Below are 144,179 nucleotides of genomic sequence, written 5' to 3'. Positions count from 1 at the left end.
AACGCAGTGTCTTTCTTGATTTATGGCAACTTTTCGAATTTGGTCCTTATCAACTCCATTTTTGTCCTAATCATTTCCTTTTGCTCTTAGCCACATATCTATATGTATTTATCCATTTCAAAGCATTATCAATATCTGTTATCTTTTAATATAACATTTATATTCAATATATTAAGATAATTTCCCAAAATAAATTTACAAATAAGGTCGTACAAAATACCCTATATTTATTTTTTGTTTGTCCCCAAGCAAATTAAAATTATTCAATGTAACTATTGCAATTCAACTGCAATATCATAACACCAAAATTATATAAAATAATTAGATTCAAATCTACCAATTATAGCTAGCTTCAATGCATATATGTGTGTCCATTCCTAAATACTTTTCAAGTTCTAAATACCGATATTCCTCATAAAATCTTTTTTCAGATAAACGAAAAAAATGTTAAATAATTATGATTAAATAACGTAAATGAACCAAATATTAAAAAAATTTTAAAAAAAAAGAACAAGATTAAACATACATTCAAATAAAACAAAAACAAGGATTTTTTTTCATTAGAAAAACAATAATAAGTAAATAAATTATAATATGATTTAAAATAACTTAAGATAATTGGCTGAAATGAAATTAATATATATATATATATATATATATATATATATATATATATATATATATATATATAAAAACCTTAATTTTTTCTGGTGCCTTCTAAATCAAAATCGCACCCTTCTATAGACTCCACGTCATCTATTTTTGGACAGACGCAATGTTCCATAATTTCGATTAACACTCTTCTTTCTCCCTCTTCGAAACTATCCGACACACATATTCAACACTTTGGAGAATCGTTACCTTGATGTTTCAGCCATTTGAAACCGTCCCATTCCACTGTTTCCCTCCGCCGAAAACCATCATCCCCGTATAATAAATCCCAAACCTTTATTCTAACCCATGGAGGGTGAAAATCGAGAGCTACAGAAAGTGAAGCCTGGTCAACCAGTTTATTTTTCGGGGACTGGTCCCCGTTTTCTCTGTCTAATCCCCATCGATCGTCTGAATCCTTTTTATTCATTCGATACCATCACCACGACCCATTTCCCGATTAATCATCGTTAGCATCATAATTCGTCAAATCGATCTAAATGCTTAAGTTTCTTCTTCTCAATTTCAATCGCCAACACCAATATCTATGCCTATTTTATTTGAATTTCTGATGGAAGAGAACAACAAGCGTCAGTGGTGTCGATCTGTGGCTTTGAGTATATCGTTGAATCAATTTACAGCGATGAAGACTTTCAAAGTCGTTCCTTAGGGTGCCTATGTTCGATTCGGGTATGTATAATTACACATTAATATCTACAGAACCCTAATTTGATTTTAATTTTAATTTCGAATTTTGTTATTGTTGTTTAGGATTAATCCAAGATTGGATGTTAAAACCCTAAACTATCCGATGGATATCAAATTGTGAATACCAATGTAGAGAACTCTGATTTAGGCTTACTGACTTTCTACCGTTAACACCAAGCAAGCATCCTTCGTTGCACTACTAGGAAAAGATTCCTACAAATAAGGGAACATAAACATGCTACTGTAACTCTGGAAATCTTTCTCCTTTGCAAGTACCAAGTGGACAAGTTTATATTGAAAATTTTAAGCATTAATGTCATAATAACATTTTTACTGATTTCACAGGCTTCAAGGAAGGTTGTTTGTTATCGTCGGTTTGTTTCCTTTTATTTTTCCTGTGTGACCTAATTGTCATTAGTTTCGTGAACTTTCTCTATTTGATTTTTACAAAATTCTGAACATGATGCAATAAACATAATTGGGACATGTTGTGATGTCGGACCATAAAGGCAAAAATCTATCTTTTTTTTTAAATGATTCAGGCTTATCCCAACATTTATGGTCCTTCACAGGATCTCCCACATTTATGGTCCTTCACAGGATCTCCCATATGGGAACCACAGACGATGCCACACCATGATTTTGTATCTTTCTACTTTCTAGGTTACAAGCTGTCCACATCAGTAAAAGAAAATGTAAATTGGCTGCTATTGTGATTAGATAGTGAGTTAGGTTGCCTATATTGGTTAAAACAAGTAAATATGTTGCTATTTTTATTGGTTTCAGATTGCAAGTTGTCCATATTGGTAAAGAATGTGAGTTGGTACCTATATAAGTATAAACAGGTAAATGTGTTGTTATTTGTTTGTTTTCAGGTTACAAATTGTCTATAATGGACTAATGGCCACTACTTTGACTCCTTTACCAATATGGGAAATTTTACGCCGTTATTTTTGAAGAATGACAATTTTTTGTCCGTAGAGGTTGAAAAGGGAAACATTCTTTATATGAGATTCAAGGGGAAAATTTAATCTATTTATAGTTTATGCCCTTTTCTTTTCAAAAATGATCAAATTTGGAAACTATTTGTATTTATATTTCCATAATTATGAAAAACCACCCATTCATGTAAATGATATGATTTCTACTTTTCAAAAATTGATATATGTATGTTAATGTCAAAAAAAAAAAAAAATAAGAAGCTTCTAGATATCAGTAGAAGATAGGGATTTCTTGCTTAAGTTTGGTTAAAGTTTGGCATTTTCTTGATTATTCACTTAATAATTATTGTTTCATTCTTTCTTTCACATGTAACTGATCTGTTTAGTATAGAGGGTCATGTTCATTGGACTGATGCAACTGATAGTACTTTTGGTTTTTTAAGAAAAATATTATTTCCCATGAAACTCAATCTTACTGTATTCAATGCAAAATGATATATTATGCATGTTTTTTGTGATAAAAAGGCAAAATTAATGTCAAACTCAAAGATTCTCTTAAACAATCATTTGAGAAAAAATCGACATTACATACCTTATAAAACACCATAAAGTATATGTATATTGTTAGTTCTAATATACTTTAAGATATTTTATAAGTTCTTTGATGCCAAAGTTTTCTATTATGTTTTTTACGCAACATATTTGTGTTAATGCAATGAAGAGAATGGTTGGTGTTTGTTTTTCTATAACAAAATGCATACTAATTTTGCAATGAATAACCTTTGTATTATAGCTTGCATATCTATAAATCAAGCAAAACATATTTTCCAATTTAATTCATTTTCTCATGATTCTTAACAGGCGAAGATGCTCAAAGTTAACAAACCTAGAGTTCATCTTTTCTGCTTAGATGGTTGGTCTAGACTCTAGATGATTCAAGCAATATATTGTAGTATTGTACTTTAACCTTTTTCGTTTTTAGTATAACATACTTTAGACACCTTAAAAAATATACACAAATTATCTTTTTTTTGGATCGTGCTTAGCACGGACCTCAAAGTTTTCTAGTGTATATATATATATACTAGAAATTTTGTATCATATCTGCATTGTAATCACCCAAATTTTTTAAAATTCAACCTTATAACTTGATTGTTTCCAAAATCTTTGGACTTTTACCATTATCTTCCTTCAAATGATGTCTTTCTACGGAGACCTCCTGGTGGGCTTCATATACTGCCGTTACAAATCAAATGGTGTAGGAGGAATATAATGGTAAATGTTTAAAAATCTTGGAAGTAAATCAAGTTAAGGGTTGAAGTTTAAGAACCTTAGACGATTGCAATGCAAATATAATGCAAAACAATGTAGTATAATGTAGTTAAGTATCTAAGCTTATATAAGGTTGTTAGGTATATTCACTTTACCTTATATATATATATATATATATATATATATATATATATATATATATATATATATATATATATATATATATATATATATATATATATATATATATATATATATATATATATATATATATATATATATATATATATATATATAAGCTAGGAATAGTAAAGTTGAAAGTGTGAGGTTGCAATTCTATTTTCTTTTACAGTAATTTTATGTCATTATGTAGGTAGTTTGTGTACAGGTGGCCTCACCGTTTTATCTACCAATCAGGCTTCATTTCTGGCTTTATCAACAGTAGATAACATCCCCATTCCAGTGTTTCCAGGATCACCGACTCAGGGTTCGCCGATTCATCATTTCAGAAACGTCTCCATTTCCTGTTTCTCCCTTGCAACGTCTTCTTCAACATCTCTGGGAATCCTTCGTTCTCAAAACCTTTCACCAACACAAACAGTTCCTCCATATTATTTCTCACCATACACATCACTGTCACCGCTATTACTCTCCAATCAAAAGGTTACAGAACTGTGGATTATCCACCGACAGTCTCTCCTCTATCTTCTTCTAATTCCTCCACTTCCCGCCGCTTCTCCAAAACCCTTTGATCTCTATCTGAACTCATTGGCATCCTTTCTATCACTAACCATCACCGTGGTACCAAATCGACTACCTATCTATTCACTTAGAGGTTGATGTCTGCCTTCCCATGGATTTCCAGGGCAAAATCATAGAGGTGCTTCCATGGCGAAGGGTGGTTCGTCTCTGTACCAATCTACCTCTTTCCTTCGTTCTTTGATTTTCATATTTCCGTTGCTATCAGTGGTGTCGGCTACCACCGTCGACTGCTACCGACACTAAGAAGCCGACCAAACCTAAAGCCTAACCATCACAGCTTGCTTTTGATTACTCGATTTCTTTTTTCGTTTCTGCAGACAAAGATGGGTGAAGACATATCTGGAGGAGACGAAATGAGGATTAGCAAAGTAACATTTCTATCTCTCAGTTACTTATTACATAGGAAAAATCATAATCTAATTTTCTTTTTATATCCTATATCCATTTGTCGTTTACTTCTAGGTGAGGTAGATGATGCATTATACTATTACAACAAATGCTTAGAGTCTGAGGAAATCATTTGTTTGGATAGGAGAATGACAATTGAAGCTGTGGATGGCCTGCAAAAGGCACAGATAACTAACCACCTTTGATGCAGGTTTTCGCATTTGCGACATTTAAACTAAATCACCAATTTGCCCTTGGCAGAAAGTGTCTGGTTATTTAAAGCTCTGCTGAGGGAACTATCACTGATGCTTTATCAATAGGCTCTTATTCATAGAAATTACTTAACATGAAAGGAGGGGCTCTTCTTGTGTTATGTGATGCTCTACATGTAACATGAGTAACTAAGAATCAAGAATGTGGGCCCCATGAGTCATTAGTTCATTTAGCTGTTACCATACGTGATGCCTTCAGAGAAAATATGGAAGAGGTCGGTGTATCAGCTGCTGTTGAGGTTTATTTTTGTTCTTCATACTTTCTTATCTCAATAACGTATGAAAACAGATGAAGTACCCCTTAATAACGTAAACTTTCAAAATGATGTGATATATATGCTTGTGCCCACAACCTGTTTGAAGAAATGTCTTTTTTTGTTCATCTGCCTGTATGGAAACTATTTGTTCCTGTTGAATTGGGATTGAATGACAACATCATCCCCAGAAGAAACCACCAGTAAAATAAATAACACAATCTATTTTTCCAATACTTTAGTCACTAATAAGGGTATTTGTGTCTTTTGGCAGGTGGTGAAGTTTTAGTAAGAAAAAGGGTAAAAAGAAGATATAGCTAGATGATTACCCTAATTCTTTTTTGGCAGAAAGATTTTTCGAAATACGCTGCGTAAATAATAGAAGGATTGAAAATAAACCAGTAAATGTAAAAATGAAAGTACAGAGGTTTGATTCTTCTAATGGTTATTTGTTTTCTGTTGTTCGATTTTTCAGAATCTCTTATTCAACCTAGACAGAGGCGCTGATCGTATGACAATAACATTGGTTTTTACTTGACTTGCAATCTACAAGCAAAGCCAGTCGACTTTACCCTTTAAACATTTTAACCCCTGAATAATCAATAAAATATGTAGTCGATGTAAACTCCTTTTGGAAATGGTTTAATCGAAATCCAACCCCGCAACACGGTGTCACCTTTCTAGTTTTTATAAAAAATCTATAACAAATTTATTAAAATAGAAAAAAAGGATAAAAAGATAAAAAGAATAGTGAGTAGATATTTGATGGAATGAAGGGTTAGTGGAATGGTGCACCAGAAAACACATCAAACACAACTGAAAACGATGTCGATACGGTCGAAACGATTTCAAAAACATTGGCGGTTAATTTCAGTTTCGGTGATCGGAATTGTGGCGAAGTGCTTGAGAAACATAGCAAAGTCAAGATTATTATCAGAGATTTAAAAAAAAGGTAATCATCTATTTGAAATCGCACATCCAAACACGCTGAGAATTCCGATCTAGCAAAATAAACAAAATAAAATTCACCTTTTACTGTTATCAATGATTCCACGAGTTGAAATTTTATCCAAACTAGTGAAGAGGCCCGTGTGTTGCATGGGTTATATATTTTTTTTGGTTGATGTTTGGTGGAAGTAGATGTTGCAATCATTAGCAGTTTATGGTAGGTATGAACAAATGAAAATACAAGCTATCATGGACAACACGTTGCTATTTTCGGTAAAACAAAATGCAAGTACGTTACTATTACATGAGCGTAAGAGGGTTAGGATTTTTTTTTACCTGAAACACACATAAACCACTAGTTTTTAGGTGATAATTGCATGTTTTGCAATCTATTCAATAAGAATCAAAGAAAATAGGTGGCATCTTGGCTGATACACCATTAACTAAGTGATCATGACATGAATCACTACCATTAGAACCGTAACGACTCCTTTTTGAAAAATGAATCCGTGGAAGTTGTATGTTTATGATCCATTAAAAAAAAGCAATCTCACAGTAAAGTATAACTCAAAGAGTACAAAATTCAAGGGTATTTGATTAAAAGTATTGTTCAAGTGATTAAAAAGTCATAATAGTACCCGATTTTCATGAAGTTGAAGTTCAAGCGCAACCTCTCTTTTGTATCTCTTCCGCAATAATTTCCTCTAAAAGTGACAAAAAACAAATTTTTAGGGCTAATGCTATAAGTACTCCCCAATCTTTTATGATTTCACCACTTTATATGACTTTTTTGTCTTTTGTTTTTTTCCCCTATTTTGTATTTTTGTTGCTTTATTATTATTATTATTATTATTATTATTATTATTATTATTATTATTATTTTCGGATAACATTTTAAAATTTGGATAAAGTTTTAAAATTCAGACAACATTATAAATTTGAACGACAAAAAAAAAATCGAACGACTATATAAAACGGAACAAAAGCAAAATTCAAGGGTACGCTTGATATCATTTTTTTTTTGTAATTTATGCAAAAAATACCTTTGCGAAATATTCCTCTTAGAATTATTTCCAGAATTACAACTATTGCTGAAAAGTAAATATATATCATCATCCTACTATTCCTTAATTTCACCTCTCAAAAGTCTTCCTTGCAACAAAAAAGTCTGTTATGACTCCGAATTTTCAACTTTTACCAATGATGTCATAAAAACTGCAAAATGTTCCCAAAATTCATCCCCATGTTTAACAAAAGCAGATGGCAATTAGCGAAAAATATTTTTGTAATAGAATATCAAATCTCAAATTTAGAAAAACTCTACTTTTTTCGCCTTTTACTGAAAACCCATTATACAATTTGTTTTTAAAGAAAAGTTATTGAATATTTTTTTTTTGTTTATTTACGCCATTATATGTTAAAATAAGTTAATATGTTACATATGTTTATTAGTAAACAAATTAGATGTGTTGAAAATAGTCTCTCAACAAAACATTCCAACCCAAAACATCCTAACACATGCCAAAACAATCCAATAGTAGTCATGATATATTACAACCATTCACCAAATATGATTATTTCAGCTACTATACTTAACATGAAAGTTCAAAATATTGACGTCCCTCACTCAAAAATTGTAAACCACTAAAAAGTTCAATGTAATAATTATGAGTAACTATATTTCAACAATAATGTCACAAAGATAAGGTAGAAAATGTTGAAAATATATAATGTCAAAGATGCTTATTCTATTTAAACTCAGGCAAATAAGTTTGATGCTAAAGACTTCATTTGCCTACAAAAGTTATAACTTATATTTTTGTCAATTATAAGTGAAAATGAATAGGTAAAGATACAACCCTACTGAAATTGGATTGCCATAATGCAGAGCAATGTTCCAATTTCTTTCAGAGTAATGATTTAACTTGTTTATAAATTAGCACTGCATAAATATGGAAAACCAACAAAAAATCAATTCTATATGTTGTTATATTGCAATATTAGATGATAGGAACTTAATTTTGACATGATATCATAGCTATAGTTTTTTGTTAAAAAAGGCATAACCAAAATAATAGGTGTACAGTATGCTCTCAGAAACTCATAATCCAACAAATTTAAGGTCATTAGAAAGGTAAACCTCCATGTTTATTGTGCCCACACACATCCTTGATCCTTCAGTGTATGTATAGTTTTTACATGACCTTTATTTATACAAAATTATTTACACACAAAAAAATTATATAATTAAATATAGATCATTATCGCCATGATTTTTATAATAAGATACCAACTTTCAGAACTTGGTACTCCTTACCCCTAAGATCAAGCCAAATTATGCCTATATACCTGAACATAACAGAACCGCTTTCACTTCCCCTCTCAAACATCACAGAGATCTTGATCTCTGTAGAAAATTAATTAAAACATATGTTAATGGTTATCAATAAGAAACTCCCCACATTTGACTTCTACACCAAAAAGTTACGTTTCCATTTAACAAAATTTGCCACTCATTTTTAAATAGTTAGAAAGAATAAAAAACCAACCAACTTTGACTAAATAAATCCTCCACCCTAGCCTTTAAATCCATTCATGAATCAAGAAAATCACTAGTGGTCGAGTAATGATAAATCAAACGAAAAGGAAGAAAATGTAATACTAACCATATCAAAGTTATGAATAAAACAAACATCTTTTTTCTAATAGAATGAACAATCATATATTTTATCTTAGTTTGAACAAAAGAATATCTTTGTGTTGTGATGATCAATAAAAGTATCAAATCCTTATGATTACACAGCAATTTACTCACAAAAGTAAACTGTACAGAAACTGTAAATATTTATACCAAGTCAAACTGCATCTTACTTTTTTTAGTCGATATCGCCACTAAAAAAGAGTAAGAAACCAAGGGGAAATACAGAGACGTGCTTAAAGTTGAAACTCAGCCCACTTCCATTTATCTCCCTGACAAAAATGGTAAATATGGTAAAATATTTTTCACAACCGTTATGCCTTAATATATAACTCTTAATAAAACTGTTATAATTAAGTGAAAGACACATGCAACTAGAAATGCGATCTGATAAGTAAATTTACATTCCTTGACCAAACAAGTGGTCTGGCTTTCTCCACAGAAGTCCAAAAGTCTTCCAGCCACACCCATCGCCATCTCACATTATCTTCTATCTTCTTAATCTGCTTACGATGATCATCCAGATTCATCTCATCCAAATTTCTTCGCAATCATTTTAACTTTGCTTAACAAAGATTTGATTTTTATCAGGATCCTTCAATCACACCTTCAATGGCGTCTTCTTCAACTTCATCCATTCGCAAGATCTTTAAGTATGATGTATTTTTAAGTTTCAGGGGCGAAGACACTCGTACGAACTTCGTTGACCATCTTTATCATGCTCTTAAGCAAAAAAGCATTCATACTTACAAGGACGACGAAGAAATCAAAAAAGGGGAAAACATCAGTGATGAGCTCATCGGATCCATTGAAGACTCCAAATTCTACATCATTGTTTTCTCCAAGAGATATGCCTCTTCATCTTGGTGCTTGAATGAACTTGTTAAGATAATGGAGTGTCAGAAGACGAACGAGCATACCGCTTACCCCGTTTTCTATGATGTGGAGCCTTCGGAAGTCCGCAAACAAGAGGGGGCAGTGGCAGACGCCTTTGACAAACTTAAAAATAGAGAGGCTGCGGGAATATGGAGAGAGGCTCTCAAAGAAGCATCGGATCTGGCTGGGTGGGAGTTGAAGAACACTGCTGACCGGTAATTCCTTCAATAGATCTGTGCAATATTCTGAATCTTTTAGATCTACTGTATAATCTAGAGTCCTGGATATAAATGGCTCGTATATGGCAACTTCGATTGTCAAATTTTAATGCGTAATTTTTCATATGTTAATTATAGATCTCAAAGTGACTGGTCATATGGGATTTTGAGTAAGCTAACTGAATCTTCTTTAAAATGCAGGCATGAAGCTAAATTCATCCGAAAAATAGTTGAGGTGGTTTCACTAGAGTTACGTTCCATTAGTTTCAACATTGATGAAAAGCTAGTAGGAATGGAGACCCGTATCAAAAATCTTGTACCATCTTTAGGAATTGGCTGTGACGATGTCCGCATGATCGGGATCAAGGGCATGGGAGGTGGTGGAAAGACAACTTTAGCAAGAGCTGTTTTTGATCACATATCCTTTCATTTTGAAGGTACAAGCTTCGTTGAAAATGTCAGAGAAAAGGCTTCTTTCTCCGGTTTAAATTCTTTGCAAAAGCAAATCCTTTCAGATGTCTTCAATGAAGACATGAGAGTAAGTAGTGTTTTTGAAGGGAAACACATGATGAAAAGGAGGATGCCTAATAGCAAGGTTCTTGTTGTTCTAGATGATGTGGATCATATAGACCAACTTGAGGTGTTAGCAGGCCAGCTTAATTGGTTTAAGCCGGGGAGTGTAATTATCATAACAACAAGAGACGAGCAAGTGCTGGTAGCACACCGAGTGAAGTTCATTCATGATGTCAATCTGCTATCATATGAGGAGGCAATTTGCCTCTTCAGTAAGTTTGCATTTGGGATAGATATTCCAATTCAAGGGTATGAAGAGCTATCAAGACAAGTTGTACGTTATGCGGCTCGTCTTCCCTTGACGATTAAGGTTTTGGGTTCGTTTCTTTGTGGAAAAGATGAGCTTGAATGGATAGATGCCCTAGAAAGACTAAAAACGATTCCGGAAACACAAACTTTGAAAAAGTTGGAAATAAGCTATATATCTCTAGAGGAAGATTACAAGGAAATGTTTCTAGATGTTGCATGCATCATGAAAGGTTGGTGGAAAGATGATGCAATCAAAGCGCTTGAAAGTCGTGGATTTCGTGCTAGAAATGGTTTAAGAGTTCTTCAACAAAAATCTCTCATAACTATGTATTATGATTGCCTAGGCATGCATGACCATATTGAAGAAATGGGCAGGAATATTGTTCGTCGTGGGCACCCGGATGAGCCTCACAATCATAGCCGATTGTGGGTTGAAGATGAAATTGAAGAGATATTAGCTAATGATTTTGTAAGGATAATGTTTACTTATATTTGGTAGAGAAAAAACCCAACACATATATAGTTATTATGACACAAGTTTCATGGTGACTTATTTTGGATTGCAGGGTACTAAAGCAACAAGGTGTATACAATTCCACTCTAAGAAATTCAATCCACATATTTTTATAAAAGGCTTGAGAAAGATGAAGGAACTTAGATTTCTTTCCGTTGTTGGAGATTCTTCCAGTGATTTGGAGTTTAGTATGGCCGGCTCAGGCTTCCCAAATGCTCTACGATATGTGGATTGGACCAATTACCCTTTTAGTTCTTTACCCACAACGTTTCAAGCAAATAATCTTGCTGCACTTCAAATGCATGAGAGCAGAATTGTACAACTTTGGGAAGGTGGAGAAAGTAAGGTAAAATTATGGTTGATCGATTGATCTGTATGGTTCATTATATAATGTTATACATACATTATTTTGTTATTACACCAATATTCATTTTGTTTTTTTTAGGTCTTTAAGAAGCTCAGATTTCTTGACTTCAGTTATTCAATGTTGAGTACCATTGACCTTGGGCTTACTCCAAATCTCGAGACGTTGACTCTTCATCAATGCAATGATTTAATAGAATTTCATATGACCGCTGGATGTTTAAAGCTCACCTCTGTCGACATTAAAGGTTCAAGGTTGAGTGCCCTTGACCTTCGGCTGGCTCCAAATCTTGAAAAGTTGCTTCTTTATGAATGCAATGATTTGGAAAAACTTCACGTGGCCAATGAATGTCAAAAGCTCACCATACTCAAAATTAGTCATTCAAAATTGAGGACCCTTGACCTTGGGATGACTCCAAATCTCAAGAAGTTACATCTCAATGACTGTCATAAATTGGTAGAACTTCACACTCCCATTGGATGTCTAAACAAGCTTGTCCATGTAGACTTAAGTGGTTGTTTGAGTTTTAGCTCTTTTTTCTTTCACAAATATGAATATACTTCTTGTAGTGTCTATAAATCACTTGAGGTTGGTCCTTCAGCTGAATTACAGCTGATTGCAGAGACCATAGAAAGATGCCCGCTTCACCCTGACAATAACTTACCAAAGTTTCGGTTTAAGTGTTTTTATGAAGAATATCGAACCTCATTTACTAGAAATCTTGAGATGCTTCTTTCTGTAGGTATATGTGCTTGCACAAACCTTGAGACATTTTCACAAAGCATTTGGGGGTTACGACATTTAAGAAAGCTTGAACTCAAAGGCAGTTTTCTAGAGACGGTCAAGGATCTTGATCAGTTAGATTGTCTGGAGGAGCTAATTTTGTCATCTACAACAATTAAACATCTTCCAGATAGCATTTGTATGTTGAAACATTTGAAATCTCTTCAACTTATAGATTGTCTGCTACTTGAGAGGTTACCTGAGGATCTTGACCGATTAGAATGTTTAGAGGACCTAACTTTGTCATCTACAACAATTAAACATCTTCCGGATAGCATTTGTATGTTGAAACATCTGGAATCTCTCAGACTTGAATTCTGTTGGCTTCTTGAAAAGTTACCTGAGGGTATTGGCGAATTAGAAAGTTTAGAGATGCTCACTTTGTCATCTGCGAAGATTAAGCATCTACCCGATAGCATTTGTATGTTGAAACGTTTAACTTTTCTCAAACTTGATAATTGTTTCTTTCTTGAAAAGTTACCTGAGGAACTTGGACGTTTAGAACATTTAGAATACTTACATGTACGAGGTACAAGCATAATTCATCTTCCACAGAGCATTCTTTTGGCAAAAGGTCTGTGGTTCATCGGGTCGAGGGAGCTTCTTGAGTCGTGTGGGTTTACATCAGAGATACATGGCTCATTATCTGACTGCTACGTACAGCTGTCAACAGGAGAAATCTCCAGGGATAAATTTTTTAAAGCATTATCCTTTTGTAACAGGTACTTTCTGTGTTCTTTATTGATCATGTCACACTGATTTAAATAATAAAATTGATATGACGGTAACTAAATTTCACCCACAAATCAAAATTAATAATTAAAAGAAAATAAAGTACTATACATGTAGACAATGTTCGTCTTAATTTGTTCTCTTCTCTTGACTTTTTCTCTTAAAAAGCTAAATTCAATGATTTTTGCAGAAAAGAGACGCTGAAAAACTTGATTAAGCTAAATTTCAAGGGACTTTGTGGTGGGGATTCCTGTTGATTGAAGCATTGTTACTAGTTGAAATCAATGTGAGACTTCTTCAAAAGAAGAAACACATAGTGCACAATGAGAATGAGTTGGAAGTGATCTCCATTAGAACCATGGCTCAAGAGATGTTAGGTTGGGACTTTCCAAAAGTCATTTGAACTGCAAGATTTTGATAATAAATTCGTTCCATTCTTCATTTAATGGAACAATCAAAAATTGATCGTAGGTCTTGTTTGTAACTTTGTTTTTAGACTTAAAGCTTAATGCTTTGTATTTTGAAATATAATTTTAGCTTACCACTCTGATTTTTCATGGATCAACCCAAACCGTATCCTGATTAACAATAACATTGTAGTTTTGAAAGTTATGAATAATCTCATATGTGTGTTGATTGCAACCTTAATTGTTTGTGAATAGAGTTTTGATAGGTTTCAGGTTAAAAGTTGCCATACAATCTGTAGAAAGTTGTTACAATAGGAAAAACGTTCTGCTATGTAGAGTGCACATAATGCAGGCACCCACAACATGATGATTTTGAGAAGCTCTGGAGGCCCAAAAAAGTCATTTCACAAAGAACTATTGTACTTTCTCTGTTTTCAAGTTGATCATCGTACTCTGAATTGACATGGTGGTCTTTTTGGACTTGTTGTAGATGGTAATAATTATTTTTTAGCCAAAAACCCAAAAATTAAGTTAAGTGGTCAGTCTCTCGACTTTGGAAAAGGTTGATATGATGGGTCTCTACTCTCTACTAATCCAGTGACTTATAATAGAAAAAGGAAATTTTCCACATTAACTTTCTTCATGTTATTTTATAGAGGGACAAGTTTATTGTTGTGTGTAAGCTGCTAATAGAATTGGACATGAAACATAACACACTTTTCTTTATGAACTAATTTTTTTTTTGGAACTAATCATGGGTAGTGATGGTATGTTAACTTTGTTTTTTTCTTGTTCCCATGTTGAAATCTATCTAGTGTTCCATTTGCTATATCAATCAAAGTATAATGTTCTAATAGGAAAAAATTTGAATATTGAAAGTACATTGCTACATTTGGTAGATTTTCAAAGTATTATGCTGTAATAAGAAAATTTTGAAAGTGCATTGCTATAACTGGTAGGAGTTTTACTTATTAGAACCCTATAGTTTGAAAAGGCACTTAAACACATATTAATTCAATCCTTTTAATATCAAGAGTGGATTAAATTCTAAAATCTAGGCGTAAAAAAACAGCTTTTAAACAGGTTTAATAAGAGGTCTAAACAACCATTGATGCTTGTTCCTTTTGATTTTGGTCCTCCATATACAATGTAAATGAAATCACTAATAGCTGCAAAATGAAATATAGAAAGTTTCAACTAGGAGCACCACTAAACACCCACACCCTATTTTCTCTATTCGGACATTGGAGGAGATTATATCTCAACACGCGTACCTTATTTCAGTCTGCCTTAGAAAGGGTAAACGATAGAAATAGAGAAAAAGATCATCAGTATTAAGACAAATTACCTAATTAGTCAACAGGCGGAATGAATCGTTAGGGGATGCTTCATACCCATCTAACGTCTCAATCGAATTATGTCCCTTGCGGCCCCTGTGAAATCAAAAGCGTTACAAACACTGAATAAAGAACTAGGAAGAATCACAACACATAATGCTTCAAGCTTACCTCCCAAATTCGGCCATTAACCCCGTGTAAAACCATATATTTTGATTCGAGAGAGAGTTGAGGTTTTGAACATGAAATTAAATTTAAAGATTAGAGAGATACTTAGCCATTGCGCGTAAAATAGATCATCAGATTATATAGACTTAGAGGGTGTTTAGCAAAGCTTATTTATTTAAAAAGCTTCCAACTTTTTGACTTATTAAACCCCTTAGGGAGAACATTGTATTAACACCAATATACATGAATTACAATATGTTACAAAAGAGACCCCTATATTTACATAAATGAATAAAAAGAGATATAAGTATAAGATTAAATTACAGAAATGGTCCTTGTGTTTTTGTCAAATTCTCAGTTTTTGTCCCTAAGTTTAAAATTTGATCGGTTACATCCTTATGGTTTGTGGAAATTAAACTGTAGGTCTTTGGTCCATATAAAAAGACCAAATTACCCTTTCTTTCTTTTTTCTTTTACTTTTACTAATTTATTATATATATATATATATATATATATATATATATATATATATATAATATTGTTTTTATCTTTATTTTAGTAGAATTAATATATTTTATTTATAAAAGTATTATTATTTTTTAAATCAATTATCTAAATTATATAAAATCATACTATTATTATTATTATTATTATTATTATTATTATTTATTTATTTTTTGCTTTATTTATGTATCTTTGTTATTGTGGTTTAAAAATATTTTAATGTTTTTGATGTTTTATTTAAATATATTTTTTAATGTTGGTTTTTTTTGAAGTTTTGTTCGTTTAAATTATATAATGATTTTTTTGATCTTTTTTTTTCAAATAAAGAAAGTAAAACAATAACCCGAACATGAATAAAAATTATAGTTCGTTTAGTTAAATGAACGAACATAAATAATGGTCTTGCTCGTTTATTTATGTTCGTGAACATTCACTTATAATGTCTCTTTATGCTCATTTAAGTGTGTTCATTTAATTTATTTATGTTCATTTTTTTTTATTATATTATCATTTTATATGTTCGTTTATGTTCATATACATTGATCAGTTGTGTTAGTTTATCTTTGTTCGTTTAGTATGTTCACGAACATAAACGAATGAACATAACCAAGAAAATTTGTTAAACGAATGAATATGAAAAGGAAATTGTGTTCGTTCCGACTAACCTAAACGAACGAACACGAAGATAAACAAACACCGTCTGTTATTTTGTTCGTTCGTGTTCTTTTATTTGTTAAACGAACATGAACAAAAGCATTCATTTATATGTCAGTGCTTCTTCATTTATTGTCTAAATAATTATATTATATATTAGCGGCAGGAATGTCTTGAAGATTACCTTCAATTATTGCTTCTTTAGTGAGAAATGTGAGCTTCAAGCCATTCTGTCGCTAAGATATAATATAATTATTTAGGCAACAAATGAAGAAGCACTGACATATAAACGAATGATTTTGTTCATGTTTGCTTAACAAATAAATGAACATGAATGAACAAACGAACATGCGGTGTTTGTTTATTGTCGTGTTCGTTCATTTAAGTTAGCTGAACTAACAAACGAACACAAACGGATAATGAAAGAGATTTTCTTTTTCGCGTTTGTTCGTTTAACAAATTATTTTGTTCATATTCGTTTGTTTATATTCGTGAACGTACTAAACGAACATAAATGAAAGAACACAAACGAACAATGATAAACGGACATATAATATGGTAAAATAATTAAAAAATGAACATAAATTAATATAAATAAATTAAATTAACGAACATAAATGAACGTAAACAGACATCATAATTCAACGTTCACGAACATAAATGAACGAACGAGACCATTGTTCATTTTCGTTCGTTTAACTAAACGAAAAATAATTTTTGTCCAAGTTCGAGTTATTGTTTTAATTTGTTTATTCGAAAAAAATGTCATAAAAATCGTTATATAATTTAAACGAACAAAACGTCAAAAAAACAATATTAAAAAATATATTTAAATAAAACATCAAAAATATTAAAAGATTTTTAAACCACAAAAAGAAAGATAAATAAATAAATAAATAATAATAATAATAATAATAATAATAATAATAATAATAATAATATGATTTTATATAATTTAGATAACTGATTTAAAAAATAAAAATAATTTTATAAATAATCTATATTAATTCTATTAAAATAAAGATAAAAAACAATAGCATGTGTGTGTATAATAATAATAATAATAATAATAATAATAATAATAAATTGTTAACAGAAAAAGGAAAAAGAAAGAAACGGTAATTTGGTTTTTTATATGGAATATGGAACTGCAGTGTAATTTTCACAAACCATAAGGATGTAACCTATCAAGTTTTAAACTTAGGGATCAAAACTGAGAATTCAACTAAACAAGAAGGACCATTTCTGTAATTTACTCTAAGTATAATTTAACAAACCCCCTCAGTTTGAACACGGGGTTCACAAATGTTTAAACTATGCAGAAAATCTAAAAATAACTGAGTATTTTGATATGTGCATATTTAGTGTGTATTAAGTGTAGTTTATTATTCATATATTGGCTAAATTATCACATATTATGGACAAAAGGTACTTAAAAGTGTTAAATTGTGTTTTTCAGTCCAAAGATGAAGCTCGGAAGCGAAAGGAAGCAAGAGAAGCGGTTGAGAGCTCAAGAGTGGAAAGAAGAAAGAAAACAGCCAAAATAAGGCTTCTACTCGTCGAGTTATCTCTTGACTCGACGAGTCCGGTCGCGGATTCAGAGAGATAAGCATTCGGAAGTCAACACAGTTATCAGGTTACGACTAATGTGAGAGGGACTCGACGAGTCACCACTTGACTCGACGAGTCGGTATGCATATATAAAGATAACTCTTTAATGCGAAAGAGAGAAGAATTCTGGGAAGTTTCAGAGGCCTTAAGCTGCGAATAAGAAGCCAGAAGAACCCTAGAAGTCGACCAAAGAAGCTAGATCCAATTCCGGGAGTAATTAAGGCGTAATTTCATCATTCTACTTAATTCTCTTGTTTTGTCAATATGATTAAGCAACTTGAACTTATTTGTTTGCTGTTATTCACCCTAGTTATGAACTAATTTCTTTATACTTCTGTTTGGGGATACAAAGTTGACAATATGGTTTGATTGATTGGTAGGATTAATTCTAAGTTGGTGATTAATTGTTATTTTAGCTTGCTAAAGAACCTTGTGTATGAATGATAATTTATTTTCTGTTAATAGGAAGATAGTTAATTAGCATGAACATCTATTAATTATCAACCTCGTATGATAAGTGACCACTAAATCATATGTCTAGGATTAATGAATATGAAACTAGGATTAATAAGTAAAATTGAGTAAATTCATGTGCGAGCTTGTAAGATGACTATTGAACAAGAGGTTAATTAAAAATAACAATTTAATTAGCTATTGCAAGTCTAACTTAACCCGAATAATTAATCTAGTAAATATAATTAAGTTAAGCAATTGGCCACTGTTTGAATTAGTCTATTTGCTAAGGATTAGGGTAGTGAACACAACTTAATCACTTGAATCGGTAACCAACGAAAGAATTAATCCATTGCACTATTACCTTAAAAGCAACCATAAAGTTAACCGAGTTGAACTAAACAGAAGTTTCTTTCCCATTATTGAATCTAGTTGATTTGTTCTTTTCTAGCCTTGCATTAGTTTTGTTTAATAAGTTTCTAGTCTTGTAAAACTAGAGAAAAACCCTTATTTGCTAAAGTAATTTAGATAGAATTAGTTTTTAATTTAATTTGCCGTTCCCTGTGTTCGATACCCTACTTGCTTGAACTATACCACAATTGATAGGTTCACTGCCTTTTGTGTGTTATTTGATAATTAAAGTAGGATTAAAACTAAGTGAGTTTTACACACATCAAGTTTTTGGCGCCGTTGCCGGGGAACGGTTCTAAAATTAGCATTAAATTCTAATTCAATCGACCCTTTGTGTAAGATTCATCTTACGCAAAGTTAATTTCTGTTCAATTTTTGTTTAAAAAAAAAAAAAAAAAAAAAAAAAAAAAAAAAAAAAAAAAAAAATTTGTTCTTTTTCACGCGTTCTGATTTTCACGTGAACTCGCCGAGTGCATTCGCCCCGACTCGGCGAGTCTGACGCTGAATCAGATTAAATTTTTGTTCTTTTTTACGCGTTCTGTTTTGTTTTAAGTTGCAGTTAGTTCATGACCCGAGGATCTTCTACACCTCTAATTCCTCCTCTTGAAGATCCGGAAACCGCATTAAGAAGAAACAAGGGCAAAACAGTTGGAGAAACCACCTCTTCAAAGAACTCACCACTCAAAAACTTCAAATCCGTGTTTGGCAAAAAGAGGAGCAGCAAAGCAGGAGCATCCAGTGCATCGTTGTCAACCGAAAATCCGATCCCGAAAGACACCGAATACGAGACCGAAGAAGAAAGCGAGCACACATCCGATATTGAAGAAGACTTAGCCACCGCAATGGCTAATATTGACGAGATCCCCATGGGGGAGTGGAAGAAAAGGATGCGTGATGACACCGGCCCGGGACTTGTGCAACCCGCAATCCCCGCTACCGCTACGTTCGAACTAAAGGGCCATATTCTCGCTCAACTCAAGGAGATACCATTTCACGGGAGAGATCATGAAGACGCCTATAAGCACTTAGATGAAGTAAATGACGTGGCGGATTACTTCAATGTACCTAATGTGCCCCGCGAGGTCCAGCTACTACGCATGCTTCCTGTCACGTTCAAAGGAGCTGCAAAGGATTGGTTGAAGTCACTCCCTCCCGGATCGGTCACCACATGGGCCAAAATGAAAGAAGAGTTCATTGACCATTTCTGCCCACCTTCCAAGATAGCCAAATTAAAGAAAGCCATTGCCAACTTCGAGCAACAACCCGGAGAATCCCTTTATGAAGCTTGGGAAAGGTACAAGAGCCTACTTAGAAATTGCCCACACCATGATCTAAATAGCCAACAGGAGGTCTCCATCTTTTATGATGGAGTAAATGTCACCACAAGGCAACTACTCGATTCACAAGGCCCGCTCACCCGAAAGCCACCTCCGGAAATAAAGGAATTGATTGAAGAATTCTCTAAGCACTCTAGAGAATACCACAACCCGAGGAATGAAGTGAGTCGCGGAGCAGTAAATTCGGTAAACGATGGTATGGCGGCGATAATAGCGAAACTCGATAGCCTAGACCGAAGAATGACGAAAATGGATCAAACGATCCATGCTATTAGAGTTGGATGTGAACATTGTGGCGGACCTCATCTTACAAAGGAATGTGATCGAGACGAGAATGGAAATAAGAAAGCTCAAGTATGCTACTCTAGCGGCGATAGATATGATGAAGACTGGAGGAAACCGAAGAAGGAGTGGCTCCCATACGAAGAGTACAGAAAGGCTAAGGAAGAAAAATATAAGCAGAGGGAGAGGGGTTATTATCAAAAAGAGGAACCGGTGACGGACAAGAAGACGAACTTAGAAGACATACTTACAAAATTCATAAGCGCGTCCGAGAAAAGGCATAATGATCATGATGTGGCAATGCAGGAAACCAGGAACATGTTGAGGAATCAGCAAGCTTCTATTCTCAACATAGAGAAACAACTGGGCCAACTTGCACATCAAGTAAACGAAAGAAGACCGGGTCAACTTCCGAGCGACACCCAACCCAATCCAAGGAACGAGAACGTGAGCGTTATAACCTCCTGCGGTGAAGAAGAATTGGCTGAAACACTAAGGGTTTCCAAAGGGAAGGCAGAAAAGGAAGAAGAACCAGAACGAGAAGAACTCGATCCGACTCGCCGAGTCACCAAAATGGACTCGACGAGTCCAGTCGGGAAGGATAAAAAAACAAGTTTTCTGAAGACATACAACCCTCCTTTGCCATACCCATCCAGAGCCATTCCCTCAGAAAAAGTTCAAGCCTATAGAACCTTCATGGAGCATGTTAAAGCCTTACAAGTCAATATGCCATTCGTGGACATAATGCTCCAAACTCCCAAATACTTTAACTTGCTTAAAGGTTTGTTTGCTGCCAGAAAAGATCTTGCTGAAGTCGCGGAGATAGTGATGAGTGAGCTACCTGAGAAGAAGGGTGATCCGGGTAATATAGTAATCCCGTGCCAATTTGGCAATGATGTTTCCACACGAGCTTTGGCTGATTCAGGGGCAAGCATTAATTTGATGCCCTATTCATTCTTTAAGAAGCTAAATTTACCAGCGCCAAAGCCGGTAAATATGAGAATCCATTTGGCAAATAAAACAATTATTCATCCACAAGGCATATGTGAAAATCTCCTTATCAAAGTAGACAAGTTTATCTTCCCAATAGACTTTGTGGTGGTGGAGATGAAAGAAGACCCCGAAATACCAATTATTTTGGGAAGAACGTTCTTAAACACCGCATGTGCCCTAATTGACATATCCGAGACTACTTTGACATTAAGAGTGGGTGATGAGTCGGTGATGTTTAAAGCTAATCCAGAGATCAAGCAAGAAGAAGAAAAGCGAGAAGAAATCTCATTTATCCAATTAGATGATGAGGTATTGCAAAAAGAGCTTGATATTTTATTAAAAGAAGACCCAAGTAAGTTCACGCTACACTCAGAAGAAGTTTCAGATGCTGACAAAGACTTGGAGGAGCTAGAAAAGCTACTGGAAGGAGCCGACTCAGACAACGATCCAGAATTGGTGAAACTCGACCCGACTCGCCGAGTCGTCATAATGGACTCGACGAGTCCAGTCGATCTGGATAGAAACTTGACCAAAACTGATCTGTTTGTGAATAGTCCTTCACATACCCTGGTTTCAGTTACTATTTATGAAGAACAATTGGCAGAAGAGGAAAAAGGAATGGAGGTGCAACACGCCAATGTGGCATGCGTTGATACAATGCCATTTGGAAAAGGGTTAAGCACGGGAAAGAAGGCAGGAATAAAGGATAGGGAGGAAGAAGCTGATCACCAATTCACCACTAAACCTAAAGCACGGACCATCATGAAGTATGAAGTTATCAAATTTAAAGAAAAGGAGGTTCAAAAATTGGTGAAAAAGCATGGGTTGAAAAAGAAGAAGAGGAAAAGAGAGGCCCAACCAGCTGAGGATGATACAGCGAAAAAGATAAGAGACGAATTGAAAAGTGCTTACAAGAAAAAGATTCATGCCTACAAGACCAAGTATAAACCGCAAAAAGTACGGCGCACGTTCCCGATGCTTGAAGGCGACAAAACGTAAATGGGAAGGAGTCTAGCTAATGACTCCTCAAAAAGAAGCGCTTGGCGGGAGGCAACCCGTTCAATAGAGTTTGCTTTCTTTTACTTTTTAGTCTTCTTTTTATTTTTCGTTTTATTTTCCATTCGTTTTTATTCTTAAATCTTCTAAATCATCGGGCATGTCTGCTTGAGAGTTGCATAGCCTAAGTGTGGGGTGAAATGATTCATAATAATCAGAAAAATTTTGAAAAATATGAAAATTTTTAAATGACTCGCCGAGTCTGACCACGACTCGACGAGTCCACATGGATTCCAGAAAAGCATTTAACTTCGCGACCAGACTCGGCGAGTCTAACCACAACTCGACGAGTCGGTCTTATTTACAGAAAAAAATTAATTTCGAAATTACTTTTACATCTGGTAAATAGGGTTTTAACCCTAAAAATTCAATTCCACATCACACTCGCCGGGTACCCCCATTCGCAAACACTCTCAAGCATTCAAAGAAATCTTCAAATCTTCTTCAATTTCTCAAGGTTTAAACTCAAAAGGTAACAACTTTCTTCTTGATTTCTAAAGAAAATGAGAGTATAAGGCCATCTATACCTGCAATTGCATGTAAAAAACCCGTTTTTGAAAAATAATGAAATTCTAGGGTTTCGATTTTCCATGAATATTGTTGTTTTGAATGCTTAGTTTGACCTTAGTACTTAGTAGGAAGTCCTTGAACAAAAACCCTTGACAGAAATTACAAGTTTTAAGGTCCAATTTCATGCAACCCGTCGACTGACTCGTGCAGGTTACGTGACTCGTCGAGTCAGGCATGGACTCGACGAGTCCAGTCGATTTGCAGAAACCTTCCAGTTTTTTTTAATTATTTTCTGTGTTTCTGGGTTTTGTGTGTTTACTATGCAGAAATCATGTTCAGAAGAGGACAATCTTCAACTGGTAGCCAAGGGGAGTTTCCATGGTTAAACTTCCCGCAAATCGAATCCCCTTCAACAATGAGGAAGTGGAAGAAGAAGCTCTCCGACATTAAGAAGAAGGAGGTGTATGTACCGAACAGAATTGATTGGGAATGGCTGCAGAGCGTTCGCTATGAAGAAGAACTAGCTCCTTACCTTTTGAAGGAGTTCCAACATGAAGGCAACAGCATGGTGTGTGATGGGTGGAGCCGGGTCTTCCGCATTCAAGAACCGGTTTATTTGGAGCTATGTTTAGAGTTCTTTTCCACGGTATCTTTTCATGGGGGAGTGGATGTGTATCACCCGACGAGCTTTACATTTTGTCTTGGGGGCGAGTATCGTCAATGCTCGGTGGTGGATCTTGCTTGCCGGCTAGGGATCTATGATCAACCGTTGGTGTCAACAAACATCTTTCGGGCTTTCTTGGCAAACACTCATATGGCGTTCCCCGATGGAGTCACGAGCACGGGTTGGTGGAATACCATAGGAAACAAAGTCTACATCCCAAAGTCTGCGCAGGAAGGGAGCATCCGATCCCCGACCCACCGCCTCATTCACCGCCTTATTTCCTCCACCATCAACCAGAGGAAGGACGATGACAAGGTTTCCAACCTTGATGTTTTCTACCTTTGGAGCATTATCACACCCGGCGTCTTTTGCAACATTCCATGGTGTATTGCTTCATACCTCTCAGCGGGAGCGGTCAAAGATCGCAAAACATCGCGCATCAATGGAGGCATGTTTGTCACCCGTTTGGCGAATTCATTCGGGTTGATGAACCGTGGTGCCTGGAACCTCATGACTTTGATCCCGACACCCCCATTTAATCCTATTCTTTTCCGCAGGGCCCGAATTATTGAAGACTATGGTGGTGGCCATTATGCCATCCCAAATGATGACCCGGTTGTAGGTCCTGAAGCACCGGGAAGAAGGGTGAGACCGAGAAGGGAACGGGATATGGAGGATGAGCCGCCGGTGATTCCGGTAGAGAATGAAGATGTACCAATGGATTGGTACAATATAGAGATGAGGCGGATGCAAGACCAAATGGCGCGGGGGCTAAATTTTAGCAATCAATCCCACATACGACTTTTTGACCACTTCAATATTCCACATATTGATGGTGGGAATTATCCATATATTCCATCATGGGACGAGAGGATTAGTGCACGCCATAGCGGAGCGGGAGGAAGTGGAGCCAATAACGATGATGAGGAGGATGAGGATTAATTTTTGTGTTTTTGTGTTTAAACAATTTGCATTTTTATTTTGTTTTATTTTTGGTGTGTATGCTTTAAGATATTATTTTGTTTAATAGTTGTTTGCTTTAAGTATTTTCAGGATTGCATTTTGATTGCTTAGGATGAGGTAAAGCATGGTTGTTTTTCGTGTGAGAGCGAGTCAAGGAAGCGAGTTTTTTAACGTCAAAGTGTCAAGTCCGGTCCTAGGGGGTATGAGCAATTGAGTCCAAATGTGAGGAAGGGTTAAAGGAGTTTTTAGAAGCTAAAACAGTTGCAAAATACCAAAATTTTTCGTTCAGTGGCCTACTCGACGAGTGCACTAACCAGACTCGACGAGTCGCTTTGTATTTCCCGATATTTTCAGAATGCGCGCTACTACTCGGCGAGTCCATCATCAAACTCGACGAGTCGATCATTTTTTGAGCCGAACGACTGCTGATTTGATGCTACTACTTATACCACTTGCATCCTTCCACTTCCATATCCATTCTTGAAGATATTATGCCGATTTTCGCATGTTTAGAGCGACCCACACGATACATGGATGAGATTGTTCCCATGTATGAAGTTTATTGAAAATGGAGCTTAAATGAGAGTGATCAACCTATCCACTGCTATCCCAGGGGAGTTTGTTCCGATTCCCTCTTTATTTTTATGTTTCTATGCATCGTATGCAATGAGGGCATTGCATCACATAAGTGTGGGGTAGGGGGTTGGTTACATAATAGTCAATTTTAAAAAAAAATTTGCATACCAAAAGGATTATTTAGGATCTAATTTAGGAAATTTTGGTAAGAAAATAGGATTTCATGTTAGAATTGTGTTAATAATTGCATGAAGACCCAAATGTTTAGTTGAGCCTATATACGTTCTAGTGCATTTGTGGCCTCCTTATTTCAGTGAAATTATGAGACAAAAACACGACCTTGCTCAGCCTGAGGGATGCAATATGTTTAGCAGCCTAAACCTGAAATGTATCCAGGAAAATTTTTATCATTAGCCAATAAAGGTTGAGATTGAGCGCCCTTGCTTAAGCATGTAGGATTTGAGTGAAAAAAAAAAAAGAAAAAAAAATGAGAAATACATGAAAAAAAAAAAAAAGAAAAATTACAAGAAAAGTTAAAGTATGAAGTTCAAAGATCAAAAGTCCAAAAATCCAAAAAAGTTGAAGATACCAAAAGCTAGTACAAAGGTGGTGAATTCAAAGATATCAAAGATGAAATGTTCGAAGAAGTGAAGAATTCAAAGAATTCCATAGTGGTATCGGATAAATTGTAATTTTTTAGAATATGTATGCTTGGGTTGCTCGATTAAAAATACCTTGAGGTTAAAGAGGTTTTCTGAGGATGGATTCGAAGGGTTGCATAAAATGAGCATAGTTCGGGGTGAGTGGGTGAATGTTTATGAGGATTGTGAGTATTTGGAATATGGGGGGTTCTTTAGGAAAAATTTTAGACACAAATGCATGCGTTGCGGTCTTGGCGTAATGGCTGGGTTGGATTGGAGTTATTATATGTGATTCTAATGTGTTAAAATTCAGTTTTGCTTGAGGGCAAGCAAAAGACAAGTGTGGGGTATTTTGATATGTGCATATTTAGTGTGTATTAAGTGTAGTTTATTATTCATATATTGGCTAAATTATCACATATTATGGACAAAAGGTACTTAAAAGTGTTAAATTGTGTTTTTCAGTCCAAAGATGAAGCTCGGAAGCGAAAGGAAGCAAGAGAAGCGGTTGAGAGCTCAAGAGTGGAAAGAAGAAAGAAAACAGCCAAAATAAGGCTTCTACTCGTCGAGTTATCTCTTGACTCGACGAGTCCGGTCGCGGATTCAGAGAGATAAGCATTCGGAAGTCAACACAGTTATCAGGTTACGACTAATGTGAGAGGGACTCGACGAGTCACCACTTGACTCGACGAGTCGGTATGCATATATAAAGATAACTCTTTAATGCGAAAGAGAGAAGAATTCTGGGAAGTTTCAGAGGCCTTAAGCTGCGAATAAGAAGCCAGAAGAACCCTAGAAGTCGACCAAAGAAGCTAGATCCAATTCCGGGAGTAATTAAGGCGTAATTTCATCATTCTACTTAATTCTCTTGTTTTGTCAATATGATTAAGCAACTTGAACTTATTTGTTTGCTGTTATTCACCCTAGTTATGAACTAATTTCTTTATACTTCTGTTTGGGGATACAAAGTTGACAATATGGTTTGATTGATTGGTAGGATTAATTCTAAGTTGGTGATTAATTGTTATTTTAGCTTGCTAAAGAACCTTGTGTATGAATGATAATTTATTTTCTGTTAATAGGAAGATAGTTAATTAGCATGAACATCTATTAATTATCAACCTCGTATGATAAGTGACCACTAAATCATATGTCTAGGATTAATGAATATGAAACTAGGATTAATAAGTAAAATTGAGTAAATTCATGTGCGAGCTTGTAAGATGACTATTGAACAAGAGGTTAATTAAAAATAACAATTTAATTAGCTATTGCAAGTCTAACTTAACCCGAATAATTAATCTAGTAAATATAATTAAGTTAAGCAATTGGCCACTGTTTGAATTAGTCTATTTGCTAAGGATTAGGGTAGTGAACACAACTTAATCACTTGAATCGGTAACCAACGAAAGAATTAATCCATTGCACTATTACCTTAAAAGCAACCATAAAGTTAACCGAGTTGAACTAAACAGAAGTTTCTTTCCCATTATTGAATCTAGTTGATTTGTTCTTTTCTAGCCTTGCATTAGTTTTGTTTAATAAGTTTCTAGTCTTGTAAAACTAGAGAAAAACCCTTATTTGCTAAAGTAATTTAGATAGAATTAGTTTTTAATTTAATTTGCCGTTCCCTGTGTTCGATACCTTACTTGCTTGAACTATACCACAATTGATAGGTTCACTGCCTTTTGTGTGTTATTTGATAATTAAAGTAGGATTAAAACTAAGTGAGTTTTACACACATCATTGGGGTCCCTTTGTAAATATATCTGCAAACTAGTGAGCCGATGGAACATGTAAAACACACACATGACCTATGTCAACACGTTCTCAAACGAAATATAAGTCAATTTCCACATGTTTGGTCTATTGATACTGTACCAGGTTAGAAGCTAAATACATAGCACTCGTGTTATCACAAAAGAAAACTGTTGCTTTACACAATAGACAAGATAACTCGATAAAAACATTACGAAGCCATGCAGGTTCAGCAACGACATTTTCTACCCCTGGTACTCAGCTTCAACTGAGGAACGAGAGACATCATGATGATGCTTGGAGTACCGATCCACCCTGACCGCCCTGCCCTCTTTGGCTCCCGATCCTGACCCAGAACCACTCCCTGCATGTCTCGTAACCACCATACTGCAAACACCGCAATCATCCGATAACTCTCACAAACCTGGGAACCAACCCCCAACCCAACCCTAGGGGCTGTGACTTCCCTGATGCGCGTATGGGTCTTGTGCTTTCAGTAGTACGGGCCCATACTACCTTCCACACCTACCCATATTTACATCAAGTATCACCAAAACACCCTAAAGATGAACTAACATAACAGCAACAAATCCTGACTCCTAGAGGAAAACTATATATCTCGTACTGACCTACCGGTCCCACAACTCACCCGACCATGAAACTTCCACCAACTCCTGCAACACTAGTGTATGCTAGTCATACATAACGCTGGACCCTATAAACTTTCGAATATTCAATCCTACCCTAAGCTCCCAATCAAACAAGAACATAACATAAGGCTAAATCAAACATTCTCAGGCTATAAGATCTTAATTACATATGGTCGTGATGCATGCACTAAATATCTACAGTAATGATGTCAATTTCATACAAGGAAACCCTAGGCTAGCAGACATCATATAATCAGGCAATTCTTTCATGCAATTCCTGAAGATCCCTAGCCTAGTACTAGCATGTTGTTCTATCATATCTCATAAACAAATAACTTGTATGGTATTTTTGGGGCTACTTACTGGCTCCGGCTGATCGTACCTCCGCGTCCTCTTTTACTCTTTTTGAAAACCATTTTAAATTCTCTTTTGAAAACTCTCCTTGATTTGAGACTGGATTCACACGAATGTTCCTCCAATTCACTCAAACCAAGGCTCTGATACCAACTTGTAACACTCTAAAAATTCAAGCCAATTTAAATTTTTTAAAAACAACTCATATTCATTAATTCATTGCAAAAAGGTTTTCAATACAATTATTATTAGAGTCTTCCCAGAACCATATCATGAAAAATAAACATGAGGAGCGGTACGATCACGCCTTCGCCTTGACACGTTCTCCTGAAGTACCTGAAAAGCATTAAACCACAACTGTAATCCCGAAAGCTTAGTGAGATACCCCCAAAATACCAACCACATATACCATACACGTAACATATCATACAGAACAGAAACAGAAACAGAACAACATGCACTGGGTCCATAGCTTTGCAAGCTGAACTACCCCATGGGCCCTCAGTACGAGTCTGGAATGCCTACCGGGCCCTTAGCTCGTATCTGGAATGCCATCGAGCCCTCAGTATGAGTCTGGAATGCCTACCGGGCCCTCAGCTCGTATCTGGAATGCTCCCGAGTCCTCAGTATGAGTCTGGAATGCCTTCTGGGCCCTCAGCTCATATCTGGAATAGTCCCGAGTCCTCAGTATGATTCTGGAATGCCTTCCGGGCCCTCAGCTCATATCTGGAATACTCCCGAGTCCTCAATATAAGTATGGAATGCCTACCGGGCCCTCAGCTCATATCTGGAATACTCTAGGGTTTGTTGGCTACCGCACGGAGCAGTACAACCTCAACCCATCCCACATAACATGTCGACATGTAATAGATAAATACACATACATGAAATCAGACAATATCACAGGTAGTCCTACAGACCAACCAAACTAGCATATCAACTGGCATACATCACTAACATGCAATACTAACTCATGATCAACATCTAACACTGCTAGGATAATACATCCAATGGGCCGGCCTTGATGCCTTAGACCCCTTAGTATAGTGAGGATAACTCACCTCGCAACTGTTGGCTGAAAAGATAAGATCACGCTGCTCTAACCTCCGAAACGAACTCCACCACTGATAATACCAAAAGACTGAACTCAATAAATACCAATAATTACCAAATTACCCCTGGAAGTCAACTGGTCAACTCTTGGTCAAAGTCAAAGTCCTCAGATAAAGTCAAACTTCCTGACTGACCCTACTCGTCGAGTCAGCCCGCTGACTCGCCGAGTCCCTCAACTCTGAAAATCTCATCTCAACTCACTGAGTCGTCCCTTGACTCACCAATTCTCAGCTTAACCAGAAAAGGCTAGGACCTCAAGACCAGACTCGCCGAGTCCAAGAACAGACTCGCCGAGTCCAAGGCTATCTTCAACCAACTTGTCGAGTTTCTTCCTATCTTCATGCAGCTCGCCGAGTGCACCCATGTGACTCGCCGAGTACCACTAGCTCTTAACCCATACAGAGGCTTTCCAAGCCATGCAGGGGTTCCAATCCATAGATCTACTCTTCCACAAGCTATTCCTCATGTAAAGTTGCAAACTTTACGTAAATCCAAAGAGATCTAAGCATAATATACTCTAGGGCTAGGGTTTGGGACAAAAGAACTTCACCAACAACTCTTAAGCATAGACTTTATGGCTTTCTGGATCATTAACAACCTAGATCTGAGGTAGCAACCTCAGATCTTACACCAAATTTGAGATAGACCTCATTCATACCACAAAAACCCCACAATTGATAGATCTAGATGCACAACAACTCAAACAACATATTATTACCTCAAATGAAAACTCCAACTGAAGGATAAGCTAAATCTCTGCAAAGTCCCTTGCTCCAACCTTCTTGTTCTTCACTTCCCCTCCAAGATTTCCTCCTCCACGACTCTATATGCTCTCCAACTCTCTCACAACCAAAAGCTAGGGTTTCTGGACTTCAAGGGTGAGTAAAGAGGTTGGGGAGAGGGTATTATGTTCTTTATATATGGCTCAACCCCCCAGGATTAGGGTTTTCTCCATACAGCACCAACTCGCCAAGTCGACCCATGCGACTCACTGAGTTGGTCACTTAACACGCGACTCAACTCGCCGAGTCTATCCATCGACTTGCCGAGTTGACCCTCTTACTTACACTAGTAGCCCTTCAACTTTACTTCTGAATTTCCGGGATGTTACAACTATAGGGCTCCCGCTAAGCTCCTATAGAGAGTGGGATCTACATTGGGGGTCCCATGAGGAGAAAGCTTTGGATTGGTATCTGTCAGAGTACTGCAAGGATTGCATGAAAGTATGTCAGCACGAGAGAGGATACCACGAGCAAAGGCAGAGTGAGATAAGAGCATACCTTCTTTAGTACGAGAGGTAGCAATGCCAAGAAAGAAGGATAGAGGACCTAGGTCCGTCATGGAAAACTCAAAAGACAGACAAGTGATAACTTGACAAATAAGAGAAGGTGAGGAGGCAGTGAGAATGATGCCATCAACATAAAGGAGCAGATAAATGTGATCAGATCCTTGGTGATAGGTGATAAGAGAACAATCAGAGCGACTGTTGTGTAAGCCGATAGAGATAATGAAAACAACAAAGCGATGGTACCAGTCATGCGGTGCCTATTTGAAGCTATAAAGAGCTTTGCGAAGACGACATACATGATCAGGAAAGTTGGGGTGAATGTATCCGGGAGGTTGTTTCATGTAAACTTCCTCGGTAAGATCATCATGATGAAAGGTATTTTTTACATCAAGTTGATTAATAGGCCAATTTTTCGAACTGGAAATGCTGAGAATGGTACGAATAGTGGTGAGTTTGACAATAGGGCTAAAAGTATCATCTGTCACACCCCCAAACCGGAACGATGAAAACGTTTGGGGTTGGATGACGTCATGTACAATATCACAACAAATGTATAATAGTAATCAAAGTAACAACAACCATTGTATTGATAACATAGTATTTACATTGTATTCAAAACATTGCTTGTGCAACATTAAAACTATAGCAAAAGATAAGACGTGAATGCTACTATGCTCCGTCTTGGTAACGCCTGAGGTACCTGTCTACTAATTTTCCTGAGAATACAAGTGGTTTGAAAAAGTGTCAACATTAAAGTTGGTGACTTCATAAGTATTTTTTTGGAAAAGATGTGTTCTTTGTTATTGAAAACATTAATATTTTCTTCCAGAAAATCGAATATTTTCTTAGTAATAGTCTTAGTACTTTGAAACCAATAAGTATAAGTTTCTCATGTTTATACTCCGTGATTTGAGATTCTGATTCATGTAATTGGTATTACTTGTACTGCTACCTCCTATGGATACTTAGTGTATAAAAATCATATATAATTAATATCGAACGGGCAGTCGATTGGGTGATTCTGCCCTAAGCCCACAACCAAACAAGGAATGGGAAAAAAGGCGGAAATCTCACATTTCACTGCCTATAGGATCTTTATTATATATATAATCCTAACGTATACATTAAGTAATCATAGGCTTTAACAAAAAGAATACTTGATATATGTTTTCTGTAATTCTGTTCGTACCATATCAGTAATTAATATAATGTTTTGCTTTTCATGTAATTGTGTGTACATCTAGAAATTTTGTACTTGCAAATAACGTAATATTGTTTTATTATTTAAACAAAACCTTTGAAATTATATTTGCCATGAAATCTGAATGTAAAGTTAATGTTCAAATAAAATTATTTGAAAATATATTATTCGTAAATATGTCGTTGTTTTCTCCTTGTGAGTTATTATAACCATACTAACCCCAGTCGACCTGATCGCGATGTTCTTCAGGCGTCGGAATGTTAACGACATTTATCACCCCAGGCCTGACTGTAGCTAACAGTCAAGGTGTGGGATTGCCAATCCCAAATAGATCTATACACAAATATCTCTCTCTCCCTACAAGAGACTCTGGTTATAAGTCAAGGCTTTTACCAGTACTTAGATAAGTACACGAAGACGTCTCACATATTGCTTCAACATGTTTACGAGTAATAACTGAAAACCTTTTAGTAAATAACATGTAGTGATAGTCACATTTTGATGTTTTTGGCAGGATCTAAGAGAAAAAAGGAAGCTTAAGAAGAGCAATTTGAATCTTATCGTGAAAAGATGGATTTCGGTCGCATATATAGTTCAATGATCGGGTTTTTGAGTTGCTGATTAGGAGTTATGATAGTTTAATAGATTCCTTAGATACATAGTTTTCATATATTTGCATTGTAAGGTTATATTTTTTCTGCATTTTATCAATAATGTGAATTTTTGGTTTTATCTTATTTACTTTACATTTCCTTGTAATGGCATTTATGAAAATTGGTGGTTATATTTCCATTATTAGCAATGTTAAATATGGATTTCATTCCTAATTATATCGTTTGTGGAAATGTATTAATCAACCAAGTGAAAATGAATTCTCATCACCCAAGTTTCAGTTGGATAGAAACTTGAAATCATACAATTTGAATTGTATGATGTATGAGAATCTTGATCCTTGGAAGATTAAGACTAACTCCTTGATCACATGTCTATGTGAGTCAAGTGAGGGACTTAAGGATCTAGTACACATTGATGTGGACTGGTTAGATCCACCAGAATGGACGATAAGTCTGTTCGTCATGCTTTACTATGGTTCGGTAAATATGGTTATACTTATAGGATTAAGTGTAATTCTGACTCTTTAAAAGGTTTCAAAGAATGGCAGAACGAATATGAAGAATCTATTAGGCAGAAAGATAAAGGTTTCTCCAATTTGAAAGGAAATGAGAGTACTTTGGTATCATGTTTTATAATCATCTTAATGATTATGAAACCATGTCACAATTGATCCTCTAAGGACATCTTAGTGTAATTGTCTTTACTAAGAAGAGGAATCAAATATTGTTGAAAGTGTTTAATTGAGAAATGAGTCATATTTTGTATCAAAATAAAGTTTTAGAGTCACACTATAGTAACTTCAAATCGTATCTTGGAACTTATTCCAAACTTAATAGGTTTATAAGACCTCATGAAATGTGGAGTAGAAATTTTTTTCTTATTAAAGCACATTTAAAATTGGTAGTTGTGATGTTTTGGTTAAAACAAAGATAAACAAATACCAATTAAATGAAGTGTTGTCTTGATAAGGACCCACACTAACTTTTGAATGTTTGTTTTTGCTTGTCAAGGAATGTTCCTTAACAGAAAAACTTATATGCTAAGAAGTCGGTCGGAGTCTTAATGATCTTGAATAGTTTCAGGAGTCAATGAAGAATAAACATATTAGTTAACACTAGCACACGACCTGAGTTTGATTACCTATCATGTTGACACATTCTTGTTACTGTGCGTCTTCCAGTTAAGTTGACTATGCATGTAAGGTCTATAGTTCTCATTTGAATGCAAAAGGTAGAGCATATTGGTCAGTGAAAGTACATTGGTTAATGGAAGTGAGCTGCTTGACAACTTGGAAGCAATAGAAGGCCCTTGTGCTACCAAAATACGAGAAATTAAGAATAAACTAAGTTCAATCCATGAAGGGAAACTAAATCTAATTTTGGTTTTGTCCTCAACCTTAGATTATGATTGTAGGTTGGAATTGATAATTTCACATGGATAGGAACACATACACCATAAAATCTAGGTGGCAAAAGGTTTCGCTCAAATTCATAAAAATGATTGTGAGGAAGCACTTTCGCTAGTAGATTTTAAATATGGTTGATATCATTATGATTAGCCATTGTGATAATTGTGTTCTCAAATTCGTATATGATTACGACATCCCTTTTCATTGTTCGAATTGTGAGAATTGGCAAGAAATAGTTTGAACATTAAGGAATTATTGTTGTAAGTTCTGAAAGGTTTAAACACACATATATGCTGTCTAATGAGAGGTGTATGAGCTTTTGAAGTCTAGATGAGGACTTATCAAAGCACCACGTATTAGAAATCTGAACTTTGGTAAGAAAGTCAAGAGCATTGTTTTTCTGAAAGTCCAGTTGATTTCTAAATACATGTCAAAGCTAGTTGGAGCATAAGTGTTATGCTAATGGGAGCATAATTGTTATGCTAGAAAGTGTATAATTATCATGCTAGTGGAAGCATAATTGTTATGGTAAGTATTGCAAGTCAGCAATACTATTTATAGGAAACAAAGTTTTGAATTTGCAAAATAGTTGTAATTGAGAATTGTTTTTTGCTAGGGGAGAGAACACTTATACTTCATCCAAATCTAAAAGTCTATATTGAAAGGATTCATACAACTTAGTCATGAACATACATGAATATCGTGTTGAAATGATTCAACATAAGAAATTCTATATTTGGAAATATAATAGCAAGAGACTAATCAGATATCATGTCTTTATGTAAGACATTATGTGTCGAATCCCATATGCTTTAGATATAGGATTAATCACATATTCTATAGTATTCGTTTGTTCTAAATTTTTCCAAATGCCTAGGGCATTTAGAGGGAAAACGGACTAGAACAAGATATGACTAGAGTTGTTAAACAATTGTAAAAGGACAATATGAGACTCGCTAATGATTGGTTGCTTGTGGATAGTTGGAAGTATAAATTTGGAAGGACCATATTGATGTGTTTCGGATTGGAATAATTCTTTATCAGAATTGATAGTCATATGAGAATATGGTAATGTTTCTAAATGTGAGTTACAAACTTTAATGAAAGGAAGGTGTTCAAAGAGTTACCTTGAATTTGATATTTCATAACCATGAAATTGTTTTAAGTAACAAAGTTTCATTGAAGCATTTTGTGACATCGTTGGCAAAGTCTTTGTGACTTATGGGCCACGACATCACAAAAGGATCATTGCGTGAAATGTTAGATTCTAACACATTTAGTGGTGACAAGAATTTTGGAAATTCTTGCACTTGTAATATGGATTTGGAATTCTTACTTGTTCTAATTAGAATTAGAAATTTTGAAATGAGCATCACTGGAATTATGTCTAATCGATCTATTCACAAAGGAAGGACCATAAAGAGACATAGTATGCATGTTTATAACACGGCATGACTAATGTTTAATTCAAGAGATTAGTTGATTACTCGAAACATTATACAATTAATAAAGTCTAATTAGTATGGTGATTAAATATTAAGTGTTTTATTTATATTCAATAGTTTTGAGACCATAATTAATTAGGTTATTATTGTGTTTCACTTCACATGTTTTACTTCCCGAATAATTGGATTATTCAAAACATCCACAGTCGATCATACTTTGGAAGTAATTAATGAATTAAGACTGCCATGAATTAGAATGAAGATTGTCTAAGGGATTAGACATGGTAATGGTTTGCTGCAGTGTTCATGAGTACTTTTGAAATGGGATTTTAAGTATGGGATTAAACCCACACTCTATGAATTACTTCATGGATTTTATCAAGAGTAATTTTGAGATGATAATATTATATATTCTTGAAACGGAGACATATGAGTTGTTGTTTACGAGTCAGTTGTGCATTGATAATACGTAAACGCATCAGTAACTTGATGCTATAAAACGTATTGTTGTGTGTGATTTGATGAGTAAATAGTACAATCATATGAGTCAAAGTTTATCCGTTCCTTTTGTCCTAAACGGGTAAAAGCGATATTTGTGGGCCCCTCGATGATTTGATGATGACAACTAAAGCACTTGTCCAAGCCTGGACTAAATTGATCTGTTCAACTAGTAGTCTGATTTCATTCGTCATAAATCAAAAATCGGGAAACAAACTTTGGATAGAGAGAGTGATTATAATCCATGTCACATGTTTGTACGATATCTTGTAGAATGGAGGAATATTTTATCCCTTATCTAAGAACATGTAACTGACTAGGTCAGAGTTCAACAATGGTTTTTGAAAGCTACGATTGTTGGTCAAATTTTGAGGTCATACTTGCAATTATAGTTATTAGACTTATCGAAGTGAGAGACTTTTGGATTAGGTGTCTAAGCCCATAACTATAATTGGTATGTACTTGATTTGATGGTAGCATGGTCCTTTTGAGTTGCCTTCACCGTAACAACTTGACGGGATGACTTTTGGAGAGAGATGTTGGATTTATTATTTTGAATAATAAATTGATTTATTACTGTATTATGAAAATAATAAATTAATTAAAAATCATATTATTTAATTAGTATTTAATTAGAAATTTATTTGGAATTAATTTCGGGATTAAAGGAATTAACTAAAAAAACAGGGGCTATTTTGCAAATCACTAATAGTTGTAAAACTGGGCTACTGGAGTACTTACAATGGAGTGGACGAAAATTATAGGAGGCCCTATAAGATTTTCGTCCAAGGTTCCCTAATAAGGGTCCATGGGCTACTTAAGCCTTTAGTAGGAAATTAGGGTTTCCTCCAGAAAACCCTAGCAACCCACAACTATCTAAAGAAACCCACCACCTATGATTTTCGGCCAATGCTTGTGTATTAGATACCCTAGCCGAATTTCTAAGGGAATCTCTCCTCTCCCCTCTCATCCTTTTGCTAGTGGTGTTTGTAAGCCATTAGAGGTGAAACATTTGGGGCACTAAGCTTTCAAGAATCAAGGATCGACAATGAGTTCTTGTTATTACTACATAACAAGTAAGGTAAACATCAAAACCCTTTATTGTATGATTTTCGAATTATATATGCTAGATCTAGGGTTTTGCTTTGGTATTCAATTTGCCTATTCAATTAGTGAAAAACTTAGATTCAAAGCAGTTAGGGTTGCATGAACACATAGGTTGTAGTTATGCTTAAAACCCATCACATAATAGGTTAAAAGACTAGGGTTTTTTGGAGTTAAGGTCTTATTAGCCATGCAAAACCATAAAGTTGGAAACTTAATGGTTAAGTACATCATTTGTGGCTTAGATCTGAAATTTAAATGTAAGTGCTTAAGGGATTAAGCACTTAATAAGAGGGGTTAGGAGTAGCCACGTATGTTGGGCGTACCGAGGGGTACACTTTGTGTATGAGGTCAGCTCCCTGATTGTGGTCAATGACGATGTATGCCCCGTGTACTGACCGAGTCAACCTGGTTGACTCGGTTAACTTTGACCTGGATTTTGACTAAGGTTTGATCTCGGGGTATTTTAGGTATTTTAATGGTGGTCTGAGTTTTTGGTTACTGTTATTTGAAAGGGCATGGGTTTTAGTGCAGCATATTATTTCAGCTTTTTTTGTCTATCTATGAGGTGAGTCTTCTTACCACTTTTAGTGGGCCGAAGGCATCAAGGCCGACCCAGTGTATTGTATGAGTTAAAATTTTTATGTCATCGTATGAGTTTGTATGATGTGATTGTATGATTCATGCATTGAGCTAGTTTGGGCTTCGAGTAATTATGGACTCGGGGTTGATATGGACATGGGGGTTGCATCGGACCCGACATAGCTACTTACTATTATTTTGGTAGTATAGATTTGGGGGTTGATACGGACGTGACACAGCTACATGTTTTTGCATTATATGAATGTTGTATGTGGTATTTTGGGAAGGTCACAAAGGTTTATTCTTACAGTTTATATTTATGGTTTCAAGTACTTCCAGTTCAAAAAGGAAGGGCCCGATCTGATGGCACGACATCCTCCCTATATAAATTCCGCACTTGATTTATTTGTACTTTGATGTTTTGAAATTTTGTGATGATTGATAGTTTTTGGTACAATCAATGATTGAGAGTTTTTGAAATATTCTTCTTCCTTGAACCTTGGATTGAAATTTCACCAACCCTTCTTCCTCCCTCTTTTAGGGATGATTTCTAACCCTCATTGAGTTTGTGAAATTGACCATTCTCTTATTATTTTTATTCCACTCTTTGGTTTCATTAGGTGTTATACCATTAGAGGGATTCTGGTTTGGGTCCTCTCATCCAAGCAACTTCGTGAAGGTGTAACATCCAGGAAAATTCACAAAAATTTAAAACCTTTTAGGATATTCAAAAACCGTTATTTATTACAAATATTTCCAAAATTGTTCAATTAGAGTACCCCAAAAAACAAAGTCATAATATATGAGGAAGTGTACGGTCATGCCTTCACCTTTCCGCGGTCATCCGATGTACCTAAAACAATAATCCATAAATGTAAGCTCAAAGTCTTACATTGTTACCCTCAAATATACTGATACATAACACAAAGCCCACACACATAAATAACAGTAATAATAACAGCATGCAATGGGTCCGCAACTATACATACTGGATTACCCATGAGCCAACAGTATGAGTCTGGTATGCCCTCCCTGGCCTCAGCACATATCTGGATTGCTCTCAAGCCTAAAAGATAAGTCTGGATTGCCCTCAGCCCACAACTTATGTCTGGATTGCTCCTTCAGTCGTCGGACTGAAATATAATGATTATCCCTTAGTACGAGTTTGGCATTCTCTACCCAGCCCTCAACTCGTATCTGGAATGCATATGAGTCCTCAGTATGAGTCTGGCATGCCCTCCCTAGCCCTCAGCTCATATCTGGCATACTCCCGGGTTTGTTGGTCACCACACAGAGCAGTGTAACCTCAACCCAAACACACAACATCTCGACTGGAATATAAAGATTAACCCTCAATACGAGTCTGACATGCTCTACCTGAACCGTAGTTCGTATCTAGAATGCATATGAGTCCTCAACATGAGTCTGGCATGCCCTCCCTGACCCTCAGCTCATATCTGGCATACTACAGGGTTTGTTGGCCACCACACGGAGCAGTGCAACCTCAACCCAACCCACACAACATGTCGACATATAACAGATAAGTACACATACAAATAATCAAACAGTATCACAGGTAGTCCTATATATCTACCAAACTAGCATATCATGAATATCTAACTCATACCCATCATATCAATCAACTACTAGGATATCAAATCCAATGGGCCAGCCTTGGTAATGGGTTTTAAGCATTCTAACACTTCCTAAGTGTACATGCAACCCTAATAACCTTGGATCTATGTTTGTCTAATTATCATGCAAAGTTGATTTCCAAAGCTATGATCCTATCTAGCATACATGGGGAACAATTTTAACTTAAATAATAGATAAAACTACATACCTTGTTGTTGTAAGTGTTCCTTGAGACCTTGTGAGCCTAGCACCCCAAGTGTGATGCCTCAAATGCTTCACACAACACCAAATGCTATGGAGTAAACTTGGAGAGAATGTATAACACTCAAAAATCAGCTCTAACCCTCAAGTATGCATGTGTATAACACAAGTGTAGCCGATTTTGGGAGAAACATGATCTTTATATAGTGTTGACACATCTAGGGTTACATCATGTAAACCCTAATGTGTCATGACTCTTCATTTCCATGACCCATGGGTTTGTAACTCCCATGGAGCCTCCATGGACCATCCAATGGGCTCAATCCAACTTGATTATCCATAGAGCCTCTTAGCCCACTATATAAGTTATGGATGATTTACATAATCAACCCATATATTTAATTAGTTATCTTTTGATCACTTAATTAATTCTAAATTAATTCTTGATCAAACTAATTAAATAATATTATTAATATATTAGAACCTATAATATATTAATAAACCATATGTGCTATTTCTCTCATTTAGTTTATCCAATTGCATGGTGCCATGCAACCCAAATGGACCATGCCGGGTCGGGTCAAGTACATACCAGAAATAGTTATGGACTTAGACACCTTATCCAACAGTCTCCCACTTGGATAAGTCTAATAACTATAACTGCAAGTATGACTTCAGGAACCGATCAGCAATCGTAGCCCTTTCCAAGGTTTCTCGGAACTAAGAAGATGAAGGTACGCCATTTCAGATAAGGGATCATATAATCCTCTATTCTAGATATCAGCCGGACAAACACATGGAACATAGTCTTGCTTATTGTCCAGCAGTTTGTTTCCCGATTTCCGATTTGTTTGACAAAGAACTTAATTGAACACATCAACTTAGTTCTGACCGGGCCCGGTACATGGGTCAAAACAAAATCATCGAGGGGCCCAGATATCAGCTTCTAATCGAAGAAGGAACAGATAAACTTCGACTCATATGCTTGTTCTACTACTTGTTAAATTACACACAAACGTACGTTTTATAACATCGAGTTACCAATGCGGTTGCGCATGTTCAATGCATAACTAACTCATAGTTAACAAGTCATATCTCTAGGTTTGAAGACTTATATGATATTACCATCCCGCGATCACTCGAGATAAATTCCATGAAGTGATACCAGCGAGCGTGGGTTGAATCCAATACTCAGAACTTATGAGCACTCATGAGTGTTGAGGCCATGTCCAACATCTTAGACCTCTACAACCAACTCATGACAGTCTTACTTCATATCTACTTCCAACATATGACTGACTGTGGATAATTTGAATAATATGTAAAACAACATAAATATTTTGGAAGTCAAAACATGCAAAAGAAATAATAGTAAACGATTGACAAAAGATAGTAACACTTTACTCATAAATAAACACAACTTTTATTTATCAAAATTATCTAACTACTAAAACTAATATCATCCTTCAGCCCTATGCTCCTAGCATGCTGGAGATGCTTAACCCTACCCAGTCCCTTCGTGAGGGGATCTGTCGGGTTCTCATCCGATGATACTCTCTTTGCCACGAGAAGTCCTTCTTTTATACGATGTCTGATGAAATTATATTTTCTGTCGATGTGTTTGGATCTCCCATGATCCCTTGGTTCCTTTGCTAAGGCAACTGCGCTTTCACTATCACATAAAATCTCTATGGGCTTCGATATAGCTGGTACAACTCCAAGGTCTCCAATGAAGTTCTTTAGCCATATAGCCTCTTTTGCTGCTTCACTTGCCGCTATATACTCTGATTCACAAGGTGAATCAGCCACTGTCTCCTGCTTGGAACTTTTCCAAGAGATTGCTCCTCCATTTAAGGTAAAGACCCAGCCCGACTGAGAGCGGACATTATCCCTATCAGTCTGTAAGCTAGCATCACTATACCCTACAACTCTCAAGTCATCATTCCCACCAAGGGTAAGGACCCAGTCCTTAGTCCTCTGCAGGTACTTGAGAATGTTCTTTACCGCTATCCAGTGAGCCTTACCAGGATTCCCCTGATACCTGCTAACCATGCTTAAAGCAAAGGCTGCATCAGGAAGAGTACAGGTCATAGCATACACGATCGAGCCTACTGCCGAAGCATATGGTACCCGACTCATTTCTGCTATCTCATCCTTAGTACTCGGGTTCTGAGTCTTACTCAGTCTAGTGTTACTCTGGATGGGTAACTCTCCTTTCTTGGAATCTTGCCTGCTGAATCTCTTCAACACCTTGTCCAAGTAGGTACTTTGACTAAGTCCAATTAGTCTTTTGCTTCGATTTCTCAAGATCCTTATCCCTAGAGTATAGGCAGCTTCTCCTAGGTCCTTCATAGCAAAACACTTCCCAAGCCAGGACTTAACTTCCTGCAGAGTTGGGATGTCATTTCCTATGAGTAGTATGTCATCCACATACAGTACCAAAAAGCTAACTATACTCCCACTAGCCTTGACATATACACAAGATTCATCTTCACTCCTAGAGAAGCCAAACTCTTTGACCTTCTCATCAAAGCAAAGATTCCATCTGTGAGGTGCTTGCTTTGATCCATAGATGGATTTCTCAAGCTTACACACTCTATTAGGGTACTCTGTGCTGACAAAACCCTCTGGCTGATTCATGTAAACATCCTCAGCCAACTTTCCATTAAGGAAAGCGGTTTTGACATCCATTTGCCATATTTCATAGTCATGAAATGCAACTATGGCTAACAATACCATAATAGACTTAATCTTGGCTACTGGTGAAAAGGTCTCATCATAATCCACTCCAGGAGTTTGAGAGAAGCCCTTTGCTACAAGTCGAGCCTTATAAGTGTGTACATTACCATCCATGTCGGTCTTCTTCTTGAAGATCCATTTGCACCCAACTGTCTTGCGACATGGTACATTCTCAACCAAGTTCCAAACTTGATTGTCATACATGGATTGTATCTCGATATCCATTGCCTCTTTCCATTTAGCAGACTCAGGGCCTGCCATGGCTTCCGCATAGCTGTTAGGTTCATCTAGACCTACTAGTGTCTCATCACAAATAAGCGCCTCACCTTCCGCAGTAATATGGAAACCATAGTAATGCTCAGGTACATTCCTAACCCTTGTGGAACGCCTCAGAGGTACAACTAGAGGTATAATTGGATCAACAGGAGGTTCCTCCTCAAGTTGACTGCTAGGGTTTGAGGTTCCTTCACCACTTGACTCTTGAAGTTCTTCAAGGTCAATTAGCCTCCCACTATCTCCTTGGCTTATGAACTCTCTCTCTCGAAAGACAGCCCTACTTGCTACAAAGACCACATTCTCACTAGGTCTGTAGAAGAGGTAACCAAAGGATTTTTGTGGGTAGCCGATGAAAATACACTTCTTACTTCGAGGTTCGAGCTTGTCATGAGTCTCGCGTCTCACGAAAGCCTCGCAACCCCAAACCTTGATGTGGGCTAGACTAGGAACTTTTCCAGTCCACATCTCGTGAGGTGTTTTGACAACCTTCTTTGTAGGTACCAGATTAAGGATATGGGTGGTAGTCTCTAAGGCATACCCCCAAAATGAGATTGGTAGCGTAGCTCGACTCATCATGGAACGAACCATATCCAACAAGGTTTGATTACGCCTCTCAGCTACACCATTCAACTGCTGTGTCCTGTGAGGTGTCAATTGTGAGACAATCCCACATTCCCTTAAATAGTCGAGGAACTCAGTACTAAGATACTCACCACCACGATCGGATCGAAGCATCTTAATGTTCTTGCCCAATTGATTCTCGACTTCCTGTTTAAACTCTTTAAACCTCTCAAAAGTCTCTGACTTATGCTTGATTAAGTAGACATATCCATATCTACTATAATCATCGGTAAAAGTCACATAATAATGATTAGCATCCCTTGTGGCATGTTTGAAGGGTCCACACACATCCGTGTGTATAAGGTCTAACAAACCTTCACCCCTCTCACAAGAACCTGTGAAGGGTGACTTTGTCATTTTTCCAAGTAAGCATGATTCGCAACTATCATCTGACTTTAGGTCAAATGACTCCAAGACTCCATCCTTTTGGAGTTGGCGTATGTGTTTCTTGCTTATATGTCCAAGACGACAATGCCATAATGATGCTTTATCAAAGTTATTATCATTAGTAGAATCAATACGCAATACATTATTTCCTAGGTTATCTACAACATACACAACTTCATATACACCATCACAAGGTAATGCTTTAAAATAAAACACATTATTAAAGAAAGCATTTATTCCACCACTTTCATTATCAAAAGAAAAGGTAAAACCTTGTTTATACAAAGCATGAAAGGAAATAAAATTTCTTGCCATTTCTGGCGAATAACAACATTTATCCAAATCTAAAGTAAATCCACTACTAAGCAACAAAGTATAAACTCCAATCTTGGTGACAGGTGAAACTTTCCTATTCGCCATGATCAAGTTTATCTTTCCATGCTCCACATTCTCACTTCTTCTTAGTCCCTGCAATTCAGAACAAATATGAATACCGCAACCGGTATCAAGGACCCAAGAGTAAGAATAGAGTGAATTATTAGATGAAATAGTGTAAATACCTGCATGGTTGGGTTTAACCTTCCCATCCTTCAAGTCTTGCTGGTACTTTGGGCAGTTACGCTTCCAGTGCGCCTTTTCATGGCAGTAGAAGCATTCAGCCTCTTTGGGATCAGAAGAAGGTGTAATGAAACCTTTCTTGGTTCCGCTAGAAGAGGAACCATCAAGAGTCTTACCCTTGGTACCCTTCGAAGGGTTCTTTCTCTTCTTCCCTCTACCTTTCCCGATTGCCAGAACAGGTGCTGAGTTCGGAGTAGTAACAGGAGTGGTCACAACCGACTTACCTTTAAGACCTGATTTTGCGGTCTTTAGTAGTCCCTGAAGTTTGCTAAGTGTAACTTCCTCTTTATTCATGTGGTATGTCATGCGGAATTGATCATAACACGAAGGTAAGGAGTGCAAAATAAAATCTATTGCTAACTCCTCAGGGAAGTTCACATTCAACTTCATCAATCTATCCACATATCTTTGCATTTTCTGCATGTGGCTGGTAATGGGTTCTCCATCTTTCATTCGGGTTGTGATCATAGAGGAGATGATTTCGTATCGCTCTTGACGAGCACTCTGATGGTAGCGGTCCATCAAATCCTGGTGCATCTCAAAAGGATAGTAGTCCTCATAGGACTTTTGGAGCTCGACTGTCATGGTGGCCATCATGATGCATGCCACTTTGGTTGCATCTCTTTCATGTGCCTCATATTAAGCAAACTCCTTAGGAGTAGCATTTGGCTCAGGAACCTTGAGCTCCTTGTCGAGAACATATTCCTAGTTCTCGTAACGAGTGACCATCCTGATGTTTCTGATCCAGTCAGTAAAGTTGGATCCATCAAAGATGACTCTCCCACAAAGGTTCATGAGAGAGAAGGAGCCTGTAGGGTTTAAGCCAGGAGTAACATTGTTGGAAGACATCTGAAAAGAAGAAAGTAAGTTTAGTTTAGATATAAGGATAGTCCTTAATAAAACACCCAAATGTAATATTAAGGCTAGGATCCAATCACAATATATTATAACCTCGAAGAGGGATGCCGTAATCCAAGTTATAACATATTTGAAAGGTAGGTGAATGACGATTCACCAATTTCCACCATGAAAACGAAATATAAATTATTAGGTTTTATTTGGCTTTTAGAAATTCCTAGATTCTTTGATATTCATTGAACTTTTCAATGGCATGTTTCAATCTCGAGTGTGCCCTTCATGTTTTGTGACTGGGATACCGAGGATCACAAAACAAGGTGTGAAGTAACCATGCAAATTAGTTGGTACCCTTAATGTTTTTCACTTAATCGTTGTGCCGATAAACCACACGCGCTCCTTCCGACCTCATGAAAAACCTTAAGTCACCCTTTGCCTTCCTTGTTAAGTCCAAGTTAGTGTGCCGGTAAACCACACATGCTCCATCAACGACTTAAACAAGGTGCAAAGTGTAATTTCATGGATTAGCACCTTATTCACATTTTTCCTAAAGTAACTAAGATTGGGAATTTATAAAACATTTAGTTACTTTATAATAATCATTATACTTTTAATGAGAATTTATAAGTCCTTGTCTTACCCGTTCGGCTAACGACCCTCCACCAGTCAAGCAAGCGGTGGGTGAGAGTGGACACCCATTAAGTCGCCATTTTATAGGCAACAACCTTATACCCACCTTATAGACCGACTTCGTGAATGAGGCATACTAGCGGTAAAACGACTTTGTTCTTATACATACATATATATATATATATATATATATATATATATATATATATATAATTATTAAATCATAATACTATAAATATAAGGGTTGAATTTTAACTTTTAAAATTCTAAGGGTTGGAACTAAAGTTTTTTAATCAAGACTTTACTTGTTCCAAAACTTGAGGGCAAGTTTTGTAAACTTTCAAAACTTTTCATTTCTTGTAACTTATGAGTTTATTAGGGTATTAAAAATGAAGACTCTTCATTTTATAACCCATGTGTTCTTTTAATGGTTTTTAAAACAAAGTGACTTTTGGTTTTCCATAACTTGAGGACAAGTTATGGACTCCATTAAAACACATTATGATCATGAATTAATCTAACACATAGGTTACAAATAATTCCTATGATCATCTAAACATCATAAGATCAAGAACATGAACATGAACACTTTCATGAATCGAAACTTACATTTAAAACTTTGTAATTTTGATAACTTGTTGTTGTAAATGGATTAGCAAACACATTACACCATCTAAAATGAGTTTCCAGGTACCAAAACAGTTTAGGGTAATGTTTCTAGTCCATTTCCAGCAACTACAGTCGAAAATCTGCATTCTGAGGCTTCTACTCGCCGAGTGCACGAACCTACTCGGTGAGTAGGATAAAGATAGACATGAACTCGGCGAGTCCCCCCATGGACTCGGCGAGTTCATCAGGCAGATTGCAAAAATATAGACTTTTTTCAACTTTCTAGCACAAATAACAAACAAACAAACCTGGCTCTGATACCACTGATGGGTTTTGAGCATTCTAACACTTCCTAAGTGTACATGCAACCCTAATAACCTTGGATCTATGTTTGTCTAATTATCATGCAAAGTTGATTTCCAAGGCTATGATCCTATCTAGCATACATGGGGAACAATTTTAACTTAAATAATAGATAAAACTACATACCTTGTTGTTGTAAGTGTTCCTTGAAACCTTGTGAGCCTAGCACCCCAAGTGTGATGCCTCAAATGCTTCACACAACACCAAATGCTATGGAGTAAACTTGGAGAGAATGTATAACACTCAAAAATCGGCTCTAACCCTCAAGTATGCATGTGTATAACACAAGTGTAACCGATTTTGGGAGAAACATGATCTTTATATTGTGTTGACACATCTAGGGTTACACCATGTAAACCCTAATGTGTCATGACTCTTCATTTCCATGACCCATGGGTTTGTAACTCCCATGGAGCCTCCATAGACCATCCAATGGGCTCAACCCAACTTGATTATCCATAGAGCCTCTTAGCCCACTATATAAGTTATGGATGATTTACATAATCAACCCATATATTTAATTAGTTAACTTTTGATCACTTAATTAATTCTAAATTAATTCTTGATCAAACTAATTAAATAATATTATTAATATATTAGAACTTATAATATATTAATAAACCATATGTGTTATTTCTCTCATTTAGTTTATCCAATTGCATGGTGTCATGCAACCCAAATGGACCATGCCGGGTCGGGTCAAGTACATACCAGAAATAGTTATGGACTTAGACACCTTATCCAACACTTGGTGCCTTAGGGCCCTTAGTATAGAGTGAGGACAACTCACCTGACACTATTGAAGTCCCGCGGATAAACTCTAACTGCTAGATGACAGATTCCCGAACTATCAACATCAAACAACACCCAATTAATAATTGGGTTCCAATGCATAGCCACAAGCCCATGCTTGGGGTAAAAGACTACTTTACCCCTGAAGTATGCCAGATATGAGATGTGGAGAAGAAACAGGAGGGAAAGGCGACCATAACAGCACCGACAGCCGTCATGCGTGGCTGAGCACGGCAACAGAAAAAGAAGAAGGAAGGAAGGATGACGATTTTGAATAGAAACAACATCTGCGGTATCGGCCTTTAAGCTCGTCGTCGGAGTCGCAGCCGGTCATCAACGGTTCACCAAGGTGTCACGGAGGCAGTGCTGGAGGTGGGTGATGTGAGGGTGGCGACTGATTAATGTGTCTAGGGTTAGGGTTTTGGGACGGGGGTGACGGGTTTAAAAGTCCTGTCCATTTCAAACTTTGATCCATATTGACACTATCAGTCCATCCTTCTCCTTTTTCTTGCAAATTAAATCCCAATGTTACCAAATGGCCCCTCCTCTACAAAACCTTTTCAACTTAGGTCCAGAACTTACCCTTTAGACCTTGCCCCCCAAGAGTCTATTCAATATAAGTCCAAATGCTACCAAACACCCCCTGACTTCTAAAATCCTTTTCAAAATAAATCCTGAAATTACACTTTAAACCCCCCCCCCCCCCCCAGATTCAAATCTTGACATTTGGCTCCCTGAAACCAACACCTTGCTAATTATTATTTAACTTTGGCTATAATAATATAAAATAATAATAAAAATTACATCTCGGGGTTCTTGATTTATTATTTAATTACTCTACTTTAAACAGAATGTTACAGAAGGATCAAGATCTCAAACATGGAGATCAAAGGCTACAGAAATGGTATGTTTTTCTTTTTTGTATTTTTGTTTTCTAGGGTAGATGTAATTACCATGAAACCATATATCCATAGGTTGCACATACACTTAGGTATATCATAGTTTCGATTTTTTTTGTTGCCTAGTTTAGAGTGTATTTGATGCGTAGAAAACCCAATAGAACCTACTATACTTCCTAATTCTACTTCTAGGATTCTCTCCACTTTACCCTACTATTAGCTGAAGAAAAACTTCTATCAATATTAACTAATCATCTGAAAAATATGATTGCATGCCTCTAAAACTAGGTAGTATTTTGACTAAACGATCTGAAACTACTACTATTAGACACATACGAGAGCTGCGAAATATGTCCAAATCAGGCAATCTAAAACTATTTAATTATGGCAGCATGAAACCTAATGTACTTGTCAAATAACTAATTAATATTAATATAGGTTCTAAGAAGCAATTAACTGACAATTCCCTTAGCTATAATGCATCTTAACTATCAGACAATCCTAATTTGCAATTCCTGAAAAGATCCTTAGCCTATATAATAGGATGCATTTCTAACAGTTCATATACCAGTAGATACGACAATATTGATATTTTGGGAACCACTTTCCTTTCTGAGCTCTGGCTGACTGTACGCATCACATTCTTTCTTTTAAATAAAGTTCTTTTTCTTAAATGGTTAATTATTTTACTAAGATCTTTAGTTTTAGTCTGGAATCACATGATTGTTCATCCAGTTCGCTCAAACCAGGGGCTGATACCAACTTGTAACATCCCCATTTTCAACCCAAAATTTTTCATTTTATTTATTTAAAAACTTTCAGTTATATCAGAGTATAATTACAATATGCGGAAACATGTTGTGAATGTGTCTGTGTACAGTCGAACCTTGCCCTTCTTACAAAAAACCAGTGAAGCTCCAGAAAAATATTTATAAACAACTAGGTAAGAATTAAGCTTAGTGAGTTCCCCTAATATACCATATGCCACAATACTTATACATGCATACATTGAGTTTCTAGGCTTACAATCGCTTAAGTTGTTATTTCCGTTATCTGTCTCACGATCTCTTAAGTTGCTATTGCCTTCAGCTCACCTTCTAAGTATCTAGGGTCACAATCGCTTAAGTTCCTATTGCCATTATTTAGGCTCACAATCGCTTAAGTTGTTATTTCCATCAACTCACCATTGGCCTTTAACATACAGCTAGTCTGCCCGCATATTGACCTTCTGCACGAAGCAGGAATGTCTCCGCCCTTAAAAGATCACATATACAATTAACATTACAAGCAACAGTCTAACAAGTCTTCCAACATAGGCACATAGAGTTTGTACCACGGACACTACTTTACTGGCTTAAATATCCTAACATACATGTATATATACTGGAATACATAATATAGTGAGATGAACTCACCTGGACAGTTACTCAGATGATTGGCAATGATCTACATGTGATCCAACTGATGATAACGCTCCAAACAAGTATTAACCTATAATACTTTAACCTATTAATCCATATGGAAAAGTCAAAGTGGAAATCTAGATCCTTCACTAATCCCAATGAATACCAAAAGTTCTATCAAATAAGCTTCAGTCAGGCTGGACAGTTGGGAGGCAAGCCCATTTTGGCATATAGTCTTTCTGAAATCCAACATGGCTATTATAGACATCTTTCCTATAAGTAGATCAATTAGTATTATAGCTTGGAATTAATGGTGAATCTAGCATTTATAGGTTCCTAATACGACTAATTACGAATATAAGGTATCCTAAAAGCCTAGTAAGAAAAACTCACTTACAGAGATTCCTATAAAAAGACTCAAAAAGTCGTGGGCAGGACCTCGATACAAAGCACTTCTATCTGCCTGGCATTCTTCCTGAGAGCCTTTCCAGAATAAGAACCCTCAAAACCCAGACGAAACCTAAAAATTTTTGAATCAAGAACTAGAGAGAGAGAAAGAGAGAGAGAGAGAGAGAATTGAAATGAAAGAATGAGATTTGAAGCGTATTTATAGCTAAAATTTTGGTGTACACCATGCAAGGCATGTGTGCACCGTGCACATCAGCCTTGTTGACTCCTTTGGGCTTCTGACACATATCATGATTTGATTCAGCCACATATCTCCCTTCTAGAACTTTGCCACGTGTCCAACTCTTGTGATGCCATGTGTCACGTCTATATTGTGCCATATCGTCTTGACCTTTGGAGGAGGGTAATGGTCGACTTGCCATGTGGCGCTCTCTGGTGCTGCCATATCATCGGTGTGCGACAGGCACCCTGCGCGCCCGGTTTTCCAGATTTTTGAAATGGCGTAACTTCTTCATGCGATTTCGATTTTCGACATTCATTATATCCACGAAAAGCTTTCAATGAGATCTACTAATTTTATTTAGATCCTAACGAATAATTCTCACTCTATCAAAATTTTATATTTTTAATAGGCTTAGCCTGTTAAAGATCACTACAGAAAGCATAACTTCGAGATATGGACTCCATTCTCGATTTTCTTTATATCGACAGAGTCCTATTGAAAAGATCTCCAATTTTTGTTTAGATAATTTATCCTAAATAATCATCTATCTTAAAAATCCATTTTAGATTAGATTGTAAAGTGAAAAACTAGGTGTTACATTTTGACCTCGTTCTCACCATTTTGACCTAACTTGAGCTTAGGACATGCATGTCTACAAAGCAATGATTGTATGATATATTGGTTGTAAGAAGGCCTTCTGGAAATTATGAATAAGTAACTCAAATGATTACGATCTTAATGCCTTAAGTTGGTGAGAGCAGGTTCGACGACGTAGTGGGTTGGCCATAAAGACATAGCAATAGACAGTCTTCACGATTGTTTTGTCATGAGGTCACCACCATGTGGTGGATGCTTGGCCACGACATGGTGGCCGACTGATGGATTTTTGACTATTGACTTTGACCGTTGACTTTTGACCATTTTGACTTTTGGTCAAACTTTGGTGGAATTGAGTGTTTAGCTAAAGGAAAGCCTCGGTTTAACTATTAAGTAGCTTGGGTTAGCTGTTCTACAGTTGCGGATGCTGTTGAGCTTCCATTGTTTAGTTCACTTGTGTTTTCTCAATATACTTTGTACTACAATATGCATCCTTGTGTGTAGGATTTTGTTATGATGTAGTGGTCAATATATCATTGTCTATAGGATGTGGTTATGCTATAGTGATCTGTTAGGTAGTTAGATTTGGTATGATTACATGTGTTTATTTGTTATTGTTTATTTCCATATGTCGGCATATTGTGTTTGGTTTGGGTTGAGGCGGTGATGCTATGTGGTGTAGGTCAAGACACTTGAGCGGTCTAGTTGATACTATAGGCCCAAGGAAAGCAATCTAGCTATATGCGGTAGGCTCTTTAGGCCTTGCGAGGCGGTTCAGTTAGACTGAAGGCTCATACATGCATACATTGTTTATGTATTGTCATATATGGTATTTTGGGGAATTCACTAAGCTTTGTGCTTATAGTTGTGGATTTAAATATTTTTCAGGTACTTATCGGATTTTGAAGGTGAGACTGTACACACACATCACCAATTTTATGATTCGATATTCAGCGTTGTTTTCCTTTTAACTTTGATTTGAATTATGGGTTTTGGAACAAATGGTTTTAACCTGAATATGTTTTAGAAAAATGGATATTGATTCTATTTTAAAAATGAAAAATTTATTCTTGAAATTAGGACGTTACATAATTTTTATTCACCAATCCTTATTCTTATTGCAGGTTGTTACCATTTATATGGAAATAAGCTTGATGCCATTGTTACTGGATTTATGGTTGTTGGAGAGGAAGCGTGTTCCTTCGTTCGCAATGCCATGAAAATTCTCTCTTTTGACATTGATGTTTTTAGTCAATCCTATACAACAAATCATGCAAAACAATGTTGTTGTCTTCCACGTAGAGACATTAGAAGAATGCGTGTATGTATGTAGATATATTTATGTACATATGTGTTATTTGCTAAGGGCTTACTGGTAGAACTTATTTGGTTCATTGGTTTTGAAGGAATTGGTTATTGTTTGGATTAAGGAAAAGATTTTATATTCCATTCCTTGTTTTTATTATAAACAAAAAATGCCCTCCCACATCCTTTTGATTTTGGACATCACTTACCAAATCAAATCATATTATCATCATCCATCCCAAACCCCCGCTAACCCATTGATTTGTGTGTGTGTGTGTGTGTGTATATATATATATATATATATATATATATATATATATATAATGATAATAAACAAAGTTTTAAATTTATAAAACTAATACTATCACAAATAAATTGTTACACACACTAGGCAGTGTACCTACTCGTGTAGTAGTATAATATGGTAAGACTAAGTGTCGAATACATGAGGAACGAGTAGGATTCATATAAAAAAATTTATATTGCTACTTAAATTATGAACAGTAAAGTAAATGGCGAATTTTTACATATTCAACTAAATATATTTAAAACTAGAAATGAAAACAAAACTAGACATGAAATTTAGAGACAAGGAAGATGAAGATGTTTTCACAAAGATTGTGTTACGCCTTTCAGTTATGGTGGATTCCAATAGAGCGCAATGAATAATAATATTTATTCATTGTTTTCTAAATTAGTCGGTTATATTGATCTTAGGACAACTAACTAACTATCTTAACAATTATTATTATGTTCGTGTCATGAGAGATTAGATCGAACAATTGATCCCGATGATCGTAGTAATTAATTTGGTGCATAGATTGGTTGTCTAATGCAAACATTTATATTAAGGTTAATTATTTTATTAACATAACCCTAAGATTTGGTCCATCTCTAGTCATAGTTGCTAATGGCTATTAACAACTATTATTCAAGTCAATAAAGTCATATTGGTCCTCTAAACTCTATTAACTCAAATTTATGCAATAAAGATATCAACCAAAACACAATGGATCTTTTAACCAAAGATTCATGATAAATTAAATAAAACTAATAATCTGATTAAAGGAAATCACACCAAAACATTAAGGTTACATCTTTTCTAGTTAAGGAAAAAGGATTTTATCCCATAACAAGTTAATAAGAGCAGAAAAACATCAAAAACGGATTGCTAAACACGATCATAAAGCAAACTAAAGTGAAGTCCTAATGCTCCTAGCTTCCGATTCTTCAAATCTTCGCTCAGAAGTGCTTCTCCAACCTTGAAATCAACCCAAAAGAGTCTCTTGATGAATATTATTCATAAGATTTTCAGGTATATGTTGCACACCAAATTACGATAAAAACGTCGAGTATTTATAGATATAACGAAGACGTGTCGTATTGAGGGCTTTGTCTCGTTGCATTCTTACGGGCATATGTGTTGGAATGGAAATCTTCAACTGGGATGTGGCGCATGCTCGACGCGGTGTGTTTCTTGATTTGTGGCAACTTTTCGAATTTGGTCCTTATCAGCTCCATTCTTGTACTAATCATTTCCATATGCTCTTAGCCACATGTCTATTTGTATTTATCCATTTCAAAGCATTATGATATTTGTTATCTTGAAATATAACATTTATATTCAATATATTAAGATAATGTCCTAAAATAAATTTACAAATAAGATCGTATCAAAGTACCCCATATTTATTCGTTGTTTGTCCCTAAGCAAATTAGAATTATTCAAAGCAACAATTGCAATTCAACTTCAATGTCATAATACCAAAACTTCATTTACCAAAATTATATAAAATAACTCGATACAAATCTACCAATTATAGCTAGGTTCAATGCATATATGTGTGCCCATTCCTAAATATTTTTCTAATTCTAAATACCGAGATTCCTCACAAAATCTGTTTTCGGATAAACGAACAAATTGTTAAAAAAATTATGATTAAATAACACAAACAAACCAAATATTAAAATGTTCAAAAAATAAACAAAGAAAACGTCAACAAAAAATTTATAAAAAATAAGATTAAACATATATTCGAATAAAACCAAAAAAAAGGAATTTTTCATCAAAAAAAAACAATGATAAGTAAATAAATAATAACATGCTTTAAAAATAACTTAAGATAATTGACTTAAATGAAATTAATTTTTATACAAAATCTATAACAAATTTATTAAAATAGAAAAAGAAATGAAAAAAAAATAGTGAGTAGATATTTGACGGAATGAAGGGTGAGTGGAATGACGCATCAGAAAACACAACAAACACAACTGAAGACGACGTCAATACGGTCAAAACTATTTCAAAAACATCGGAGGTTAAATTCAGTTCCGAAGATCGGAATTGTTGCGAAGTGCTCCAGAAACACAGCAAAGTCAAGATTATTATCAGAGATTTAAAAAACAAAGGTAATCATCTATTTGAAATTGCACATCCAAACACGTTGAGAATTCCGATCTAACAAAATAAACAAAATAAAATTCACTTTTCATTGTTATCAATAATTCCAGGAGTTAATATTTTATCCAAACTAGTGAAGAGACCTGTGTGTTGCATGGGTTAGATTTTTTTTTGTTGATGTTTGGTGGAAGTAAATGTTGCAATCATTAGCGGTTTATGTTAGATTGAACAAATGAAAGTACAAGCTATCATGGACAATACATTGCTATTTTCAGTAAAACAAAATGCAAGTACATTACACATAAGACATTAGTTTTTACGTGATAATTGCAAGTTTTGCAAATTATTCAATAAGAATCATGCATAGAAAATAGGTGACATCTTGGCTGATACACCGTTAAGTAAGTGATCATGACATGAATCACTACCATTAGAACCATAAGGACTCCTTTTTGAAAATGAACAAGTGGAAATTGTATGTTAATTGACTGTATTCTTGCCGTGTCACCACCTAACATAATCATACAACTTGAGTTTTGCTCATCCTAAAGAGGATAGAAAAAAATAAGCAAAAAAAAAAAAAAAAAAATCTAACAATCAAGTATAACTCAAAGAGTACAAACTTCAAGGGTATTTCATTAAAAGTATTGTTCAAGTAAGTGATTAAAAAATCAGGACCCGACTTTCATGAAGTTGAAGTGCAAGCGCAACCTCTCTTCTGTATCTCTACCACAATAACTTCATCTAAAAGCAACAAAAAAACAAATTATTAGATGTGAATTTTTATATAATTGAATGGAAAACAAATTGCATAGTAACAAAAAGAAATAACTCGACAAATTTATGGTGCGCTTGATATCATTTTCAGATCATTTCTTTATATTTTTTATTTTTTATTTTTGTAATTTATGCAAAGAATACCTTATGATTATTTCCAGAATTACAACTATTGCTCAAAAGTAATATATATCACCATCCTACTGTTCCTTAACTGCACCTCTTACAAGTCTTCATTGCAACAAAAAATTATGTGTTATGACTCCGATTTTTCAATTTTCACCTATGATGTCATAAAAACTGCAAAATGTTCCCAAAATTCATCCCCATGTTTAACAAAAGCAGATGGCAGTTAGCGAAAAATATTTTTGTAATAAAATATCAAATCTCAAATTTAGAAAAACTCTTTACTTTTTTCACCTTTTATTGAAAACCCATTATAAAATTTGTTTTTAAAGAAAAATTATTGATTTTTTTTTGTTTATTTACGTCATTAATTATCTGTTAAAATAAGTTAATATGTTACATATGTTTATTAGTAAACAAATTAGATGTGTTGAAAATAGTCTCTCAACAAAACATTCCAACCCAAAACATCCTAACACATGCCAAAACAATCCAGTAGTAGTCATGATATATTACAACCATTCACCAAATATGATTATTTCAGCTACAAAAAAGTTCAAAATATTGACGTCCCTCACTCAAAAATTATAAATCACTAAAAAGTTCTATGTAATAATTATGAGTAACTATATTTCAACAATAATGTCACAGTAGAAAATGTTGAAAATATATAATGTCAAAGATGCTTATTATGTTTAAACTCAGACAAATAAGTTTGATGGTAAAGACTTCATATGCCTACAAAAGTTATAACTTATTTTTTGTCAATTATAAGTGAAAATGAAGATAAAGGATACAACCCTACTGAAATTGGATTTGCCATAATGCAGAGCAATGTTCCAATTTCTTTTAGAGTAAACATTTTACTTGTTTATAAATTAGCACTGCATAAATATGCAAAACCAACAAAAATCAATTCTATATGTTGTTATATTGCAATATTAGATGATGGAAACTTAATTCTGACATGATATCATAGCCATAATTTTTTGTTAAAAAAGGCATAACCAAAATAATAGGTGTACAGTATGTATGCTCTCATAAACTCATAATCAACAAATTTAAGGCCATTAGAAAGGTAAACCTCAATGTTTATTGTGCCTCACACACATCCTTGATCCTTCGGTGTATGTATAGTTTTTACATGACCTTTATTTACACAAAATTATTTATACACAAAACAATTATATAATTAAATATAGATCATTATCGCCGTGACTTTTATAATATAAGATACTAACTTTCAGAACTTGGTACTCCTTACCCCTAAGATCGAGCCAAATTATGCCTATATACCTGAACACAACAGAACTACTTTCACTTCCCCTCTCAGACGTCATGATTTTGATCTCTATAAAAAAATAATTAAAACATATGTTAATGGTTATAAATAAAAAACTCCCCACATTATATTTGACTTTTACACCAAAAGTTACGTTTCTATTTAAACAAATTTGCCACTCATTTTTAAATAGTTAGAAAGAAGATAAAACCAACCAACTTTGACTAAATAATATCCTCCACCCTAGGCTTTAAATCCATTTATGAATCAACAAAATCACCGGTGGTCGAGTAATGATAAATCAAACCAAAGGAAGAAAATGCAAACAAAGAATAATACCTCCCCCAGACATCATCTTTCTTGAAGCATGGAGCAAGTCATTCAACTATTTTCTATATGAAAGTATAAAAAAAAAGAAAAAAAAAAGATAATCATAATATAAAAGGTGGTAAAAGACATTGGTATTGAATCTATACGAATAATACTAACCATATCAAAGTTATGACCACCAAGATGTGTATCTCCAAAAATACAAAGCAGCTAAAAAAACTCCCTCAATATTCTCTAGTACTAAAATTAGATTAATGATATATAAACACCATAAAGAACATTAAAAAACATCGTATAGTACTAGATGGAGTTTTCGAAATATCTCAAGTCCCCTCACCTGGTGCCTTGAATGTATCCCTTCCAAGAAGTGTGTTGGTTTGTATATTAATCTTCAAAAAAAATAGCATAATTGAAACCCATAAACAATTGTTATGAAATATATAGAGAAATAAGATAATAATTAGTGAAAATTTTCAATTATTAATTAAAGAAAAGAAAATATAAATTAAAAATCACAATTTTTTCAATAAAAATATTTGTCATAAAAGATTACAGAATTAAAAATCAGTTATATTGCAAGTTTTCATTCCATCCTTTAATGGAGTGAAAATTAACGGTCCATTCTGAGAATAAAACAAACACCTTTTTTCAAATAGAATGAACCATTCAGCTCCTTCCCAAATTCATGTACTACATTGAAGTTAAATCATACATTTTATCTTAGTTTGAACAAAAGAATATCGTTGTGATGATAATTAAAAGTATCAAATCCTTATGATTATACTACAATTTACTCACAAATGTAAGTAATTAATTCTAGGCTTATATCAAACAGATAGTGATGTATTACTTCTTACCTCTCCGATCTATGATGTTTAAAAGCTAAAACATTCATCACCACTCTCTATGTTTCTTTATCATCTAACCTTGCTCACTACATAAAGCCCCAATGTATTATTATCAAAAGTTTCACCTTGTTCACATAATGAAATAGCCGTGCTCAACAACTAAATGCCAAAGAAATATGCTAATTTTCCATATGAGAACTGAAACTACCTTTCTTTGATTGATTGATCAGTGATGAGGTGGAGAATCTGATAGCCTCTTGTTGTAGAAATTAAAGAAGACTCAGAACAGTAAAACCCCATGACAAAAACAGGTTAAACCCTTATATCTTAATACCACACATACATACCAGTAATCAACAATATAAACTACAAACTTTCACATATCCAAAAGCATCCATTCACCAGCAAAAGCTTACCAAAAAAAACGAAAACAAAAAAAGCCAAACACATCACTATAAAATTACCGAAGACAAAGGGAAGAACAAAGACAGAGAAGACGCCTCAGGAAGTGACAGTCGGCAAACAAAAATTAACAGAAACCGTGATGGGCCCGAATAAATATTTAAACCAAGTCAACCTGCATCTTATTTTTTAGTCGATATCCCCACTAAAAAAGAGTAAGGCACCGAGGGGAAATACAGAGACGTGGAAACGGAAATAATATTCTCTTACTGACAAAATGGTAAATATTTTTCACAACCGTTATGCCTTAATATATTACTCCAAATAAAACTGTTATAATTAAGTGAAAGACACGTGTAATTAGAAGTGCGATCTGATAAGTAAATTTCCAGTTCCTTGACTAAACAAGTGGGTTGGCTTTCTCCGCAGAAGTCCAAAAGTCTTCCAGCCACACCCATCGCCATCTCACATTATCTTCTATCTTCTTAATCTGCTTACGATGATCATCCAGATTCATCTCATCCAAATTTCTTCCCAATCATTTTAACTTTGCTTAACAAAGATTTGATTTTTATCAGGATCCTTCAATCACACCTTCAATGGCGTCTTCTTCAACTTCATCCATTCGCAAGATCTTTAAGTATGATGTATTTTTGAGTTTCAGGGGCGAAGACACTCGTACGAACTTCGTTGACCATCTTTATCATGCTCTTAAGCAAAAAAACATTCATACTTACAAGGACGACGAAGAAATCAAAAAAGGGGAAAACATCAGTGATGAGCTCATCGGATCCATTGAAGACTCCAAATTCTACATCATTGTTTTCTCCAAGAGATATGCCTCTTCATCTTGGTGCTTGAATGAACTTGTTAAGATAATGGAGTGTCAGAAAACGAAAGAGCATACCGCTTACCCCGTTTTCTATGATGTGGAACCTCGGGAAGTCCGCAAACAAGAGGGGGCAGTGGCAGATGCCTTTGTCAACCTTAAAAATAAAGAGGCTGCTGGAATATGGAGAGAGGCTCTCAAAGAAGCAGCGAATCTGGCTGGGTGGGAGTTGAAGAACACTGCTGAAGGGTAATTCCTTCATTAGATCTCTGCAATATTTTGAATATTTTTGATCTAGTGTATAACCTGGAGTCCTGGATATAAATGGCTCGTATATGGCATCTTAGATTGTCAAATTTTAATACTTAATTTTTCATATGTTAATTATAGATCTGAAAGTGACTGGTCATATGGCATTTTTGAGTAAGCTAACTGAGTCTTCTTTAAAATGCAGGCATGAAGCTAAATTCATCCGAAAAATAGTTGAGGTGGTTTCACTAGAGTTACGTTTCATTAGTTTCAGCATTGATGAAAAGCTAGTAGGAATGGAGACCCGTATCAAAAATCTTGTACCATCTTTAGGAATTGGCTGTGACGATGTCCGCATGATCGGGATCAAGGGCATGGGAGGTGCTGGAAAGACAACTTTAGCAAGAGCTGTTTTTGATCACATATCCTTTCAGTTTGAAGGTACAAGCTTCGTTGAAAATGTCAGGGAAAAAGATTCTTTGTCCGGTTTAAATTCTTTGCAAAAGCAAGTCCTTTCAGATGTCTTAATTGATAAAGACATCAATGTAAGTGGTGTTTATGAAGGGAAACACATGATGAAGAGGAGGATTCCTAATAGGAAGGTTCTTGTTGTTCTAGATGATGTTGATGATATAAATCAACTTGAGGCGTTAGCAGGCGAGCCTAACTGGTTTAAGGCGGGAGGTGTAATTATCATCACAACAAGAGACGAGCAAGTGCTCGTAGCACACCGAGTGAAGTTCATTCATGATGTCAATCTGCTATCATATGAGGAGGCAATTTGCCTCTTCAGTAGGTTTGCATTTGGGAGAGATATTCCAATTCAAGGGTATGAAGAGCTATCAAGACAAGTTGTACGTTATGCGGCTGGTCTTCCCTTGACGATTAAGGTTTTGGGTTCGTTTCTTTGTGGAAAAACTGATCTTGAATGGATAGATGCCATAGAAAGACTAAAAACGATTCCGGAAAAACAAACTTCGAAAAAGTTGGAATTAAGCTATATATCTCTAGAGGAGGATTACAAGGAAATTTTTCTAGATGTTGCATGCATCATGAAAGGTTGGCCGAAAGATGATGCAATCAAAGCGCTTGAATGTTGTGGGTTTCATGCTAGAAATGGTTTAAAAGTTCTTGAACAAAAATCTCTTATAACTATTTATAAGAAGTTTGATTATGATCTCCTAGGCATGCATGACCATATTGTAGAAATGGGCAGGAATATTGTTCGTCGTGGGCACCCCGATGAGCCTCACAATCATAGCCGATTGTGGATTAAAGATGAAATTGAAGAGATATTAGCTAATGATTTGGTAAGGATAATGTTTACTTATATTTGGTTTAAAAAAAACAACACATCTATAGTTATTATGACACAAGTTTCATGGTGACTTTATTTTGGATTGCAGGGTACTAAAGCAACAAGATGTATACGACTCCACTCAGTGAAATTCAATCCTCATATTTTTATAAAAGGTCTGAGAAAGATGAAGGAACTTAGATTTCTTTCCGTTGTTGGAGATTCTTACAGTGATTTGGAGTTTAGTATGGCCGGCTCAGACTTCCCAAATGCTCTACGATATGTGAATTGGAACTTTTACCCTTTTAGTTCTTTACCCACAACGTTTCAAGCAAATAATCTTGTTGCACTTAAAATGGTTCACAGCAGATTTGTACAACTTTGGGAAGGTGGAGAAAGCAAGGTAAAATTATGGTTGATCGATTGATCTGTATGGTTCATTATATAATGTTATACATACATTGTTTTGTTATTACACCAATATTCATTTTGTTTTTTTGCTTATTTTAGGTCTTTAACAAGCTCAGATTTCTTGACCTCAGTTTTTCAAGGTTAAGTACCATTGACCTTGGGCTTACTCCAAATCTCGAGACATTGACTCTTCATCAATGCAATAATTTGCTACACTACAAGAAAAAGTCTACTTTAGTGACGACCTAAAATGTGGTCACTAATAACATCATTTAGTCACCATATATTTAGTCGTCACTAAATTTTGGTAATATTACAAATTTAATGACCACTATCATGATGGTCGTCACTCATCCGTCACTAAAATGTAGAATATAGTTTAAATAATTACGTTTGTACGTCATAGCAAGTATTAGTGACCAAAAATAGTGGTCACTATATTGGAGACTTAGTGACGAAAAATAATGGTCACTGGATTGGAGGGTTAATGATGAAAAATAGTAGCTCTAGAGACTTAGTGACCAAAAATAGGGGTCACTGAATTGGCGACTCAGTGAGCAAAAATAGTGGTCACTGAATTAAAAACTTAGTGACCAAAAATAGTGGTCACTAACTATTTATATATTTATGAGCGGAAAAAAATAGTAACTATTAATTGAATATACAATTGAAAATTACAAAAAAGTTATGATTGTATAATAATGATCACCGAACAAATTTCATTATAAATTTAAAAACAAAATGAGAATTATAAACTCCTATTTGGTCGCCATGATCGTTTATTCGATTGAAGTGCACTGTGGTAATTTCACATTTAGGCCCGGCCAATAGGTGGACAAACCAGGCGACGGCCCAAGGTCTCATTATGATTTGGGCCCAAAATTAATTCTACTTTATATATATATATATATATATATATATATATATATATATATATATATGGTTTTTGTTAAAGAAATTACTAAAAATTTGTTAGTTGAGTTGGTTAGAGGTTTTGTAAGTAGGCGTGTTTCATTTTGATGAGAGACGTAAGTTCGAATCTTGTTATAAAACTCTTTTGCTTTTTTAGGTCCCTTTTTCTTTTATTCCTTTTTATTATAAACAAACAGATTAAAAACTTACATTTGAATCATGTCTAGCACTTTATTGAATTCGAATTCAAATTACAAAAAGTCCCCCTATATTCTATTTTGTTATTCACAAATCATCCATATTATAAAAATTATCATTTAATTTTTTTTTGTTTTTCTAACACAACATCCAACCATTTATTTCATTTGAAATTTTAGTGTTTTTATGCTCAATTACCATGTATATTTTTGTTTTTGTTTATTTATGGGAATTTCACCCTCTTTTGATATATAATAGCTAATTTTCTTAGATTTATTAACAAAAATCTTATTAATCTACCGATTAGATATGACATTTATAAGTTAAATTTTTATTTTACAATTTTCATCAACGTAAGAATTTTTTGTTTTTTACAAACATAAACTATTGCTTTTTTGTTCCAAACACCAACCCGACTACAAGTTTTCAAAATGGTTTGGTTGTTCAATTGTCCGGTTTTTTAATTTTGTTTTTTCATTGGTTTAACCGACATCTTTTAAAAACCCTCCAATTTTTTTCGTTGTATTATAGTTGCGATTACTAAATTTTGAAGGGCCTTATGTTTTCTTTTTGCCCTAGGCCCTAAATCGACTTAGGCTGGCCCTGTTCACATTAAATATACAATGTTACATAGCATGGTCTCATTACATATATGTCTGTTAATTTCATTGTAGTGGTTTTTACCATTTGATGTTAGGGTAATTTGTAATTTTGTATAAAGGGGTTTGGAGTAATAAAAATCCTAGTAAGGGTCTTAGTGAAAATGCTTAAAAGATGAAGGGGTGACTAATTATGATAACATGAGGGTTAAATTACAATAAAGTATCGCAACATGTGCGTATCATCTCCTACGTATTTACGCTATGCAGCCTCCTCTCGCTTTCCTCTATTCACAATCTGCATCGAACACTACCACCATCGTTACCTCGCCTTCCATCTTCCGTCGGCGCTGCTACCGCATCGAATCACCACACTCTCCTTCGTTCACTGCAGTACCGTGCTCCAAAGTTTGAAGCCCTAGTTTTCCCAATTGAAGCTTCGATTAGGTAATCACTTCCCCAAATTTTGGTTAATTAGGGTCGAAAAACCTAAAATGGAGTTTAATTCCTCGCATTTGATGATGTGTTCATCATTACTAAATGTCGAAAGTTAATGTATCCTTTCCTCAATCTCTTTTCTCATTGCTTAGGGACGACATCCTCCTCTACCTACTTTTCCGGTTCTCGACTCCATTCTGATTCATGTTCACAATCACACACTTACACAAGCACATATCAACACACACAATCGAAAACAGATATAAATACGTAATCACTTATGAAAGGAGCCGATTTATTTAACTTTATTGTATGTTTCCGATTGAGGGTTGTCGTGGTGGCGTTTGTTCCCCACTGTTTAGTTTGAGGTTTTATGATCGATTTGTTGTGTGCCTCCGAGTAATGTTGGAATTTTTTTGTAATTTTCTGTTATTTATCCTCCGTATTATGGAAATTTTGAGGTGATTAATTAGTGTTATGATCTTATTTGTTTAGTTTGATATGATTTAACATTTGACATTCTTTTTGTTTTTATCAACAGACTTTCAGATTCATTGCAATATCAGTCTATAGTTGATGCAGAGTGGAATGTCATTTATGATAAGTTGGATAAATGTGTGAAGAGTGGTGCCAAGATTGTACTTTCTCGTCTTGCTATTGGTGAAATTCAGTTTTTAAATGTTTTTTGTTATCAGTATTTTGCAGAAAGAGACATCTTTTGTGCTGGAAGAGTTGTTAAAGATGAGGTCAACAATGTTATAGATGAGGTCGGCCTCTTGACTCTTCTACTTTATATTATTATTATTGTTTAAATGTTTCATTTTATTTTGGAATTTTTTTGCAAAATATATCAAAGCTTTGATTCAGAATTTGGTGCCCTAATCGAGGTGATTACCCAATCTTTTTTTATCATGTGGGACATAAATTATTTCAATTTTGGTTTTTTTGAAGCTTGATATTTTTTTTGAGTTGTTAGAAAAGAAGGCTACGGAATGAGAGACGTGTATTTTTTGGTACAATGTAATCTGAAAAGGAATGAAATGGTATCTGATTCTCTTCTATTTCAATTTACCAATTCTACCACAACATTGTAAATCCTAGAAATAGCTACATACTTCCACTATATGTGTATTATAGCAACCTAGTTTTCAATAAGTTTAAACGCACCAATGAAATGATGGATATCGGTGGTGAAAATTTTTCTTGTAACAATGCATTCCATTATCTTGCTTATTCCATTCGAATCCATGTTCATTCCATTCCATCCACTTAATCTCATATGTATTAATGTATAGTAGTGTAATACTAATAAAGCAACATATTGAATTTTTAATCCCTCTACTTCATCTGGGCCCACAGATATCAATGCTACATCAATTAGGGGACATACTACTGTGGACCCCCCCTTGCCCCTCCTTTACCCGATAGAAATGGAAGTAAGTTTCTCATAATTCCTTTTTCAATAGGATGATTTGATTTCGGTAAATTTATTAACTATGTTTTTTTATTACTTTTTCAATAGGATGAATTGATCATTACTCTCTACCATTCTCCGACTATTAGGAACCAATGTAACTCTTAGGATTTTTTCAATTTGCATTTCGAGAGTAGCATGAACAAAACTCAGAGTAGCTAACGATCATTATATCTTGAATTTTATCTATTTGGTAGGCCCTTCCATACAATATGGGGTATTCCAGTCAATTTACAGTTACTCGAAAGAAAAGGTATCTCATTTTTTTACAATGAGTACTCTTGGTGTTATGCTTTTTAATTTTTGCTCACAAATTTGTTCCTTTTTATCAGCGTGAAAGATGGCTTAAACACGTTCTATGCCGCCTGCAGGTTAGTTTCCTCTTTCAAATGACCATTTTGCCCCTGAATGGTAAAAAACATTTTTTTTTTCCTTTTTGTTGTTATTACAACCACTTCCTCCAGTTAATGACACCAATCCATACAATGTACTTAGACCAAGGGAGAAAGCTCACAGACTTCATACAAGAAGGGTAAGTATTTCAATTCTTCATATGTTTACATAATCTAAGGTATTAAAAATGTTTATATATTTTCAGATGCAAAGAAGAGAAAACAATGTCCAATCATTTGAAAAGCTTCGCCAGGTTAGCTTTTTGACCCATATATGTTCTCATCCTACTTCTTAATCTTACATTTTATTTGTCAATCATGTGAGACGCAATCTTGATCAAGCCAAAAACTTACTAGAAGCTTTAATCAATGTACCTTTTGAGACATTTCTTTTTATTTTTTATTTTTATTTTGGTAGTGATAATGACTAGATGAAGAATGTGTGCAAGAGAGGAGAAAAAGAGACATGTTTACCTTTTGAGAATCATCGTTCACAGAAGAACCCCATCCCTTTCGGCTTTCAGTTTTCACCTCTGTAAGTGTGGTTGGTCGAACACAAGTTTACCCTTGGAAGCAATTTGAATTTACTTTTAATCCACATTGATCTTTATATGTTTGTTTTTTGAAATATTGGATAAAATATATGGATTTTGTTTTTTTAAAAATGACATTTAATTTTCATATTATAATTGTGAAGATTTATTTGGTTATTTTTGTTGTATTGTAAAAATTTATAGGATTGAAATTTTCTTTTGTCCAATTGGATATTGTCATATTTCATATTAAAAATGACATTTAGTATTTCAATAATTTCTTAATTATTGACCTCTTTTTGTGTCTAATATGATAAATCAGTGACGTGTTATAGTCATTAATTAGATAAACATGTGACAACTTTCTATGGTTACTAATTGGATAAAGCAGTGACGACATTTATTGGTCACTAAGTAGAAAAAATAGTGACGACTTTCGTTGATTAGTGACAACATTTAGTGACGAAGTGGGTCGTCACAGATTTAGTGACAAATATATTTTAGTCACTGTTTAGTGACCATATTTATATTTGGTCACTAAGTTGGTTTTGTGACGGACCTATAGTGGCGAAAAGTGACGACCGGAATTTTGGTCACTAAATCATTTAGTGACGATTCATTCTATTGTTAGTGACCATTTTGTTTTGGTCACTAATTGACATTTTTTTTTGTAGTGCTAGAATTTCATATGACCGCTGGATGTTTAAAGCTCACCTCTGTCGACATTAAAGGTTCAAGGTTGAGTGCCCTTGACCCTGGGCTGGCTCCAAATCTTGAAAAGTTGCTTCTTTCTCAATGCTACTATTTGGAAAAACTTCACTTGCCCGGAAGATGTCTAAATCTAATAGAATCAACACTCACCAATTTAAAGTTGAGGACCCTTGACATTCGGCTGACTCCGAATCTCAGGTGGTTACATATTTATGAATCTAATAATTTGGAAGAACTTCACATGGCCAATGAATGTAGAAAGCTCGCCTCTCTCGACATTAGTCATTCAAAGTTGAGGACCCTTGACCTTGGGATGACTCCAAATCTAGATAAGTTAAATCTTAAAGAATCTTGTAGTTTGGAAGAACTTCACATGGCCAATAAATGTCAAAATCTCACTGAACTCAAAATTAGTCATTCAAAATTGAGGACCTTTGACCTTGGGATGACTCTAAATCTAGAGAAGTTCAATCTTCAAGAATCTTGTTGTTTGGAAGAACTTCACATGGCCAATAAATGTCAAAATCTCACCGAACTCAAAATTAGTCATTCAAAATTGAGGACCTTTGACCTTGGGATGACTCCAAATCTAGAGAAGTTAAATCTTCAAGAATCGTGTTGTTTGGAAGAACTTCACATGGCCAATGAATGTCAAAAGCTCACCAAACTCAATATTACTCATTCAAAATTGAGGACCCTTGACCTTGGGATGACTCCAAATCTAGAGAAGTTAAGGGTGCGTTTAGTTACGGAAAAATGGGCCGTTTTCCGGAAAAATTTTCCAAGAAAAATGAGAATTTTGAAAACGTGTTTAGTTTGTCTATTTTTCTAAATTTTTCACGGAAAATGAAAATTTTCCGTTTTCTAAAATTACAAAGAAATTGAAAAAATTTGGAAAACCAATAATCATTGTTTTCCATATTTTTCTATTTCTAAAATTTTTCTAAATATAAACACACATACTCTCATCCCACCCACTTTTACCTACCTCCCCCCCCCCCTCCACACACACACACACCTCACCCACCACAAACACACACACACACACCCAAACACCTACCCCCACCCCCACCCCCTACACACACACACACACCCACAAACACCCACCCACCCACCCCCACCCCACACACACACACCTTACTCCCTACAAACACACACACACACACACACCTACCCACAAATACCCACCCACCCCCACCCCCACCCCTACCCCCTACCCCCCCCCCCCCCCCCCCCAGGTCTCACATGTTAAAATGCATCATCAAATTATTTGGTAACCATGGATTATCAATGTGAGATAGACATGAATTATTGATGCTCCACTTTCACGACTACAACCCAATTTCTTGGCCCATGGCCCAATTGTTGTGATTCATGTGCGTCTAGACTCCAAGTCCGTGCAGATGCGTATCACTTACAACCCAAGGTCTCACAGATCGATCTAAATTCCTTCCATTCGTCGCCATAGCAGCTCCTTCCTTCCATTCGCCGCCGCCGCCATAGCAGCTCCTTCCTTCCATTCGCCGCCATAGCAGCTCCTCTCAACAACAACGGTTCCTCTCTCCGACTAAATCTCGTCTTTGCGTCTGCTTCTTTCTGTGCTCGTTATTGAAAAAGAAAACACAGGTAAATTTAATTTTATTTGTAGCTTAATCGATGTATTTAGTGGTTACGATTTCACAGTTTGTTGGTGCTGACGAGAATCAGTTGTTGCATAATCGATCTCAAATTCTTTCCCATTTCTTTGTTATACGTAAGTCTCAAGTGTCAACACCCTTTTTACCCATCACGCTACGTATACAGTTTCACAATTTTTTCTCATCTAAGGATATCTTTTATATTCGATTACTAATTACTTCGATAAATAATTGCATATATCGTTCTGTTTAATGTTTTCTTTCACTTTTTATTGGTGGTGATGAAATCAGTTGATTTTTGCCCTAGTTTCAGTTTATGGGCTGATTTCTTGATGTCATATAGAACCTCGATCTTAATTATAGATATCTATGCCAATTTGAGTATAATACATTTTAAACTTATCCCTCAATATTGCTTCAATTTCATGTCTGTACAGGAATGTAAAACCCTAATGAGATAACATGTATTTGTGTTTTCATTTTCATGTCTGTATGTGTGTGTATCTCTTTGTGTGTAAATCTGTTTATGTATGTAGCATTCTCCTATTGTATCTCTAACATAAATGGCCTATAGTGCAACTCTATTTTATGATTTGATCTCTTATATTACTGTACATGTTCCTAGATTTAATTTTAATATAACCTTTATTCATTGAATAGTCTGAGTTAATTATACATTGTAATCACATAACTCCTAATTAATTTGGTTACTCTGTTAGATTTAGAATCATTTTAGTGTGTTTAGTTTTAAATAAATTTGGTTATATATAGATGGGTGGGCACAGTGGGGATGCAATGGAGTGGACAGAAGCTTGTGAGAAATATTTCTTAGAGATTTTAGAGGAAAGGGTCAAGAGAGATCCTAACGGGGCTCCAATCTTCAAAGGAACTGATTGGACACAAATGGATGAACAGATTTTTATGAAATTTGCTTTAAGATATGGTCCTGAGAAGGTGAAAGCAAAATACCACCGCCTTAAATCTGTTCATCTAAAGTTTAGTGAATTGATTAACCATACTGGAGTCACATGGGATGCTATTTCTGGAAAAGTGTTTGCTAATGATACTGTTTGGGATGATTTTTTTAAGGTATAAAATATCTTAAACCTAATAATTTTATTAATGTTTGACTTATTTTGCTAACTAATAAAGTATTTGTATACCATATATTACAGCGAGATAAAGTTTTCAAATCGTTCAAGAAAAAGGGTTGTAAGATTTATTCCTTATTGAGTTTGGTCTTCAATAGTTCGACTGCTTCTGGTGCTTTTCATAATGCCTCAACTTGTGCCCCTCAAACATCAGAAGAAGAGCACAGAATTGAGGATGAGTATCTAGAGGGTGGTAGTTTTGGTGAGAGTGAGTTTAATGGGGGTAGTCGGAAGGGAAAGCGTATGTTGGAAGAGGAAATGGAGGGTTTACCAGGTTCAAGAAGAATGAAAAAAGGTCCTGGAAATTCCAAATATGATACCTTGTTGGATGCATTTTCAGAATCAATAGTCGCTAGAAAGGAAAGAGATTTAGCAAGAGCAGAACATTATAAGTCAAAGTATGGTGATGTAACAAGCTCATTGACCGAGGAATACTCGATTAGTGATTGTATGACGACTTTAGAAGCTACACCTGGTGTTGGTGCAAGATCGTACACTAAAGCATTGTCCTTCTTTCCTGATATTAATTGGAGAAAAATGTTCCTAATGATGTCTGAAAATAGGAGGAAACAGTGGCTTGATAGTTTAGATGGGTAATTGTTTTAGAATTTAGGGATGTCATATAAACATATTGCACTAGTTTATGTTTTGATGTTTATGTATAAACTTGATGTCATTTTGTGGAACATTTTGATGATATGTATGGAACTTGATGTGTGAATTTACTTTTTTTTTTGTGTTATTTTACTTGATTGACATTAAATTCAATGGTTTATGGTGCAGATAAAGTGTCCCAATGTCATATTCATCGGATAGTAGCTCTTACTCAGATGATGACGATGATGAGTTGGATGATATGATGATGATTGCTTTGTTAATAAAGAACAATAGGAATTTTATTGACCGAACTCCTTGTAGGACATCTATGCTAAGTGGAAAAGAATACATTCGAGAGATAATGTGCGGTAATCCTATCCAGTGTTATGAAGCAATTAGGATGAAGCCACATGTTTTTTTAAATTTGTGTGATAAACTAAAGATGATGAATTTATTGGAAGATCGAAGGGATGTTAGTGTAGAAGAAGGTTTGGCAATGAGTTTGCGGATTTTATGTCATGGAACAAGCCATAGAATGATTTCGGATCGTTTTCAACATTCTACGGGGACTGTACATTATTGGTTTAAGTATGTGTTAAGAGCTTTGAAGGCATTTGCTCTTACAGTAGTTAAAACAACTAACAGAGGTGAAGTTCAACCAGAAATTCGAGCAGATTCGAGATGGTATCCATTCTTTAAGGTATTCATTGATCTCTTTGTTAACACTTATACGTAAAACCTCTATCTCTCTAACATACATAATTTCAATGCAGAATTGTATCGGTGCTATTGATGGCACTCACGTAGCAGCTTGGGCTCCATTATCAAAACAAAAGTCATTTCGCGGAAGAAAAGCAGTGCTTGTTACACAAAATGTGATGGCGATTTGTTCCCATGATATGATGTTTACTTTTGTGTATACCGGCTGGGAGGGAACAGCGAATGACTCTCGTGTATTTTATGACGCCGTTATTAGACCCGAAAACAAATTTCCAATACCGACCGGTGGTAAGACTTCTCAACATTTCTTTACCTAATTTATTTAATCTAGTTTCTAAATACTCGACTTAAATATATATATTTGCTTTATGTGGTGTAGATTATTTCTATGTTGTTGATAGTGGGTATCCAAATCTAAAGGGATTTTTAGCTCCATATCGTGGTGAGCGGTATCATCGGTCTGATTGGCAAAGTGGTAGTGGAGTTAGAGGAAAGAAAGAATTATTCAACTTTGTACATTCATCTGTTCGGAATGTCATAGAGCGGGCATTTGGTGTTCTTAAAAAAAGATTTCACATTTTCAAATATATACCAAACTATCCGTTGAGACGCCAAATGTTGATCCCGCATGCATGTTGTGCACTGCATAATTATATACGGATGGAGGATAGGGCAGACACTTTATTCAATACATATGGTGGTGAAAATTTTCAAGAACTCACAGAAGGCTTTAACGTGGTTCAAGAGGGTTTTCCTTTGGATATGACAGATCAAGATGAAATGCTTCAAGTTAGAGATTCAATTGCTAACATGTTATGGGAAAGACATACACAACGTCGCCGGGGGCGTTCACAATATTGATAGCATTAAAATAGTAAAACTTGTCTTATTAAAATGTTCATTTTTATGTTAAATGATACATTGAATTTTATGTTGCTTCTTATATATTAAATGTATGTGTAGGTGGGGGTGATAGGTAGAAAGAATAAGGGTGGTAGGTAGGGTGGGGTTGGAGGTGGTGGTGGTGGTGGGTAGGTAGGGGTAGGGTATGAGTTAGGGTAGAGTGGGGTGGGATAAGGTGGGTGGGGTGGGGTGGGTGGATGGGGGTGGGTAGGGTGGGTGGGGGTGGGGGTGGGGTGGGTGGCGTAGGTAGGGTGGGTGGGGTGGGGGTGGGGTGGTGTTTGTGATATTAGTTAAAATAACAAAAAATGGAAAATGAAAACCGATAGAAAAATGCACATCTAAACGCGTTTTCTAATTTTCTAAAACAGAAAATGAAAAATGAATAAGACTGAACTAAACGCGCTTTCTAAATTTTCCAATGAAAAATGAAAACGGAAAACGAAAACTAAAAATGGAAAACAGAAAACAGAAAATGAAAACTGTTTTTCCGCAACTAAACGCAACCTAAATCTTCAAGAATCGTGTTGTTTGGAAGAACTTCGCATGGCCAATGAATGTCAAAAGCTGGCCGTACTCAAAATTAGTCATTCAAAATTGAGGACCCTTGACCTTGGGATGACTCCAAATCTCAAGAAGTTATATCTCAAAGAGTGTCATAAATTGGTAGAACTTCACAATCCCATTGGATGTCTAAACAAGCTTGTCCATGTAGACTTAAGTGGTTTTTTGAGGTTTAGCTCTTTTTCCTTTTACATAGGTGATTATCCTTCTTGTAGTGTGGATGAATCACTTGAGGTTGGTCCTTCAGACAAATTATATCTGAGTGCAGAGACCTTAGAAAGATGCCCACTTCACCCCGACAATAACTTTGCAAAGTTTCAGTTTGAGTGTTTTTATGAAGAAAATCCAACCTCATTTACTAGAAATCTTGAGATGCTTCTTTCTGTAGGTATATGTGCTTGCACAAACCTTGAGACATTTTCACAAAGCATTTGTGGGTTACGACGTTTAAGAAAGCTAATTTTGTCATCTACAACAATTAAACATTTTCCAGATAGCATTTGTATGTTGAAACATTTGAAATCTCTTGAACTTATAGATTGTCTGCTACTTGAGAGGTTACCCGAGGATCTTGACCGATTAGAATGTTTAGAGAATCTAACTTTGTCATCTACAACAATTAAACATCTTCCGGATAGCATTTGTATGTTGAAACATCTGCAATCTCTCAGACTTGAATTCTGTTGGCTTCTTGAAAAGTTACCCGAGGGTATTGGCGAATTAGAAAGTTTAAGGATGCTCGCTTTGTCATCCGTGAAGATTAAGCATCTACCCGATAGCATTTGTATGTTAAAACGTTTAACTTTTCTCCAATTTGATCATTGTTTGTTGCTTGAAAAGTTACCTGGGGAACTTGGACGTTTAGAACATTTAGGACAGTTATATGTACGAGGTACAAGCATAATTCATCTTCCACAGAGCATTCTTTTGGTAAAAGGTCTGTTTATCTTCGGGTCGAGGGAACTTCTTGAGTCGTGTGGGTTTACATCGGAGATACGAGGCTCACTATCTTACTGCTACATATATTTGCCCACAGCAGAAGTCTCCAGGGTACTTTCTGTGTTCTTTATTGATCATGTCACACTGATTTAAATAATAAAATTGATATGACGGTAACTAAATTTCACCCACAAATCAAAATGAATAATTAAAAGAAAATAAAGTACTATACATGCAGACAATGTTCGTCTTAATTTGTTCTCTTCTCTTGATTTTTTCTCTTAAAAAGCTAAATTCAATGATTTTTGCAGAAAAGAGATGCTGAAAAAATGGATGAAGCCTACACTCAGGTAAATTTCTATCTGTCTCTCTCATAGCATCCTAATTCTAGTTCTTCCTATTAGAAACGGTTGATCTTTTATCATCCACAATATAATCTATGTGTTCACCTTGAAATGTGCTACTCTTCAAAAGATATTATAAAAAAGCTGGAAACTTTAAATGAAGAACATGTAACTGGAGCTGGAGGATTTGGAACTATCAATGGATGATGGAATTGGAAACGTATTTGCATTAAAAGAATAGTAAAATTAAACGAAGGATTTGATCGATTCTTTGAAAGAGAGCTTGAAATTCTTGGAAGCATTAAACACAGATATCTAGTAAATCTAAGAGGCTATTGCAACTCTCCACCTTCAAAATTGTTAATATATGATTACTTATCTGGTGGTAAGAAATTAAAAATCAACATTACAAACACCTTTTTCTTCAATTTCCATTTTCTTGAAAAAATGTTTTTTCTTTTTGCAAAAAAATCTAAGCTTTTAGGTTGGGATGCTCGACTTAATGCTATGATTATGGGAGCTACAAAAGGGTTTCTGATTTTGGTCTTGCAAAACTCTTGGAAGATGAAGAATCTCATATCACAACAGTTGTAGCTGGAACTTTTGCCTATCTTGCTCCAGGTATTACTTTTTTTTTCTTACTAAGTAAAGAAATAAATGAATGAAATTACTATTTTGTTTTTCTTGTTTTGTAGAGTATATGCAGAGTGGTAGAGCAACAGAGAAGACAGTTTATCGAGATATATTGTCGGATGGGTAAATGACCTTTTTACCCTTGTAGTTTCAAACTGTCGGGGTTTTTTTTTCTGTCTGAATACATGTGAAATGACAGTTTTACCCTTGCAGTTGAATTATATAATAACAGAAGATCGACAACGAGAAATCATCAACAAATGCATGAGGAAATGGATGCCAAAGTTGTAGCAATAGATGTATGCAGCCTTGCAAAATATGATGGGAAATTGAAAATTAGAGGTAATATGATGTTAACCATTAGTATTTGATGTTTTCGAATGACTTGTTAACGTTTTGTATTTGATGTATTTGATTGTTTTGAATAATGTTTTATAGGAATGAGAACCAAAGATGATTGGATGAACATGAAATGAAGATAGCAACTAAAATGTTATTTTGAAGTTATGTTATGTGAAAACTCATTTCCCGATGCTTATTTTGAAGGTTAAACTTTTTTTTTTTCTATTTATACCTCTCTTGCATATTTTGGATTTCTTGGTGTTAAAATGTTCTCAACTATTGGAGTTTGATGTTATGTGGACAATTTTGTTTTTGGATGTTTTTTGAATGATACTTTGGTAAACTTTGATCTTTGTGGTATTGTAATGTTTGGTTGTATCATTATTTGATGTTTTTTAGCATAATAATTTGATGATTGTAGTATTTTTTTTTTCTTTTAGAATCATAATAAAAAAATGATATTACAAGTTCGCGACGGATTAGTGACAAAAAAAAAAATTAATGCATGAATTTTTGCGAGGGATTAGCTACGGAAAAAAATCATGTCTAAAGCTTGTGATGGATCAGCGACGGAAAAGAAAAATTTAATGTATGAATTTTGCAAAGGATTAGCTACGGAAAAAAAATCATGTCTAACGTTTGCGACAGACCAGCGACGGAAAAAAAAATTAGTATATGAAATTTGCAAAGGATTAGCTACAGAAAAAAATATGCGACAAAATAGCGACGGAATGACTTTAACAAATTTTGTCGCTAATGCCCTGAGTAAATGTATTGAGTGACATTTAGCGACGGATATTCTGTCGCTAAATTTGTCGCAAGTAAAAACGGATCCGTCGCTAAAACCGTCGCTGAGTTATTTGCCACATTATAATTACCTATGGAGTCAATCCGTCGCTGATCCATCGCAAACAACATTTAGTGACGGAATAGCGATGGATTCTTCCGTCTCTAAAAGCCATGTTTCTAGTAGTGTGCGTGCAGATACCGGTAGCGAAGAAGGGTTGATTCCAAGGTAGTATCTTTGACTTTGTGTTGGGGATTCCTGTTGATTGAAGCATTGTTACTGGTTGAAATCAATGTGAGACTTCTTCAAAAGAAGAAACACATAGTGCACAATGAGAATGAGTTGGAAGTGATCTCCATTAGAACCATGGCTCAAGAGATGTTAGGTTGGGACTTTCCAAATATGTCATTTGAACTGCAAGATTTTGATAATAAATTCGTTCCATTCTTCATTTAATGGAACAATCAAAAATTGATCGTAGGTCTTATTTGTAACTTTGTTTTTAGACTTAGAGCTTAATGCTTTGTATTTTGAAATTTAATTTTAGCTTACCACTCTGATTTTTCATGGATCAACCCAAACCGTATCCTGATTAAAAATAAGATTGTCGTTTTGAAAGTTATGAATCATCTCATATGTGTGTTGATTGCAACCTTAACTGTTTGTGAATAGAGCTTTGATAGGTTTCAGTTTAAAAGTTGCCATACAATCTGTAGAAAGTTGTTACAATAGGAAAAACGTTCTGCTAGGTAGGGTGCACATAATGCAGGCACCCACAACAGGATGATTTTGAGAAGCTCTGGAGGCCCATAAAAGTCATTTCAGAAAGAACTATTGTACTTTCTCTGTTTTCAAGTTGATCATCATACTCTGAAGTGACATGGTGGTATTTTTGGTCTTGTTGTAGACGATAATAATTATTTTTTAGCCAAAAACCCAAAAATTAATTTAGGTGGTCAGTCTCTCGACTTTGGAAAAGGTTGATATGATGGGTCTCTACTCTACTAATCCAGTGACTTATAATAGAAAAAGGAAATTTTCCACATGTAACTTTCTTCATGTTATTTTATAGAGGGACAAGTTTATTGTTGTGTGTATGCTGCTAATAGAACTGGACATGAAACATTACACACATTTCTTTATGAACTAATTTTCTTTGATTTCATAGGGTTTATGTATATATTCCAGAAAGTTATTTCATCATATAATTGAATTCTACCAGGCAGCCGCCAAAGTAGTTTTATTGCACTGATCATGGAGGATGGAACATTAGATAGATTTCACTCTTTAACAATCTTGGCAACTGAAGTGAATATTGTTAATTGACCTTCATTTGATCCATAAATAGGCCATCTATTTTCTTTTATCTGATCTCATAATTGCAATGGAGATGGAAGTGTTATGGATTTTAATTGTATCTTAATTGTTTTGTTGGGTGCCTCATTACTGAAGTTCCAGTATTTTTCTACATTTTAGTGAGCAATAAATTGAAAAGACTCAGCTAACCTGGTTCATCTTAGTTTCATATCTTCTCTTGATCTTTTACCTTGAAAAAGTTAAATTCAATGGTTTTGCAGAAATAAGATGCTAAGAAATATGAGATGTATGTTTGGGGTTAAATGTATGAATTGGAAATATACTTTCACTTGTTTTTTTATCGTACATCCTACTTTCATTTATTCTTGTTAAAACATTGTACTACAAAAATCTAGCCAACTATTGCAATGCAATTAAAATACAAAGCAATTTCACTTCTCTGACTGGGTAATGGGTATATCAGTCAAAGTATAATGTTCTAATAAGAAAAAATTTGAATCTTGAAAGTACATTGCTACATTTGGTAGATTTTCAAAGTATTATGCTGTAATAAGAAAATTTTAAAAGACATTGCTATAACTGGTAGGAGTTTTACTTATTAGAACACTATAGTTTGAAAAGACACTTAAACACATATTAATTCAATCCTTTTAATATCAAGAGTGGATTAAATTCTAAAATCTAGGCGTAAATAAGAGCTTTTAAACATGTTTAATAAGAGGTGTAAACAACCATTGATGCTTGTTCCTTTTGATTTTGGTCCTGCATAAACAATGTAAATGAAATCACTAAGAGTTGCAACAAGAAGTATAGAAAGTTTCAACTAAGAGCACCACTACGTAAGTGATCATGACATGAATCACTACCATTAGAACCGTAACGACTCCTTTTTGAAAATGAACAAGTGGAAATTGTATGTTAATTGACTGCATTCTTGCCATGTCACCACCTAACATAATCATACAACTTGATGGTTGCTCATCCTAAAGAGGATAGAAAAAAATAAGCAAAAAAAAAAAGAACAAAAAAAGTCTTACAATGAAGTATAACTCAAAGAGTACAAAATTCAAGGGTATTTGATTAAAAATATTGTTCAAGTAAGTGATTACAATGTCAGGACCCGACTTTCATGCAGTTGAAGTAAGTGCAAGCGCAACCTCTCTTCTGTATCTCTTCCGCAATAACTTCATCTAAAAGCAAATTATTAGATGTGAATTTTTATATAACTGAATGGAAAACATATTGCATAGTAACAAAAAGAAATAACTTGACAAATTTGTGGTGTGCTTGACATCATTTTCAAATCATTTCTTATTTTTTTTTATTATTTTTTTTTTGTAATTTATGTAAAGAATACCTTTGCATCTTTTCTGGAAATATTCCTCATAGAATTATTTCCAGAATTACAACTATTGCTCAAAAGTAATACTCCTATATATCACCATCACTTAATTGCACCTCTCACAAGTCTTCCTTGCAACAAAAAAACTATGTGTTATGATTCTGATTTTTCAATTTTTACCTATGATGTCATAAAAATTGCAAAATGTTCCCAAAATTCATCCCCATGTTTAACAAAAGCAGATGGCAATTAGGGAAAAATATTTTTGTAATAAAATATCAAATCTCAAATTTAGAAAAACTCTTTACTTTTTTCACCTTTTACTGAAAACCCATTATAAAATTTGTTTTTAAAGGAAAATTATTGATTTTTTTTTTTTGTTTATTTACGCCATTAATTATATGTTAAAATAAGTTAATATGTTAGATATGTTTATTAGTAAACAAATTAGATGTGTTGAAAATAGTCTCTCTACAAAACATTCCAACCCAAAAAATCCTAACACAGGCCAAAACAATCCGGTAGTAGTCACGATATATTACAACCATTCACCAAATATGATTATTTCAGCTACTATACTTAACATGAAAGTTCAAAATATTGACGTCCCTCACTCAAAATTTATAAACCACTAAAAAATTCAATGTAATAATTATGAGTACCTATATTTCAACAATAATGTCACAAAGATAAAGTAGAAAATGTTGAAAATATATAATGTGAGAGATGTTTTTTCTATTTAAACTCAGACAAATAAGTTTGATGGTAAAGACTTCATATGCCTACAAAAGTTATAACTTATTTTTTGTCAATTATAAGTGAAAATGAACAGGTAAAGGATACAACCCTACTGAAATTGGATTGCCATAATGTAGAGCAATGTTCCAATTTCTTTCAGAGTAATGATCTAACTTGTTTACAAATTAGCACTGCATAAATATGCAAAACCAACAAAAATCAATTCTATATATTGTTATATAGCAATATTAGATGATGGAAACTTAATTTTGACATGATATCATAACTATAATTTTTTGTTAAAAAATGCATAACCAAAAGCCATTAGAAAGGTAAACCTCAATGTTTATTGTGCCCACACACATCCATGATCTATGAATAGTTTTTACATGACCTTTATTTACACAAAATTATTTATACTAAAAAATTATATAATTAAATATAGATCATTATCGTCATGATTTTTATAATATAAGATGCTAACTTTCAGAACGTGGTACTCCTTACCCCTAAGATCGAGCCAAATTATGCCTATATACCTGAACAGAACAAAACTGCTTTCACTTCCCCTCTGAGACGTCACGGTTTGATCTCTTTAGAAAATTAATTAAAACATATGTTAATGGTTATAGATAAGAAATTCCCAACATTTGACTTCTACACCAAAAGTTACGTTTCCATTTAACAAAATTTGCCACTTATTTTTAAATAGTTAGAAAGAAGAAAAAACCAACCAACTTTGACTAAATAAGTCCTCCACAGTCCACCCTAGCCTTTAAATCTATTCATGAATCAAGAAAATCACCGGTGGTCGAGTAATGATAAATCAAATGAAAGGAAGAAAATGTAATACTAACCATATCAAAGTTATGAATAAAACAAACATCTTTTTTCCAATAGAATCAACCATTCAACTCTTTCCCAAATTCATCATACAAAGCACTACATTGAAGTTCAATCATACATTTTATCTCAGTTTGAACAAAAGAATATCGTTGTCATGATCATTAAAATTATCAAATCCTTATGATTACGCTACAATTTACTCACAAAAGTAAACTGTACAGAAACTGTAACAGTAATTAATTCTAGGCTTATACTGAACATATAGTGATGTATTACTTCCTATCTCTCCGAAATATGATGTTTAAAAGCAAAAGCATTCATCACCAATCTCTATGTTTCTTTATCATCTAACCTTGGTCACTACATAAAGCCCCAATGTATTACTACCAAAAGTTTCATATCGAAATAGCAGGGGTGGAGAGTGACGATGAGTTAGGCGGTGGTGGCATTCTCTACACTCTGCCCACTGTTAAAGATCATCACTAGCCCAATAAAACAAATATTATTTAGAAGACTTTAGCTTGTTCTAGAATGCTCTAGAAGATTCTAGAACATTATGGAAGACTATGGAAGACTCTGGAATATACCGGAAGAGTCTAGAATACTCTAGAACGACATGGAAGACCCTGGAAGGATATGGATCATTCTAGAAGACACTGGAGCAACCTAGACCTCTCCAGAACATGGTAGAACGTTCTAGAAACATATGGAAGCATGTAGAGTATGTTAGATAGTTCTAGATTTATCTAGTATGTAGTAAGTGTATGCTAGTATCTAGAACCTTCCTAAGAGGCCTATAAATAGGTATGGAGCTCATTTGCTCCAAACCATCCAAGAAAGCCTCAAAGAGAGAAAAGTGTGTAGTAGTCTCACAAAGTGTAAGGTCTCCTTAAGTGTCTTAATAAAAGTCTTGTTGTTTCCCATATAAAAGAGTCGTGTTCAACAATCTGGTATCAGAGCAAGGTTTCTTGATAGTGAGAACGAGTGATTCTCGTTGTATCGTGAGTAGTTTGTGACTCTGCAAGTTTAGTATCGAAACTGGCTTGTTTGGTATTACCGAGGTACTGCCAACACGATGGGTGATCTCCAAGTCGTCGGAGGAATCAAGAAACTCAACAACAACAACTACAAAACGTGGGAAACATGTATGAAGTCCTACTTACAAGGACAAGATCTATGGGAGGTCGTTGGTGGAAGCGAAACTACGCCACCAGAGGAAGACGTTAATGGTGCTTTACGTAAATGGAAAATCAAAGCAGGCAAAGCAATGTTTGCCTTGAAGACCACAATCGAAGAAGAGATGTTGGAGCATATTCGGGATGAGAACACCCCGAAAGAAGCTTAGGATACGTTTGTGACGCTTTTCTCAAAGAAGAATGATACGAGACTACAACTTTTGGAGAACGAGCTATTATCAATCTCACAACGTGACATGACGATTGCTCAATATTTCCACAAGGTCAAGTCGATATGTCGGGAGATTACTGAACTAGATCCGCAATCCGTCATTGCAGAAGCTCGAATGAAGAGGATCATTATCCATGGACTGAGGCCGGAATATAGAAGCTTTGTTACTGCTGTACAAGGATGGCCCGCTCAACCATCACTTGTAGAGTTTGAGAATTTGCTGGCTAGCCAAGAAGCTATGGCTAAGCAAATGGGAGGCATCACGCTGAAGAGTGAAGAAGAAGCACTCTACACAAGTAAAAGTCGGAGGAATTTTAAGCCACCTCCTAAAGAAGAATACAAAAATGCTGACAAAGGGAAGAGTCAACCAGGAACCTCACAACCATGGAGATCTCAAAAGACCGACAATAAGAGTTCTCGGGGGAGGAGGTTCGAAGGCAACTGCAACAACTGTGGAAAGTGGGGCCACATGTCCAAGGATTGTTGGTCAAAGAAAAAGTCTGTGGAAAGCAATGTAGTAACTTCCAAAAAGGAAATAGAGGATGAATGGGATGCTGAGGCATTATGTGCCATAGAAGAAAATGAGTTGGCACTCATGACAATGATGGGAGAGCGTATCAACTATGAAAATGACTGGATCATTGATTCAGGATGCTCCAATCACATGACTGGCGATCAGAACAAACTACAAGACGTGAAGGAGTACAAAGGGAGTCGCATGGTACTTACAGCCAACAATGCACGACTTCCAATTGCTCAGATTGGAAAAACGACGATCATGCCTGGTAATAAATCTGACATGGTGTCACTACATAATGTGTATCACGTGCTAGGTATGAAGAAGAACTTGTTGTCAATATCGCAACTAACATCGTCAGGCAACTACGTCTTGTTTGGCCCACAAGATGTGAAGGTCTATCGAGATCTTAAAATATCAGAAACGCCAACAATGGAAGGACGAAGAGTGGAGTCCGTTTATGTGCTCTCCGCAGAGTCTGCCTATGTAGATAAGACTCGTAAGAATGAGACAGCAGATCTATGGCATGCACGGCTGGGACATGTTGGTTATCACAAGTTGAAGGTAATAATGGAGAAATCCATGCTCAATGGCTTACCTCAACTTGAAGTTAAAACAGATGTTGTTTGTGCTAGATGTCAGTATGGTAAAGCTCATCAATTACCATACAAGGAGTCAAATTTTAGAGCAAAGAAGCCACTAGAGTTAATTCACTCAGATGTGTTCGGTCCAGTCAAGCAGACATCAGTTAGCGGGATGCGGTACATGGTGACGTTCATTGATGATTATTCGAGATATGTGTGGGTTTTCTTCATGAAAGAAAAATCTGAAACATTCTCAAAGTTTCTAGAATTCAAGACAACGGTCGAAGGAGAAGTGAGAAAGAAGATTCGGTGTCTACGCTCAGACAATGGAGGAGAATACACCTCAGAAGAATTCAATCACTATCTAAAAGAATGTGGTATACGTCATCAATTCACATGTGCCAACACACCTCAACAAAATGGTGTAGCTGAGAGAAAGAATCGACATCTTGCAGAAATTTGTCGAAGCATGCTACACGCGAAGAATGTCCCAGGAAGATTTTGGGCTGAAGCAATGCAAACTGCTGCCCATGTGATCAATAAACTTCCCCAACCAAGGTTAGGTTTCATCTCACCATTTGAGACACTATGGAACATGAAACCTACTGTTAGCTACTTCCGAGTATTTGGCTGCGTTTGCTACGTATTTGTGCCTAGTCATTTACGTAGCAAGTTTGACAAGAAAGCAGTCAGGTGTATATTTGTTGGATACGACAATCAAAGAAAAGGGTGGAGATGTTGTGATCCAACAAGTGGAAGATGCTACACTTCAAGAGATGTAGTGTTCGATGAAGCATCTTCATGGTGGTCCTCAGAGAAGAAAGTACTACCAGACTCGGAAAATATTGAAGAAGTTTTAAAACAAAAGATGGGGGAGCAAACTGCACATATTTGGTCAAGTGTTGATACACCTGAAGATCCGAGCGACACTGATGTCATTGAGCAAGAAGTAACTCAAACAAGTGATGCCGGTGAAAGGGAGCCGCCGCCTCCACAACTTCGAAGGACGGAAAGAATCCGAAAGCCTAATCCCAAGTATGCTAATGCGGCCATTTTAGAAAGCGGTGTTAAAGAGCCGGAGACATATGAAGAAGCAGTTAAGAATAAAGCATGGCAGAAGGCAATGGAAGAAGAAGTTACAACCTTAAAGCAGAATCAAACGTGGGAACTGGTACCAAGACCAAGAGATATAAAACCGATTTCCTGCAAGTGGGTTTATAAATTAAAACGATGCACAGATGGATCAATTGAAAGATACAAGGCTCGTTTGGTGGCTCAAGGGTTCTCACAACAATATGGACTGGACTATGATGAAACATTTAGTCCAGTGACGAAGATAACTACTGTACGAGTGCTGCTAGCTCTTGCGGCTAGTAAAGACTGGAAATTATGGCAGATGGATGTGAAGAATGCTTTCTTGCATGGAGAATTAGATCGGGAGATCTACATGAACCAACCAAAGGGATTTGAGGATGCAGTTAATCCCACTCATGTGTGCAAGCTGAGAAAAGCTCTTTACGGATTGAAGCAGGCACCAAGAGCCTGGTATGGTAAGATTGCTGAATTTCTTACCCGAAGTGGTTATTCAGTTGCACATGCAGACTCAAGCCTGTTCGTCAAAGAAAAAGAAGGGAAGTTGGCACTTGTGTCGGTTTATGTGGATGACTTGATCATCACCGGGGATGACGAAAGAGAAATCCATCAAACAAGAGAAAATCTATCGGTGCGATTCCAAATGAAAGAGCTGGGGGAGCTTAAACACTTCTTGGGGTTAGAAGTTGATCGTACAAAGGAAGGGTTGTTCCTCTGCCAACAAAAGTATACAAGAGATATACTTCAAAAGTTTGGCATGTTGGAGTGTAAGCCAATATCAACACCAATAGAGCAAAATTCCAAGATATGTGCTCATGAAGGAAAAGAGTTGGATGATGGAACGATGTATCGACGACTAGTAGGTAGTCTTATCTACCTAACTTTATCTCGGCCTGACATTGCTTATGCAGTTGGAGTTATGAGTCGATACATGCAAAGTCCGAAGAAACCTCATTTGGATGCTGCCCGACGGATCTTGAGATATGTCAAAGGTACATTTGACTATGGTCTCTTGTATAAAAGAGGAGAAGACTGCAAGTTGGTTGGATATTGTGATGCTGACTATGCAGGAGACCATGATACCCGAAGATCAACCACTGGGTATGTGTTCAAGCTTGGGTCGGGACCAATATCATGGTGTAGTAAAAGACAACCAACAATATCATTGTCAACCACGGAAGCGGAGTACAAAGCAGCGGCCGTAGCAGCTCAAGAAAGTACATGGTTGGTACTCCTAATGGAGGACTTACATCAAAAAGTTGACTATGCAGTACCACTTCACTGTGACAACCAATCTGCAATTCGGCTGGCAGAAAATCCAGTATTTCATGCTAGAACAAAGCATGTGGAAGTGCATTATCACTTTATCAGAGAAAAAGTCTTGATGGAAGAAATTGAGATGCGGCAGATCAAGACCGATGACCAAATAGCAGACTTGTTCACCAAAGGGCTGAGTACTGGAAAATGTGAAGGTTTTCGCTGTCAGCTTAACATGGTACGAAGAATGAGGGCTAGTGTTGAGGGGGAGTGTTAAAGATCATCACTAGCCCAATAAAACAAATATTATTTAGAAGACTTTAGCTTGTTCTAGAATGCTCTAGAAGATTCTAGAACATTATGGAAGACTATGGAAGACTCTGGAATATACCGGAAGAGTCTAGAATACTCTAGAACGACATGGAAGACCCTGGAAGGATATGGATCATTCTAGAAGACACTGGAGCAACCTAGACCTCTCCAGAACATGGTAGAACGTTCTAGAAACATATGGAAGCATGTAGAGTATGTTAGATAGTTCTAGAGTTATCTAGTATGTAGTAAGTGTATGCTAGTATCTAGAACCTTCCTAAGAGGCCTATAAATAGGTATGGAGCTCATTTGCTCCAAACCATCCAAGAAAGCCTCAAAGAGAGAAAAGTGTGTAGTAGTCTCACAAAGTGTAAGGTCTCCTTAAGTGTCTTAATAAAAGTCTTGTTGTTTCCCATATAAAAGAGTCGTGTTCAACACCCACTACCTGTAGAAGAGAGAGAGAGAGAGAGAGAGAGAGAGAGAGAGAGAGGAATAATTGAAGGTAATCTGTTTGGTACAGAAAGTGGAACAATTGAGAAGATAGAAGGAGGATTAAAGTAACCCCGATCGTAGAAAGGTAACCTGACGTTCATAAGGGTCTTGTGCTTTTATTATTAGTATATAATAATTAAATTGCCTCCTTTTTAAGAAACCTAAAAAAACAATTTACTTTTAGTCGATCTCCCCACTAAAAAAGAGTATTGACACCAGGGGGAAATACAGAGACGTGGAAACGGAAATAATATTCTTTGAAACTCATCTTCTTCTGCACTTCCCTTTCTCTTCCCTTCCTGACAAGAATGGTAAATAGGGTAAATATTTTTCACAACCGTTATGCCTTAATATATAACTCGAAATAAAACTATTATAAGTGAAAGACACATGTAATTAGAAATGCGATCTGATAAGTAAATTTACAGTTCCTTGACCAAACAAGTGGTTTGGCTTTCTCCACAGAAGTCCAAAAGTCTTCCAGCAACACCCATCGCCATCTCACGTTATCTTCTATTTTCTTAATCTGCTTATGATGATCATCCAGATTCATCACATCCAAATTTCTTCGCAATCATTTTAACTTTGCTTAACAAAGATTTAATTTTTATCAGGATATGGCGTCTTCTTCAACTTCATCCATTCGCAAGATCTTTAAGTATGATGTATTTTTGAGTTTCAGGGGCAAAGACACTCGTAATAAATTCATTGACCATCTTTATCATGCTCTTAAGCAAAAAAGCATTCATACTTACAAGGACGACGAAGAAATCAAAAAAGGGGAAAACATCAGTGATGAGCTCATCGGATCCATTGAAGACTCCAAATTCTACATCATTGTTTTCTCCAAGGGATATGCCTCTTCATCTTGGTGCTTGAATGAACTTGTCAAGATAATGGAGTGTCAGAAGACGAACGAGCATACCGCTTACCCCGTTTTCTATGATGTGGAGCCTTCGGAAGTCCGCAAACAAGAGGGGGCAGTGGCAGACGCCTTTGACATCCTTAAAAATAAAGAGGCTGCTGGAATATGGAGAGAGGCTCTCAAAGAAGCGGCGGATCTGGCTGGGTGGGAGTTGAAGAACACCGCTGACGGGTAATTCCTTCATTAGATATCTGCAATATTTTGAATCTTTTTGATCTAGTGTATAACCTGGAGTCCTGGATATAAATGCCTCGTATATGGCATCTTAGCTTGTCAAATTTTAATACGTAATTTTTCATATGTTAATTATAGATCTGAAAGTGACTGGTTATATGGGATTTTGAGTAAGCTAACTGAATCTTCTTTAAAATGCAGGCATGAAGCTAAATTCATCAGAAAAATAGTTGAGGGGGTTTCACTAGAGTTACGTTCCATTAGTTTCAACATTGATGAAAAGCTAGTAGGAATGGAGACCCGTATCAAAAATCTTGTACCATCTTTAGGAATTGGCTGTGACGATGTCCGCATGATCGGGATCAAGGGCATGGGAGGTGGTGGAAAGACAACTTTAGCAAGAGCTGTTTTTGATCACATATCCTTTCAGTTCGAAGGTACAAGCTTCGTTGAAAATGTCAGGGAAAAAGATTCTTTGCCCGGTTTATCGCCATTACAAAATCAAGTCCTTTCAGACGTCTTAAATGATAAAGACATCAATGTAAGTGGTGTTTATGAAGGGAAACACATGATGAAGAGGAGGATGCCTAATAGGAAGGTTCTTGTTGTTCTAGATGATGTTGATGATATAAACCAACTTGAAGCGTTAGCAGGCGAGCCTAACTGGTTTAAGGCGGGAAGTGTAATTATCATTACAACAAGAGACGAGCAAGTGCTCGTAGCACACCGAGTGAAGTTCATTCATGATGTCAGTCTGCTATCATATGAGGAGGCAATTTGCCTCTTCAGTAGGTTTGCATTTGGGAGAGATATTCCAATTCAAGGGTATGAAGAGCTATCAAGAAAAGTTGTACATTATGCGGCTGGTCTTCCCTTGACGATTAAGGTTTTGGGTTCGTTTCTTTGTGGAAAAACTGATGTCGAATGGATAGATGCCATAGAAAGACTAAAAACGATTCCGAAATAAAGTTTTGAAAACAAGAATGCAAAACAAATAACCAAAATATCTCTTTGATTAATTGGAAAATCACTCAAAACCAATGTTTTTACAATCTGTTCTCATAATCATAAACTCGATTATGGACACGTATATATAGCCTAACATACCAACTTGTATTAGACTAGGAAACTTATGACCAACTTGCCATAAACTAAACTTTCCATAAATTAGATTGCTTGGTCTCCAAGTCCTCATCGACTTAGGATTCCAACAATCACCCCCGAATCTCTAAGTCCTTCTAGAGAATTCTTCGACCCCGATCAAGCTCCGCATTTCCTTGAACTTGGTTCGAGCTAATGGTTTCGTAAGAATATCCGCCCTTTGTTCTCCACCGGGAATGTATTCCACCTCCACTTGTTCCCTTTCGACACAATTACGAATGAAGTGAAACCTCGTGTGAATGTGTTTACTCCTTCCATGAAAAACGGGATTCTTAGTTAGTTCGATAGCCGACTTGTTATCAACTCTAAGAATAACTTTCTCTTGTGCTTTGTTCATTATTTCCCCAAGCAAATCTTGAAGCCATATTGCTTGACATGCACTCGCTGTGGCTGCCATGAACTCAGCCTCACAAGATGATAAAGCAACGGTCTCTTGCTTTTTGTGAACACCATGTAATTGGTGATGACCCATAGTAGAAAATGTGACCGGTTGTGCTTCTTCCGTCATCCGGGTCAACATTGTGACTACTATCACTATAACCAATAAGCCGCTTTTGTCCCATTCTCTCGTACTTGATTCCGTATCCCGTTGTTCCTCGTAAGTACCTTAGAATGTGTTTGATTGCACCACCATGTGATTCTCTTGGACTTTGCATATATCGGCTAACAACTCCAACCGCATATGTCATATCGGGTCTTGTTTGCAAGAGGTATCTAAGACATCCTACCACCTTTCGATATTGTGTTGGGTCAATTTCGGGTTCATCTTTGGCCTTCGACAATTTATTTCCCGGTTCCATCGGTATGTGGGTCAGATTGCAATCATGTAAACCGGCTTCTTTTAAAATGTGTTGAGCATATGCTTCTTGGTTTATAGTAATCCCCGATTCTTCTTACTTAACTTCAATGCCAAGGTAATAAGTTAATCTTCCAAGATCCGACATCTCAAAGTTCTTGGACATTTCTAATTTGAACCTCTTGATCATGCTCAAGTTTGTACCTGTGACAAATAAGTCATCAACATAAATTGCTAAAATTAGCAAGTTAGATCCTTCACATTTCCGGTACACCGATGGTTCTTTCATGCACTTTTGAAATTTCATATTCTTCAAAATCCCATCAAGCTTCGTGTTCCATGCTCGAGGTGCTTGTCTTAGACCATATAGTGCTTTTGTAAGGCGATATACTTTATGCTCGTTGCCCTTCTTTATATAGCCTTCCGGTTGTGACACATAAATTAAAGTTTTTACATCTAAGTGGTGAAGCTCCCACCCATGAGTAGCTGCTAAGGCTATAAGAAATCGAATAGTTTCAATTCGAGCTACCGGGGCAAACACTTCCTGAAAATCAATACCGGGTTGTTGCACGTAACCTTTAGCAACCAACCTTGCCTTGTATTTATTAATGGTGCCATCTGCATTTTTCTTTAATTTGAACACCCACTTGAGTCCAATTGGCTTAACCACCATAGGTTTGTTCACAAGAGTCCAAGTATTATTTTTGTTTATTGACTTGATTTCCGCATCCATGGCCTTGACCCATTCTGGTTCTTTCTTCGCTTCTTCAACCGATACCGGCTCGTCATTGGTTGTTAGAAGGAGTTCTTCGAGATTCTCAAGATCAAGCTCATAATCTTGAAATCGTCTTGGAGGTACTCTTGCTCTCAAGGGTCTTTGACTTGTAGCTCCTTGTTGAACATTATTATTTACCGGACTTGATTGTTGATTATCTTGTACATCCGCTCCGTCTCCAATCTCTTGATCCGATTCAATTGGATCATTGTTTACATCGTTTCCTTGGTTGTTGTTCACATCTTCTCTTGGATAGTCCCATGGTATTATGAATGAACCCGGTTCTTCATTGTTGATTCCTGCTTCTTTAATCCAATCCCACCCTTTGGTTTCATCAAAAATAACATCTCGACTCACGATTATTTTTTGTGTTACCGGGTTAAATAACCGGTAAGCTTTCGTACCCGGTTCGGAACCAACATGTACTAGTGGTCTTGATCTTGAATCCAACTTCTTTTGATTAACCGGTTCAACTTTTGCATGTGCTAGACACCCAAATATACGAACATTTTCTAAATTCGGTTTTCTTTTATACAACTTTTCGTATGGAGTTGTATCACCAAGGACTTTTGTGTAAACTCGATTGATTAGATTTGTTGAGTGATTTACCGCTTCTCCCCATAAGTAGTTTGGAACATGCATTGCCTTCATTATACTTCGTGTCATGTCCATAAGAGTTCGGTTTCTTCGTTCCACAATTCCGTTTTGTTGTGGAGAGTATGGGGCGGTGAGATTGTGTTTAACTCCGTTTTGCTCACAAAAAGAATTAAACTCGAGAGAGGTAAACTCACCTCCTCGATCACTTCTAAACACTTTCAAAGGCTTTCCAATTTCATTTTCCACCAAAGCTTTGAATTTTTTGAAGTGTGTAAACGCCTCACTCTTTTCTTTTATGAGATAAATCCACATAAATCGTGAAAAATCATCAATTAGTGTAAAAATGTACCTATTTTGACCCATGGTTGCCGACGTGATCGGACCGCATAAATCTCCGTGAACAAGCTCCAATGGTTGTTTCGCTTTGTATGTCGTCATGGTTGGGAAGGACTTTCTCATTTGCTTGCCGACTAAGCATGATTCACATAATTGATTCTCATGATCTAATTTCGGTAACCCTTTGACTAAACCCTTTTTGGACATCTTTTTCATTGACTCGAAATTGATGTGCCCAAGTCTTGCATGCCATCGCCACGCATCTTCACTTAGTCTTGAATGTAGGCAAATAGGAACTCCAATCTGTAATTTTATTTTATAAAGGCGGTTTGAAGTTCTTTGTACTTTCATTAATAAGCAATTATCGGCATCGTGCATGGTTAAAAAGTTGTCTTTCATTCGAATATCACACCCGGCTTCAGTTGCTTGTCCGAGACTTATAATGTTGTTCTTGAGATCCGGTATGTAGTAAATCTCCGTCATCAGCCTTTGTTGACCTTTCTTGCCTTGGAAAAGTATAGCACCTTTTCCCTTGATTTTTACACACGAATTATCTCCAAATTTAACCCTCCCGGTTATGCTTTCGTCAAGCTCGGAGAAAAATGACCGGTTCCCCGTCATGTGATTGCTCGCCCCATTATCCAAATACCACACATCGTTTTCTTGTGGATTGTATCGAGACGGTATCACCTTCTCTTCATTCAAAAACACGGTCTCGTGTAAAAATACGGCCTCATCGGTATTGCCATATTCAACAAAATTACTTTCTTGTAATTTTTTGATTCGGTCCGGGCATTGAGACGCAAAATGGCCCGGTTTATCGCACCGGTAACAAATAATATTGGAGCGGTCCTTTTTAGGTTTGCGGTTCGTTTCAAAATTAGAATTGGGCTTTCCTCTTTGGGCTTGTGTTGTTTTATTTTGGTTAATTCTGTGTGGGGTTTTTTTTGAATTTTGGCCCATTTGAGTTTTGTGATCCAACAGACCCAGACCCGGATCCTTCATGCTGATTGTACCCACCCGATCCTCCAGCCCCTTTCCATTTGCCCTTCGACGCTATATTCTTCCGATTCGAGTTTCCACTATGGTCGACGAACGGGGCCCTCGTCTGACCTTCACTGCCGGTCTCGTCCTCCCTAATTCTCTCCTCGTATGCCTTAAGTCTTCCCACAATATCCTCGAACCCGATTGTCTTCAGGTCAAGTACTTGTTCCAAGGAAGCGACAATATGGATGAAGTTCCTTGGCACCGATTTCAGAAATTTCTTGACTAACTTCGATTCCTCAATCGATTCTCCCAGCGCCGCTGATTTTGATGCGATTCCGGACAGCTTTCCGGCAAAGCTGTCGATTGTCTCTGATTCCAGCATCTTCAATCGATCGAATTCCGACATTAAGGTTTGTAATCTGCCTTCTTTAACTCTATCAGCACCCATATTTCGTGTTCTAATCGCTTCCCATAGCTTCTTGGCCGAATCCTGTTCTCCGATTTGCATTATGAGGTTTTTTGGTAGGGCTTGGTACAGTAGACCCACAGCGAGACAGTCTTTCTCTTCATTGTCCTCGGTTCCTGGATCAATCACAGTCCAGGCTTTGTGGATTCGCAGGACGACTTTCATACGCATTGCCCATACGGTGTAATTTGTGGATGTAAGCATCGGACAGGAGACTGAGGTTGTACCAACCTCCTTTACCCTTACCGGAGCTTCTCCTTCTCCCCTTGTATCTGTCATGTTGTCAACAGGTAAGGAATTTGATCTCACAGCTTCTTGACTCAAGCTCTGATACCAATTAAAGTTTTGAAAACAAGAATGCAAAACAAATAACCAAAATATCTCTTTGATTAATTGGAAAATCACTCAAAACCAATGTTTTTACAATCTGTTCTCATAATCATAAACTCGATTATGGACACGTATATATAGCCTAACATACCAACTTGTATTAGACTAGGAAACTTATGACCAACTTGCCATAAACTAAACTTTCCATAAATTAGATTGCTTGGTCTCCAAGTCCTCATCGACTTAGGATTCCAACACGGAAACACAAACTTTGAAAAAGTTGGAATTTAGCTATATATCTCTAGAGGATGATTACAAGGAAATTTTTCTAGATGTTGCATGCATCATGAAAGATTGGCGGAAAGATAATGCTATCAAAGCGCTTGAATGTTGTGGGTTTCATGCTAGAAATGGTTTAAGAGTTCTTCAGCAAAAATCTCTTATAACTATTTATGAGATGTTTGATTATGATCACCTAGGCATGCATGACCATATTGTAGAAATGGGCAGGAATATTGTTCGTCGTGGGCACCCGGATGAGCCTCACAATCATAGCCGATTGTGGATTAAAGATGAAATTGAAGAGATATTAGCTAATGATTTGGTAAGGATATTGTTTACTTATATTTGGTAAAAAAGAAACCAACATATCTATAGTTATTTCGACACAAGTTTCATGGTGACTTCTTTTGGATTGTAGGGTACTAAAGCAACACGATGTATACGATTCCACTCAGTGAAATTCAATCCTCATATTTTTATAAAAGGTCTGAGAAAGATGAAGGAACTTAGATTTCTTTCTGTTGATGGATATTCTTCCAGTGATTTGGAGTTTAGTATGGCCGGCTCAGACTTCCCAAATGCTCTACGATATGTGGATTGGACCTATTACCCTTTTACTTCTTTACCCACAACGTTTCAAGCAAATAATCTTGTTGCACTTAAAATGCATTACAGCAGAAATGTACAACTTTGGGAAGGTGGAGAAAGTAAGGTAAAATTATGGTTGATCCATTGATCTGTATGGTTCATTATATAATGTTATACCTACATTGTTCTGTTATTACACAAATATTCATTTTGTTTTTTTTTTTTTTTTTTTGCTTATTTTAGGTCTTTAACAAGCTTAGATTTCTTGACCTCAGTTTTTCAAGGTTGAGTACCATTGACCTTGGGCTTACTCCAAATCTCGAGACGTTGACTCTTCATTATTGCGATGATTTGCTAGAACTTCATATGACCGCTGGATGTTTAAAGCTCACCTCTGTCGACATTGAAGGTTCAAGGTTGAGTGCCCTTGATCTTGGGCTGGCTCCAAATCTTGAAAAGTTGCTTCTTTCTGAATGCAATGATTTGGAAAAACTTCACTTTCCCGTAAGATGTCTAAATCTAATAAAATTAAGACTCACCAATTCAATGTTAAGGACCCTTGACCTTGGGATGACACCAAATCTAGAGATGTTAAATCTTGAAGAATCTTGTTGTTTGGAAGAACTTCACATGGCTAATGAATGTCAAAAGCTCGCCGGACTGAAAATTAGTCATTCAAAATTGAGGACCCTTGACCTTGGGATGACTCCAAATCTAGAGATGTTAAATCTTGAAGAATCTTGTTGTTTGGAAGAACTTCACATGGCCAATGAATGTAGGAAGCTCGCCTATCTCGACATTAGTCATTCACAGTTGAGGACCCTTGACCTTAGGATGACTCCAAATCTAGAGATCTTAAATCTTGAAGAATCTTGTTGTTTGGAAGAACTTCACATGGCTAATGAATGTCAAAAGCTCGCCGGACTGAAAATTAATCATTCATAATTGAGGACCCTTGACCTTGGGATGAGTCCAAATCTAGAGATGTTAAATCTTGAAGAATCTTGTTGTTTGGAAGAACTTCACATGGCCAATGAATGTAGGAAGCTTGCCTATCTCGACATTAGTCATTCACAGTTGAGGACCCTTGACCTTAGGATGACTCCAAATCTAGAGATCTTAAATCTTGAAGAATCTTGTTGTTTGGAAGAACTTCACATGGCTAATGAATGTCAAAAGCTCGCCGGACTGAAAATTAATCATTCATAATTGAGGACTCTTGACCTTGGGATGAGTCCAAATCTAGAGATGTTAAATCTTGAAGAATCTTGTTGTTTGGAAGAACTTCACATGGCCAATGAATGTAGGAAGCTTGCCTATCTCGACATTAGTCATTCACAGTTGAGGACCCTTGACCTTAGGATGACTCCAAATCTAGAGATCTTAAATCTTGAAGAATCTTGTTGTTTGGAAGAACTTCACATGGCCAATGAATGTCAAAAGCTCGCCGTACTGAAAATTAGTCATTCAAAATTGAGGACCCTTGACCTTGGGATGACTCCAAATCTAGAGAAGTTAAATCTTAAAGAATCTTGTTGTTTGGAAGAACTTCACATGGCCAATGAATGTCAAAAGCTCGCCGTACTAAAAATTAGTCATTCAAAATTGAGGACCCTTGACCTTGGGATGACTCCAAATCTCAGGAAGTTATATCTCGAAGAGTGTCATAAATTGGTAGAACTTCACACTCCCATTGGATGTCTAAACAAGCTTGTCCATGTAGGCTTAAGTGGTTGTTTGAGGTTTAGCTCTTTTTCGTTTTACATAGGTGATTATACTTCTTGTAGTGTGGATGAATCAGTTAAGGTTGGTCCTTCAGCTGAGTTAGAGCTGATTGCGGAGACCTTAGAAAGATGCCCGCTTCACCCCGAGAATAAGTTGCCAAAATTTCGGTTGAAGTGTTTTTATGAAGAAGATCGAACCTTATTTACTAGAAATCTTGAGATGCTTCTTTCTGTAGGTATGTGTGCTTGCACAAACCTTGAGACATTTTCACAAAGCATTTGTGGGTTACGACGTTTAAGAAAGCTAAGACTCAAAGGCAATTTTCTAGAGACAGTCAAGGATATTGACCAGTTAGATTGTCTGGAGGAGCTAATTTTGTCATCTACAACAATTAGACATCTTCCGGATAGCCTTTGTATGTTGAAACATTTGAAATCACTTGAACTTATAGATTGTCTGCTACTTGAGAGGTTACCCGAGGATCTTGACCGATTAGAATGTTTAGAGAATCTAATTTTGTCATCTACAACAATTAAACATCTTCTGGATAGCATTTGTATGCTGAAACATCTGCAATCTCTCAGACTTATATTCTGTTGGCTTCTTGAAAAGTTACCCGAAGGTATTGGCGAATTAGAAAGTTTAAGGATGCTCACTTTGTCATCCGCAAAGATTAAGCATCTACCCGATAGCATTTGTATGTTGAAACGTTTAACTTTTCTCCAACTTGATGATTGTTTGTTGCTTGAAAAGTTACCTGAGGAACTTGGATGTTTAGAACATTTAGGAGAGTTACATGTACAAGGTACAAGCATAATTCATCTTCCACAGAGCATTCTTTTGGTAAAAGGGCTGCGTATCTTCGGGTCGAGGAAACTTCTTGAGTCATGGGGGTTTTCATCGGAGATACAAGGCCCACTATATGACTGCTATGTACAGCTGCCCACAGCAGGAGTCTCCAGGGATGAATTTTTTGAAGCTTTGTAACAGGTACTTTCTGTGTTCTTTATTGATCATGTCACACTTATTTATATAATAAAATTGATATGACGGTAACTAAATTTCAGCCACAAATCAAAATTAATAACTAAAAGAAAATAAAGTACTATACATGCAGACAATGTTCGTCTTAATTTGTTCTCTTCTCTTGATTTTTTCTCTTAAAAAGCTAAATTCAATGATTTTTGCAGAAAAAGGGATGCTGAAAAAATGGATCAAGCCTACACTCAGGTAAATGAAGAATGAGAATGAGTTGGAAGTGATCTCCATTAGAACCATGGCTCAATAGACATTAGGTGAATTGGTTGAAATCATAGCAAAATTTTGATCATAAATTAATGGAACAATCAGATCAAGATTACAGAATCAGTTTCCAGAATACCTTTGATGATGAGGTCGGGACTTTCCAAAAGTCATTTGAACTGCAAAATTTTGATCATAAATTAATGGAACAATCAAAAATTGATCGTAGGTCTTGTTTGTACCTTTGTTTTTAGACTTAGAGCTTAATGCTTTGTATTTTGAAATATAAATTTAGCTTACCACTCTGATTTTCATGGATCAACCCAAACCGTATCCTGATTAAAAATAAGATTGTCATTTTGAAAGTTATGAATCATCTCATATGTGTGTTGATTGCAACCTTAATTGTTTGTGAATAGAGTTTCGATAGGTTTCAGGTTAAAAGTTGCCATACAATCTGTAGAAAGTTGTTACAATAGGAAAAACATTCTGCTATGTAGAGTGCACATAATGCAGGCACCCACAACAGGATGATTTTGAGAAGCTCTGGAGGCCCATAAAAGTCATTTCACAAAGAACTATTGTACTTTCTCTGTTTTCAAGTTGATCATCTTACTCTGAATTGACATGGTGATATTTTTGGTCTTGTTGTAGACGATAATAATTATTTTTTAGCCAAAAACCCAAAAATTAAGTTAAATGCGTCTCTCGACTTTGGAAAAGGTTGATATGATGGGTCTCTACTCTACTAATCCAGTGACCTATAATAGAAAAAGGAAATTTTCCACATGTAACTTTCTTCATGTTATTTTATAGAGGGACAAGTTTATTGTTGTGTGTATGCTGCTAATAGAACTGGACATGAAACATTACACACATTTCTTTATGAACTAATTTTTTTTTATGGAACTAATTAATCATGGGTAGTGATGGTATGTTAAATTTGTTTTTTTCCTTGATTTCATAGGGTTTATGTATATATTCCAAAAAGTTATTTCATCATATAATTGATTTCTACCAGGCAGCTGCCAAAGTAGTTTTATTGCACTGATCATGGAGGATGGAACACTAGATACATTTTGCTCTTGAACAATCTTGGAAACTGAAGTGAATATTGTTAATTGACCTTCATTTGATCCCTAAATAGGCAATCTATTTTTTATTTTCAAATCTGATCTCATAATTGCACAGGAGATGGAAGTGTTATGGATTTTAATTGATACTTGTATATCTTAATTGTTTTGTTGGGTGCCTCATTACTGAAGTTCAAGTATTTTTCTACATTTTAGTAAGCAATAAATTGAAAAGACTCCCATGAAAAAGTTAAATTCAATGGTTTTGCAGAAATAAGATGCTAAGAAATATGACGTATGTATGTTTAGGGTTAAATGTATGAATTAGAAACATAATTTCATTTTTTTTATCGTACATCCTGTGATAATTGAAAGGGATAACTCACCAATATGGGAGGATTTGAATATATATTAACAAAATAGAGTTACTACAGAAAAGATATTCAGAGAATAATTTACAAGATAAAACAAATCAACTATTTAATGTAATTGATTATGTTGATTTATTCCTAATATCCCCCCGCAAGCAAGATGGAAGTGATCCAATTATCATTTATTTTTATGGTACATCCTACTTTCATTTATTCTTTCATTTATAACTTTTTTTTGTAAAGAAGGGCGGCACCTTCAGAATATTTTATTAATTAAAAAAATAATTTTAAATTGGAGACTACCCAATACCCACATATAGAAAATAAAAAGGCTTAAAGACAAACCCCAACAGCCAAACAACCTAAAATTATTAATGCAATACAGAAAAATAAAATGCCAAAACATGCTCTACACTCTAATATATAAACATAACAAAGAAAAACTAAATAATACAGGTAAAAACCTTACCATCAAGTAAGAAGTAATTCTAGAAGATTCTTCGGGTGACTGTACTTCATTTTCATTATTCAAGTTATTTTTTTTCTAATAATTTGGTGTTTTTAAGAAAAAATAGGTTCAACATTCATATCAAATGCAATAGCTTAAGCATTAACCTTCATTTCTATAATTTTTTTTAAAAATGTCATTATATTTTTCAATAAAATATCACCAAATTGCCATACCAAATAGAAATTCGTCATTTCAATAGCATTAACTAAACTTTCTTCTTCACTTTTATATTTACATCATCACATAATAAACATAATTCTATTAAAATATATATAACTTTGACACTTTTTATATAACTCTCCCATCACAACTAAGAAATTAACAAAAAAAATATATACTAATGTGATGTTGATTGTGTTGTTGACCGTAGAAAACCTCTACGGCTGACTAGTTGTAAAATGGCCAAATAAAGCAGCAAATCCTTATTCCTGAAGTATAGAGAAAACAAAAATTAAGCTGGATACATTTAAAAACAGATTAAAACAGAATCCGATTTCACTTTTCAAGTTGATTGTTAAAAGATATTAAAACAAACTAAAATCAATTAAAATTGGATTTCTAAATAGATTAAAACAAATTAAGAAAATGAAGTTCAAAATCAAATTCAAGTTGATTTTTAAAAACCTCTAAATCAGATTTCTGAGAATTTCAAAAAAGAAAGAGACTATAAGAAGGCTAGACCTTACATAGAAGTCGACTGTGTCTGAATTCAGATTGTCTCTAACCCTACATTTCCGAAATGAATGAGGGTAACTTGAAATTTTCGGCAATTGAAAAATAAATCGAATTGAGGCAGCGGCTCTCTAATCGATTTTCACTTTTCTGAAATCGATTTGCACCTTTTGAAAACGTGAAAGGAAGGAGAGTTATCATATTATCGTTTCTAAATTCAATTTTAGTTCACTGACTCTTGAATCAAGCTTGTTTGGGACTTTGGTGGTATTTTGGACAAATTCAGAAATTAGAAAAAGGGTAAGAAATCAATCGATTTGAGAAAGAAATAGAATTATAGAAGAAGAGCTAACCGTTACTTGGAGAACTGGATTCTGTCTTTTGGATTCTCCATGAAAATCGATTATTCAAGAGCTACGAGCCTTGGAAATCGCAAGTCAAACGCACGCCACTGTCTCGGTCGCTACTTCGTGTCTCAGTCGCTACTTCGCTTCCACTCCCGCTCATTAGAGGTATTGGGTATTTGGGCTTTGAACAGACAGTCCACTAGGCTTAAAATAGTTGGGCTGTTACTATATAATTAATATAATAGGTTATAAAATGGGGTCCCTTTGGGGCGGTTGCCTAGCTTGCCCAGGCCAGGCCGGCCCTGCTAGCCCCAACTATTGCCATGCATTAAAATACAAAGCAATTTCACTTCCCTGACTGTGTATATCAATCAAAGTATAATGTTCTAATAAGAAAAAATTTGAATCTTTAAAGTACATTGCTACATTTGGTAGATTTTCAAAGATTATGCTGTAATAAGAAAAAGTTAAAAGTATACTGCTATAACTGGTAAGAGTTTTACTTATTAGAACACTATAGTTTGAAAAGACACTTAAACACGTATTAATTCAATCCTTTTAATATCAAGAGTGGATTAAATTCTAAAATCTAGGCGTAAAAAAGAGCTTTTAAACATGTTTAAGAAGAGATCTAAACAACCATTGATGCTTGTTCCTTTTGATTTTGGTCCAGCATATACAATGTAAATGAAATCACTAATAGCTGCAACAAGAAATATAGAAAGTTTCAACTAAGAGCACCACTAAACACCCACACCCTATTTTCTCTATTCGGACATTGGAGGAGATTCTTTCTCAACATGCGTACCTTATTTCAGTCAGCCTTAGAAAGGGTAAATGATAGAAATAGAGAAAAAGATCATCATTATTAAGACAAATTACCTAATTAGTCAACACTCAACATGCGGAATGAATCGTTGGGGGAGGGTTCATACCCATCTAACGTCTCAATCGAATTATGTCCCCTGCGGCCCTTGTGAAATCAAAAGCGTTACAAACATTGAATAAAGAACTAGGAAGAATCACAACACATAATGCTTCAAGCTTACCTCCCAAATTCAGCCTTTAACCCTGTGTAAAACCATATATTTTGATTCGAGAGAGAATTGAGGTTTTGAGCATGAAATCAAATTTAAAGAGTAGAGATATACTTAGCCATTGCGCGTGAAATACATCATCATATTATATAGACTTAGAGGGTGTTTAGCAAAGCTTATTTATTTAAAAAGCTTATAACTTTTTGACTTATAACTATTAAACCCCTTAGGGAGAACATTGTATTAACACCAATATATATATGAATTACAGTATGTTACAAAAGAGACCCCTATATTATACATAAATGAATAAAAAGAGACATAAGTATAAGATCAAATTACAGAAATGGTCCTTGTGGTTTTGTCAAATTCTCAGTTTTGGTCCTTAAGTTTAAATTTTGATAGGTTACATCCTTATGGTTTGTGAAAATTGCACTGGAGGTCTTTGGTCCATATAAAAATACCAAATTACCCTTTCTTTCTTTTTTCTTTTACTTTTACCAATTTATTATATATATATATATATATATATATATATATATATATATATAATATTGTTTTTATCTTTATTTCAGTAGAATTAATATATATTATTTATAAATTTGTTTTTATTTTTTAAATCAATTATCTAAATTATATAAAATCATAATACAATTATTATTATTATTATTATTATTATTATTATTATTATTATTATTATTATTTATTTTTTTGCTTTATTTATTTATCTTTGTTTTTGTGGTTTAAAAATATTTTAATGTTTTTGACGTTTTATTTAAATATATTTTTTAATGTTGTTTTTTTTTGAAATTTTGTTCATTTAAATTATATAATATTTTTTGACATTTTTTCGAATAAACAAATTAAAACAATAACCCGAACATGAACAAAAATTATAGTTCATTTAGTTAAATGAACGAACATAAACAATGGTCTTGTTCGTTTATTTATGTTCATAAACATTCGCTTATGATGTCTCTTTATGCTCATTTAAGTGTGTTCATTTAATTTATTTATATTCATTTATGTTCATTTTTTATTATATTACCATATTATATGTTCGTTTATTTTCATATACATTCAATTGTGTTAGTTTATCTTTGTTCGTTTAGTATGTTCACGAACATAAACAAGAAAATTTGTTAAACGAACGCACACGAAAAAGAAAATTGTGTTCGTTCCGACTAACTTAAACGAACAAACAAGAAGATATACAAAAACTGTCTGTTATTTTGTTCGTTCGTGTTCTTTTATTTGTTAAACGAACATGAACAAAATCATTCATTTATATGTCAATGCTTCTTCATTTATTGTCTAAATAATTATATTATATCTTAGCAACAGGAACGTCTTGAATATTACCTTCAAATATTGCTTCTTTAGTGAGAAATGTGAGCTTCAAGCCATTCTGTCGCTAAGATATAATATAATTATTTAGGCAACAAATGAAGAAGCATTGACATATAAATGAATGATTTTGTTCATGTTCGTTTAACAAATAAATGAACATGAACGAACAAACGAACGTGCGGTGTTTGTTTATCGTCGTGTTCGTTTGTTTAAGTTAGCCGAACTAACAAACGAACACGAATTGATAATGAACGAGATTTTCTTTTTCGCGTTCATTCGTTTAACAAATTATCTTGTTCATATTTGTTCGTTTATATTCGTAAACATAGTAAACGAACATAAATGAAAGAACATAAACGAACAATGATAAACAAACACAATTGAACGTATATGAACATAAACGAACATATAATATGGTAAAATAATTTAAAAAAATTGAACATAAATGAATATAAATAAATTAAATTAACGAACATAAATGAACGTAAACGGACATCATAAACCAACGTTCACGAACATAAATGAACGAACAAGACCATTGTTCATGTTCGTTCGTTTAACTAGATGAACGATAATTTTTGTACATGTTCGGGTTATTGTTTTAATTTGTTTATTCGAAAAAAGATGTCATAAAAATCATTATATAATTTAAATGAACAAAACGTAAAAAAAAACAACATTAAGAAATATATTTAAATAAAACGTCAAAAATATTAAAAGATTTTTAAACCACAAAAAGAAAGATAAATAAATACGGAAAGAAAGAAAGAAAGAAATAATAATAACAACAACAACAACAACAACAACAACAATAATAATAATAATATGATTTTATAAAATTTAGATAACTTAATTAAAAAATAAAAATAATTTTATATATAATCTATATTAATTCTATTAAAATAAAGATAAAAAACAATAACATGTGTGTGTGTGTGTGTGTGTGTATATATATATATATATATATATATATATATATATATATATATATATATATAATAAATTGTTAAAAGAAAAAGGAAAAAGAAAGAAAGGGTAATTTGGTTTTTTTTATATGGACCAATGAGCTGTAGTGCAATTTTCACAAACCACAGGGATGTAACCTATCAAAATTTAAACTTAGTGACCAAAACTGAGAATTCGACTAAACCAGAATGACCTTCTGTAATTTACTCTAAGTACAATTTAATAAACCCCCTTTTGAACACCCCCTTTTGAACACGAGGTTCACAAATGTTTAAACTATGCCGAAAATCTAAAAATAACTGAGTTGGGTCCCTTTGTAAATATATCTGCAAACCAGTGAGCCGATGGAGCATGTAAAACACACACATGACCTATGGCAACATGTTCTGTAACAAAATATAAGTCAATTTCCACATGTTTGGTCCGTTGATACTGTACCGGGTTAGAAGCTAAATACATAGCACTCACGTTATCACAAAAGAAAACCGTTGCTGTAGACAATAGACAAGATAACTCGAGAAAAAGATTACGAAGCCATGCAGCTTCAGCAACGACATTTTCTACCCCCGATACTCAGCTTCAGCCGAGGAAGGAGCTGAGGAACGAGAGACATCATGATGATGCTTAGAGTACCACGACATAGGATTATCACCAAGGTAGACACAAATGCAGATGTCGACTTGTGGCTTTGAGGACACCCAACCCAATCTGCTTCAGAATAAGAAACCAAATGATCAACAAAGGACGACCGAAGATGCAAACAATGTGTAAGAGTTCCTTTAATATAATGAAGAATTCTTTTAAGCGCCAAAAAAATACGGTTCATGAGGATCATGCATAAAAATACATATTTGTTAAACACATATGCAATATCTGAACGAGTGAAAGTCAAGTACTATATGGCTCCCGCTAAGCTCCTCCAGAGAGTGGGATCCGAAATGGGGGTCCCATGAGGAGAAAGCTTTGGATTGGTATCCGTCGAAGTACTGCAAGGATTGCATGAAAGCATGTCAACATGAGAGAGGATATCACGATCAAAGGCAGATTGAGATAAGAGCATACCTTCTTTAGTACAAGAGGCAGCAATGCCTAGAAAGAAGGAGAGCGGACCTAGGTCCGTCATGGAAAACTCAAAAGACAGACGAGTGATAACTTGACAAATAAGAAAATAAGGTACTATACATGCAAACAACGTTCATCTTAATTTGTCCTCCTCTCTTGATTTTTTTTTCTGTTAAAAAGCTAAATTCAATGGGTTTTTGCAGAAAATAGATGCTCAAAAAATGAATTAAGCCTACACTCGGGTAAATTTCTATCTGTCTCTCTTATCATAACATCCTAATTCTAGTTCTTCCTATTACAGCATTATACTACAAAATATCTACCCAGTTATCAATGACATTAAATTACAAAGCAATTTTACTACCCTAACTGGGTAGATTTATTGAAGTATATGTTTAAATAAGAAAAAAAATGAAAGTTGAAAGTACAATGCTATAATTGGCTAGACCATTCACATTATAATGTTCTAATAAGTAATAGTTGAAAGTACAATGCTCTTGTTATGCAGAATTTCAAAGTATAATGTTCCAATAAGTGCAAATTAAAAGTATAATGTTGTAATAAGAATTTTTTTTTGAAAGTACAATGCAATAATTGGGTAGATTTTTCGAAGTGTAATGTTTTATTAAGAAAAGAAAGTAGAACGCTATATCTGGAAAGTATAATGCTCTAATAAGAATAACATTGGATGTACAATGTTATAATTAGGCAGATTTTTCAAAGCATAATGTTTTAATAAGAAAAACAAAGGAACGTGTTGTAATCAAATGAAATGAATGTAGGATGCCATGCTACATAAATAAATGGAAGTACGTTGCTATGTCTAAGATTAGTCCGATATTTATGTATGAATATACATGTGTATAAATGATAAATGTATGTATGTATCAACATTATTTTCCACATTATATTGTTGGTTCAGGCCCTGTTTCACACAGCAAAAACAGAGAAAAAAAAGGGAGAAGATAGGGGCAACTTTTCTGTATTTTTCAATTCAATTAACTCATCGACTACAAGGATATTTAAACAAGATAAATTCAACTACTTATCCTAAAATTACTGCACCTACTGCCCACTAAATCTCTACGTGGTATACTTAGTCATACTCCTAACAAAAGACTAAAATACCCCTGAATAAAACACATGACTTTGACTTGGTTTGGATTAACACCAACATATATTACAATTTAGAAACGGTTGATCTTTTATCATCCACAATATAATCTATGTGTTCATGTGCGTGCAGATAAGGGATTCCAAGTTCAGTATCGTTGACTTTGTGTTGGGGATTCCTGTTGATTGAAGCATTGTTACTAGTTGAAATCAATGTGAGACTTCTTCAAAAGAAGAAACACATAGTGCACAACGAGAATGAGTTGGAAGTGATCTCCATTAGAACCATGGCTCAAGAGATATTAGGTTGGGACTTAATTTCCAAAAGTCATTTGAACTGCTAGATTTTGATAATAAATTTGTTCCATTCTTCATTTAATGGAACAATCGAAAAATTGATCGTAGGTCTTGTTTGTAACTTTGTTTTTAGACTTAAAGCTTAATGCTTTGTATTTAGAAATATAATTTTAGCTTACCAATCTGATTTTTCATGGATCAACCCAAACCGTATCCTGATTAACAATAAGATTGTAGTTTTGAAAGTTATGAATAATCTCATATGTGTGTTGATTGCATCCTTAATTGTTTGTGAATAGAGTTTTGATAGGTTTCAGGTTAAAAGTTGCCATACAATCTGTAGAAAGTTGTTACAATAGGAAAAACGTTCTGCTATGTAGGGTGCACATAATGCAGGCACTCACAACAGGATGATTTTAAGAAGCTCTGGAGGCCCATAAAAGTCATTTCACAAAGAACTATTGCACTTTCACTGTTTTCTAGTTGATGTATAGGGTAATAATTATTTTTTAGCCAAAAATTAAGTTAGGTGGTTAGTCTCTTGACTTTGGAAAAGGTTGATATGATGGGTCTCTACTAATCCAGTGACTTATAATAGAAAAAGGAAATTTTCCACATGTAACTTTCTTCATGTTATATTATAGAGGGACAAGTTTATTGTTGTGTGTGCGCTGCTAATAGAACTGGACATGAAACATAACACACATTTCTTTATGAACTAATTTTTTTTGGAACTAATCATGGGTAGTGATTGTATGTTAACTTTGTTTTTTTCCTTGATTTCATAGGGTTTATGTATATATTCCAAAAAGTTATTTCATCATATAATTGATTTCTACCAGGCAGCTGCCAAAGTAGTTTTATTGCACTGATCATGGAGGATGGAAGACTAGATAGATTTCGCTCTTCAACAATCTTGGAAACTGAAGTAGTGAAGTGAACCCTAAATAGGCAATCTATTTTTTTTTATCTGATCTCATAATTGCTCAGGAGATGAAAGTGTTATGGATTCTAATTGATACTTGTATCTTAATTGTTTTGTTGGGTGCCTCATTACTGAAGTTCCAGTATTATTCTACATTTTAGTGAGCAATAAATTGAAAAGACTTAGGTAACCTGGTTCATCTTAATTTCATATCTTCTCTTGATGTTTTCCCATGAAATAGTTAAATTCAATGGCTTTGCAGAAATAAGATGCTAAGAAATATGAGATATCTATGTTTGGGGTTAAATGTATGAATTAGAAACGTACTTTCATTTGTTTTTCTATCGTACAAAGCAATTTCACTTCTCTGACTGGGTAATGGGTATATGAATCAAAGTATAATGTTCTAATAAGACAAAATTTGAATCTTTAAAGTACATTGCTACGTTTGGTAGATTTTCAAAGATTATGCTGTAATAAGAAAAAGTTAAAAGTATACTGCTATAACTGGTAGGAGTTTTACTTATTAGAACACTATAGTTTGAAAAGACACTTAAACACGTATTAATTCAATCCTTTTAATATCAAGAGTGGATTAAATTCTAAAATCTAGGCGTAAAAAAGAGCTTTTAAACATGTTTAAGAAGAGATCTAAACAACCATTGATGCTTGTTCCTTTTGATTTTGGTGCAGCATATACAATGTAAATGAAATCACTAATAGCTGCAACAAGAAATATAGAAAGTTTCAACTAAGAGCACCACTAAACACCCACACCCTATTTTCTCTATTCGGACATTGGAGGAGATTCTTTCTCAACATGCGTACCTTATTTCAGTCAGCCTTAGAAAGGGTAAACGATAGAAATAGAGAAAAAGTTCATCAGTATTAACACAGATTACCTAATTAGTCAACAGGCGAAATGAATCGTTGGGGGAGGGTTCATACCCATCTAACGTCTCAATCGAATTATGTCCCTTGTGCCCTTGTGAAATCAAAAGCGTTACAAACATTGAATAAAGAACTAGGAAGAATCACAGCACATAATGCTTCAAGCTTACCTCCCAAATTCGGCCTTTAACCCTGTGTAAAACCATATATTTTGATTTGAGAGAGAGTTGAGGTGTTGAGCATGAAATCAAATTTAAAGAGTAGAGATCACTTAGCCATTGCGCGTGAAATAGATCATCAGATTATATAGACTTAGAGGGTGTTCAGCAAAGCTTATTTATTTAAAAAGGCTTATAACTTTTGACACCAATATATGTGAATTACAGCATGTTAGAAATAAGGCCTATATTATACATAAATTAATAAAAGAGATATAACTATAAGAGTGAATTACAGAAATGGTTCTTGTGTTTTGTCAAATTCTCAGTTTTGGTTCCTAATTTTAAATTTGATAGGTTATATCTATGTGGTTTGTAAAAATAGCACTGCAGGTCCTTGGTCCATATAAAAAAACCAAATTATCTTTTCTTTCCTTTTTTCTTTTTCTTTTACCAATTTATTATTATTATTATTATTATTATTATTATTATTATATATATATATATATATAAAATTATATTTACTTTTTAAATCAATTATCTAAATTATATTAAATAATAATAATAATAATAATAATAATATTATTATTATTATTATTATTTATCTTTGTTTTTGTGGTTTAAAAATATTTTAATGTTTTTTATGTTTTATTTAAATATATTTTTAATTTTTTTTTTTTGACATTTTGTTCGTTTAAATTATATAATGATTTTTTGATTTTTTTTTTGAATAAACAAATTAAAACAATAACCCAAACATGAACAAAAATTATAGTTCTTTTAGTTAGATGAACGAACATAAATAATGGTCTTGTTCGTTTATTTATGTTCGTGAACATTCGTTTATGATGTCTGTTTATGCTCATTTAAGTGTGTTCATTTAATTTATTTATATTTATTTATGTTCTTTTTTTTATTTTCGTTTCTGTTCACATATATTACATTGTGTTTGTTTATCTTTGTTCGTTTAATATGTTCACGTACATAAATGAACGAACATGACCAAGAAAATTTGTTAACCGAACGAACACGAAAAAGAAAATCGTGTTCGTTTGTTTATCCGATTAACTTAAACGAACGAACACAAAGATAAACAAACACCGTCTGTTCTTTTGTTCGTTCGTGTTCTTTTATTTGTTAAACGAACATGAACAAAATCATTCATTTATATAACAGTGCTTCTTGATTTATTATCTAAATAATTATATTATATCTTAGCAGCAGGAACGTCTTGAAGCTTACCTTCATTTATTGCTTCTTTAGTGAGAAAGGTGAGCTTCAAGCCATCGCCGTCGCTAATATATAATATAATTATTTAGGGAACAAATAGAGAAGCACAAACATATAAACGAATGATTTTGTTCATATTCGTTTAACAAATAGATGAACACGAACGAACAAATGAACATGTGGTGTTTGTTTATCTTCGTGTTCGTTCCTTTAAGTTAGCCGAACTAACAAACGAACACGAACGGATAAATGAACTAGATTTTCTTATTTGCGTTCGTTCGTTTATATTCGTGAACGTACTAAACGAACATAAATTAAAGAACATAAAGGAACAATGATAAACAAATACAATTGAATTTATATGAACATAAACGAACATATAATATGGTAAGATAATAAAAAAAGAACATAAATGAATATAAATAAATTAAATTAACAAGCATAAATGAATATAAACGGACATCATAAACCAACATTCATAAACATAAATTAACGAACGAGACTATTGTTCATGTTTGTTCGTTTAACTAACCGAACAATAATTTTTGTCTATGTTCGGGTTATTGTTTTAATTTATTTATTCGAAAAAATGTCATAAAAATCATTATATAATTTAAATGAACAAAACATAAAAAAAACATTAAAAAATATATTTAAATAAAACGTCAAAAATATTAAAAGATTTTTAAACCACAAAAAGAAAGATAAATAAATAAAGAAAAAAATAAATAATAATAATAATAATAATAATAATAATAATAATAATAATAATAATATGATTTTATATAATTTAGGTAACTAATTTAAAAAATAAAATAATTTCATAAATAATCTATATTATTTCTATTAAAATAAAGATAAAAAACAATAGTATGTGTGTGTGTGTGTGTGTATATATATATATATATATATAAATTGTTAACAGAAAAAGAAAAAATAAAGAAAGGGTAATTTGGTCTTCTTATATGGACCAAGGACCTGCAGTGCAACTTTCACAAACCACACAGATGTAACCTATCAAAATTTAAACTTAGGGACCAAAATTGAGAATTCGGCTAAACTACAAGGACCATTTCTGTAATTTACTGTAAGTATAATTTAACAAACCCCCTCAGTTTGAACGGGGTTCACAAATGCTTAAACTGTGCCGAAAATCTGAAAATAACTGAGTTGGGTGTCTCTTTGTAAATATATCTGCAAACTAGTGAGCCGATGAAACATGTAAAACACGCACATAACCTATGGAAACACGTTCTCTAACAAAATATAAGTCAATTTCCACATATTTGGTCTGTTGATGTTGTACCTGGTTAGAAGCTAAATACATATCACTCACCTTATCAAAAAAGAAAACCGTTGCTTTAGACAATGGATAAGATAACTCTAGAAAAAGATTGCAAAGCCATGCAACTTCAACAACGACATTTTCTACCCCCCCCCCCCCCCCCCCCCGACACTCAACTTCAGCCGGGGAAGGAGCTGAGGAACGAGAGACAACGTGATGATGCTTGGAGTACCACGACACGGGATGTGACAACCGTCAAATTCAAGTCAAAGTCAAAGTCGAAGTCAAAGTCAAAGTCAACAAGTCAAACCGGTCAAACTTAACTAATACTTGTATGTGAAAAGTTATTCTATAAAAATGTGTATTGGTATGCCAAGAATTCAAGTGTTTCCGATATTTTACGTGTTTAGCAATGCAAAACCCTAAAAAGGGAGTTAAATGCATCAAAACACGACTAAGGACCCTTTCGGGGACTTAAAACAATCATAAACGAAGCATAACGAGGCTCACGAACCTTGCATTACGAGATTATGCAATAATAGTGGCTAAAATCAAATCTCTCCCAAATCTCTCTCTACTTTTTATAGTCATTCGGGTCATACTGACCCTGAACTCGGCCAAAAACCGGTTGAATCAGGAAGTTATATCGAAAAACAACTAAATAGGACCGAAACCCCTCTTAGGAACCGAACCCTCTTAGAGGCGACCCTCAAAGAGCCGAACCGTGCTAAGACCGAAGGTCCCTTTAGGACCGAACTACATGGAGCCGAAGGTCCCCTCAGGACCGAACTTAGCCCTCAGACCGAACCCCTTGCGAATCGAAGCCAGTCAGAGCCGAAACCTCTATACATCCGAAATATACCGAGCCCTCGGTCCATTTCGCTCCTCTCGCACCTTCGGACCGAGACCCATATTCGGTTCCTTCTCCCCCTTCGATCCTCCTTCTCCCTTCTCTCGGTTCTCACCTCCTAAGGACCGAACCTCGCAGGTTCGCTCCTAATTCCCGGTTTTCGACAACTTTTGCCTGTTAAGCGCGTTTTTGACGGGGATTTTTCACCAAATTCATCTTTTTTACCATTTTAAACTCCTTAAACTCATATTTTATTCATTTCTCAAGGATTTATTAATTATAAATCATTATTTTGCATTAATAAAAGCATTCTACACCACAAGTGGGTCAAGTGTGCCCATTGGTAGCCATGTGTCATCTTCTCATTGACCCAATCTTATCCACATCACGCAAACCAAGGTAAACATCATTTCAACTTGCAAATTGCTCCAGCATCCTTCACTATATAAAGAAATCCCTAGAGGATTTCTTGGGTTACCTTAATCCTTCCACACTTTTACACTTCTCAAACCACCAAAAGAGCCTCTTTTTCTCTCTACTTCCAGCCACTTTTTGGAAGTGTTCTTGAGCTGCTACTTCACTTTTTGGTAATTATTTCATCTAAACTCAAGTGTTATTCCATGTTTTCATAACACTCTTGGATCATCCACCCACATTTTAACACCAAAAATCGTTCTTAGGATCATCCAAACTCTCACGTGTTCATCAAGTGTTCTTGACTTGATACTCCTCGACTTCAACCTTGCACTCTTCAAGAAATCACTCAAGGTAAGTTCATACCCCTACATTTTCTAGTTTTCTTTAGTTTTCAGATGGGGAATACAAGTTAAAACACCAAAACATATTCAAAACTTAACTTGACAGCTTACAATAGAAAAGTTGTGACCTGTTCACGAACTGTTTTACCCAACTTAAGCTTAATATTTTTCAAAACTGTTTAATATGAAAATATTTAAGGTTTATACCTTTAAAATGACTACTTGAATATCTCCATATGATTTTTCTATAATTTATGGTGATTTTTACAAAACTGTCTATCGCTGCAGCAACAAAATCGGACCAGGTTGTGAAGATGAACATTTTCACACTGGTTTGAGACCACCAAAAATTATAGGAAATTTTATGAACATATTAGACGCTTTTTCCAAACTCTCAGAGTTTACGGATGCAGTTTTCGACTTACGATGATTTTTCTATAAATATTCTAAAACAGGGACACTTAAGGTAAAACTGTCAAAAACATGTTTAAGAGTTATTCACACCTTGGAACATGCTAAGGTGTGTACGATTTACACTTAGTATTTTCAATGTCATTTTATTGAAATACAAATACATGCATAACAAGGTTTCATTCAAACATACAACACTTTTGATAAACTATAATAGGTATAGTTTGAGCACTTTGTTTAACAAAGAAAAACAATAACTCAATCAATTTACAAAACAAGTATTCCATTACACACTACAAAAAAGTCCTAGAAAAGTCCTATAGTTATAATCAGAATCTCCTGGAGGGAGAGCGTTCTCCTTTGTGAGACATTCTCCTTCGGGGTACTGTTAAGTACCGTAGAAAAGTCCTATAGTTATAATCAGAATCTCCTAGAGGGAGAGAGTGATAGTTGTGTATAGATTTATACTGGGTCTGACAAACCCGCACTTAAGTTGTTTGCAACAGCTAGACCGGCAAGTCTGGGGTGACAAGTTTCATAACATTCCGACGCCTGAAGAATGTCGCATACGAGGCCTTCTAGTCTTTAGTATGGTTATAACATCTCACATGGGGTATTAACAAAACCTACAGTTCACGGAAATTCTAAGACTTTACACAAAGAAGTTTTATTTAAATATAAAAACCACACATAAGTATGACGATTACTTACATATACTAAGTCTTGGTTCAGATAAAACTACAATAAACCTTTTAGAAAATATTGGATTTTCTGGAAACCACACATAAGTATGACGATTTACTTACATATACTAAGTTTTGGTTCAGATAAGACTACAATAAACCTTTTAGAAAATATTGGATTTTCCGGAAACAAACTCATAACAAACTTTAAGGAAACAACTTTCATTTTTCATTCATAAACTGATTATGAACTCACCAGCTTTACGCTGATACTCTTTCAAAACAACTTGTATTCTCAGGTAATCAGTAATACAGGTAATGACAAGATTTCTGAAGTGAATACGCTAAGGCGTAGATTCTTTTGCTATATTTTGACATCATATGTAATTTATTTGGAAACATGTACTTTTGAAACGGTGTATCCTTTTAAATTATATTTATGATGGTTGTGTTTAGTTTCTTCACTATGGTTATGATACTGAGCATGACATCCTCCGCCCCCAAACGTTTTCGTCATTCTAGTTTGGGGGTGTGACAGATTGGTATCAGAGCTTTGTTTATAGTGAAATAAGTATATCGAACCACGTAAGATATACAAACTATAAACACAACGGGACAAAAAAAATTCTCTGACGTAGCTTTTTAAATGTACTTTAAAAATATTTTTTTTATTCTTATAAAAAGTACACATACAATCGCACTCGTTAATTCAGTATCATAAAGGCAATAACATAAAAGTATTGAGACAAATTGGATATCATGATCCAGCTTCGGGGTATCTAATCAGGTCTTGGACGAATATAGACTGATCAACTATATTTAGCCAAGATGTGACCAATGTATGCCGAAGAAGGATCATGATGAACAACAAGTCTGCAACTTACCAAAAATTTCAAGAATCAAACACAAAAATACTATAGGATTATTTTAACACAAAAGCCATAATAATCACATCATAATTGCGATAACTAACTTCTTATCCCCAAAATTTCTCGCGATATCCTCCTTATCCCTATTCTCGTACAGGCACGATGGCAGGATTTCACTTGCCGGGTGATCCCTACTACCCCAACCAAGGGAATGTCGGCTGGATCGTGGAAGACCCAGAGGAAGAGTCCGAAGAGGAACCCATGGAAGACAAAGAATCCATGGAAGATGAGGAACCCATGGAAGAGGAAGAATCAGTAGACGGTGAAGAAGAAGAAGAAGACTCAGATGGAATCGACTCGGAACCTGAAGTTTAAGATCCACACCCTGCCCCTATCCCTCCGCAACACTTCTAGGACCCGACACCCCAATGGGCTAAAACTATACATTGATGGAGCCGAGAACAAGGTCAACGTCCTCCCTATGGCATGGAACGAAGTTTCTACGACCTCAGCAGAGGATGGTCAGCCGACAGAGCTCTTCCTATCATGGTTCGCCGTGTCGCATACCATGAGGAGAAAACAAGGGTAAAAACCCGCCACCTCATGGAAATTGGCGCAACCAGCCAAGTCAACTCTATTCGCATTCGTCGGTTGGATGATGAGCACGATCGAACTCGAGAACGCACTGAGGTTCTTCGACGGGAAATGGCCGCGACCCGAGCCGAAGTCCAAGAACTCCGAGAACACCGATCCACTTTACAAGGACGTATGGCAGACGCAGAACGCCAAGCGGCAGAATCCAGAGTCGAAATGAAGAACTTCATGTCTTCACTTCATGACCCTCAGAGCTTTAACCACCGCAATTAGTGTTGCACTGCTCGCTTTAGTTTAATCTAGTTTGTAGATAAATATTACTATTATTTTCTAGTATTCTATGTCCGATCCCGCGAATTAAGTGTTTACACTTCCGAGATCTGTTGAGCGATCAAAATTTTTCCATACATTGATGTAACATAGACCCCTCGAAGGGTCAAATTTTCCAAAGTATTGTATACTAAGTTATATCAATGATATTGACATGCTATTTGTTTGTTGGGAACACTACACCAGATTCATAGCATGGGCTATTTTCAAATAAAATTTACTGGTGGTCATTCTATGAGTGTCTGATGTATAAATCAAAGTTATATGTAATTGAGACCATGTCGACCTAGAAATGGTGGTTCCGCCTCGGATCTTGTTCCTTGTTTGGTTGTGGGCCTAGGGCAGACCCATTAGATTCGAAAGTTTATTAAATCTTAATCACATGTAAATATTATACATCAAGCGATTGTTGGATGGACCCGGTATGGATACTATCACAAACATTTCATGAGAAACAATACTATCAAAATTCATAAAGTCTATATTTCATTATATATAGACCTCTAGTATGAATGGATTCTTACAACATCTTTACAAGTCGGAATCATGATGCATATAAAGAACTAATAATGTTTAGTTTTAACTCTCGACTTGTGAGTGGTATCAAAGACTTATTGTCTTTTCATTCTTGTTAATGGCAGAAAATGCCACCTCGTAGAAATCCTAGATGTACCAGCGTCATAGGGACTACCGCGCCACCACCACCACCACCCCCTCAGTTCGACCTAGCAATGTTCCAGGCTGCCGTGACGGCCGCAGTGGCAGCCGCGATAACCCAAATCAACCCAAGTAATTCGGGTGGTACAGGTAGTGGTGCCTCAAATTCTAATAACGAGGACGGCCAGGGACACTCGAGAGAGTGTACCTAAAAAGAGTTTACTAACGGCAAGCCCAAAACCTTCAACGGAAGCGGAGGTGTCATAGCGTTGCTACAATGGTTTGAGAAAACCGAGACCATTTTCGAAATATGCGCATGCCATGAAACAAGCAAGGTCAAATTTGTTGCATGCACATTCTCTGAAAGGGCTCTCACCTGGTGGAAGGGCCACGTCAAAGCACTAACACTCCCGGTGGCTAATTCGATAACATGGGAAGACCTGAAAACCATGTTAATAAAGGAGTACTGCCCAAGAGGCGAGATACAGAACCTGGAAGAAGAATTTTGGGGTCTCAAAATGACGGGCTCTGACATCTTGTCAGGTTGAGCGATCTAGCCATGCTGTGTCCCGTGATGGTTCCTACTGAAAGCAAAAAGGCGGAAAGGTACATATGGGGACTATCTCCCCAAGTTCAAGGAAACGTATTAGCCTCAAAGCCAACTACCTTTGACAGTGCCAAGGAATTGGCACAACAACTCATCAACCATAAAGCCAACCATGGCACTGTGACAACCAACCCCGAGCAAGCAAAAGGGGGAAACAACAAAAGGAAGTTCTGGGACAAGAAGAAGGGCCAACCTACTCAAGACCCTGCCAAAAAGCAACAAGTGGTTGTTGTGCACGCTGCCACAACCACTGCCAACCCAACTCCGATAAGGCAATACGTCGGGAACCTACCCAAGTGTAACAAGTGCAGCTATCACCACAACGGTGCGTGCCGTGAAATGCATTGCACCAACTGTAACAAAAAGAGGAACACCGCCCGATTTTTTAGAGCTCCGATCCAACAAAACGCACAAGCTGCCAACGCCGGAGAAAGTCGAATCTGCTATAGTTGTGGAGAAGCAGGACACGTCAAACGAAATTTCCCAAAAGCAAGAAACCCCAAACCCGGTGAAGTGGGCAGAGTTCTGGCAATAGGTCATGAGGAAGCCATCGCAAATCCAACTGTGTTCACCGATACGTTTCTCCACAACAATACTTACGCATGCATTCTTTTCGATAGTGGCACGGAGAAAAGCTTCGTGAGCCACCAATTCAAACGTTTGCTTAATCAAACACCACATACACTAAAAGACACATTCACTGTAGAAATGACTAACGGAAGAACAGAGAACACTAACGACATTTACATCGGGTGTACCCTCACCTTATACAATCACTCTTTCCAAATAGACCTTATGCCGGTCACCATAAAAAGTTTTGATGTTATCATTGGCACGGATTGGTTATGCCTTCACCATGCTGAAATCCTATGTCACGAAAAGGTCGTTCGCCTTAATCTGCCAAGTGGCGAAACTCTCGTCGTCTATCGCAACAAACCTAGCTCAAACTTTTAGATCATCTCTTGTGTCAAGGCTCAAAAGTATCTCCGCAAGGAGTACCACGCCTTCCTAGCCCACGTTGTAGACAAGAAACAAGAAGTGAAAGACATCAAGGACATTCCGGAGGTCTGTAATTTCCCTGATGTATTCCCGGAAGACCTCCCAGGAGTGCCCCCTGCTCAACAAGTCGAATTCCGAATCGACTTAATTCTTGAGCTACCCCCGTAGCCAAATCTCCATACCGTCTAGCCCCAGCTAAAATGCACGAACTATCCAGTCAACTGAACGAACTGCTAAGCAAAGGTTTCATTAGACCAAGCTTCTCACCTTGGGGAGCGTCGGTTTTGTTCGTCAAGAAAAAGGACGGATCATTCTGTATGTGCATTGACTACCGTGAATTAAACAAACTCACCATTAAAAACCGATACTCTTTGCCTCAAATCGATGACCTCTTCGACCATCTACAAGGAGCAAGTTTCTTCTCGAAGATTGACCTTAGATCAGGGCACCATCAACTACGAGTTCAAGAGGAGAATATTCCCAAGACAGCCTTCAGAACGCGCTATGGTCACTATGAATTGTAGTGATGCCTTTAGGCTTAACAAATGCGCCCACATCGTTTATAGACCTAATGAATCGGGTGTGTCGACCTTACTTAGACAAATTCGTAACTGTTTTCATCGATGATATACTAGTCTACTCCCGAAATAAGGAAGAACACATCCAACATTTACATCAAGTCCTGGAGACGCTGAGGGCGGAGAAATTGTATGCAAATTTCTCAAAGTGCGAGTTCTAGATTCGAGAAGTGAATTTCCTTGGATATGTAGTCAGCAAGGAAGGAATACATGTGGACCTTTCAAAGATCAAGGCAATTAAAAGCTGGGAAACAAGAAGAACACCCACAAAAATCCGACAATTTTTAGGACTCGCCGGTTACTATCAAAGATTCATTCAAAACTTATCCAAAATCGCGATTCCCCTCACCACCTTGACTCGGAAAGGAGTGATGTTTGTCTAGGGGGGATAAGCAAGAGGCTGCGTTCTAAACATTAAAACGAACTCTGTGCAGTGCCCCGATCTTGTACCTACCGGATGGAACCAAAGACTTTGGGTTTATTGTGATGCATCAAACCAAGGTCTATGGTGTGTGTTAATGCAACGTGGAAAAGTCATTGCCTACGCCTCAAGACAACTGAAGACGCACGAGGTAAACTACATGACGCACGATCTCGAACTGGAAGCAGTAGTTTTCGCCCAGAAAATCTGGATACATTACCTCTACGGAACCAAGTGTACCATCTTCACCGATCACAAAAGCCTTCAGCATATCCTCAATCAAAAAGAACTCAACATGATACAAAGGCGATGGGTGGAATTACTAAATGATTACGAATGTGAGATTCGTTATCACCCCAGAAAAGCCAACATGGTAGCAGACGCTTTGAGCAGAAAAGAGTACTCGGGTTGCCGAGTAAAGGCGTTAACCATGACCATCCATTCACACCTGTCTGCACAAATCAAAGAGGCACAGGAAGAAGCCTTGAAGCTAGAGAACATGGCAGGTGAAGCGTTGAGAGGAATGGACAAAAATCTTGAAGTCAGGGATGACGGAGTTCGTTGTCTCATAAACCAGATCTGGACACCAAAATTTGGTGGATCCAGGGACGTTGTCATGAATGAAGCTCATAAAACTCACTACTCTGTGCATCCCGGCTCAGACAAGATGTACTTAGACCTCAAGAAGCTGTATTGGTGGCCAAAAATGAAAGCCGAAATAGCTACCTTTATGGGCAAGTGCCTGACTTGCGCCAAGGTTAAGCTAGAGTATCAAAAGCCCTCAGGACTACTTCAACAACTAGAGATACCCGAGTGGAATTCGGAGCGGATTACGATGGATTTCATTACCAAGTTACCTAAGACCACGGGTGGACATGACACCATTTGGGTAATGGTCGACAGATTAACCAAATCCGCACACTTCCTACCAATAAAAGAGACAGACAAAATGGAGAAACCGACAAGGATCTACATTAAAGAAATTGTGCGCCTTCATGGAGTACCGATATCCTTTATCTCCGATATAGATAGTTAGTTCACGTCATGATTTTGGCAGTCACTGCAGAAATCTATGGGGACTAGGCTGGACATGAGTACAGCCTACCACCCACAGACTGATGGGCAGAGTGAAAGAACCATTCAAACGTTAGAGGGCATGCTAAGATCTTGTGTGATAGACTTTGGTAAAGCTTGGGATATTCATTTACCTCTTATCGAATTCTCATACAATAATAGTTATCAGACTAACATCAAAGTTGCTCTGTTCGAAGCCCTCTATGGCCGTAAGTGCAGATCACCCATGTGCTGGGCTAAGGTGGGAGATACGCAACTAGCAAGAGGGCAAGTCCCTAACAATGCACTCACTGGCCCAGAGATCATAAGGGAAACAACCGAAAAGATCGTCAAAATTTGAGAACGAATGAAGGCTTCGCAAGACCGACAAAATAGCTACGCGGATAAGAGACAGAAACCTTTGGAGTTCCAAGTTGGGGATCGATTACTACTGAAAGTATCGCCTTGGAAGGGATTAATACATTTTGGAAAACGTGGGAAACTAAATCCAACGTCTATCAGACTATTCGAGATCCTCGCCAGGATTGGCCCGGTGGCATACAAGCTATGATTACCATAGGAACTCAATCACGTTCATCCTACCTTTCATGTGTCGAACTTAAAGAAATGTTTGTCTAATGAGACCCTCGTCATTCCCTTGGAAGAAATCGAGATCAATGAGAACCTCCACTTCGTAGAGGAACCTATTGAAATCATGGACCGAGAGGTCAAAACGACGAAACAAAGTCGCATTCCCATCGTAAAGGTCCGGTGGAACGCCAAACGAGGACCCGGATTTACTTGGGAACGTGAGAACCAAATGAAACAAAAGTATCTAATTCTATTCCCCAACCCGTGAAGTCCCACTCAAAATGCAAATTTCGGGACAAAATTCCTTCTAACGGGGGGATAATATGACAACCGTCAAATTCAAGTCAAAGACAAAGTCAACAAGTCAATGTCAAAGTCAAAGTCAACAAATCAAACCGGTCAAACTTAACTAATACTTGTATGTGAAAAGTTATTCTATAAAAATGTGTATTGGTATGCCAAGAATTCAAGTGTTTTGGATATTTTACGTGTTTAGCAATGTAAAACCCTAAAAAGGGAGTTAAATGCATCAAAACACGACTAAGGACCCTTTCAGGGACTTAAAACAATCATAAACGAAGCATAAGGAGCTTCACGAACCTTGCATTACGAGATTATACAAGAATAATGGCTAAAATCAAATCTCTCCCAAATCTCTCTCTACTTTTTATAGTAATCCAGATCATCTCGACCCTTAACTCGGCCAAAAACCGCTTGAATCGGAATGTTATATCGAAAAACAGCTAAATAGGACCGAAACCCCTCTTAGGAAACGAACCCTCCTAGAGGCGAACCTCAAAGAGCCGAACCCTGCTAAGACTGAAGGTCCCTTTAGGACCGAACTACATGGAGCCGAAGGTCCCCTCAGGACCGAACTTAGCCCTCGGACCGAACCCCTTGCGAATCGAAGCCAGTCAGAGCCGAAACCTCTATACATCCGAAATATACCGAGCCCTCGGTCCATTTCGCTCCTCTCGCACCTTCGGACCGAGACCCATATTCGGTTCCTTCTCCCACTTCGATCCTCCTTCTCCCTTCTCTCGGTTCTCACCTCCTAAGGACCGAACCTCGCAGGTTCGCTCCTAATTCCCGGTTTTCGACAACTTTTGCCTGTTAAGCGCGTTTTTGACGGGGATTTTTCACCAAATTCATCTTTTTTACCATTTTAAACTCCCTAAACTCATATTTTATTCATTTCTCAAGGATTTATTAATTATAAATCATTATTTTGCATTAATAAAAGCATTCTACACCACAAGTGGGTCAAGTGTGCCCACTGGTAGCCATGTGTCATCTTCTCATTGACCCAATCTTATCCACATCACGCAAACCAAGGTAAACATCATTTCAACTTGCAAATTGCTCCAGCATCCTTCACTATATAAAGAAATCCCTGGAGGATTTCTTGGGTTACCTTAATCCTTCCACACTTTTACACTTCTCAAACCACCAAAAGAGCCTCTTTTTCTCTCTACTTCCAGCCACTTTTTGGAAGTGTTCTTGAGCTGCTACTTCACTTTTTGGTAATTATTTCATCTAAACTCAAGTGTTATTCCATGTTTTCATAACACTCTTGGATCATCCACCCACATTTTAACACCAAAAATCGTTCTTAGGATCATCCAAACTCTCACGTGTTCATCAAGTGTTCTTGACTTGATACTCCTCGACTTCAACCTTGCACTCTTCAAGAAATCACTCAAGGTAAGTTCATACCCCTACATTTTCTAGTTTTCTTTAGTTTTCAGGTGGGGAATACAAGTTAAAACACCAAAACATATTCAAAACTTAACTTGACAGCTTACAATAGAAAAGTTGTGACCTGTTCACGAACTGTTTTACCCAACTTAAGCTTAATATTTTTCAAAACTGTTTAATATGAAAATATTTAAGGTTTATACCTTTAAAATGACTACTTGAACATCTCCATATGATTTTTCTATAATTTATGGTGATTTTTACAAAACTGTCTATCGCTGCAGCAACAAAATCGGACCAGGTTGTGAAGATGAACATTTTCACACTGGTTTGAGACCACCAAAAATTATAGGAAATTTTATGAACATATTAGACGCTTTTTCCAAACTCTCAGAGTTTACGGATGCAGTTTTCGACTTACGATGATTTTTCTATAAATATTCTAAAACAGGGACACTTAAGGTAAAAGTGTCAAAAACATGTTTAAGAGTTATTCACACCTTGAAACATGCTAAGGTGTGTACGATTTACACTTAGTATTTTCAATGTCATTTTATTGAAATACAAATACATGCATAACAAGGTTTCATTCAAACATACAACACTTTTGATAAACTATAATAGGTATAGTTTGTGCACTTCATTTAACAAAGAAAAACAATAACTCAATCAATTTACAAAACAAGTATTCCATTACACACTATGTGAACTTGTTAACGAATAAATTTGTGAGACATTCTCATTCGGGGTGATCTTAAGTACCACAGAAAATTCCTATAGATATAATCAAAATCTCCTAGAGGGAGAGTGTGATAGTTGTGTTTAGATTTATACTGGGTCTGACAAACCCGCAACTAAGCTGCTTGCAACAGCTAGACCGACATGTCTGGGGTGACAAGTGTCATAACATTCCGACGCCTGAAAAACATCGCATACGAGGTCTTCCAGTCTTTAGTATGGTTATAACATCTCACATGGGGTATTAACAAAACGTACAGTTCACGGAAATTCTAAGACTTTACACAAAGGAGTTTTATTTAAATATAAAACCACACATAAGTATGATGATTTTCTTACATATACTAAGTCTTGGTTCAGATAAGACTATAATAAACCTTTTAGAAAATATTGGATTTTCTGGAAACCACACATAAGTATGACGATTTACTTACATATACTAAGTTTTGGTTCGGATAAGACTACAATAAACCTTTTAGAAAATATTGGATTTTCTGGAAACAAACACGTAACAAACTTTAAGGAAACAACTTTCGTTCTTCATTCATAAACTGCTTATGAACTCACCAACTTTATGTTGATACTTTTTCAAAACAACTTGTATTCTCAGGTAATCAGTAAGTAATACAGGTAATCACAAGATTCCTGAAGTCAAGATGCTAAGGTGTAGATTCTTTTGCTATATTTTGACATCATATGTAATTTATTTGGAAAAATGTACTTTTGAAACCGTGTAACCTTTTAAATTATATTTATGATGGTTGTGTTTACTTTCTTTACTATGGTTATGATACTGAGCATGATGTCCTCCATCCCCAAACGTTTCCGCCGTTCTGGTTTGGGGGTGTGACACGGGATTATCACCAAGGTAGACACAAAATGCAGATGTCGACCTGTGGCTCTGAGGACACCCAACCCAATTTGCATCAGAATAAGAAACCAAATGATCAACAAAGGACGACCGAAGACGCAAACCATGTGAAAGAGTTCCTTTAATATAACGAAGAATTATTTTAAGTGCCAAAAAATACAGTTCATGAGGATCATGCATAAAAAGACATATTTGTTGAACACATATGCAATATCTAAACGAGTGAAAGTCAAGTACTATAGGGTTCCCGCTAAGCTCCTATAGAGAGTGGGATCCGCAACGGGGGTCCCATGAGGAGAAATCTTCGGATTGGTATCTGTCGGAGTACTGCAAGGATTGCATCAAAGCATGTCATCACGAGAGAGGATATCACGATCAAAGGCAGATTGAGATAAGAGCATACCTTCTTTAGTACGAGAGGCAACAATGCCAAGAAAGAAGGAGAGAGGACCTAGGTCCATCATGGGAAACACAGAAGATAGACAAGTGAAAACTTAACAAATAAGAGAAGGCAAGGAGGCAGGGAGAATGATGCCATCAACATAAAGGAGCAGATAAATGTGACCGGATCCTTGCTGATGGGTGAAGAGAGAACAATCAGAGCGACTGATGTGGAAGCTGATAGAGGTAATGAAAACAGCAAAGCGATGGTACCAAGCATGCAATGCCTGTTTGAAGCCGTAAAGAGCTTTACGAAGACGACATACATGACCAGGAAAGTTAGGGTGAATGTATCTGGGAGGCTGTTTCATGTAAACTTCCTTGGTAAGATCATCATGAAGAAAGGTATTTTTTACATCAAGTTGATTAATAGGTCAATTTTTCAAACTGGAAATGCTGAGAATGGTACGAATAGTGGTGAGTTTGACAATAAGGCTAAAAGTATCATTAAAGTCTATGCTAGGTTATTGAGAGAAGCCTTAAGCAACAAGATGACCTTTGTAATAATCAAGTTTTCCTTAACCGTCAAACTTGTGCCGATAAAGCCATCAACACCTGACAATGTTAGTGTATGGAGGACGAGGAACAAGATCCCAAGTGTGATTGGAATCAAGAGAATACATCTCATTGTCCATGGAAAACTTCCATTGGGGATCACTGAGAGCCTGAACAATATATCGAGGAATCCTTAGTTAGTGAGAAACATTAAGAGAGTTTCATACCAAGCTTTGGGTGCCTAGTTCAAACCATATACAACTTTCTCCTATTTATCATAGTAATTCGTATTTATCGTAGTAATTCGAGAGCGCAAGGTTCTCAAACCCTGGAGGTTGCTATTAATATACTTTTTTTCGGCTTGTCATTGAGGAAAACACCTTTAACATCAACTTGATGTACCTTGACATTCTTTTGTGCCACATACACCATGAAGATGCATATAGCCTCAAGTCTAGTGATTGGAGCATAGGTTTCATCATAATCAATTATTTCATATTGACCTTTTATGTAACATCCCATTTTTAAAGAGATTAATTAAATAATAAATCAGGAACCCCAGGAAGTAATTATTATTATTTTATATTGTTAGAGCTCAGAAATTAAATTATAATTAGTGGGGTGTTTGTTTCGGAAGTCACATGACAAGAATTGAACTCCAGGGATTCAAGTGTAGTTGTGGGACTTAATTTGTAAATATTTTTATATTTCAAGGGGTGTAAGGTATTATTTGGACTTAATATGTAAGAATTTATGGAAGTAGGGTTTAAAAAGTAAATTATGGACCTAAGAGGAAAGGATTTTGGAAAGGCGGGGTCTAATTTGTAAATTTGGGATTTGTTTTGAAAAGAATATGGCAAGGAGGGACCATTTGTGTTATTATGGGAAAAACTGGTGGGAACCGGGTATATAGCCTCACTATCGTTTAAACCCTAGCCCTAAGAATCCTTTCATTCAACCGCCATTTTCCTCTGTCGAGTCGCACACCACCACAGTTGGAGCCCCAAACCACCGGAGAAACCACCTCTCGCTCACCCTAACACCGGGGAAATGAAGTCGCAAGTGATGCTGCCGCCATTCGTTGTTCGACTGCCTTCCAGACTTCGCCGTCACCCTTTCCCATTGTTACCAACGGAGCTTGTTGTTGCTGCTCTACTGCCACGTGAGTCGGCTGGGAAGACCAGAGGGCGAGGAGTTGCTTATAATGTTGTCTTGTCGACCGTGGAAGCCCTTTTCCGCTAGCCATTATTCTTCTATCGTAGGAAGACCACCACTGCCGGGAACATAGCGACTTCGGAGGCCTACCGAAGGTGGAAGACAGAGCAAAGAGTGAACGAGTAGGTCGTGAACCACCGGGGTTGCTGCTGTCGTGCGCCAAACTCGTGAAGATGCGGTTGTCGGTGATGCTGCCATCGACAACCGTTGTTGTGCCGCCGTCAACCACCGTTAGTTGCCTTCTTGTGTCGCTACCACCGCCATAAGCCACCAGGTGGGTGGTTGGGCTTATTTAGCAAACAGAAGGCTTGTTTATGCGTGTGTTCATTTTAGTGAGGCAGGATGGGGTGTTTAGTTGGCCGGAAAAGCCACCGCCACCGCCATCTACCACCACAAGGGTGGCTGTATGCATGTGCGTTTATTTAGTGTGTGTGTTTAGTGGGTAATTAATTGTAAAATTTGTAACCATATCAGAATAATGAAAAAGAAAACTCTAAACCACTACCGTAAGGTGGTGGCTGCCGCCTCATGCCGCCACCGGCCACCGTGTCGGGTGGCGATGTGCTTTGCCTGGTTATGTTTGATTCGTTTGGGATGCATAAAACCCTAATGGGCCCAATAAGGCCCACAGTGATCTAAAAGCCCAAAAAATTGACTAATGGGCTAGTATTGGGTAGGAAACCCTGATTAGGGTTTGGAAAACCCTAACGACTTAAAACCCTAATTTTGGGATTATGGGCTTGGACTTATCGAGAACCACATTTGGGCCATTGGAATGGAATTGTGTATTAAGCCCAATCACACCATATGACTTATTTAGTAAAGTGAGGGACTTAATGGATTAAGTCCTTAATGGGTTAATTGAGAAACACTTAACCCTAATTGTCATTTTATATGAAACCCTAATTTCACTTGGACTTTGTGTTGGGCCTTTCTATCGGGCTTTGGCGATTGGACTACTAATGGGCTTTCCAAGAATAAGCAAATGGACTAAATAATCATATTAGGTTTAGGACAAGGCCCATGTGAGAGTCTTGGGCCACTTTTGGAAAATTAGGCCATAGATGGGCCATAATTGGGCCTGTATGATTATGTGATATTGGGCTGTGGGAATACAAATAGTTTAGACTAGAATAATTGAACGGGCCTTAAGGAAAGACCATGTAGAGATCTAGGCCCAATTTGGAAAATTGGGCCATTTTTTGGGCTTTGTCCTGTTACTTGGATATTGGGTTTTGTAGTGTGAGTTGGACCTCGTGCTTGGAACCCAATTATTAATTGGGTATTGTTTGATGTTGACAGTTAGGGAATCTGTCAACCAGCAGCTGGAGTTTTATCTGCGGGACTTCAACAGTGCCAGGTGAGTTATCGTCACTATAATCAAGGGTCTAAGGCACCAAGGACGACCCTTTGGATTGTTATATGGTTATGTTTATGCTAGTATGATCTGTTAGATTGGTATCCTAGAAGGTAGGATAATATTATATGATATGTGGTATGATCTGTTAGATTTGCATCCTGGTAGATGGGATGGTGTTATGTGCTATATGGTATGATCTGTTGGATCAAGTATTGTCTATAGACTGTTATGTGATTATTTGTTATATATGTGCACCTGTTTGTTTGGCGGTTGAGGCTTATCTGCTTTGTGCGAAATCCAATAGACCTGGGCATTCCATCCTGTTGGTTGTGGGCAGTGAGTATTCCATCCCGAGGATGATTGGACTCATAGTATGTGGGTATTCCAACCTATTGGTTGGGCCTGGGGTATTCCAACCTGATGGTTGATTGGACCCATAGTGTGTTGGCAATCTAACCTGTTGGTTGAGGGCCTGGGGTATTCCAACATGATGGTTGATCGGACCCGTAGTGTGTTGGCATTCCAACATGTTGGTTGGGGGCCTGGGGTATTCCAACCCGATGGTTGATTGGACCCATAGTATGTTGTTATGATTATATGTGTATTGTTATGGGTATGGGTATTTTGGGGGAACTCACTAAGCTTTCGGGCTTACAGTTTCAGTTTATTGTTTCAGGTGCATCAGAGGATCGTGATAAGGCAAAGGCGTGATCGTACAGCTCCTCACTTTTTATGACTTTGTTTCTGGGATACGCTGATATGATACATTTTGAAAATAAGTTTTGTAATGGTGATGGATCTTAAATGTTTTAAAAGTTTAAATTTGGCATGATTTTTATGGGTGTTACAAGTTGGTATCAGAGCCTTGGTTTGAGTGAATTGGAGGAACACTTTGTTGGATAAGGTGTCTAAGTCCATAACTATTTCTGGTGTGTACTTGACCCGACCCGGCATGGTCCATTTGGGTTGCATGGCACCATGCAATTGGATAGACTAAATGAGAGAAATAACACTTGGAGATTATTAATATATTATAAGTTCTAATATATTAATAATATTATTTGATTAGTTTGATCAAGAATTAATTTAGAATCAATTAAGTGATCAAAAGATAACTAATTAAATATATGGGTTGATTATGTAAATCATTCATATCTTGTATAGTGGGCTAAGAGGCTCCATGGATTATCAAGTTGGGTTCTACCCATAGGATGCTCCATGGATGCTCCATGGGAGTTACAAACCCATGGGTCATGGAAATGAAGAGTCATGACACATTAGGGTTTACATGGTGTAACCCTAGATGTGTCAACACTATATAAGAGTCCCATTCTCCACAAAATTGGCTACACATGACACTATATGAAACAAGAGGGCTAGGCCGATTTCAAGGAGTGTGAATTCTCTCAAAAGTCTTTCCAAGAGCATTTGGTGTTGTGTGAAGAATTTGAGGCATCACACTTGGGGTGCTAGGCTCACAAGGTTTCAAGGAACATAAGCAACAACAAGGTAAGTTATTCTATCTTTCATTCAAGTAAAAATTGTTCCCCATGTATGCTAGATAGGAATATAACCTTGGAATTCAACTTTGCATGATAATTAGAGAAACATAGATCCAAGGTTATTAGGGTTGCATGTACACTTAGAAAGTGTTAGAATGCTCAAAACCCATCAGTGGTATCAGAGCCTAGGCTTGCTTGTTTGTTTGTTATTTGTGCTTAAAAGTTGAAAAAAGTCGAAAAACTTGCTGTCTGACGAATGGACTCGTCGATTCCATGGGGGGACTCGTCGAGTTCACTTGTATCTTCAACCTACTCGTCGAGTAGGTTCATGCACTCGGCGAGTAGGGTCGACAGAGTGCAGATTTTCGACTTTAGTTGCTGGAAATGGATTAGAAACATTACCCTAAACTGTTTTGGTACTTGAAAACTTGTTTTAGCTGGTGTAATGTCTTTGCTAATTCATTTACAACAACTAGTTATCAAAATTACAAAGTTTAAGTGTGATTTTGATTCATGAAAGTGTTCATATTCATGTTCTTGATCTTATGATGTTTAGATGATCATAGGAATTATTTGTAACCTATGTGGTAGATTAATTCTTGATCATAATGTGTTTTAATGGAGTCCATAACTTGTCCTCAAGTTATGGAAAACCAAAAGTCACTTGGATTAAAAACCATTAAAAGAACACAAGAGTTAGAAAAATGAAGAGTCTTCATTTTATTACTCTATTAAACTCATAAGTTACAAGAAATGAAAAGTTTTGAAAGTTTACAAAACTTGCCCTCAAGTTTTGGAACAAGTAAAGTCAAGTTAAAACTTTAGTTCCAACCCTTAGAATTTTAAAAGTTAAAATTCAACCCTTATACTTATATTATTATGATTTAATAATTATACATATGTATAAGAACAAAGTCGTCTTACCGCTAGTACGCCTCATTCATGAAGTCGGTCTATAAGGTGGGTATAAGGTTGTTGCCTATAAAATGGCAACTTAATGGGTGTCCACTCTCACCCACCGCTTGCTTGACTGGTGGAGGGTCGTTAGCCGAATAGGTAAGACAAGGACTTATAAATTCTCATTTAAAGTATGATGAATATTATAAAGTAACTAAAATGTTTTATTAAATTCCCAATCTTAGTTACTTTAGGAAAAATGTGAATAAGGTGCTAATCCATGAAATTACACTTTACACTTTGTTTAAGTCGTTGGTGGAGCGTGTGTGGTTAACCGACACACTAACTTGGACTTAACAAGGTAGTTAAAGGGTGACTTAAGGTTTATTATAGTATCGGTGGAGCGTGTGTGGTTTACCGGCACATCGATTGAGTGATAAACTTTAAGGGTACCAAGTGATTTGCATGGTTACTTCACACCTCGTTTTGTGATCCTCGGTATCCCAGTCACAAAACTTGGAGGGCACACTCGAGATTGAAACATGCCTTTGAAAAGTTCATTGAATCTCAAAGAATCTAGGAATTTCTAAGAACCAATCAAAAACCTAATATTTAAATATTTCGGTTTTGGTGGTGGAAATTGGTGAATCGTCATTCACCTACCTTTCGAATATGTTATAGCTTGGATTACGGCATACCTCTTCTAAGTTATAATATATTGTGATTGGATCCTAGCCTTAATATTACATTTGGGTGTTTTATTAAGGACTCTCTTAATATCTAAAGTAATCTTGTTCTCTTCTTTCAGATGTCTTCAAACAATGCTGCTTCTGGCTCTAATCCAAATGGCTCCTTTACCCTTATGAACTTGTGTGGGAAAGTCACCTTTGATGGATCCAACTTCAATGAGTGGATCAGAAACATCAGGATGATTACCCGCTACGAGGACAAAGAATATGTCCTTGACAAGGATCTTAAGGAGATTGATGAGACCACTGCAACTCCTCAGGAGATCTCTGACTTTCAGGCACATGAAAGGGATGCTACGAAAGTGGCTTGCATCATGATGGCCACGATGACAGCGGAACTCCAAAAGTCTTATGAGGATTTCTACCCTTATGAAATGCACCAAGATCTGATGGAAAGATACCATCAAAGTGCACGACAAGAGAGGTATGAAATCATCTGCTCCATGATAACAACCATGATGAAGGACGGGGAATCTGTCACGAGCCACATGCAGAAAATGCAAAGGTATGTGGATCAATTGCTGAAGCTAAATGGGAACTTCACAGAGGAGCTTGCAATAGATATCATTTTGCACTCCTTACCATCGTGCTATGATCAATTCCGCATGACATATCACATGAATAAGGAAGAGGTCACGCTCAGCAAACTTCTGGGACTTCTCAAGACTGCAGAAATAGGTCTTAAGGGGAAGTCGGTTGTTAACACTCCTACTCCAAACTCAACTCCGGGTTTGGCAATCGGGAAAAGTCGAGGGAGGAAGAGAAAGAGCTCTTCGAAGGGTACCAAGTATCGGAACCTTGATGGCTCTTCTTCAAGTGGAACCAAGAAAGGTTTCATCACTCCTTCTTCTGACCCAAAAGAGGCTGAATGCTTCTATTGCCATGAAAAGGCTCATTGGAAGCGGAACTGCCCAAAGTACCGGCAGGATGTGAAGGATGGGAAAGTTAAACCCAACCATGCAGGTATTTACACTATCTTATCTAATAACTCACCCCATTCTAAATCTTGGGTCCTTGATACCGGTTGTGGTATTCATATTTGTTGTGACTTTCAGGGACTAAGAAGAAGTGAGAATGTGGAGCAAGGAAGAATAAACTTGATCATGGGGAATAGGAAAGCTTCACCTGTCACCAAGATTGGAGTTTATACTTTATCGCTAAGTAGTGGGTTTAGTTTAGATTTGAATAAATGTTGTCACTCGCCAGGAATGGCAAGAAATATTATTTCCTTTCATGCTTTGTACAAACAAGGGTTTACCTTTTCATTTAATAATGAAGTTGGTTCTGATGGGATTAAACAACCTTTAATCTAAGAAGATCGATTAGATCTTGAACAAGTACATGAATATGAAACAGTAAGAACGCAATATTAATAACAAAGCAGAAAACAATATTAAGAACAAAACAGCTTGAATCAATGGTGTCGAATGATTAAATAAAAATCCTTAGAAGAGCTCGATTAAGAACATCAACTGTAAAGGATTGGAAGATTACAAGAAAGCTATATCGTGAAGCTCTGGAAAAATAAATCTGAAAGCTTGAATCTTAACCTAATATGCATGCAGCATTAACTTAAATACTATACATAAAAGGCTCTCGGTTGGACAAGCCCAAACCGGAGAATACAAGGCTAATCTAACGAGCCCAAAAGACGCAACATCAAAAACTGTCTCCAGCCTAACAATCTCCCCCTTTGCGTCAATTTGGAGCGAGACCTTCACTTCTTACTTGGGCCGGCAGCTGAAGCTGGTACCTTCTTCTTCACGGTGCTAAACAGACACTTGGTTATTGAAAGGATGGTCTGTCTAAACCGGATGTACCAATTGATCATATCATTGAAGTACTTGATGTCATCAGCCGAATTGTCTTTACACCGCTTGATGATTGATAAGACGTGTTCCAAGCAGGTAGTGGTGTAAAGATGCTTGTCAGCTAAAGCGAATAGACATTTCTGTCCTTCGGCTCTGGTGAACATCACTGAGTTTCGCCTTGGATCTATCTTGCCCATTTTCATTGTGTTTAGATCACTGGCCGATCCCACTGGTGCTACTTTCGGTTTCTTCTTGAAAACAGTGGCGACCTCCTGATCCATTTGGGCAACCTCCATGATGTAGCAAGCCAACATCCTTTTGACATGGTCTAAGATGGGACCATATTCGGCTTCGTTTGTCAGCAGGATATTGTACAAGACTATCCAGTCATGAGGATTCAGATTCGGCAGATCCGCCAGGGTGATGATGTGAGCAGTTCTTGCAGATCCACGAATAAGCTTGAACTTAACATTCGTGAATTTCCCCACGGCAAAAGGCTTCATCACCCGAACATTGACAATCTTCTGGGCGCTCCATGTAAGGTATTGAGGTCGAGCAGCCTCCAGGTAGAAGTCAATGAGCTCCCTGTCAAGCTCATCGTTCGGATGCGGGACTTCAAAAATGTTGGAGAAGACGTGGAAGACGAACGCCTTTCGAGTTAGTGGCATATCGAACTGCGAATCGATGGTGTTGTTGCAGTCGAACGATATCACCGGCTCGAGCCATAGTATGCTTGGAGTTTCTATGGCCTCTTTTATCAAACGATCCCTGGTCCAGGCAGGGAAGAGCAGCTTTCGGCTCTCAAGGAGATCGTGGGCTTCTTTTTGCTTCCGTTCGGCTTCTTCAGCCTTACGCGCCACACGACTGGCATCATCTTCAGCATTGCGACTGTTTTTCCGTTTCAACATGTCGGCAATGGTCTCCTTGTCTTCATCTTCATCTTCATCTTCATCTCCTCCCTCTTCTATGTTTTTACCCTTGTTCTTCACACCCGAACCCGAGGCATGACCAGTTGGGGGTGGTTCGGTGGTGTGAGTAGTTTTGGAGGAAGGAGGTGGTTTCGATCCTTTCTTCTCCTCTCCCCCTTGTTTCGGAATGGACACGAAACTCGGCAGGCCTTCAATCTTGCTTAAGAGGTCCATGGCCGGGGAGAGCTTTTCAGCGAGGGTGCGCCTCACCGAATGATTAAGGATGGGATCGTGTGCTTCCAGGATGTTGGATAGAGCAGCGTGGACATCCGAAACACACGTCTTTATGACTTCCCTCTCGGATCGAAGAGCTTCCAATTGTTCTTGAGAGTTGGAAAGCTGCGTGCTCTTGACCTTTAGGGCAGTTGTCTTACTTGCCAAAACGTCCATTAGAGAGTTCTCAGCTGCAAGATCCTCTTGTAGCTTTGCCGGTCGGGCATCAATGGAGGCACGGAGTGCCGAGTTGTCGTCGCTGATATGTTGTCGGAGGGTAGCGAACGAAGTCAACTCCGTCGAGACGAACTTGGCCAATTGCTGAACAATCGGTTCCAGAGTTGTCGTTGTGGCATCGGCGCTTTCCTGCAGGGACTTCAGCAGGTCAGAAGCGTCGGAGAATAGTTTATCGACTTTTTCGGTCGCAGCCACACAGGCTCGGGTGGAGGCGTCTATCGCAGCAGTGACTGAGGCCATTGAATCATGTTGAGCCCTGGAGAAGGCATCAACTATCTTCTGAAGGGCAGCTTCAGATAAAGAGGACTGCTGGTTGGAAGAGGAGGCGAGAAGTTGATCAACCTTCTCGTTGAGCTCGCGAAGATGCTTCTTTGTCACTGGAGCATCATCCTCCTCATCACTTTGAACTTGAAACGGACTATAATAGACCGAATCAAAGTTCATGTGATCACCACCAAGGTATTGATCATCGCCATCGGAGGCGTCCTCTGGAGATTGAGGTGGTGGTGAAGATGGGGGTGTTATGGGTTTGGTCGGTTTAGGTTGAGTGGGTGGGGGATTAGTTTCGGGTGGTGGTGGTGTATGGGTTTCGGTTTGTGGAGATTCGGTTACAGGAGGGGTTTTGGTTACAGGTGGTGTTTCGGTTGATGTGGTGAATATGGGTGGGGGTATAGGAAATGAGGTTGGGGGTATAGTGGGGTTTATGGTGGGAATGGAAATAGGTATTGTGGGTGGAGGGGAAGGAACTGGTGATTGGTGAAGTTCCATCTCCGGGATTGGGGACCGAGGGGGTGTGTTGCCTCGTTGTGGAGATTCGTCTCCTTGTGAGCCCTCAGAGTCCGAACTCCCACCTTCGGATTCGCTTGAAGAGGAGGGTATGAGGAGCTTTCGCTTCGGTTGGGTCTTCCTCTTTTTCGGTTGTGGGGTTGAAGCAGGTTTCTGTTGTTTACGTTTCTTTGGAGAATGTCCCTTTGGAGCTTTGGACACTTGCTTCCCCTTGTCACCCTTTTTGCCCCTGGCCGCCGGTTTGTCGGCATCATGAATCGATCGCAGCATGTCCGGTGTCAGTTCCCTCGGACCAGTTTGGCGAAACTCCTTGATCGTTCTGATCAATCTGCTATCAGTTGGCACATCTGCATACATCGACTCTGGGATAGAGCCAATGAAGGAAAATTTGGAAGCATCGGATACGATGATCTTCTTGGTATGAAACGTACCAATAGAAGACATCGGTACCCCGTCGGCTGTGGGAACGTTAAACTTGTCCATGGCCCATCTTGTGATCAAGATCCAGAACCGGGCCAGCGACACCTCAGAGTGTCGGGAAGACGAAGAGAGGCTCTGAATCAGTTGTTGCCAAAGGACAAACCCATAGTCCAGATTGATCCCGTTGTACACCCCATACATGATTGACAGGAAAAGACGACTGGCCCCGTCCGATCCTGAGCTCCTTTCTGACAGTCCCTTGAAGAGAACTGTAAATAACCCATTCCACTGGGGCGGTAGGCAGGACTTCTTGAACCTGGCGACGGAGGTGAGAACTTCCGTGTAGCCCATGTTGTAGAACATGTTGTAGAGCATACCAACCGGAATCGTCTCCGGGTGAACTCGTGATGGGTCAGCAGCAAACCCAAGCATGGTGCAGAAGCGAGGACGAGAAATCGACGTCTTGTGTTCCGCCACTTCGAAAAATACCCTGTCGACAGCCTTGTCGTAGTAAGCCGTCGCGTAGACCTGAGATAAGGCCACCATGGGCACCGTTTCAATCCGTGATAATGCAGGAGCAAGCTGGGAGTATTTGAGACACTCGATGACCGGCGACATATAAGAATCATACGCCAGTGGGTTGAGATCAATCACGAGGCATTGTTGAGGACGGATTGGAAGAATCTGAGAGGTAGCATGGACGAAAGAGGATTCAGCCATTGTTGCAGGTTGGGAGAAGAAGATAACCGGGAGAGAGTTTTGGAAGTATTTTTGCTTTGGAAATTATGGGGGCAGTAAAGAGGTAAAAGGTGGTGTTGATGGGTTTTTATAGTAGGTGATAGGAGAGAGAAAAATCGTTTCAAATCTCTTATAGAAATACGAAACGGATTTTCGGAATGACTGATCGGGGACAGTTGGGACGTGCGATGATCACGTAGGAGAGATAGTGTCAGAATCCTAGGATCACGCCGCCCAAAAAGCGCCGGTTCAGAGGGAGGAACCATTTCCATTTCCACACGCGCCATTAATGCCAGATGGATGACGCTTCAATACTGCACACGCGTCCAATAGGTGTCAGAAAAAGCGCGGCCGCTTCAAATTCACGCGCCCTCCTTTTTACCGTCGTTTGAATTTCTATCCATTTAACTCCCGCCGAGTCAGCAACGTTTTGTCTTATCCCCTTTTAAACGGCTGTTTCCAATTTATGATCCATGTGGCTAATTTTCGACCACAACCTCATTTGTAACCATCCAGTAAATATCCAGCCTGTAAAATAATTAGTAACGGAATTTTTGAAAATCTAGGATTTTCGTGCAAAGAGTGTAAAAAAAATTAAAGAAATAAAGCAACTCTTTTTAGGATAATCTGTGATGTCAATAATGACACGAAACTGATGATCCCGGGCACGAATCTCTTCCTTCAAGGTCAAGAGAGACCTCAAAGTGTTAGTGTGGAATCCCATTGAATTACGATCAAACATTTATTAATAAATGTTGAAAGGCTTCTTTTAATAAGGCAAATTAAGGGTGGTTTCGCTTTGATTCATCAATTCAATTCTTGATATAAGAACGAATGTGAACAAAGTACTTGTGAGACCAGTGTAGTCTGTTGAACAAGTAGGTTTGAGTTGATTTTGTAGTGGTTTGGATTAATAAGAAATCTCAGATAAAAATATAAAATTGGATCCCATGGGAAGAAATGTTATGGTGTGTAACAGTTTCATTGGAATCACGCAAAAAGAAAAGAAATTGAGATTCCATGAAGGCACATTCGTCAATTCATTGGTGATAACTTGATCAAGTTAATTGGTCACCGTCAATTCGTTGGTGTTGAATTTTGGGTTTCACTCAGTTCGTAGTGGCACGAAACTAAGATCATAAACACAGATGTTGTGTAACCATAAACCTCAGTGGTAGTTTCTGAGAGTCTCAAGGGTTACAGTGATGAAACGAATGTTATGGAGAAGTGTTATGGGGATGGTGAAAGAAGACATAGTACCTCTGCTGCGAACATAAGGACCAAGCAGGAGACTCTGAACTCACATGAGAAGAGAGTGAGGTAGCTCATGATTAGAATAAATGAGTCAGCCTTATTGGGAAGACAAGATTTGTGTATACCAGGTCATGAAGGCTATTATTCAAAATCTGATGAGGCTTGGGACACATACAGCAGCATGCTTCTAGGGACACTTAAGTAAGATATGAAATATAATCCCTTAAACAAATGAGCACACGAAAAAAAATATTTTTGGAGTTTTGATATATAAAAAGAAAAAAATAATATAAAAGGTTCAAAAAAAAACTTTGGAAAAATTGAAAAACCGAACCCGAATGTTCGGTTGGTTTTGGTTGGAGAAAGTTGAAAAACCGAACCCGAACCTTCGGTTGGTTTCGGTTCTGGAAAATTTTGAAAAACCGAACCCGAACCTTCAGGAGGTTTCGGTTTTGGAAAAATTTTTATGAAACCAAGGAGTTTAGAAATGTAATATGGAAAAACTTTGTACTTAAAGAAAAACAAATTTTGCACACGAAATATACAGCACTGAGAAACTACCTTTGAAGTAATGAGCAAGTGAGATGGTTGAACCGAACCCGAACGTTCGGTTGGTTTCGCTTCTTATGTTTGAGGTTGAGAGGTAGTGTGAGGTACTGACTCTGATTCCATCATTCCTAGCCCTTGCAATATTTTATTGAACGATGCTTCTGGAAGAGCTTTGGTGAAGACGTCAGCCAGTTGATCAGTGGTTCTTACGAAGTGAACTTCGACATTTCCATCTTCCACATGATCTTTGATGAAGTGATACCTCAGTGCTATGTGTTTGGTTTTAGAGTGTTGCACTGGGTTATGACAGATCCTAATTGCACTTTCAGAGTCACAATATAGAGGGATCTTCTTCATATTGAGTCCATAGTCTCGAAGTTGACTCTGGATCCAAATCACTTGAGATGTGCAGGATGCAGCGGCAATGTATTCCGCTTCAGCAGTAGACAGCGACACACATGTTTGTTTCTTGGATTGCCAGCTGACTAACTTCCCATCAAGAAATTGACAGCCACCTGTTGTGCTTTTGCGGTCGAGCCCACATCCTCCAAGGTCAGCATCAGAATAGGCTTGAACGAAGAAGCCTGAATTGGATGTATACCATAGACCTAAGGAGGCGGTTCGCTTGAGATAGCGTAGGATGTTCTTCACTGCCAGCATGTGAGGTTCGCGTGGGTTAGCCTGAAATCGAGCACAATAGCACACAGAAAACATGATATCAGGCCTGCTAGCAGTTAAATACATCAACGAGCCGATCATTTGACGATAGAGCGTGATGTCGACAGCCGGTTTATCTAGTGAAGGGGTAAGTTTGGTGTCGAATGCCATTGGGACTTTGACTTTTGAGTCTCCCATCATGCCAAACTTCGCTAGGATAGTCTTCGTGTAAGCTTCCTGATTGATAAAGATGCCTTCGGGTCCCTATCTTATATTTAAACCAAGGAAAAAATTAATAGGACCCATTGAGCTCATTTCAAACTTAGTCTCCATCAACTTTCTGAATTCAGCTGTTAAGCTGGGATTCGTAGAGCCAAAGATGATGTCATCGACTTAAATTTGAACTATCATAAGGTGGTTACCTTCCTTTTTACGAAAGAAGGTTGGGTCAACCGAACCTTGTTTGAATTTGGACATCTTTAAAAATTTTGTAAGCGTTTCATACCAGGCTCTCGAAGCTTGTTTGAGGCCGTACACAGCTTTATCCAGAATATAGCAATGATTTGGATACTTTTCGTTTACAAACCCAGGAGGTTGCTCCACATACACAGTTTCTTCGAGTTCTCCATTTAGAAATGCACACTTGACGTCCATTTGGAAAACCTCAAAGTTTTTGTGAGCAACATAGGCCAGAAATATTCTAACCGATTCTAGCCTAGCTACTGGAGCGAATGTCTCTTCGTAATCTATCCCTTCCTCCTGACAGTATCCCTTGACAACCAGACGAGCCTTGTTCCTTATGACATTACCTTCCTTGTCCATTTTGTTTCGGAAAACCCATTTAAGACCAACAACTGAAGCATCCGGAGGAGTTGGAATAAGGCGCCAGACTTTGTTCCTTTCAAATTCGTTCAGTTCGTCTTGCATTGCTTGAACCCAATCAGAGTGATCGAGGGCAGTGTTCACTGTCTTCGGTTCAACTTTTGATACGAATGAGTTAAACATACAAAACTCAACCTTTGAAAATAAGGATGTCTGTTTTGCCTTCAGTTGAGATCGGGTCAGAACCTTTTCAGATACATCACCAACTACTTGAGAGATAGGATGATCTCTGGTCCATTTTGTAAGAGGAGGGTAATTCGGATCGAAGGTTGGATCTAGTTCAGCGTTGATCATCTCTTCAGGCTCAGATTGGCTATCGAAATCAAGCGTCATATCATCATGCTCCCCCTCAATTGATGAGTCTTGAGAAACATGAGGTTCAGGGGTTTCTTGCGGTGCAGGACTTTCAGGCATTGAAGCACCTTCGTTTGGAGGGGCATCTTCGGTTGGAGAGTTACCTTCGGTTGATGAAGGACCTTCGATTGAAGTAGTAGAGCTTGGCTCCCCCTGGACTTGTGAGCTAGGCTCCCCCTCAACAAGAGAACTTGGCTCCCCCTCGATTGAAGCATTGTTGATTGGAGATTCATCAGTGGGCGAATCTTCTTCATGCATTCTTCTTGCAGCTTCTTCGACAATCTGCTTCAAATGATCTATTTTGTTTTCAGATGCACTTGCTTCTGAGAGAGGAGCTTTTTCCGGTTCGTCAAAGAGTTCCAGAAAATTGTCGTACAAATTGGCGATTGAGACTGTGACTTGGCCAGTTTGAGGAAAGATTTCCCTGGCAGTGTCATCTATGGCATGTAGCTTCTTGACATAGTTATCGTCGAAGGTCACATAGTATGTCTCTTCAATCCTTCTTGAACGTTTGTTTAGGACCCTGTACGCCTTGGATGTGAGTGAGTAACCCAGAAAGATTCCCTCGTCGGCTTTGACATCAAACTTGTTGCGGTGTTCTTTAGAATTAAAGATGAAACACCTTGAGCCAAAAACGTGGAAAAATTTCACATTGGGCTTCCTGTTATTTAATATCTCATAAGGTGTGAGCGTGAATCGCTTGTTGAGATAGGACCTGTTTTGTGTATAACAAGCAGCAGAAATAGCATCAGCCCAAAAATAAAGAGGTAAGGAAGCAAAACTTAACATAGTTCGGGCAGCTTCACACAGAGATCGGTTTCGTCTTTCGACTATTCCGTTTTGTTGTGGTGTGTAGGGAACTGAGAAATTATGACTAATTCCCTTTTCTGCAAGAAACTCTTCAAACTCTCTGTTCTTGAATTCGAGACCATTGTCGCTCCTGATGTTTCGAACGACCTTCTTGAGCTGAACTTCTATTTGCTTGATAAACACCTTCAGCTTTTGAGTCGCTTCAGATTTGAGCTTTAGAAAGAACACCCATGTAAATCTTGAGAAGTCATCAACGATAACAAGAATGTACTTGCTACCACCGATGCTTTCAATAGATGAAGGACCACACAAATCGATATGAAGCAATTCGAGTGGTTCAACAACTTTTGTGTTAATTACGGATGGATGACTTTGACGACTATGCTTTCCCATTTCGCATGCAGCACATAAATGCTCTCTATCAAACTTGAGCAATGGAAGACCCCTAACATGACCTCCAGTGACAAGTCGGTTGATATCTTTGAAATTGAGATGTGAGAGCCTTCTGTGCCACAACCAGCTTTCGTCGGATTGAGCTTTTGATAGCAGACATATTGCTGGGTTTCCTTTGATGGGTTTCATGTTTAGGGGAAACATTTCACCCTTTCGCTCTGATTTCAGAATCACTTTCTTTGTCTTTTTCTCTATAATTTCAGAACCTTCATCATCGAATGAAACTTTGAGACCTGTACCTCCAACAAGCTGAGATACACTGATGAGGTTGTGTTGAAGTCCTTCCACATAGGCCACCTTCCTTATGGTAAAATCACCATTCGTTATCATCCCATATCCCTTTATGGTTCCGAAAGAGTTATTTCCAAACTTAACGTTGCCACCATTTGCAAGAGATCTGTATTCCCTGAGCTCCTCTTTCCTCCCTGTCATGTGACGCGAGCAACCACTGTCGATGTACCATTCTTCGTCAAACTGCTCGTCACTAATAACCTGCAAAAATTAAGCAAATTTAGGAACCCAAAGTTTCTTGGGTCCATGTGAGGTTTTCATGGGAACAGGAATAGTAAGAGAGATGTCAACTAGATATGTTCTTTTAATTAGTGTTGTTTCATCTTTCCTTTTAATGGTGAAGACTTTTATTTTGCTAGGATTGGGTTTGTTCGCTTTGGACTCAGGTTTGGATTCATCGATCTTTTGCTTTGCCTTCTGTTCAGCTGAAGAATGAGGTTTTTGAGGGCAAGCGGGATTAGTTTTGGAACTAGATGGAGATGAATGAGTAGAAGTAGAAGAATGAGAAGAATTAGAACGAGAGAATTTGGATGCTGATGACTCTAGGTGACCCTTTTGCTTTTGATCATTGGAGGGGCTGACCTTCGAGTCTTGTTCTCTTTTGACTTCAGAGCCGAACCTCTGCGTTCGGTTGGAGTTGTTCTTGGAACCGAACCTTTGGTTTCGGTTGAAATTCTCTTGTGGACCGAACCTTGACTTACGGTTGGTATCTTCTTGTGAACCGAACCTTGACTTTCGGTTGTTGTTTTCTTGTGAACCGAACCTTGACTTTCGGTTGGTGTCTTCTTGCGAACCGAACCTTGGCTTTCGGTTGTTGGAACATTCAGCCTTTCGTACGGGATTGTTTTCATACTTCAGATTCTTGTCTTTGTGTGAATAGTATGCATTCTGGGAGTGCCAGAATTGTTTCCTTTCCGAAAGGTTTTTCCTGTATCTTAGGTTCCTTTCTATCTTTTTGTCTCTCATCTGCTTAGGTTGATGATGAACGTTCGCTTTCGCCTTTGATGTCACCTTGGCTGGTTCCTTTTGAACTTTAGGAGTTTTTCTTTGAACCGAGGGAACAGAGGGAATATCTGAAGAAGATTCAGTTTGCCCTGAGGAAGTGGAATGCGTATTTGATGAAGTTTCACTTCGAGCTGTTGGCGTTGAAGGAATGTCTTCTTTTGCTGAACTATCAACCTCTTGAGGAGTGACTTTTGTACCACTTGTACTTGGTTCACTGAAATTATCAGGCTTGTTCAAGGGTTCAGGTATGTATCTCCCTTTCTTCATCCAGGAGGTTCTTTCAGATAGGCCAACGGTTTCGTTTCCATTATCAATAGGAGCTTCCCAGAAGAACTCATCATAGCCATCAGCATTGTCTTCGTTAACAATAGCCGTGAGTTCAGCTGTTTGATGTTCGGTTACTCCAGTCACCTTGTATACCTGATTCGGAGTGGTCCTGACCTTTTGATACACAACAGATTTTTCTACTAATTTCGGGGACTTTTGTTGGGACAATCTAGCGAATTCCACAGAATTTTCAGAAATAAGATTTTTGTGGTTTTCAGTTTCGCTTTTAACAAATTCTGAGCAGTCAACCGTATCCTCTACAGAAATTTCACTCATGTTTTCGTCCTCGTTAAGCTCAGATGCATTTTCAACATCGATTTTATTTTCTGAGCTTACGTTGGCATTTAGAGAGTCAAACTTTTGTATGGTTTCAGTTCTCAGTTTAAGTCTGTCATTTTCATCCAAAAGATTTTTCAGCATGTCCTTGTGGTCTTTGGATTTAATGAAGGACTCAATTTTGTCCAGTCCAATTCTATAAGTTGGGTTGACATCATCAGACGATATCACACTCTCACAATTCTAAGCTTCGGCATCGATTTCATCCTCCTTAAATTCTAGGAAAGGCAAAATCATACGATGGATCTTTTTGCCTATCTCACAGTCTAAGTGAAGCTGAGTAATATTGGAATATAAACGTTTAGCTATTAAACAAAAAACATTTCGTTGTTTTAACAATTTCAAATTGTCTCTCTGCAAATAAATGTTTTCGTCTTTAACTTTGATTAATTCCGACTCTTTTAACTCAATCCACATACGCCGCTCCTCACTCTTCGACGCCACCCTGCTTAGTTGATCAGTCAGGTTAGAATTTGTGACTCGAGTTTGAGTCAAGCTACTATCTAAATGAGAAATTCTTGTATTGACGTTTTTTAGTTCTTTCTCATATGAGGATGATGGTACTTTAGATGAAATAAAAATAGATTGTACCTTCTTTATCAGTTCATCGAGCTCATTGAACTGTTGGCTGAGTGGTTTGGCCGTAAAGCACATATCCTCCTGCACCTTCGGTCCATTGCTTCCTCCATCTGTATTGTATCCCCTCATTTGAGATACGCCAGACACCATGAAGCATTTTCCACCACTGCTTTCCTCCTTAGCCATGTAAGCCTTTCCATGAGTAGGCTTCCTCACTTCTTCGTCTTCTGAGTCAGTAGACCAAACTTCGGTGCTACCGAACTCATCGTCATTAACCGAACCCTGCACAATAAGAGCATTAATAGAAGGGTTAGCGGTAGACTTTTTCTTTCTCAACTCATCCAATCTCTTCTGCAGCACAGCTTCCTCGTCCTTTCCATCGTCCTTTTCAGCCATCTTCTTGAGAACACAGTCCTTAGCATAGTGGTTCTTGCCACCACAGTAGAAGCAGCTTACTCCGGAATCGCCATCAGCCTTCGGTTCCTTCTTGAGCTCCTCAGCCTTCGGTTCATTGTTCGCTTTTTCAGAGCTGTAACTCCCCTGCCAGTTTCGGTTTTTGTTGCTGGGGAATCTCTTCTTTATGAACCTCTTAGGATTGGATACCATCATGGCATAATCCTCAGTTGTGAGGTCATATTCTTCCAAGTTGAGCTCTTCATCCTCCATCACGGATTTACTTTTAGATAGGAGGGCCAACGAACCAAGACTAGAAACAACATTCTTTTCTTGAACCACAATCTTCTCTTGGGACTTTAGAATGCCCACCAGTTTCGCCAAAGAGTATGATTTAAACTGTTCATGGGCTTTGACTGTGGAAACAACTGCTCTCCATTCAGATCTCAGTCCGTTCAAGAAAGTAACCTTTTGTTCGATGAGCTTCCTTTCAATGTCGTGTTTGATCATCTTGCTGAGAAGATGATTGAAGCGATCAAACGTCTGGGTCACCGTTTCCTCGGCCCCTTGCCTGAATTCTCCAAACTCAGATAGAAGCAAGGTTTGGAAGGAATGTTCAAGATCTTCGTCTGTGGAATACAGTTCACGAAGTCTATCCCACACTTCCTTCGCTGTAGTGCATGAGCTGACCAGTCTGAATGTGTCAGACTGAAGGGCGAATCTGATCAACCTTAGTGCCTTAATATTGCACTGAAATTTATCTTTTTCATCTTGCGCAATATTCGTCACGTCCTTAAGCAGATCGTTATACTCTTTTTGCGTCTTGATTATTCTGGATGTAGCAGAATGAGAAAACGGCCCATTGATGATGGCTTCCCATATGAGAAAACCATTGTCCTCCGATCCAATCACGTAATCTTCAAAATGATGTGCCCATACTTCATAGTCATGGGTGTATAAGATTGGAATCTTTGTCGTCGAACCAATGCTGTTGGAAATATTAATAGCGTTTGATTGCGTCGCGTCCATTATGATGGTAATAACCTGTTCAAAGATCAGACTTGTAATAAAGCAGATTAGGGAAAAACAATAAATACTAAGATACGTCAATTAAGATGACGGCTCAATAAATATTGATGATTGCGGAAAAACCCTAATGGAAATCTTTTTCACAGAAAAGATGTGTATCGATTACACAGCCTCCTGCTCTGATACCAATTGATGGGATTAAACAACCTTTAATCTAAGAAGATCGATTAGATCTTGAACAAGTACATGAATATGAAACAGTAAGAACGCAATATTAATAACAAAGCAGAAAACAATATTAAGAACAAAACAGCTTGAATCAATGGTGTCGAATGATTAAATAAAAATCCTTAGAAGAGCTCGATTAAGAACATCAACTGTAAAGGATTGGAAGATTACAAGAAAGCTATATCGTGAAGCTCTGGAAAAATAAATCTGAAAGCTTGAATCTTAACCTAATATGCATGCAGCATTAACTTAAATACTATACATAAAAGACTCTCGGTTGGACAAGCCCAAACCGGAGAATACAAGGCTAATCTAACGAGCCCAAAAGACGCAACATCAAAAACTGTCTCCAGCCTAACAGGTTCTATTGATGCTTTCTTTAATAATGTTCTTTATTTTAAAGCATTACCCTGTGATGGTGTGTATGAAGTTGTATCTGTTGTAGATAACTTAGGAAATAATGTTTTGTGTATTGATTCTATTAATAATAATAACTTGGATAAAGCATCATTATGGCATTGTCGTCTTGGACATATAAGCAAGAAACGCATAGGCCAACTCCAAAAGGATGGAGTCTTGGAGTCGTTTGACCTAAAGTCAGATGATAGTTGCGAATCATGCTTACTTGGAAAAATGACAAAGTCACCCTTCACAGGCTCGTGTGAAAGGGGTGAAGGTTTGTTGGACCTTGTACACACGGATGTGTGTGGACCATTCAAACATGCCACAAGGGATGCTAATCGTTATTATTTGACTTTTGCTGATGATTACAGTAGATATGGATATGTCTACTTAATCAAGCATAAGTCAGAGACTTTCGAGAGGTTTAAGGAATTTAAACAGGAAGTCGAGAATCAATTGGGCAGGAACATTAAGATGCTTCGATCCGATCGAGGAGGTGAGTATCTTAGTTCAGAGTTCCTCGACTATCTTAGGGAATGTGGGATTGTCTCACAATTGACACCTCCTAGGACACCACAGTTGAATGGTTTAGCTGAGAGGCGTAATCGAACCTTGTTGGATATGGTTTGTTCCATGATGAGTCGAGCTTCGCTACCAATATCATTATGGGGGTATGCCTTAGAGACTGCCGCCCACATCCTTAATCTAGTCCCTACAAAGAAAGTTGCCAAAACTCCTCACGAGATGTGGACTGGTAAAGTACCTAAACTAGACCACATCAAGATTTGGGGTTGCGAGGCTTTCGTGAGATGCGAGACTCATGATAAGCTCGAACCCCGAAACGAGAGGTGTATTTTCATCGGCTACCCATAACAATCTTTTGGTTACCTCTTCTACAGACCTAGTGAAAATGTGGTCTTTGTAGCTAGGAGGGCTTTCTTTAGAGAGAAAGAGTTTATAAGCCAAGGAAACAGTGGGAGGCAATTTGACCTTGAAGAAATTCAAGAGTTAAGCGGTGAAGGAACTTCAAACCCTAGCACTCTACCTGAGGAGGAAACTCCTGTTGAGCCAATTGACAAGTCCGTACCTCTGAGGCATTCCACAAGGGTTAGGCATGCTCCTGAGCATTACTATGGATTCCATATTACTGCAGAAGGAGATACACTTATCAGTTATGAGACACTAATAGGTCTGGATGAACCCAACAGTTACGCGGAAGCCATGGCAGGCCCTGAGTCAGCCAAGTGGAAAGAGGCAATGGATAGCGAGATACAATCCATGTATGACAATCAAGTTTGGAACTTGGTTGAAAATGTACCAGGTCGTAAGACAGTGGGGTGCAAAT

The 144,179-nt window shown here is 36.6% G+C and overlaps 4 protein-coding genes, 2 long non-coding RNA genes, 1 other non-coding gene and 2 pseudogenes across 21 annotated transcripts; 7 read left to right on the top strand and 2 right to left on the bottom strand.

The window, feature by feature from the left end:
- Positions 1-3,907: 3,907 nt before the first annotated feature.
- LOC145097223 (uncharacterized) lies at positions 3,908-6,255 on the top strand. 3 transcript variants are annotated; one of them, XR_013704278.1, is made up of 3 exons: positions 3,960-4,702; positions 4,797-5,232; positions 5,723-6,255. It is a non-coding gene; the product is annotated as an uncharacterized LOC145097223 (long non-coding RNA). The 3 variants fall into 3 exon arrangements; XR_013704277.1 differs by lacking the exon at positions 5,723-6,255 and adding an exon at positions 5,522-5,718; XR_013704276.1 differs by lacking the exon at positions 5,723-6,255 and having other exon boundaries at positions 3,908-4,702; positions 4,797-5,718.
- A 3,079-nt stretch (positions 6,256-9,334) lies between these two features.
- On the top strand, positions 9,335-13,759 carry LOC145097222 (TMV resistance protein N-like). Its single transcript, XM_079034752.1, has 5 exons — positions 9,335-9,984; positions 10,189-11,278; positions 11,376-11,669; positions 11,769-13,192; positions 13,393-13,759. Exons 1-5 carry the CDS (start codon positions 9,506-9,508, stop codon positions 13,457-13,459), a joined length of 3,354 nt encoding a protein of 1,117 aa, XP_078890878.1. The 5' UTR covers positions 9,335-9,505; the 3' UTR covers positions 13,460-13,759.
- A 6,214-nt stretch (positions 13,760-19,973) lies between these two features.
- LOC145049084 (small nucleolar RNA R71) lies at positions 19,974-20,080 on the bottom strand. The gene has a single exon (XR_013683200.1). It is a non-coding gene; the product is annotated as a small nucleolar RNA R71 (small nucleolar RNA).
- Positions 20,081-58,959: 38,879 nt separating this feature from the next.
- LOC145097217 (disease resistance protein RPV1-like) lies at positions 58,960-67,274 on the top strand. 9 transcript variants are annotated; one of them, XM_079034748.1, is made up of 15 exons: positions 58,960-59,590; positions 59,796-60,900; positions 60,997-61,290; positions 61,398-61,438; positions 63,987-64,060; positions 64,141-64,212; positions 64,302-64,332; positions 64,422-64,488; positions 64,805-64,881; positions 64,968-65,016; positions 65,117-65,172; positions 65,252-65,290; positions 65,415-65,451; positions 65,518-65,565; positions 65,730-66,021. In XM_079034748.1, the coding sequence occupies exons 1-6, from the start codon at positions 59,112-59,114 to the stop codon at positions 64,182-64,184; spliced, it is 2,037 nt and encodes a 678-aa protein (XP_078890874.1). In that variant the 5' UTR covers positions 58,960-59,111; the 3' UTR covers positions 64,185-64,212; positions 64,302-64,332; positions 64,422-64,488; positions 64,805-64,881; positions 64,968-65,016; positions 65,117-65,172; positions 65,252-65,290; positions 65,415-65,451; positions 65,518-65,565; positions 65,730-66,021. The 9 variants fall into 9 exon arrangements, with proteins under 9 accessions (XP_078890874.1, XP_078890873.1, XP_078890869.1 ...); XM_079034747.1 differs by having other exon boundaries at positions 64,302-64,488; XM_079034745.1 differs by having other exon boundaries at positions 58,962-59,590; positions 63,987-64,212.
- Positions 67,275-67,792: 518 nt separating this feature from the next.
- Positions 67,793-71,622, top strand: LOC145097219 (uncharacterized). 2 transcript variants are annotated; one of them, XM_079034749.1, is made up of 4 exons: positions 67,793-68,181; positions 70,127-70,640; positions 70,714-70,948; positions 71,040-71,622. In XM_079034749.1, the coding sequence occupies exons 2-4, from the start codon at positions 70,140-70,142 to the stop codon at positions 71,519-71,521; spliced, it is 1,218 nt and encodes a 405-aa protein (XP_078890875.1). In that variant the 5' UTR covers positions 67,793-68,181; positions 70,127-70,139; the 3' UTR covers positions 71,522-71,622. The 2 variants fall into 2 exon arrangements, with proteins under 2 accessions (XP_078890875.1, XP_078890876.1); XM_079034750.1 differs by lacking the exons at positions 70,127-70,640; positions 70,714-70,948; positions 71,040-71,622 and adding exons at positions 68,964-69,281; positions 69,368-69,950.
- A 489-nt stretch (positions 71,623-72,111) lies between these two features.
- LOC145097220 (uncharacterized) lies at positions 72,112-73,792 on the top strand. The gene is made up of 2 exons (XM_079034751.1): positions 72,112-73,174; positions 73,375-73,792. Exons 1-2 carry the CDS (start codon positions 72,179-72,181, stop codon positions 73,438-73,440), a joined length of 1,062 nt encoding a protein of 353 aa, XP_078890877.1. The 5' UTR covers positions 72,112-72,178; the 3' UTR covers positions 73,441-73,792.
- LOC145097221 (LRR receptor-like serine/threonine-protein kinase FEI 2) lies at positions 73,519-74,677 on the top strand (annotated as a pseudogene). Its single transcript, XR_013704274.1, has 4 exons — positions 73,519-74,028; positions 74,103-74,163; positions 74,254-74,382; positions 74,479-74,677. The product of XR_013704274.1 is annotated as an LRR receptor-like serine/threonine-protein kinase FEI 2 (transcript).
- An 11,013-nt stretch (positions 74,678-85,690) lies between these two features.
- LOC145099482 (uncharacterized) lies at positions 85,691-95,460 on the top strand (annotated as a pseudogene). Its single transcript, XR_013704622.1, has 8 exons — positions 85,691-86,169; positions 86,374-87,135; positions 91,885-92,224; positions 92,321-92,614; positions 92,734-93,302; positions 93,534-94,733; positions 94,863-95,198; positions 95,406-95,460. The product of XR_013704622.1 is annotated as an uncharacterized LOC145099482 (transcript).
- A 2,191-nt stretch (positions 95,461-97,651) lies between these two features.
- Positions 97,652-98,553, bottom strand: LOC145100667 (uncharacterized). Of its 2 annotated transcripts, none has more exons than XR_013705189.1 (3): positions 98,438-98,553; positions 98,094-98,251; positions 97,652-97,840 (listed from the first exon to the last, which is right to left on the bottom strand). It is a non-coding gene; the product is annotated as an uncharacterized LOC145100667 (long non-coding RNA). The 2 variants fall into 2 exon arrangements; XR_013705190.1 differs by having other exon boundaries at positions 98,099-98,251.
- Positions 98,554-144,179: the final 45,626 nt, after the last annotated feature.

Source organism: Lactuca serriola, chromosome 4 (assembly GCF_051521515.1).
Source record: "Lactuca serriola cultivar US96UC23 chromosome 4, Lser_US96UC23_V15, whole genome shotgun sequence".
In the NCBI taxonomy this organism is placed as follows: Eukaryota; Viridiplantae; Streptophyta; class Magnoliopsida; order Asterales; family Asteraceae; genus Lactuca; species Lactuca serriola.
The sequence above is the reverse complement of the archived record's forward strand: the minus strand, read 5'-3'. Positions and strand labels throughout refer to the sequence as shown.

Excerpts from the sequence above, each read along its gene's own strand:
- LOC145097222 (XM_079034752.1), top strand. The coding sequence starts at position 9,506 with ATGGCGTCTTCTTCAACTTCATCCATTCGCAAGATCTTTAAGTATGAT. Across the intron at positions 11,279-11,375 it reads AGATATTAGCTAATGATTTT|GGTACTAAAGCAACAAGGTG; the intron begins GTAAGGATAATG and ends TTTGGATTGCAG. Across the intron at positions 11,670-11,768 it reads GGGAAGGTGGAGAAAGTAAG|GTCTTTAAGAAGCTCAGATT; the intron begins GTAAAATTATGG and ends TGTTTTTTTTAG.
- LOC145097217 (XM_079034741.1), top strand. The coding sequence starts at position 59,112 with ATGGCGTCTTCTTCAACTTCATCCATTCGCAAGATCTTTAAGTATGAT. Across the intron at positions 59,591-59,795 it reads TTGAAGAACACTGCTGAAGG|GCATGAAGCTAAATTCATCC; the intron begins GTAATTCCTTCA and ends TTTAAAATGCAG. Across the intron at positions 61,291-61,397 it reads GGGAAGGTGGAGAAAGCAAG|GTCTTTAACAAGCTCAGATT; the intron begins GTAAAATTATGG and ends TGCTTATTTTAG.
- LOC145097219 (XM_079034749.1), top strand. The coding sequence starts at position 70,140 with ATGTCATATTCATCGGATAGTAGCTCTTACTCAGATGATGACGATGAT. Across the intron at positions 70,641-70,713 it reads GATGGTATCCATTCTTTAAG|AATTGTATCGGTGCTATTGA; the intron begins GTATTCATTGAT and ends ATTTCAATGCAG. Across the intron at positions 70,949-71,039 it reads ATTTCCAATACCGACCGGTG|ATTATTTCTATGTTGTTGAT; the intron begins GTAAGACTTCTC and ends TATGTGGTGTAG.
- LOC145097220 (XM_079034751.1), top strand. The coding sequence starts at position 72,179 with ATGACTCCAAATCTCAAGAAGTTATATCTCAAAGAGTGTCATAAATTG. Across the intron at positions 73,175-73,374 it reads CCACAGCAGAAGTCTCCAGG|AAAAGAGATGCTGAAAAAAT; the intron begins GTACTTTCTGTG and ends TGATTTTTGCAG.